Here is a 128,268-nt window from a genome sequence, read left to right as displayed (position 1 = left end):
GAGCCCGGGATCCGAACTCGACTTTCGGGCTAGCAGTCTAACGCTCTCCCACTCGACCACAGAGTATCTTGTAAGTTGGTACTTAACCAAAATTCTAGTTCGAGCCCCGGGCGCATGATGTTCGTTAGCTAGGGACAGTAACCCGTCTAGGAGAGAAAACTCAGAAATCAAACAGGAGTGGCGCCCCTTAGGCGACAGGATTGCCAACTCTGGTTTACTTTCGGAAGCTAATGTAACCGGCGCTGATACCAAACGAAATTCAGCATTCTTTTGGACTAGGACTATACCGGCAGAGGCCCAGTGCAATCTATATATATATATATATATATATATATATATATATATATATATATATATATATATATATATATATATATATATATATATATATATGTGTGTGTGTGTATGTATGTATGTATATATACATTAAGTGACACGTTGAAACTTAACGTGCGGCAATATTCGTTTCTGGGGAGAGTGAAGTAGAGTTCACCTGTTTCTGTGACCTCGATATATGAAGAGATAGTGTGGTCAGCACTATGCCCAGCCGCCTTTACTTTCCATAATGTGAGTTAGGTACCCATCAAAGTTGGGTGGGCTCAGTGACGTTCTACTGACTTGAACCCAGATTCGAACTCAAGACTTTCGAGTTAGCAGTCTAGCTCTACCTTTAGGCAAAGCCGTCCAACGACTAAATACAATGAAATTAAATTAGCGGTCTTGTGGCTTAACAACGACCCACAAAATGACCGCATCTGTGTGTTCGGCTACGTACAGTTTTGTCCCTAGCACCGCCCGAACACCGTCCCTAGTCCGTCCTGTTGATCCAGGTGCTCAACACGACCACGTGATGTGAGCCGACCGGGATCACGTGATGTCGAAAAAATGGCGGCCATCTTAAAACAACAGCCGATCGCGTCATGTGACGCGGACTGCAATTCGGTCAACGACCAGTGCGATCAAACAGTGAGGCGAACGGAGCAGACGACGATTCAATCCTGCAACATTTTAACGCGGATATTTATGACGGGGGGAAAACTGTGCTAGAATGCCAACAAAAGAGATTCGTATGAAATTATTTCTTAACATGTTGATGGCATCACAAACATGCTGTGTCAAAGCATGCTTTGTTGTGTTATTTATAACATGCAAGCATTCTCTCTACTGGAATGTTGGATTTCCTGTAAAACTAGATTCCCGGTTCTGTCTTGGCCTTCGATTGATGCTGTTTGTTTTAAGCTAAATTTTGACCACGCCTATTCTATATTTAAAATACAGCTCACTCATATCCGTTTGATGTCTCACCTAAAGGGAAAAAAACATTTTTGGTCCCATAATTAATATTTTAGACCTTTATGATATAATGCCATGAAAACAAAGATTAAATAACGCCATCTTAAATCATGTGGTTTAATGTGGTATAATGTCACAAAAACTTCAAGAAAAATAAATTATCATTGCAAAATTGAACTAATTAACTAGACCAACTTATTGGTTGAAAAGTGTGGTTGATGTTTGGGTATCCGTCTCCATTCTCTGGACACAAACGGATACCCAAACATCAACCACACTTTTCAGTAGAGGAATGCTTGCACGCTATTAATAACACTACAAAGCATGCTTTAACACAGCATGTTTTGGACGCCATTAACATGTTAAGAAATAATTAACGAAATATTTTTGCTGTGAACTGTGAGGTTAAAAAATAGAGTCAAACATACCGCTCATATTCATATGATCAGTAGATGCTTGTGATAGTGGATGTATGTTGTAGGATTGTATTGAAGGGTGTTAGATGTGGAGTGTGGTGGATGTGGAGTGTGGTGGGTGTGTAGGATGGAGGAGGGTGGTGGACGTGGAGGGTGGTGGATGTGTGGGATGGAGGAGGGTGGTGGACGTGGAGGGTGGTGGATGTGGAGGGTGGTGGATGTGGAGGGTGGTGGATGGAGGTGGAGGTGGGAAGTGGATGATAGTGGTGGAGGAGGGCAGTGAAGGTGGGTAAAGAGGGTAGTGATGGTAAAGGTAGAAGGGTGGTTGAGGAGGAAGGTAGTATGTTGGAGAGGGGGTGGAAGAGAGAGGTCGAGGAAGGTGGTGGAGTAGGGCAGGAGAGAACTGCGGCTGTATAATAGAGGTGGAAGGTGGGGGGAAGGAGGGTAGTAGAGAAGGGAGGTCGAATATTTAAGGACGTTGACTCACAAAGTTTTCTCAGCAGTAAAAAGAAGACAGCTCAGACTGAAAAAAATAAAAACAAACATGTGTTTTTAACTTGTTTACATACTTCAATCTTCATCTGCATTAACCAAGCACATCGACAAAAAAATATTTCACAACTAGGCCTACTGTTTTTCTCTTGTCAGCTTCAAAATCTTCCGGGTAGAAACATTTATTGTGAAATAACATTGTATTGCCAGGTAGTTTGGGCCTGTAAGCGCTGTCAAATGAGGAAATACCCCCGTCCACATATCTCCGTTAAAAAGCGAACTTCTAGACGACAATTTGCCAAGAGAAGAGTCAACAAAGTTTTGTAAGGCGAGATTTTAACAAGCGACCTGCAAAAGGCGCTCGTTGTTTGATGAAGGTTTCCGGCTTCAAAGGTAGATGGGTATTAGAACGGATTAGTCTTTTCGTACATTTAACTCAGGTTTGAGGTTCGGTGACTAGGAGGGGGTGGGGGGAGGCGTGTCTAGGTTTTTTGAGGTTTTATTTTAGTTGAATGACGCGGTGGATTGATTCATGCTTGCGTGTAAATTGGGAAGAATTTAGTTCTACCTCAACGTTTCTCAAAGTGGGGGGGGGGGGTAGTTGTGATGCGGTTCCGGGTTTAAACAGGACGTCACAGTTGGGGGTTATTTTTTTTTTTGCAAATACCCTAACATGAGGGGTGGGGGGGGGGGGGGGTAAAGACTTAACATCTAGGTTTTAACAAGATCTAACGTCTACTTCTGCAGTAATTTCACTGTGAAAGACTCACTTAAACGTGACACGACAGGTGCTGAAGTGGAACCCCCAGGAAAGAGAGGGCGTCCAAAACAAACCTGGAGGCGGGGTCTTCTTCTTGAAGAACTGAAGCCAACAGGGATGTCTTGAGAGGTTATAAAATCAACTGCCGGGGACGGGACAAAATGGAAGGTTATGTTTGAGGTCATGTGCTCTACAAGGAATAAAGAGAATTAAGTCGTATGATATTATAATCACCTATAATAATTAATCCCCCCTCCCACACACACACCCTCCATCATTCATGTTTTGAAGACCCCTTCGTCACAAGTCCACTCCGCCTATCTACCCCGCACAACACTCCCGGTCAGTGATTCAAAAACCCGCTGACCCTGCTGTCCATGCAGTCATTGTGTCACGTGGTGTAGTGTGCTAACTACCGCCACGATCTTCTCTAACAGAAGAAAACAAAACGAAAACCTTCACACAACACAATATAATACTCTACCTTTATTCTTTATTTTTTTTTTTGTTCTGATCTGTGAGTTCTGTCTTTTGGGACACAGTGGACGTAGTCACGCTGTGAAAAGTCACACTGTCAAGTCATTCTGTGCTCTGTCAAAACATACTGTCACGTTCTGTGTGAGTTTCTTGGTGAAAAATTGTGTATTGTCACGTGATCTTGCATGTGTATTGTTTCTCCAGTGTATGGATTGTCATGAGTTGTCACAACACGGCACCCCTCCTCCTATTTATTTATTCCAGAGGATCAGAATCTTAATTATTACTTTTGTGACGGTGTGTGTTAAAGGGGTTCAGATATTGTGCCCTCAAATTTGCATTTGAAAACATTAATGTTAGAAATTGAATTTTTACCGTAAATCGCTTTTTTTAAACTGTTTATTTTTCTAAACTGTAACAAATATAACAATATACTTTATGTTAATCGAGTTCAGTCAATATTTTATAAAGAACTTGGTGTTTTAAGCAAAAATTAAGCTACAGTTATTTTTGTTATTTTTTTTTTTGGGTGGGGGGTTGTAGGCTGAGGTGTAACGTCATTGTGGGTCTTCAAAAAAGCGTGACCTCATTTATTGATGACCCTTAAACCCTTTTTTTTTGTCATGATCGCTTTATGAGAATCCCCGGATATCGCCTTGAAACGTTTCCTATTTGACCACACCTTCTAACTTATGCAGGTATTTCACTATCAAAACACGCTGAGTACCATCAGAACCTCACCTTGACACGATTGCTACCTGGCCACACCCAATTCCTTATCCGGGTATTTTTATTTTATTTAAACAAAGCCGCATCACGTGATCCGGGTACATCTGCATATTAAACCACGTGACTAGTCATCAACCAACCCCGTATCGTGTAACGTGAGCAGAAATCTCGGGTTCTCTTCTGATAGGTTGCTTCCTTAATTAAGTTGTGTAGCTTTAATAATTAATTAATGTGAAGCTTCATGTATTCTCTGATAGACAATTTAATGAATGAATTGAATTTTGTGTCAACATTTCTATCACAGGTAGGGGTATGTCACAAGAAGTAAAGCTGAATGAACTTTAAGAACAGGGTTTCTTCCAGACATTTTTCTCCGGGAAGGAGGGAGGGCACTTGATATTTTCGGGGGGGGGGCTGTCTACATTTTTCGGGGAGGAGGGGAAGGCGGACACTAGTAAAAGTTTATATTTACTATATAAATTCCATCTCGTTCGGGGGGGGGGGGGGGGGGGGGGCTCTGCACTCCGAAGAGATGCCTGGAAGAAACTTTGTTTAAGAATCCCTATATAGGTAACAAGAACAGTAATTTAAGAATATGAGAAAAAGCAGTTGATTGTGTTTCTTGACGAGAAGAGAAGGTGTGGTCAGCATTAATTATACACAGCCGTCTTTACTTTCATTAACGTATTAGGTACCCATCAGAGCTAGGTGGATTACAGCCAGGTACCCATTAGAGCTGGGTGGACTCGGGGACGTTCTGCAGTCTCGGTTCCGGACCGAGATCCAAACTCGACACTTTCGGGTTAGCAGTCAACGCTCTTCTGCCCGACCAAGCCGTTCCCTAACAAGAGCAGTGCATTGATGTGATTTGTCAGACATGGCGATTGTGTGCTCATGCTCAAAATCATACATGGTGATCACGTGATCGATGTAGACTTATTATACATGACCCACCTCATACACACATACACACATAAACCTACTGTATGGTTGACGTTTTCCTTTTGATACACTAGGAACAGCAAACAACAGCAACATTGACATACACATACACACGTGTCCACAAAGACACGTACACCTCCCCATTCCCATACACACACACAGACACACACACACATCCACCAACACATTTATTCCCCCCCCCCAAGCATGTACACACAAATCCACCAAGCCACATACACCTCTTTATTGCAATACACACACGTCCACCAACACACGTATACCTCCCCATTCCTGTACACACACACACACAGACACACACGTCCACCAACACACGTACACCTCCCCATTCCTGTACACACACACACAGACACACACGTCCACCAACACACGTACAGCTCCTCATTCCTGTACACACACACAGACACACACGTCCACCAACACACGTACAGCTCCCCATTCCTGTACACACACACAGACACACACACAGACACACACGTCCACCAACACACGTACAGCTCCCCATTCCTGTACACACACACACACAGACACACACGTCCACCAACACACGTACAGCTCCCCATTCCTGTACACACACACAGACACACACGTCCACCAACACACGTACACCTCCCCATTCCTGTACACACACACACAGACACACACACATCCACCAAGACACGTACACAACACAACGAACCCACAAACACACACACACCCACATCCACACACCAAGATAGCATCTAACATCGGTCTAATGTTAGACGAACCTCTAGGCTATCAGACTTCTAATGTTACAGCCAAATCTCCCCACCATCACGTCCCCACTCCCTAACGCTGAGGTGTCTGGTTTTGTCAAGACTTTCAATACTCGATCACGCAAAGAATAATTTTATTATAATCAGCTTCTAAATTTAGCTTTTGTTCTATAAGAAATCCATTGTTCTTGCTTTCAACTATGTTAATCTGAACCATAAAATAATGGGGTAAAAAAATGGGGCTAGAAAAACTATAAGCAGTTGATTGTGTATTGTGACTTGCTTTAGAGTCGGGATTAAAGCGTGGCCAAGGTTTAAAACGTCATAAGCCAATCGGATTTAAACGGATACCAACTCAGCTTTGTGTATAAGTAAAACTGCGTCCTCTAGATGTCTTGGCTAGAGTCCAAATGTGTCAAATGTGTCTCTAAATGTCTTGTATATGACACAAATATGTGTCTTCTTATAGTGAATTTGCGTGTCTTCAAGTCGTCTTGTCTATGAGATAACTGTGTCTGTTTATAGACAACTTATGTGTCTTGTATATGTCTTGTCTATGAAACAAAACAGTCTGTTTATATGACAAGACAGGTGTTTTAAAGTATATGTAAAGTATATGTAAAGTTAAAGTATATGTAAAACAGGCGTTGAGTCTTTAAAACTTCTTTTCTGTAAATCAACCGTTGAGTCTGTAAGACAACCTTTAAGACTGTCTATAGTCAGTTAAGTTCTCTTTCAAACTTGACGGATTATGGGGCAAGTGAAGTAAAGTTCATCTGTTTCTGTGACCTCGGCATATAAACGGATAGTGTGAGTCTGTCTATAAGATAAACAAGCAATCTGAATCTTGAGTCGTGGGGTTTCTAGTTGACGAATCTCTTTACAAAACCTGATACACTTTAGAAGCGGAGAAGTCTGCTGGGGTGGTTCAAGAAGTTTCTAGAGAAAGTTAGGACCGCCCAAAGAGCATTTACGTCATGGTAATGCGTCATTTTGTTCAGCGGCGCGTAGCAAGTAACATTTTCAGAGTTTTGTTCTATTTAAGGGGGGGGGGGGTGATAAAAATAAACCACGGTGATAAGGTAGTGATGTATTTTGGAGTCGGGGAGTCTATGACTCGGGTATTGTGAAGTGGGGAGTCGATGGCTCGGGTATTTTGGAGTCAAAGAATCGAAGAGTTAAGGTTCTTGGATTCGAGAAGTCTATGAGTTTAGATGTTTTATAATAGGAGAGTTTGTAATATATTTTGAAGTTGGGGAGTCATTAAGTCGGGATGTTGAGAGTGCAATAAATACAGTCGGAGAATTATAATTTAACGCTTTATACTGAATCATATTTTAACGCTTATATTAAATCATAATTTAACGCGTTATACTGAATCATAATTAAATCCTTTACAACGAATCATAATTTAACGCTTTATACTGAAAGAGAATTATATATATATATAGATCATAATTTAACGCTTGATACTGAAGCATTTGTCGATTTATATTTAAACATAACCTAATTATCTATCTATATATATAATTCTCTTCTGTGAGACGTTAGAAAACAAGCTGCAAGCGCGCCTTGCTGTCCCCTCTCTTCCTCTCTATCACTACCACCCCCACCCACCACATGGTCTGGTGAGCTGTGGTCACGCTAAATGTTTACAAACATAGAGCCGGGTTTAGTGACGGTTATTAGGGGCAGATAATTTAGTTTGAAACGATTTTAAACTTAGAGGAGGTAACTAAGAGGAGGCTGCTTTCACGGGGGGGGGGGGGGTGTAGGGTAGGGGTTGGGGGAAAGGGGGGGGGGGTTAGTGTTATAAAGCAAATATTTTCAGTGGCAGCATTGGTACTGTCGAATTCACAAATTATGAATTACTGAAAAGTAGAAAATAAAACAACTAAGTAGCGGCGTATAATACGCCGCGGGTCGGCTCGTTCATAATAAAACACTAACTACCCTCGTCAACAAAATGTTATAAAAACACTAATTATCGTCTATCTTTGGTCTGGAAATTCGACCAATTATTTTTTCTACGTTGTGAGAAAAAAAAACATATTTTAAAACGTGAGAGATATGCTATTCGTGGCAGATTAAAGTAACGACATGTCGGCAACACCAACTCCAATTTGTTTTGTCTTCACAGAATTTAAAAGATGCGCCGACAACTCCAGTAGAACAACATCTCCCCACCGCTAACCAGATGTTCAAACAACACAGCTCAGTCGTCGTGTGCTAACCGGGGCTATAAATAGCACGTCTGTGTTGACACACCAAGTTCCTTCCGGTCAGGCTAAAATACCTTATAAATATGGACAGGCCGATTAAAAACACGTGTTTTTTCCCCTTCTTTTGTTTGTTTACCTGTTTGATTTAGAAAAAAAAACAAGCTCGAAAATACTTGTTACGTGAAGAGGGAGCAACAAAAATAGAAGGGGGTGACATGTTGGCTGGTTATTTTTGTAGATTTGCTCAGCGTCGAGTGAGTTGGGCTGGGATACAGAGTTGGATGAGAGCTGTGGTAGAGTCAGTCATTGAAACCATTCGGGCCGACAGCATTTCTAAAGCGTCCGTCTGTGGAGCCACATCATCTTTAGGTGGTACTAAAGTTGTTATCAGAACTACAATGTTTTTAACTCAGCATTTCTAAAGAAACAGCAGTAACTTCAGCAGAACTATTACCGTTATAACTAACAGCATTTCTAAAGTGTCTTTCTGAGGAACAGCAACAACTTCAGCAGAACTATAACCGTTATAACAGCATTTCTAAAGTGTCTTTCTGAGAACCGGAGTAATTGCATGTGTTTTTAAAAAGTTATAATTAGAACGTAAACTATTCTATTACAGAATTTCTGAAATTTCTTTCTGAGGAATATAAGCAACTTCAACCGCTACTTAAGTTATAATCAGACCTACCAACCATTCAAGCACCATTTCTGTAAAGTTTGTATTTGGAACAGCAACAACTCCTTGTGCTATAAAATTTATTATAAGAACCTCAACCCATTCTAATTTACATCATTTCTTACGTGTCTGTCTAAGGAACTTCAGCAAGTTCAGACGTCACAAAAGTTACTATCATCAAAACTACAACCATTCTAGCTATCAATAAGCCTTTGGAACCAAACAACAATCCGTCCGAACTACCAGTACCACGCGAGAGTGAAAGAAATTCAGCAGAGTCCGTCATAATTATCCTTCAAACAGTGAGCATATCTGAAGTGTAGGTGTGTTACAGCATCAGTAAACACGAATACTTGTGTTATTGAAATTTCTGGAGTGCCGGTCTAAGGCACCGGCTCAGTGTCAGCTATAACATTTGTTAGAACCAAGATTTTACTAAACTGCTAGTCGGAGAGACTGTTAAGCATTACCCGTTATTCTATTTGTATAATTAGAAATTTCTAAAGTGTCAATCCGAGGACGTGTTCCAGTATCCTTTAATCCTTCTGTTGTGAACGGTTCTCAAACTACAACTTCAAGAGTGGCTGAAGCACTGTACCACCGAATCTTCGCCATGCAGCTGGGTCTAACCGTAGGGGTTAAGGTTAGTACAGAATTCATATTTCTTTGAACCAGTGTCAGGTTTGTTAATGTTTATATAACTAGATTAGCCAAAAACGTATACAAGTTGAGGACAGTCCGTTCTTCTGTGTTGTCTAGTTGTGTAAGATTTTGGAGGCGTAGTGGTCGGATGGTATAAATAACGAATGCTAACCCGAAGGTCCCAGGCTAACGAGCATCGTTTGCCTGGGGTTCGAACACGGGAGTTTTGGTTTAGTAACAAATTACAAGGTACTGGGTGGTCGACTAATAGAGAGTTCAACTGCTAACCTGAAAGTCATGAGTTCGGATCCCGGACTCGTGTCTGTAGGGCGTCCCTGGGTCCACCCAGCTCTGATGGGTAGCCTGCTTGACTTAGTTAAGGAAACAAAGTCGGCTGGGCACACTCATGTAAGCCAAGGTACTTGATACTAAAACATCTGCCTCGTGTGTCTAAGTTACGAACGAGAAAAATGATGAAGTGCGACATGTAATTAATAAAACACTTGAAAGAAGTTCCATTCTGTATCTATATTTAAGTAAAAGATAAAGACCATCTATCAAATATATCTTCGGAAAACATCATGGTTTATGTGATAGCAGTCTGATACAATTTCTCCCGCGATACGTTTACAGCTTTAGGTGCCAGATGTTTGTTTATTCCCAGAATGTTCATGCCACCATCGAGATCTGTAAAGTACTATTCGATAGTTTTACAGCCTGAAAAACTCAAATGACACTAAGCTGACCCTAAAGTTTCGATAAAGCCAGAGGTCATAAATTCAATCGAACTGTTCACGTGACATCGCCGCATGCCACGGCATGACGTCATCGTTAAATTTATAACCACGTGGTGTTATAAATGTCACTTTAGTTTACAGTGTGTCACTGAGTGAGGGGTGGGGGGGGGTGACTTAAACAACGTTACAGTTTGTATCCTGGGGAAATGTTCTCTCACCCCCCGGGGATTTACTTGATAGTGGCTCTACATTTTTTTTATAATACCCCCTGCCCTTGTCTGTGCCATACCCACCCCAATATTCTTTATCACTGCTGTGTTTAAGTCAGGTATCCGGTCCTTAACTCGTATCGTGATGTGACACTGTCTACTGTAGACACTGTGCTACATGTTACTTTTGACACTGACTAGCACTATGCTACATGCTACTTTTGACACTGACTAGCACTGTGCTACATGCTACTGTTGACACTGTCTACTGTAGACACTGTGCTACCATCTATTATTTGAGACTGTCTACTTTAGCACTGTGCTAGATGCTACTGTTGACACTGTCTACTGTAACACTATGCTACATGTTACTTTTGACACTGTCTAGCATTGTGCTACATGCTACCCTGGACTTAGGGCCGATGTTACTGGCACGGTGTCTATCAGATTAAACTTAATTAATTAGCCGCAGCTTTCACTTTTATATTTCGATTTCAAATATTTTTATATCAAAGATTAGATACTAAAACCATGACAATTAAATATCTTTTTCGGAACGCGTATAGGCCTGGATTTAAATTAGAGGGGACAAAGGAACTATTTATTTTTAAAGACCCTTTTTTTAAAAGGACAGGTGGAAACTCACGGGTCTAGCAGCTAGCAAAAGTGGGTGTTGTAAACAGCAGACTGGATGAAGATTACTGTTGAAGTCTGCCCGACTTAGGAACACTGATGGAGAGGAACAATTGAACCTTTCTGCTAGAATTATTTGGTTTTTTTTTTTAAATCTCTGTAATAAAAACACCAAATTATCAAATGTATCATTAGGCTACATGGTGTGTTAAAAATAGCTACAACGGTATAGATATTAGAAGTGGCCGGCTTACATGTATAAGTGGTGGATTAAGATAGTAAGTGGGGTTCCATTAAAGCTGTAAGTATTAAGGGTGTAAGTAGTGTGCTTAAAGGTTTAATTGGGGGCAGGGGGGGGGGTTAAAGATGTAGGAAGTGGGATTAAAGGTGAAATGGTGCTTTTAAGGTGTAAGTGGTGAATTATTATTATTGAAAGGGGAAAAGATTTAGTTTTTTTTTAAAATATATTTGGGATTACTATGCGTGGGCTTAAGATAATCTGCGAGGTGAAACGTTGAGTTAATTCATGAGTTAATGTGCAGTCTAAGTCGTAGTCTTACAAAGAAAATACCTGCGTGGGTATTTTAGGTAATGTGTAGCAAACATGTATATTTCTTTTTTGACACGATCGATCAACGTTAAATTATTGAAGGACAGGCTATAGAAGCGATGGCCCCAGACATGGGGTAGATTCTTGACTCGTTTGAGATCCGCTGATGTGTTTTTTGAACCAACAGGTCATGGGATTCATGCGCTCTGGTTTAAGACCAAACTCCACATTGTCGTGTTTCACATCCGCTTTCATTGTCACGCGATCTGTACAAAATGGCGGTCCATCCATATGTTTATAGTTTTGCATTACAACCCGCGAATTTAAAAAAAAAAGGATAAACCATCCCTTTCTAACATGATGAATTAAGAAACTACCTAAAGAAATAATTAATCCGTAGACGAAAATATGTAAGTCTAGGGTGCAGGTGATGTATGTGTTTACATGTGGCGCCCCCTATTTAGATAAGACCATCCGCATTCCGACTTTTTAAAAAATCAAGCTGCCTGCGCATGCCCAGTGGGGAACTTATTGTACTTGTTGAATACCTTCATCATCTCTCAACATTCAACAGTTATTGTTGTATTGGGAAGTCTTAGCCACTCCAACGCTAGGTTTTTTTTTTTGTTACTTTCTTATGACTATTACGGAAATTTGATAAAAATAGATTTAGGATATTTAAAATAAAAAAAAAACACATTACGGAACTATGTCACACCCAAAAATGTATTACAGAAAATTTGATAAAAATAGATTTAAGATATTTAAAATTTAAAGAAACAAATTACGGAACTGACACACTAAAAAAAAAACACCTTAAAAATAGATTAAGGCTATTAAACATTAAATTTTTTTAAAAATACCGAACTGACACACGCACACACAAACATGTGTTGAAAAGAACACGATAGAATGTCCCCACAGTGTTTATATTCGCATTTTGTTCCACACGACTGAACACATTTTAAATGACAACCGATGTAAATATATAATAAGAGCTATCATAAAAAAATCAGAACTCCTTGGAAAGGAAATATCTATATCTATTTTATATTTACACCTAAATATAAACTTTTTTTTCTTTATACACACACACACACACACACACAAACATATATATATATATATATATATATATATATATATATATATATATATATATATATATATATATATGTTTGTGTGTGTGTGTGTGTGTGTTTGTATATATATATGCCTGAATATATATATATATATATATATATATATATATATATATATATATATATATATATATATATATATATATATATATATATATATATATCCACTTATGTATATATACGTGTAAATATACATATATACTTACACATAGTATATACAAATATATCATTTTTAAAAATTTAGACAGAGTGTGAAAAAAAAGACATAATATGCTTGGGTTGATATGTCATTCACGTAGAAAATATATTCGACAACTCCCTGTAACAAGACACTTTAAACATTGAAAACATTTTTTTATTAAGGAGAGCGCTGATCCGTGCCCCAACGGGCTTAACTTCTAGTAAACACCCGGATGTTTCGTCCGTTACGTCACGTCACCTCTCAAAGATGTCGGCCACACGAGGAAGTTTGTGATGTTGCGAGATCGTGTCCCACACCTCTACAGATGTTAGTCACGTGATAATCACCTAAAGACCAGTCGACCGTGAAACCCGCCCATCTACGCCCTTTTCAAAGTCTAGATTACGGAGATACCCACATTTTTTTTTCTAGGTGTTGATGTGTCTTTTTGTTTAACCGAATCAAATCTAGAATTTCTAGAATTTTTTTCTTCACACATAGCATTCACTTTACCCATGGAGGGAGTAACCATAACAACATACACACACACACACCTCAGCACGATGTAGTCTTCGAAATAGACAAACTCTACTTCATCTGGGGGCTTTATAAATACCTACGTGGACAATATAAGGTCGACTGGCTTTAAAGCTGATCACACAATCCCTTCATATACCGTCACAAGAACCAACGCCTCTTTGAAAGGGTAATCTCCATTCCTTCTATATGTGTATGCTGTTTCTCTTTCAATTGAAGTCTGATCGGTAAAAAGTCATACACTGAAGGAAAAAAAAACAACTTACGTTTACACTTGCGACATGTATACTATAGGCCTACATGTCTTAAAAAAACTTCGTAATAAGTTAATTTTTATCGGAACAAGTATCTTATACATATATTCTAGACATGTATAGTATACATGTCGCAAGTGTAAACGCGGTGTACGTCGGTCCTAAGACTATTGTCAACATCACCTGTACCATCTGAAATAGCCAAGTTTCCTCTATCGTGTTCCGAAATGATCAGCACAAGGCTCATTCCGTCTGCCCAGAGAAGTGGCAGCAAACGATAACATTCCTCAAGTGATTACAGATTTTTTTTTTTTTAAGAAATAAACATCGTTTACTGAAACAGGAATTAAAAGTTGTTTATTTTTTAAAAATATTTTATGCTTGAATTTTCGGTTTTTTTTTTTGTTTTTTTTGTTTTTTTGGAGTGAAGAGGTAGCTAAGGTACTACTGCAGGTAACTGAAGCGGGAAGATAGTACATAGATAAACTAAAATGATGAGACGCTGCAGAACCCATTTAAATGTGTTGTTCGAATATTTGTGTTGTTTGTAAGTCACGCTTTTACTGTGATCTTGTTGCTAGGCAACCAGGCGAAAACAAAAAACCAAACGACTAAATCTCGAAAACTCAAAATGCGGGCGGAAAATTTGAAAACAACGATTCAGTGTTGATCGAATTTTAGTTTGATTAAAACTGATTTATTAGATATTGCATTTATTGATTGGAATACAAGTAAAATTTGAAACCACCAGCTGACCAGCTATAACAATAGTGGAAATATTCCCCCACAAACAGAAGATTCTGATTGGCTATTCTGTAGTTTTGACAGCATGTTCTGATAGTTCTGTTCTTCTGACAGCATATTCTGATTGTCTGTTCTGTACTTTTGACAGCATATTCTGATTGTCTGTTCTGTACTTTTGACAGCATATTCTGATTGTCTGTTCTGTACTTTTGAAAGCATATTCTGATTGTCTGTTCTGTACTTTTGACAGCATATTCTGATTGTCTGTTCTGTACTTTTGACAGCATATTCTGATTGTCTGTTCTGTACTTTTGACAGCATATTCTGATTGTCTATTCTGTACTTTTGACAGCATATTCTGATTGTCTATTCTGTACTTTTGACAGCATATTCTGATTGTCTGTTCTGTACTTTTGACAGCATATTCTGATTGTCTATTCTGTACTTTTGACAGCATATTCTGATTGTCTATTCTGTACTTTTGACAGCATATTCTGATTGTCTATTCTGTACTTTTGACAGCATATTCTGATTGTCTGTTCTGTACTTTTAACCGCAGATTCTGATTGTCTGACGTTCTTTTGACAGCATATTTTGGCTGTTCTGTACTTTTGACAGCATATTCTGATTGTCTGTTCTGTACTTTTGACAGCATATTCTGATTGTCTGTTCTGTACTTTTAACCGCAGATTCTGATTGTCTGACGTTCTTTTGACAGCATATTTTGGCTGTTCTGTACTTTTGACAGCATATTCTGGCGGTTCTGTACTTTTGACAGCATATTCTGATTGTCTGTTCTGTACTTTTGACAGCATATTCTGATTGTCTATTCTGTACTTTTGACAGCATATTCTGATTGTCTATTCTGTACTTTTGACAGCATATTCTGATTGTCTATTCTGTACTTTTGACAGCATATTCTGATTGTCTGTTCTGTACTTTTAACCGCAGATTCTGATTCTGACGTTCTTTTGACAGCATATTTTGGCTGTTCTGTACTTTTGACAGCATATTCTGGCGGTTCTGTACTTTTGACAGCATATTCTGATTGTCTGTTCTGTACTTTTGACAGCATATTCTGATTGTCTGTTCTGTACTTTTAACCGCAGATTCTGATTGTCTGACGTTCTTTTGACAGCATATTTTGGCGGTTCTGTACTTTTGACAGCATATTCTGATTGTCTGTTCTGTACTTTTAACCGCAGATTCTGATTGTCTGACGTTCTTTTGACAGCATATTTTGGCGGTTCTGTACTTTTGACAGCATATTCTGGCGGTTCTGTACTTTTGACATCTTCACGAGATGGACGATCAGCTCCAAGGCGTTCCTGTTAGGTTCAGATTGCTATCAGCAGACGTCAACAATTTATTTTCAATCTCCTCCATATGTTGTCCAGGTCTGGTGTGTATGCTGAGAACTAACAGAGCGTAACCAGACTCAAAACACAGTTTAACTGTCGCGCAATTAGCAGATGTGTGATTTATTAACAGATACAATTAATCAGGACTTGATCCGCTCGTCATGTTGACGAATAAGATTTTTTTCTCCCCTCTAGCGAGGTGCTGTGTAAATACCGAAACGTTTTCAACTAGATTTTTAACACCTGAGAATTCCTTAACCAAGCACTTAGCTATTCGTTTTTAGTTGAATCCTGGGTGTCGTGTTACTTCACGTATGTTGAAGACGTCGTTCGCATAAATTCGAAAAAAATTTTTTTTTTTTTTTGTATAAAAAAAGAAAAATGCAACAGCTCAAGATATTCAATGAATTCTACTTGACTTTTAAAGTAGGTCACGTTGAGGTCGAAAGGTCACGCCACAGTTTATTAAACCGCAAAACCTGTGCGTCGAACCGTTAAAAAGTTTATAGATAGGATTCTTATCTAAAGGGGAATGGCTTTCTACTGATTTAAATTCTTGAAGACCCTACTTTGATAAAAGAAATGAACTGTGTTAGAATCAACTTGTGAGGTTTTCAAGCAGAAAAACAAAAAGTTTCTCAGTTGTTTCTGTCGTGTTGGGGTACAAGAAAGTCAAGTAATTTTTTTTCCTTTCACTGCTATATTGGTGGGATATGTCATAATTTATGGGATATGTCCTTATTGGTGGGATATGTCCTTATTGGTGGGATATGTCCTTATTGGTAGGATATGTCCTTATTGGTAGGATATGTCCTTATTGGTGGGACATGTCCTTATTGGTGGGATATGTCCTTATTGGTGGGATATGTCCTTATTGGTGGGATATGTCCTTATTGGTGGGATATGTCCTTATTGGTGGGATATGTCCATATTGGTGGGATATGTCCTTATTGGTGGGATATGTCCTTATTGGTAGGATATGTCCTTATTGGTAGGATATGTCCTTATTGGTAGGATATGTCCTTATTGGTAGGATATGTCCTTATTGGTAGAATATGTCCTTACTGGTGGGATATGTCCTTATTGGTGGGATATGACCTTATTGGTGAGATATGTCCTTATTGGTGGGATATGTCCTTATTGGTGGGATATGTCCTTATTGATAGGATATGTCCTAATTTGTGGAATATGTCCGCATTGGTGGGATATGTCTTTATTGGTGGGTTATATCCTGATTGGTGGTTTATATCCTAATTGGTGGGATATGTCTTTATTGGTGGGATTTATCCGAATTGGTGGGTTATGTCCAGACAGGTAGGATATGTCCGTATTGGTTGGATATTTCCAAATTGATGGGATATGTGCAATTTGGTGGGATATTTCCTTATTAGTGGGATATTTCCAGATTGGTGGGATATATCCTTATTGGTGGGATATTTTTAAAAAAATAATGAGATATTTTCAAATTTGTGGAATTAGGTCTAGACTGAATGGATACGTTTTCTCGCGTGTAGAAATGTCGGAGAATTTCAAAAATACCGTAAAGCATTAAGCCAACAATTAAAGCCCAAGGTGGGCGACTAGTAAGTCAATTTGTCCATTGTCAAGTTTGTAAATGTGTCAAGTCTGTAAATATGTCAAGTTAGCAGTCTCTTGGAGTTTGATTCATCATCCGTAGTTAAATTAAAATTCTTATTTACCTGTAATTAAAGTTTAATATGGAAGTTGTCAGACATTACAAATAGACATTTCGAAAGTAAAATGTTGGCTAATGTCTGTATGCAGGAAGCGAATGGGGGAGGGGAGGGTTTACTCGTTGTTTGTTGTTGTTTTTTTGGGGTAATTTCGGGATTGTTTCAGATGATGAAGATTAACAGGAAAACAAAATTTCGAGTCTAAACAGGATGCGGAACTGTTTGTTTTTATGGCGGCCTTGTGTGGATCGTGTCACGTGACATATATAATTACTAATTTGATATAGATAAGGACGAGACAGGATGCGTAGATTTAACGATGAGAGGCTGTTGTTGTGTGTTCTTTGTGTGAAAATCGGTGATTGTCGGTAACTGTCGGCAAATGACGGTGATTGTCGAAGAAAGGTTTATATTGTCGTCTCTATTGGGATAGCTGGTATTTTCAGACATTGTCTACGTTTATCCTGGTGGTTTGGGACTACCTGAGATTATTAGCAACTGTCGGGGATAGCCAGAGATTGTCTAGGTTTATCCGGGTTAAAAATTAAAGTTCCCTTTCAAACCTGACGGTCTATAGGGCAATTGAAGTAGAGTTCACTCGTTTCTGTTACCTCGGCATATGAAGAGGTAGTGTGGTCAGCACTATGCCCAGCCGCCTTTACTTTTCCTACCGTGAGTTAGGTACCCATCAGAGTTGGGTGGACTCAAGGACGGTTTACTGACTTGAACCCGGATTCGAACTCGAGACTTACGGGTTAGCAGTCCAGCTCTCTACCACTCCGTCTTATCCGGGTTTTTTGTATTTTCTGAGATTACTAGCAACTGTCGGGGATCGCCAGAGATCGTCACAGATAATCAGAGACTACTAGAGACCAACTTATCTGCCATACATTAGTCACATTCTAGAATCTTCCGCACCTTTTTTTTTTCCTTGGCGTCAAACTACAACAGCGGCTCCACCCCCCCCCCTCTCCAATTGTCATTGGCGTCACAATTCTTTTGGGCATTGCGAGCTCAGAGTCACACAGATTCTCTGACAGACTCGGTGACTCTGTGACCATCGCACTGACTCTTACCGCCGCACGTTAGATCTGCGTCACGCTGACTCTTTGCTTGACACACTGACTCTCTATGAGTCTCGCATTAAATCTGAGTCACACTGACTCTCTGGCGGTCACCCTGACTCTGACCGTCCCACCTTGGATTATACAATCCAGAACTTGGAGCGTTAAATGTGTCAGCTATTTATACACGATCACGCACACTTCCCCCCCCCCACACACACACACATTACAAGCACTTATAGATTTAACATCCCAACAAGAAGAACAAAGTGGGGGTTGGGGGGGGGGGGGGGGAGTCAGCCCCTTATCACCCGTTACAGCAAAAGTGATTGGTTGCCTATTGTATTGCGACGTCCAAACTCTATCCCACACAGATACTTAACCAAGTTAAAAAAAAAAATGTCCAAGTTTACAGATCTGCAAACTTTGATGGGGTGTTTAATGGCATTTTCTTTGATAGATGTTCGCCATGTTAGGGGCTTAGGGCGTAGATCAGATGGGATGGTTTATTGTTTTGTACATTTCCCCCGAGAGACTTCATATTTTTGGTTGACGTGGTTGTCACGTTATGAAATAAAACAAGGCACAAATCTGTAAGCTAATGTGGTAGGCGAGGTCATATCACAAACTTTCATCCACTTACATTACCATGATTACATCCGCTTACATCACTACGATTACATCCGCTTATATCACTACGATTGCATTCACTTACATAACTACGATTACGTCCCCCATACATAACTACCATTACATCCGCTTACATCACTACCATTACACCCGCTTACATCACTACCATTACATCAGCTTACATCACTACCATTACATCCGCTTACATCACTACCTAGCCTAGCTGAAACCAGGGACCTCAAGGTCACGTGACAAGTTAATGGCGGCTATCAATTTAAATGCCGAAAACGTTGTTTGAGATCGTAAAGCGTTTCCCCGTGTTGAACGTTGGCCTACATGGCATCCAAAAATAGATTCAATCCCCCCCCCCCCCCCCCAGGTGAGACATGGTTCAGTCAGCCGGAAAGCTGGGTGCTGACCTCATTCCAACCGTCCAATCTTACGGTGTTGATTTAAGCCCTAATGTATGCAGTGAAGCCCGTTTTCGTTTCAGCCATCCTATGAGCGCATCAGTCCAACCCGATTTAACGTATTCCAACCCTGTTTATTCCTACCAACCCTAATTCACTCTGTGAAATTCACATCACACATTTGTTCACGTAACTTTAAACTAATTCAACACTGGGTTTAGCCTCACTCAAAACTCAATTTAAGGTGGAACTCATTAAGACAGTTTTCAAACATATGATGTAATCAAGAAAATCTTCATATATAATGTAAGCGACCAAAGCGTCAGAATCCAATGTAATTTTTGCGTAAGTGACCAAAATATCATATATCATATATATATAGACATAGTGGAAACGGCCAAATCTTCAGATTTATAGTGTAAGTGAACAAATCCTCCTAATAGTAAGAGATATTACTGACAGATGCCAAATGTATTTCTTTTTCAAGTTTGCCCAGTATCAGTATACTCTACTTCAACTTTTATATTATCCTGGTTACCTAAGCAGTATTTCCAGAGTTTCTTCCAGGCATCTCTTCGGGGGGGACGAAGCCCCCCCGAAAATTTTTTACCCCCCCCCCCCCCGAACGAAATGAAATTTATAAATTTTATATAGAAAATATATACTTTTAACAGTGTCCGCCCCCCCCCCCCCCGAAGAAAGTTTACCGCCCCCCCGAAAATTTCAAGTGCCCCCCCGGAGAAAAAAGTCTAGAAGAAACACTGAGTATTTCTTCCAGGCATCTCTCCTGGGGCACACCCATTCCCCACCCCCTACTATAGGAAGTTTCAAGTGTCCCTCAGAGCCAAATGTCTTGTAGTCTTAATTTGTTAGCTAGTAACACCATCCGTTTGTTTATATAAAACTACTTACGCTTATGGTTATACATTATATTTTACTTCATACATATACCTCACTTAGACGTAAAAACTGTTCTACATAAGTTCCTACATGAAACAGTGTAAGAGGACGAAAACGATTCGTTAAATTTTTCCTTTTCTATATGGTTCGTTGGTTTCGTGTAGCCTTTTATTTTTCGGCGTTTTGTCGATTGAATTGCTGGGTTTATCAAGAGGTTTTTAATCTTCACTGTAATGATTCATGTATTAAAGGATTAAATTAATAAAAAATTGTTATTAACATTCTGGTTAATGTAACAATTCTCAGGTTAATTTGTTATCGTTAGGTTTAATGTAACGTGTTCGCGCTTGAAGGCGTTTGTTAATGTTATTTTATATGAAATGATTTTAACACTATCTATTTATATATAACGAGCCGGCCCGCGGCATAACATACGCCGCTATTTAGTTGTTGTTTTTTCTACTTTTCAGTAATGGACACCAGCGAGAAAAGTCTCAAAGGTATTTGAGAGGTGCATAAATTCATTTAAAAATCTTGCACGGCGTAGTTACAATTAATATGGTTATAAAATCCTGTCTGTCTGGTTTTTTTCGGACTTTACTAAAGATTTGATGTATTTGATGTTTTTAATATTTTCGGTAACTAAATAAAAATTAAAAAAAAAGCAAAAACAATTTGGTTTTCACGTGTAATGGCAACATAAACAATGGCCGCCATAAATTTTATTGTACACATTGTAAGCTAAAAATAGAAAAAATAGGTCATGGTGTTTAGATTTGCATAGTTATTTAAAAACTTGATCTGCAAAGTTTTGTAAACAAAATAACTATAAAGTGGGGCTGTCAGAAATCGATCACGGAGTTCCTTTACAGCCAATCAATGTTTGTCTTACGAAAGTGAAACATCGGGTTATAACTTAGGCTTGATGAAAATAAATAGAAATGTAGCCTTAAACTCAACAAATTATTTTCAAGTTCTCTGGATCTGCAACTTGTATAGCATTGATTCTAAAAATATTACATTTCTGAATTAATTTTAGGCTTAAGTTTTTAATAAAATGTTATCTTTTATTAGTTTTATGGTCCTAAATCTAAAAAAGCACATTTTTATTCCATGTCAACAACATTACGGAAGGAATCTCGTCAACTCGCTGGTGTCCATTCATAATTTGTGAATTCGACAGTACCAACGCTGACACTGAAAATATTTCTTTAAAACACTATAAGTAGCTCGTTAAGGACCATAACCCCCCCCCCCCCTTCCTCTCCCCCCCCCCATCCTCTCTTTCCCCCCCCCCCCCCAACGTTTAAAATCGTTTCAAACTAAATTATCTGCCCCTAATAGCCGTCACTAAACCCGACTCCACGAAGGTAAACATAGCGTGAACCACAGCTCACTAAGACACTGTAGGGGTGGAGATGGTAGGGAGCGCGTTTACAGCTTGTTTTCTAACGGCTCCCAGAAGAGAATTATATATATAGATGATTTTAACACTATCTATCTATCTATATATATAATTCTCTTCTGGGAGCCGCTAGAAAACAAGCTGCAAACGCGCCTAGAAAACAAGCTGTAAACGCGCTCCCTACCTCCCCACCCCTACATGGTTTTAGTGAGCTGTGTTCACTCTAAATGTTTACAAGCAGAGCCAACGATTTTAAACGTAGGGGGGGGGGGGGAAGGAAGGGGGGGGGGGGGTTACGGTCCTTAACGATTCGCAGAAAGGGGTATGACAAAATGTTAATAACAAACAAAAACTTTATGTTTAGCATAACTTAGCTACCATCAGACTAGTCAAAGGGTGCGTACGCATACTTTCTTAGAACCGCTGACGTCATCGTATTTTCTGTGACATGACGTCATGCGTGTATGAAATACGACGACGCCTGTATATCTATGGCACAATTCCACCACCCCAACCCTGCTCGTATACTTATGATATATTTTCAACCCTGCCCCTTTTACCTTATTTATAATTTTATCAGTCGGTTGAGTGTCTTGAAAGTAGATCAGAAAACTGTCGAAAATATACCTGACCCGGTGTGTCATTGGTGGGCCGCATTCCTACCAAGGATTCACCTTATTTGAATGTGCTAATGACTGTCATGTCGTGGTGTGCCAATGTCGTGACGTCACATCAGGCGCCAGCAAAAGGATGCCGGGAATGAATGTCAGAGCACCCCAGACTGGTTGATGTCAGGTTCTGACAGTCCTGGTTGGAGGTGTAAGGGGAGGGGGTGTCGGGGCTGGGCAACTTTAATTCAGAGGTCGCCTTCCTCAGCCCCCCCCCCCCCCCCCGTCTTTTACAACTACTTGCTTGATGTGACCTAATGTTTTAGGATTTAACTCAACGCAATGTGGCGGTTGTCTCAACAGGTTTGCGATATCTGTGCTGTCTGTGCTGTCTGTCCTCTCCGTTCTGTCTGTGCTGTCTGTCCTCTCCGTGCTGTCTGTGCTGTCTGTCTTCTCCGTGCTGTCTGTGCTGTCTGTCTTCTCCGTGCTGTCTGTGCTGTCTGTCTTCTCCGTGCTGTCTGTGCTGTCTGTCTTCTCCGTGCTGTCTGTGCTGTCTGTGCTGTCTGTCTTGTTGACTCTCTGCTGTCAATGTGTCAACTGAGTACAGTTTCTTTTTCTCGTTATCAGTCAGAACCGGGGGGGGGGGGGGAGAGGTCAGAGGTTAGACCTTTCATAAATACAAGCGAACTGTCGAGAAAATCTGTGGGATTATTTTTTTTTATATAAAGAGACTGGCTGGGGATTTAAACGACGTTGACCTTTATCAAGGTGTGTATGTCTAGAGATAGTGGTATTTAATTCGATATCTTCATATTTTCTTACATTGATCAATCTTTTTTTAAAGGAGCTTTCACTGATTGTTGTATTTGGTCGTCGCTAGACCAGGGATCTGTAGGTCTCAGTTGAATATACGCCATTGTCTATTTGAATATACGTCATTGTCTATTTGAATATACGTCATTGTCTGTTTGAATATACGTCATTGTCTATTTGAATATACGCTATTTTCTGTTTGAATATACGCCATTGTCTATTTGAATATACGCCATTGTCTATTTGAATATACGCCATTGTCTATTTGAAAATACGCCATTTTCTGTTTGAATATACGCCATTGTCTATTTGAAAATACGCCATTGCCTGTTTGAATATACAAAATCAGCTAATGAAATAAAAATCGCTGGATATGGATTACATTTCACGTAGTTCATATCACTTCTATTTAAAAACTGTGTTGTATTCCGTCACACATCACCTGACCGTCACCTCTCCTCTAAATAAAACTTACATCACTGAACGGATCTCCACCCCTTCCCACTACATCATGTTTGTATATCACAGATACATCCCCACTCCTCACCCAACACACAAACACACCCTCCCACAACATCCCCCATACTCTCGTGTCTAATGGATACTGAACACAATCAAGAAAAATAATCCCACGGACAAAATGAATAATTGATTCCGATGCCTCCACTCCTTATCTGTGACCGGCCTACACCCCCCCCCCCCCCCAATACTTGTGTTACCAAGACGCATGTCTAATTATAGCTCTTCCCCCATGCGACCGAAAAGTAGCATTCATTAAGAATAAATTACGACTAACACATTCCAACAATCAGTTTCTTTTTTTATTCCCCCCGCCCCTACCACAAGCAAGCCACCAAACTCCTTTCAGCGTCAAAACAGAGCGTTCTGAATGAAGACATTTAGACCGTGGTATTGAATGTGACTTCTATTTCGTTCGCCTTTGGGAAAGTTTACGTCGGCGCATGAACTGTGTGTGCAGTTCAAGTTTTGTCAAGAAAATGTCGATCTCGTATTCATCCAACTGAAGAGGCGTTCCTGGAGGGTGGGGTATTTATTTCCCATGCATGTGCCTTGAAGGGTTGATTTGTTGTGGTCGGTGTATTCTCGTGGTTGGACCAGCGCCTGTGTTATGAGTGGCTGGGATAACGGCTGTGTACAAGTGGTTGAACTAACGGCTGTGTACAATTAGCTGGGATAACGGCTGTATACAAGTAGCTGGGCTAAAGGTACTGTACAGGGATTAGTGCTATCTGTTGCGTACAAGAGATTGGTCTAACGGTTGTGTACAAGAGATTGGTCTAACGGTCTAACGGCTGTGTACAACAGATTGGTCTAAAGTCTGTGTACAAGATATTGGTCTAACGTCTGTGTACAAGATATTGGTCTAAAGTCTTTGTACAAGATATTGGTCTAAGGTCTGTGTACAAGATATTGGTCTAACGATTGTGTACAAGATATTGGTCTAAAGTCTGTGTACAAGAGATTGGTCTAACGTCTGTGTACAAGAGATTGGTCTAACGTCTGTGTACAAGAGATTGTTCTAACGATTGTGTACAAGCGATTGGTCAATGTGTAAAAGAGATTGGTCTAACGTCTGTGTACACGAGATTGGTCTAACGTTTGTGTACAAGAGATTGGTCTAACGATTGTGTACAAGAGATTGGTCTAACGTCTGTGTACAAGAGATTGGTCTAACGGCTGTGTACAAGAGATTGGTCTAACGTTTGTGTACAAGAGATTGGTCTAGCGATTGTGTACAAGAGATTGGTCTAACGTCTGTGTACAAGAGATTGGTCTAACGTCTGTGTACAAGAGATTGGTCTCTGTGTACAAGAGATTGGTCTAACGTCTGTGTACACGAGATTGGTCTAACGGTTGTGTACAAGAGATTGGTCTAACGTTTGTGTACAAGAGATTGGTCTAACGATTGTGTACAAGAGATTGGTCTAACGTTTGTGTACGAGAGATTGGTCTAACGTCTGTGTACAAGAGATTGGTCTAACGTCTGTGTACAAGAGATTGGTCTAACGTCTGTGTACACGAGATTGGTCTAACGATTGTGTACAAGAGATTGGTCTAACGATTGTGTACAAGAGATTGGTCTAACGTCTGTGTACAAGAGATTGGTCTAACGTCTGTGTACAAGAGATTGGTCTAACGTCTGTGTACAAGAGATTGGTCTAACGTCTGTGTGCAAGAGATTGGTCTCTGTGTACAAGAGATTGGTCTAACGACTGTGTATAAGAGATTGGTCTATGTGTACAAGAGATTGGTCTAACGACTGTGTATAAGAGTTTGGTCTATGTGTACAAGAGATTGGTCTAACGGATGTGTACAAGAGATTGGTCTAACGGTCTAACGACTGTGTATAAGAGATTGGTCTAACGTCTGTGTACAAGAGATTGGTCTCTGTGTACAAGAGATTGGTCTCTGTGTACAAGAGATTGGTCTAACAGATGTGTACAAGAGATTGGTCTAACGGATGTGTACAAGTGATTGGTCTAACGGTCTAACGTCTGTGTACAAGTGATTAGTCTAACGGCTGTGTACAAGATATTGGTCTAACGGTCTAACAGCTGTGTACAAGATATTGGTCTAACGTTTGTGTACAAGATATTGGTCTAACGGCTGTGTACAATATATTGGTATAACGGTCTAACAGCTGTGTACAAGATATTGGTCTAACGGTCTAACGTCTGTGTACAAGTGATTGGTCTAACGGCTGTGTACAAGAGATTGGTCTGTGTGTACAACAAATTGGTCTAACGGCTGTGTACGAGAAGTTCCGCTAACGATTGTGTTGAACTAACGTCTGTGTGTACTGAGTACATTACTCTCGAACATGTCCAGTCACATAAAGATCATTCAGATCACACAAAGATCATACAGAGATCTTTAGGAATTCGTATCGATTCGCCACTGTCGTGCCCGTATACTTGGTTACAAAAAACTTGTCTGGAGTTCACAAAAAATCCTCGCGATATTAAAAGGTACGGGGTAATTATTTTAATGTGAACGTAAACACGATCTTTTGAAAAAGTTCTGAGTAAAATTTTACCTTTGAAGGCCCTACTCCACGTTAGATGCACCTGTCAACTAGCTTTAGGAGAGATTTTGTTCTTTGTAACAGGGTCTTTTTTTTAATACACACGAAATTAAACTTTCAATTGGCTTATCGTGGTCTCCCCCCCCCCCTTCCTAATTAAACAGCTATATCTCATTTGTACGATCGATCCACGCTAATGTTGTTTAGATGTTGAAATCCATCAGTTTAACTAGCAACAACCACCCACCCCCAGCCCCCCCCCCCACCCCCCCGCCGTCCTGACCGATGCTTCGTTGGGTTTCATTCATCCCTGTGTGTACACTCTATACTTGTGTACAGGCCGTACTTGTGTACACACCAACATCACGTGACTGTTCAAACACATGTTACTTTTCCTATGTCTGTACAGTGGGTGAAGAAACAAGCTTTACTTGTCCCCCTTGCTGGGTAAGTAAAACCAGCAGACGCCCCATGTGCCGAGGTAAACAACCTGTTTCCGTGTTTCCCGCGGGTTTAGGGGAGAGTTAAAACGACCCCTGGAGCATGGGCATGAGATATTTGATCTATTGGTTTTCGGTTTTAGCGAGACCGTAATCGCGCGATCTAATCGCGCAGAATAATAACCTTTATGAGAAACACGGTGATTTACGGGCTCATGGTGTGCTAGGGGAGTTCGATTACTTTTTGTTTTAACATTTATTTTGGGATTTTTATGCAAAGCAGGGCTAGCTGTAAGAAGGAAAATTAACGAACATTTCGATTGCTCTTTAAAGAAACCAAGATTTGGATTTTAATTAAACGTATCACGTGAGTTATGTTTACACTACAACAACTTTACCCGTGAGTTGTATTTACACAAAATATTCGATGTGACAAGCCATTGTTTTGAGTTTGAAAATTTTGAGTGTTGACAATTTTAAGTCAAATATTAATCGTATCCTTCATGTATTTGGTTCTATTTTCTTGCTACCCTAGAAGGTTTTATGATACTATTGTATCTATGCAATAGCACTTTAGTAGCTCTGCTACTACTGCGGGTTAACAATATATCGCATCTGAAAGTATTTTAATCGATGTTCTATGGATCTTTGTATACGTTAAAAAATTGTTTATAATTACAATTATAATTGTTAATAAATATTAAAATGTAAAGGATCCCTCCGTGTTTGAAAGCTTGACGTTTAATCCACGTGTTAAGCCCAGGGTTTCTTCCAGGCATCTCTTCGGGGAGGCGAAGCACCACCCCCCCGAAATTTTTTTACCGAAATGAAATTTATATAATTTATATAGAAAATATATACTTTTAACAGTGTCCGCCCCCCCCCGCCCCCCCGAAGAAAGTCTACCGCCCCCCCCCCCCCGAAAATTTCAAGTGCCCCCCCCCCCCCCCCCCGGAGAAAAAAGTCTGGAAGAAACACTGGTTAAGCCTCTGGTTAAGCTAATGGGTAGGTTAGCTAGTTCCACTGTTTACTGTTACTACCACGCCTTCAAGATATGCTCCATGTCTTGTTGACAACCCAGATCTATAAATAGAACAGCTACCCCCCCCCCCCCACCCCCCTTCCTTCCCCACTACATCACAACATGCCAGTTAATTAAAAAAAATACATTTAAGTTCCCGTAAACCTTTCAGTCTACACGACCTTGAACTTGGGATTCTATTTTCTCCTCACCCCGTTAAGCGGGGGGGGGGGGGGGATTCCTATAAAGATAAAAATGTCCGCTTGTGAAAGAACATGTTCAGTCAACATACCATTCATGGATGTCTTTTCATTCACCAATAACTACTTCAAGTCGCTATAAAGGTAGTCAGCGTATGAATACACACTCGAGTATCACTCCGCTGTTGATATAGTCCCAAATCTCCTTTATCAAGTGCTCAAAAAAAATTGAACGTAGTCCATATGACACTGAATAGCATCGGTTTAAATTATCGTCAAAAGTTGATCTGACAGATTTTCAATAATAAAAATAATAATAGTAATAATCGTAATAATAATGTGTTAGTGTTTTTTGTTTTTTAACAGAAAAAAATGTACAAGAAATTTCTGGAATATTTATTCGTACTTAATTAATAGTACATATATAAATAAACCAATCACATTTTCCGTCTCCATTCTGATCATGTTGCCAAGGTTACGAAAAGTTCACCATGTAGGAATGTTAGACATACAAACCTTCGTTCATGACACGTCATGTGACGTAGTAACTAGATCGCTTGACTAGACATGCACTGAATGACTCGATGTGTTTTTACCAGTTTCTAGATAGAGTACATGTGAAATGAAGTGTTTAGCTGTGTGCACTTTAGCTCTGAAACCACGACTCAATAGTTCGGTTTTTGAAGCAGACAGAGAGCATGAAGATGTAGTTCGATATTCGAAGCAGGTCGACAGCCTTAAAAGAAATGTCAAATAAAAGCTTCAATAGGTTGGATATTGAAGCAAGCAGAGAGCATTACATTTAACAAACTAAAAATACTTTACGCCATGATTCCAGCCCCCAATATAACCTGAAAGTTTGAAGCCGAGATCCAGAGGCGTAGCGACCCTTCCCGGCGCCCGGGGACATACTTTCAATTTGGCGCCCCCCTCGGGAGCAAATTTTCGATTTGCACCCCCCTCGAACTTTTCATTTGCACCCCCCCTCAAACTTTCGATTTGCACCCCCCCCTCCTCGAACTTTTCATTTGCACCCCCCCTCAAACTTTCAATTTGGCGCCCCCCCCCCCTAAGGTCGGCGCCCGGGGACATATGTCCCCCCCCCCTCGATACGCCTCTGCCGAGATCTCCTGCTTCTGACCAGTGTACGAGAATCTAACACCGTTTCCTACCTACCTTCTCTTTTTGACGTATCTAGATATTGTCGAATACAAACATCTCACATTTGACTTCTAAGTTTGTGAGATAAATAGTTCGCATATTAATGTAATATCTGCCTGAAAGAAGTTAGTAGCTTTTATTTTATAATCAATTTTAGATAAAATAAGTTTACGATTTTAAATATAATCTTCTTGTGAAAGATCGTACTTTTCTGCATACGAATAAACTCAACGGATTGTCTGTCCATCGTTTGATTCTCTTGTATAATTATGTTTCTCCGGGGTAAACTATCATTAGCAGTTTAAAATTCTGCAACCATCCTTGTAATTTTACGACAACGGTCAGGATAATTGCTGTAGATTAAAGTCTTGTAATTAAGTGGATAACCGTGTCCTTAATTTAGTATAATCACGTGCCCCGTGACGTTATTGGAAAGGTAACTGAATCTATCATTAGCTACATTTAAGGCACACTTTTAGGGGCCTAGAAATGGGAGTTGTCATCAAAAACGTGCACGTGGACAAAGATCTTACATTATGATGGAACAATTGGAAGAGCGGCAAAATTTTTAATTATCCACCGTTTTTCTTGTTCAGTCTGTATCTTATCTACACGATTTATTTTCATTGTCATTTTTTTGTGTTCGTCGTTTGATGCCATTAAAACAGATCCTCTATACCTACTACCAGTTAAGGTGATGTTTTCATGATGTGTGTACTTAGCTCGACTCAGCTCAATTTTTTTTTCTCCCCAGGTGAGACACGAGAGGGCCGCGGACATGGGGAGTGAGGAGACAGGCGCCATCGTGGGAGGGTGTGTCATAGGAGGTCTCGTCCTCCTCATCCTCTTGAGCATCGCCGTGTACCTGCTGTGTGGGTGAGTAGTCTTAGAGTGTATAGATTAACGTGGTTATATACAGGGGAGTCATGGTGGTACAGGGGAGTCACTGTAGTAGAGTCACTGTGGTACAGTGGAGTCACGGTGGTACAGGGGAGTCACTGTGGTATAGGGGAGTCACTGGGGTACAGGGGAGTCACTGTGGTATAGGGGAGTCACTGGGGTACAGGGGAGTCACTGTGGTACAGGGGAGTCACTGGGGTACAGGGGAGTCACTTGGGTACAGGGGAGTCACTGGGGTACATGGGAGTCACTGGGGTACATGGGAGTCACTGTGGTACAGGGGAGTCACTGTGGTACAGGGGAGTCACTGGGGTACATGGGAGTCACTGTGGTACAGGGGAGTCACTGTGGTATAGGGGAGTCACTGGGGTACAAGGGAGTCACTGTGGTACAGGGGAGTCACTGGGGTACAGGGGAGTCAGTGGTATAGGGGAGTCACTGTGGTATAGGGGAGTCACTGGGGTACAAGGGAGTCACTGTGGTACAGGGGAGTCACTGGGGTACAAGGGAGTCACTGTACCTACTGTATGGGTAAGTAGTCTTGACTGTACAGGTTAACTTGGGCTCGAGTCTGTAGGACAGCTTTCAGTAAGTCCCCCAGCAGCATTGGGTACCCGGGCAGTATTGGGCACCCCAGCAGTTTTGGGTACCCCAGCAGTATTGGGTACCCGGGCAGTATTGGGTACCCGGGCAGTATTGGGTACCCCAGCAGTATTGGGCACCCCAGCAGTATTGGGCACCTGAGCATGAGGCAGTAAAGACGACTGGAAATAGCACTAACCACACAACCCCTTCATATCATCATACTGGAATAAGGCTATATCAGTCTATAAAATATGCATTACTTGGATGAGTGGTATGCCGGAGTAACAACTCAACTCTACTTCATTTGCTACATAGACCGTACAGTCTAGAGTGGTATCTTTTTATAAGCATTATCTGCACTCTTTTTAAAATCACGCTTGACTTCCTTTTTAAATCAGCTTTAATCTGTACCTAGCTGTAGTCGTGCCCGTTCAATTCCGGGCCGTTATACTAGTAACACCTCAAGACTTATGTACTGAATCATATGTATGTATTTCATATAAACGTCTCCGCTACTATCCTGTTGCATAACAATCTCACCTCTGGCTAATCTCGTGGCTTATAATCTTCCAGACACCGTGACCAAGCTATTGATTATATTTGTCTTGAAGCCGCAGAAAGTAAAGCGCCCGAGAAATCAATGACTAGTAAATTTCCCCTTATTTATCTACGGGTCGTAAAAAACCTGCAAGAAAAATTGTAAAGATCTGACAAGGTCTATAGAAACTCCTGACAAAGGCTGGGACACGCACGTAGATATTACACGCAGAAATGTTTTTTTCTATTCAAACTTTAGTTAGTGATCTATGTCTAGATGACGTCAGTGCTGGCCATGGGGGGTGGGGGTGGAGGCTACGTGGTTGTTGACCTTTACGTTGTGTTACAATAAATTTACTGCACAAAAAATTATGGTTTGGAGATCAAACTATAAGTTGCACAATATTTTTTAAAAACCATCTTTCTCGACTGAATATGAATAATTGGGAGGCTAATTATGTTTCTAATTACCATTTATCGATTAAGTGCAAACGTGTAGATATTATTAGAAAATATATTCAGAACACACACTAGTATTTTAGCTAATATGTTTCAGTGCATTGTGGGTGGACAGCGTGGGATTGATCCAACATTCCCTGTAGGAAGTAAAAGTTTATTTTGTGTGTGCGCTGCTCGGCAAAAAAAAAGGTTATTTATGTATAAAAGGACGAGCCGACCCGCAGCGTAACATACGCCGCTATTTAGTTGTTTTATTTTCTACTTTTCAGTAATTCATAATTTGTGAATTCGACAGTACCAATGCTGCCACTGAAAATATTTGCTTTAAAACACTAACCCCCCCCCCCCCCCCCTTTCCCCTAACCCCGACCCTAACCCCCCCCCCCCCCCCCCCCCGTGAAAGCAGCCTCCTCTTAGTTATTTCTTAGTTACCTCCTGTAAGTTTAAATTCGAACTAAATTATCTGCCCCTAATAGAAACCCGGCTCTACGGCTCTACGATTTGTAAACATTTAGCTTTGTAAACATTTAGTGTGACCACCGCTCACCAGATCATGTGGGGGTGGGGTGGGGTGGTAGTGATAGTGATAGAGAGAAAGAGAGGGGACTGCAAGGAGGCGCTTGCAGCTTGTTTTCTAACTGATCCCAGAAGAGAATTATATATATAGAAGATAGGCACGGCCCCACATATTAGTAGCAACCTATTACCTTCTTTTTCTTCGCTCTTAATATTGAACGGGATTTTCTCCGACACAATTACCTATCACGTGTCAACATGATATACACCATATGGTACGTTGACTCCGACTTCAGCCTGCTCATCTTTCTTGATGTGTTTCCATAGCCTTTGTTCACCCAATGCAGCAGTTGTTTAAAATTGGAGTTTTCTCTCCTAGATGGGTTGATGTCCCCAGCTAACGCGCTCTCATCTGCCCGGGGTCTGAACTTTGGACCTTCAGAGTTAACAACCATACGCTCTCCCGCCCTATCTCGCTGTCCCCTGATCCTCTCACCAAACGCAGCACTGATTTGCTTTGTCAATAACACTTCACGTAACATTCTTACCGCGTTTTGAAAGCACCTTAGATGATATATTATACAGCTCTATAGACACGGTAACATAGGCAAGTATCGCTCTGATGTTGTTTGTTTTAGGCATAGGATCAGGTTAGGAATGTGATACATTCTGTGTTAGGGCGACGGCTATGGTTCCACATTCACAAATGCAACAAGGTGTGCCCTATTGCGGTCGATGAAGTATCGATTTTCGTTTTCCTGAAGTTATCTCTTAACCACGAATCAACCACCATAGTAGATAATGAAGCCTCCTCCGTTTTTTTTTCTTATTGTATAGGCTATAGTCACTTGGTCCGTGTGGGCTGTGTGACGTAATAGGTATGCAAATTTCAGCAATATCCACACCACACCGCTCTTAGTTGTCACAGGCTTTCATGTATGAATATCTCTAAGTATGGCCTTATTGCACTGTGGAATAAACAATGGCCGGGAGGGAAAAAAATGGCCATAAACACGCGGCAACATTTGGCCATAAACGCGAGTCATTGAGCGTAACGAGATATGCGACAGCCCCGCGTTACTTCCCTCCCCTTGACACACTGGTTCTCTCCCCTGAACACGCAGTCGCCTCCCTTGCCGAGTGACTATCTCTTGTATGTAGACTTAGTCCCCCATTACGTGGGCCTCGCCAGTGCGGCGTGGTACTGAGACTATGTAGATTTTGATCTATATGCGGAAAAAAACATACCTGTTTTAGGTGCGGGATAGACTAGTTTGACTACCTGTTGTTGTTTTTTCAGGATTATATTCTTCTGTTTGGATAAAGTTTGTGAAATATTTTTATACCTAGGATAAAGTTTGTGAAGTATTATTTTTTGCGTGTTGTGATTGTTCAATCAAGATGGATGTTTGTTGACATAGTAAACATAAGAGAGACATGGCGTAGTTTTTTGTATATAGGTGTTTATATATTTAGAGAGTGGTGTTAATCTATATAGAGTGGTGGTAATATACATAAAGCGGTGTTAATATATTTAGATAGAGACTGGTGTTAAAATGTAGCATAAATATTTGAGCCCTCTGTATAGGAATTCTGTAATCTCTGTGTGCAGTAGTGTTTGTAATATACTTTTGTTGGCGATGTCGTATTGTTTCTTCTGTTAGTGGTAATAATTGTGCAACGTAAACTGATAGGATGGACAATGTCAATGATATTGATTAACGAGAATAGGGTCTGTAGTAATTAAATTCTAAACATAATTAGGTCAGATTCCATTTTTTTACTTAACTGTTTATTTTTCATATCAAGGATTTGTAAAACTTAAAAAAATTTCAAAGAAAACTATTCGCGGTTTTGTTCATTATTCAGTTGTCTTCTTTCTTCCAACACAATATCATTCCTGAGTCAACAATACAGTTAGTCTTTTCACCCCAATATCAGACCTTCCTTGTCGCTATTCACCCTTTGTCTACCCCTCGCTCCCCCACCCCACCCTCATCTGTATGAATCAGCGTCTTTTCTTTAGTTATGGTTCAGAAATCTGTCACATTCCACGTTTTGTTCCGTGGGTCGTGGAGGAGTTTTGAAACTTTTTAAAAAATCGATTTTTATTTGTTCCGTGTGTTTGTGGGCTTGTGTGCCGCCTTACTAGCGGAATTCCTGAAAATATTTTTTTGTCTTGGAGAAGTTGGTGATCAATTAATGGGTTTGTTGAACTAGGCTCGGGGTTTGGGTAGATCTTTGGTGCTGGTGTAATGTGGGGTGGGGGTGGATCGGGACAGCTAGGAACAGGACTAACTAAAACCACGGGCCAACTAAATTCAACTAAAATCACGGGCCAACTAAACCCACGGGCCAACTAAAATAACGGGCCAACTAAAACCACAGGCCAACTAAAATAACGGGCCAACTAACACATTGGGCCAACTAAAATAACGGGCCAACTAACACATTGGGCCAACTAAAACATTGGGCCAACTAAAACATTGGGCCAACTAAAACCACGGGCCAACTAAAACATTGGACCAACTAAAACATTGGGCCAACTAAAACATTGGGCCAACTAAACCCACTGGCCAAATAAAACCACGGGCCAACTAAAACATTGGGCCAACTAAAATAACGGGCCAACTAAAATAACGGGCCAACTAAAACATTGGGCCAACTAAAATAACGGGCCAACTAAAACCACGGGCCAACTAAAACATTGGGCCAACTAAAATAACGGGCCAACTAAAATAACGGGCCAACTAAAACATTGGGCCAACTAAAACCACGGGCCAACTAAAACATTGGGCCAACACAACTAAAAATCACAAGTTTCCATTAGTCATGGCTGCTCTTTAAAGTTTGACTTACAATGTTCACAGTTTTAATTAAATCAAACTAGTTTATTCTAGTTTAATTATAGTTTTGCAGTTAAAACTCTTTTGTAAGATTAGTCTTTAAGATGCTGATTAGGCAGTGCTACACTGCCAACTGCTCAACACATTGTTGCACTGTTTCACAATGCTGTATGTAATAGTCATTGATTCTAACACTACTATTATGGTATGTGTTAGTTCATTCAAACACTGCTCACTGTGGTATACGCTCAACATACAGCTGTGTATTCTTCCTAGTATAGCTCCACAATAATTATATAAAATAACCTCAAAACATATGTCGAACTTTTTACGTTCAAACGCTAGATCTAAGTTAACTATAAACTAGTATTAAATTCATATTCCTGGCACCATGTTGTTCTCGAGATGGCGGTGGACGTAAAGCGTAATTCAAATAAATAAGAGGGGGGTATTTCTAAAACTGATGAGAATAAATTAGATACATATATCAACGTTCGTATGCTAACATTTTGTGACAACGTGTGTGTTGTGGCTTATTTATGTTAATACCTACATCGAATGGTCGGTCTAGTGTACTCTACACACTTGGGCCTGGGGCGAACAATCGTCTTCTCTAGCTCTGGCTTTGTAAAAGATATGATCTTCACCCCCCCCCCCCTTTTCACCCCTTTGCTATTGTCCTATTCCTTCCTCTCCCCCCCCCCCCCCCCCTCCACCCAACTGTTAACTAAATAAACTCCCTACTAACATTTCTAAAAGGGAGCTGTCAAATTATGTCCTAGATTTCAACGTTCGCATCGGCCACGCCCTTATAAAATATTCATAAGTTGAGATAATATCTTCACATAGACCAACTGTACTAACACTAATCACCAAGTCGTATTGATGGCTTCTACTGAATATATCAGCCGCTCGCTCTTGTAAAAATATATTTATATTTCGCTGCTTTCTAAAATTGAAACGAAAATTTCTGAGAAACGGCTCACCCAGAAACTGGCCAGATGACCCAGCTGTTCGCCTGTTCTCTCAGCTGTTCACGACAGCTTTGCCCACACTTAGAGGCTAGATAAGCCCACGGTGAGGGGTATTTAACACAGCGAAATAAATGTTTTCAAAAAATCGATCGCAGTCAACTACTATTTGAATCGATTTTTTTTCTTTATTGTCCTTCCGATAAGATATAAATAGCAGATCGTTTTCTGTTGCTAACTGGGTCTAACTTAAATTGTATGCTAAATACAGTTTTCTTTCGAATGTAACGGCTTATGTCCCCATAGTGGCGGTGATATGACAGTATACCTTACTAAATTTTTAAAAACATACATTTGCTGAGGTTGGCGAAGAGTACAATAATTATTTTTGTTTAATTATAAGACGCATTTTTTTGACACTACAGTTTAGGAATCAATAGTTTGAAATTTACCGTTTCACCATTTCCTGCTTTCTATTTGTGGCTATTAAAACTTAATTTAGTTAAAATAAAATCAGTGTAGGGAGAGACCTGATTTTTTTTTAGTTTCCTGCTTGAGCTGATCATCGATTGGTTGTATCACGCCAGGGTGAGCTCAAGGTCAAGGTCTCTCGCTACCATCTCTGTCTAACTGGGAACGTGGCAAACGTTTCGTCTGCTGAATGGCCTGCCTCATCTTACCACACCCAACCACATCTTACCACATCTTACCACATCCTAGCCACATCTCGCCACTCACCACACCCAACCACATCTTACCACATCCCAGCGACATCTTACCACATCCCACCACACCCCAACCACATCTTACCACATCCTAGCCACATCTCGCCACTCACCACACCCAACCACATCTTACCACATCCCAGCGACATCTTACCACATCCCACCACACCCCAACCACATCTTACCACATCCTAGCCACATCTCGCCACTCACCACACCCAACCACATCCCAGCGACATCTTACCACATCCCACCACACCCCAACCACATCTTACCACATCCTAGCCACATCTCGCCACTCACCACACCCAACCACATCTTACCACATCCCAGCGACATCTTACCACATCCCACCACACCCCAACCACATCTTACCACATCCTAGCCACATCTCGCCACTCACCACACCCCAACCACATCTTACCACATCCTAGCCACATCTCGCCACTCACCACACCCAACCACATCTTACCACATCCCAGCGACATCTTACCACATCCCACCACACCCCAACCACATCTTACCACATCCTAGCCACATCTCGCCACTCACCACACCCAACCACATCTTACCACATCCCAGCGACATCTTACCACATCCCACCACACCCCAACCACATCTTACCAAACCCCAACCACATCTTACCAAACCCCAACCACATCTTACCACACCCCAACCACATCTTACCACACCCCAACCACATCTTACCACATCCCTACATAGTCCCACAACATATTACCACATCTGTGCATCAACCTTGAACATGCTTCGCTTGGTAAAATCATCATCATATTTTATCAGCATCTAGCTAAATGCAATTATACCAGTTTTCTTTTCTCTTGTTCTCATCTTAGTGTCTTTAATAGCCTTTCTCAGTCGTGCTGAATATTTTCAACCTTTAGTCGTGCTGAATATTTTCATCTTTTAGTAGTGCTGAATATTTTCATCTTTTAGTAGTGCTGAATATTTTCATCTTTTAGTCGTGCTGAATATTTTCATCTTCTAGTCGTGCTGAATATTTTCATCCTTTAGTCGTGCTGAATATTTTCAACCTTCAGTAGAGCTGCCCATTGTATTAATCACCCACAACATCGCTAAACCATCTATAAATTTTAGCCATCGAGTTGGCTATCGTGTGTAACTAGCTTCTCTCAATTCTCGACTTAATAAAGGCCTCACACCCAGAGGCGTAGCGACCCTTCCCGGCGCCCGGGGACAAACTTTTCGATTTGCACCACCCCCCCTCGAGATTACGATTTGCACCCCCCACCCTCAAACTTCCGATTTGCACCCCCCCCTCCCTCGAGATTTTGATTTGCACCCCCCCCCCTCAAGCTTTCGATTTGCACCCCCCCCCCCTCAAACTTTCAATTTGCGCCCCCCTCAACCTTTCAACTTATTTTTCCAACCCTATTTTGGCGCCCCCTAAGCTCGGCGCCCGGGGACATATGTCCCCCCCCCCCCCCGCCCCCCCCCCCCCCCCCCTCGCTACGCTACTGCTCACACCACCTTTTGTCTACACACAAGTTTAGATTGGCTTAAAGCAAGTAGATTTAGATCCCAGATAAGCTGATTTCTTTTTTCAATTGTTTATCGCCACTTTTCGTGACTTTTCACTTTAACCCATCACCCCATCCCCACCAAACACATACACTAAATTCTAGTCCAGTTTAATCAAGCTTAACAATGCACTAATCTCTGATTTTAAGCCTCCCCATCTAAATATAGACACCATACAACGTAAGGATGATAAACACGTCAGGTGTTGACCAGCATCAATCCTAACTCGGTGCAGATTTTTTTTTGTCCTACCTGGAAAACTGTCCCCCCTGTGTATTAATTTCAGCTTTTAATTGCTGATTTATAAGAATAGTTACGTTTAAAATAAACAGCTGTAGTTTGAGAACTATTTTTTTTTAATACAAGAGGACTCGAAATGTGCATTACATTTTATTTATACAACGAGTGGAAGTTAATTTTGTTAAAGTTTTAGAAACCCTACCGTCAAAAATGTGGGTCAGGATACGCAACAAGGGGGGAGGGGGGGGGTCGTCTCCGTTCTTTCTTTTTTTTTTTACTTACCAGAGGCCCCATGTCAACACTCCAACATTCCTGCCCTTGTCAAAAATAGTTAAACCTCCCATAGTCACTTTATGCCGCGACGCTCGTCTGCGCATGACAAACACTGATGCTTGTAATCCTCCACTTACCGAGATGAAGCGAAGTGCATTTAAAACAACAGGAACGCTCGAAGAATGAGGTTTTTTTTTTATTTTTTATTTTTTTCAAACATCTACGCTGTAGTTGATGTAAAGTAAAGATTAAAGTTTTATAGTTTATGTGACACGAAAAAAGTAAAGAAATAATTCAATTACTAGCGCGAACATTAAAGTTATGGCAGTTCTTTGTGAATTGATGGAATGTATGATAAAACCTACCAATGTGTTTGTTTAAAAAGGATCTCTATCGTTAAGGAAAAAAATATTTGTGGAATTCGAGGAATTTTAATTTTCTTTTCATCAATTAACCTCTTCTGTTGCTATGGTTACAAATTACCGTCGTGGTTAAGATGTGTTTTGGGTTATATTCTTGTAACTGGGATAATGTTTGTTGTTGTCCTTTTGACGGAGGGCATGTTTAGGTCCTTTTATGTAGCAGATGGTATGTTCGTGTCGCATGAGATGGGTGTATGATTCAGGCGGGCTGCGGCGTGAAGCGTGAAGCCATTTTGTTTGTGTGTTTTACGTCAGGTCTTTCAGCGTTGTTTGAGGTTGTCGGGGTTGATTTTTTTAATGCTTGTTTTAATGTTTTTAAAATTATGTTTGTGGTGATTTTATGTGTGGTGTCAGGTCTGGAGGTAGGTTTTTGTCAAGTTGCTCGAGTAGGTTTTGTCAAGTTGCTAGTGTAGATTTTTGTCAAGTTGCTCGAGTAGGTTTTTTTCAAGTTGCTCGAGTAGGTTTTTTGTCAAGTTGCTCGAGTAGGTTTTTGTCAATTTACTTTTGTATATTTTTTGTCAAGTTGCTGGTGTAGATTTTTGTCAAGTTTCTGGTGTAGATTTTTGTCAAGTTTCTGATGTAGGTTTTTGTCAAGTTTTTGGTGTAGATTTGTGTCAAGTTGTTGGTGTAGATTTGTGTCAAGTTGCTGGTGTAGACTTTTGTCCAGTTGATGGTATAGGTTTTTGTCAAGTTTCTGGTTTAGGTTTTTGTCAAGTTTCTGGTTTAGGTTTTTTCAAGTTGTTGTTGTAGATTTTTGTCAAGTTGTTGGAGAAGGTTTTTCTCAAATTGCTGATGAATGGTTCCATCAAGTTTTGATTTCCTGATTTATTTTTTTTAAATCATTTATCCTATTTTTATAAACATACGAAAGTATATACTACTGCTACTACTGTAATATGTATATGTTAGTGTACGTTTATGTGTGCGAGACTATGCATGTGTAAGTTTTAGTGTGTTTAAGTGTGAGTATGTGTCTACATTCATGTGTTAACGCTTTACTCACACCTGTCATGTCAGTAATCCTCACGTTTGTACATTAACAAAGCAGATTTTATTTGCTCGGCTGTGTCATTAGGCTCAATTTAAACGAACTTAATTAATTAACATTAACTACAACCAACCTGCCTGTTTGACTCAAATAAAGCTGCACGTGATCTCACGTGATTAAGTGGTCAGACAATCCTGACCACAATGTGACTGGTCAAGTCATTAATTTGACTTTTAAATAATAAGCCTAACTGGAAAAAAACATGATTTTATCAAGAAAGAAAAGTTGATATTGTGTTCATATTTATTGAGGATTTAAATCTGCCACTGATGGATTGTATTTGCCTGTAAGTATTTTCTATTTCCACATTGATGCTTTCACATGTTGTTTTTTATTTTGGGTGTATCGATACTGATACGTTTCATATCTATTTGTGCGTGTAACGATACTCTAGCGTGAAATATTTATTTTATATGTATCGATACAGCTACGATACAGCCAAACCTTCCTACATCATTTTTTTTTAAAGAATTAATTGCGAATCCCTCTTTAGATTGAATGAAAATAATGATCGAGGGCAGTGTAGACATTGTACTTATCCAACCCCTCAGAAATTTAAAAAAAAAAATACAATTAAAACACTCTCATATAACATTGCAATAGACACAATGAAAAAACACATAACGCAATCTAACGAATGGATCACTAGCTCCCTCTACCCTCTGTGTTTCTTTCGGGCATCTCTTTAGGGGGATGGGGGGGGGGGGCTAAACGAAATATAATTTATATCCACAATATAATATATTTTTAAATACAAATTTCAGTCCATTCCCCCCCCCCCCCGCAAAAAAATTATTAGTTTCAAGTGACCTTCCCCCCCCCCAGCTCCCGGCGAAAAACAAATGTCTGAAAGAAACACTCGTTATAAACTGCCTTGCGCATGTTCTACAACAACAAAAAATTATAACATAAACTCTACAAGAAACCCCGATCACCCTGGCTTCCTAGACATACTCTTGTCAAGCTAATTGACATAATTAGAGAATAATTAAATATATCATAATTCATTTCGTCTGTGACCATGTAATATATTTTTTTTATAATTACGATGTAGCATGTTATAAATGGCCTCCTAACGACAGCTGTCTAGAGTTAAGCTACAAATACTTTCGACGTGTGTTTTCATTTCGCTGCGTATACTTGTAGGTTCACAAGTGTAAATGTTATCAAATGTTATATAGTTACTTAGCTAAACTGTTTGTACTGTTAGTTATAAATAGACTCCCCAACCTTCCAAGTCAACCATCTCACCAACCACGACTAGACTTACAACCCAGTATACAGTATACCACTTCTTGAAATACCGTTCATCTTTTACTTCCAAAATTGAGCGAACTGGTAAATTTTTATGTCTTCATCTAGATATTGAACATTTATAGTTGCCCCTACCTACGTGTATGTTTATAAACACAACAATCATTTCTCCAAAAAATTACCCACACGTAAACATTTTTTTCTACTTAAACATTTTTATCAATGCACAACCATACACATTTCGTCAATATATAAACACATTTTTATCAATACACAGTCATACATATTTTGTCAAAATATAAACACACTTTTATCAATACACAATTATACACATTTCGTCTATATATTAACACATGTGTATGATTACACAACCATACACATTTCTTCAATATATAAACACACTTTTATTAATACACAACCATACACCTTTCTTTAAAACACTACCACACATATTTTAAAACACGCAACCACACACATACCCTCACCACACAATCCCAACCCACACATTTCCACAATAGATTTCCTTCACACATTGTTACACCCTCATTGTCCTAATCACACAACGTCCAATCATATTTAATTCTAAAGTTATTCTATTTCTACTGCTGATCTAAAATTTTAATTAGCAAGAAAACATATCAAATGTATTCCATTGGTTGTATCATATTACGTAGTCTACATATTATGTAGACATCTATAAATATGTATGTGCATATAGAATAATATAGATCGTGTAATTGAACAGATCGCGTGTTTGACAAATTAACTCCCCTGATCAAAAATTTTCTAAATCAGTTCGATATCAGTTCGATATCAGCAATAATTATGTTTCGATTTTATTAAATTCGAATGGCTTTTCATGCGTTATCAGGAAGTGATATTTAAAAAAACGAATAATCTTCAATAGTGAAAGGAGGATCAATAATAAAATGTATTAAATAAAATGTATTAATATAAAAAAGGATAATCACGCCGAAAAAAATCAATCGAGATTATCTAATCGAAACTTACGTGACACTAATATCGAAGAAATATTAGAGTTCATATGCCAAGCTAGCCAGTTCATGAACTAGACAATTACACCTTCTTTAACACAGACACACGCTCTAACACACACACACACACACACTCTAACACACACACACTCTAACACATACACACCCGCTCTAACACACACACACTTTAACACACACACACTCTAACACACACACACTCTAACACACACTCTAACACATACACACACTCTAACACACACACACTCTAACACACACACACACACACTCTAACACACACACACACACTCTAACATAAACACACATACACACACATGCACGGACACACGCGCAAATTGCTATCTAATAATTCTGCTATATGTTTACAATCTCAAAATTTTGAATGATGTAAAAACTAGGCCACTTTCTTACATCGTCGACATGTGTGTGTATATATAGTCAATGTTTTCATAGCCCGTGTCCCTGATACAATTGTTGCCTGTGCAGCTGGTCGCATTGTTGAGTATTTTAGTCCAATCCAGATTTTTCTCTCTCTTTTTTAAAAATAAATTCCATTTATTTTTAACTGCTAGTCTGCTAGTCTGTTAGCTGCCCCATTTCTATCACAATTTAGCGCTCTTGGTGTGGTTTACAGCAGGAGCTAGAAGCTTCTTGCAGTACCGGTTGTTTGGCCAAGTTGTTCTATTTTGTGGGGGGGGGGGGGGAGGGGGAGGTGGTCACTTATGTTTGTGTACAAAAAATCTAGAATTTTAAAATCTTCTGAAATGAATCTGCCCTATGTGTCAGTAATAAATCAACAAGAAATCCATCTCAAACATCAGTACGCATCAGTGGGTAACTTTACATTTCAAATGTATCCACACAAGTGGCATACAAATCTGCAACCGTTAACGGCCACATTTGTATACAATCCCGTGTTTGTGGGAATTGTGTTCGTTGATGTGTATGAGTATATGCACCGCCGCTGAGTTCAAGTGGCTCCGTGGGGTGGGGGAATGGGGCAGGCGACACCCCCAGGGGGGGGGGGGGGGGGGCTTTTAATTAATTTGATACAGATGTACCCAAGGATGGAGGCGGTTGTCCTTTATTTCGTATATATATATATATATATATATATATATATATATATATATATATATATATATATATATATATATATATATATATATATATATATATATATTTATATATATATATATATATATATATTTATATATATATATATATATATATATATATATATATATATATATATATATATCTGACGCTGAGACTTTCTGCACTGCTGTTTTATATTATGAGATAATTTGGTGCGCGGACCTTTGACCACAGGTGCTTTGACCATAGGGGGTTTGACCATAGGGGGTATGGTCAAAGCCCCTATGGTCAAAGCCCCGCTGTGGTCAAACACCCTATGGTCAAACCCCCTATGGTCAAAGATCCGCTGTGGTCAAACCCCCTATGGTCAAACCCCCTATGGTCAAACCCCCTATGGTCAAAGCACCTGTGGTCAAAGCACCTAGGACCGATAATTTGTATCCGTCAAATTAAAATATCTGCTTGAATGTGTACTCACTATGATGGGATGTTTTCAGCTGAATTTAGTACCCAGCTTGTAACCTTTGTCGACCCGCCTCACTTAGTTATTGCATGCTAATTTTTGTTTCGTTTTTTTAATTAATTTAATTATTATAATCTTTATTTACACTGCATAATATTTCGACTTCGATCTACATTTTAATTAGAAGTTTTTAAATAATGACAAAGGCGAGCTTGAAATGGATTTTGAGTTACCTCAATATGTTAAATTAATGCCATTTAAGAATCCATGCTGTCTGTGGTGTTTGTTAGTCTTTCCATTCAATAAATTCGTTACGGGGTAAAATATACGACAGGCACCAATGTTCATTCATTGGGTGACTTGTTAATGAAACAGCGCATGTGTCACAATGGAAATGTTGGCCAAAATTATTTGTAGAGTTATTCTCAAGAATTTGGCATGTACATTTTGTTTTTTAGAAATTCAATTTCGTGTAAAAGAAAATTAATAAAAAAAATTTCCTCATCAGGAAAGGTAAGCGGCGCAAGAGTAAGGAGGTGAGGAAGGTGCACCCCCCTACCCCAGGGGGCACGGCGTCACACAGCTCCATGCAGAATGGCGTACTGCCTAAGGTTGGTTGCTTCCTTTTTCATTCCAGTCTGGGATTGGGATTGGGCTAGAGTCAAGTTTCAGAGTCATGTAGGCCTATCTATGCTGCCTATCTTTGCTGGCTATATTTGCTGGCTATTTTTGCTGCCTATCTTTGCTGCCTATCTTTGCTGCCTATCTTTGCTGCCTATCTTTGCTGCCTATCTTTGCTGCCTATCTTTGCTGCCTATCTTTGCTGCCTATCTTTGCTGCCTATCTTTGCTGCCTATCTTTGCTGCCTATCTTTGCTGCCTATCTTTGCTGCCTATCTTTGCTGCCTATCTTTACTGGTTATCTTTGCTGCCTATCTTTACTGGTTATCTTTGCTGCCTATCTTTGCTGCCTATCTTTGCTGGCTATCTTTGCTGCCTATCTTTACTGGTTATCTTTGCTGCCTATCTTTGCTGGCTATCTGTGCTGCCTATCATTGCTGCCTATCTTTGCTGCCTATCTTTACTGGTTATCTTTACTGCCTATCTTTGCTGCCTATCTTTGCTGCCTATCTTTGCTGGCTATCTTTGCTGCCTATCTTTACTGGTTATCTTTGCTGCCTATCTTTGCTGCCTATCTTTGCTGCCTATCTTTGCTGGCTATCTGTGCTGCCTATCATTGCTGCCTATCTTTGCTGCCTATCTTTACTGGTTATCTTTACTGGCTATCTTTGCTGCCTATCTTTGCTGCCTATCTTTGCTGCCTATCTTTGCTGGCTATCTGTGCTGCCTATCTTTGCTGCCTATCTTTGCTGCCTATCTTTGCTACCTATCTTTGCTGCCTATCTTTGCTGCCTATCTTTGCTGCCTATCTTTGCTACCTATCTTTGCTGCCTATCTTTGCTGCCTATCTTTGCTGCCTATCTTTGCTGCCTATCTTTGCTGCCTATATTTGCTGGCTATATTTGTTGGCTATCTTTGTTAGCTATCTTTGCTGGCTATATTTGCTGGCTATCTTTGTTGGCTATCTTTACTGCCTATATTTGCTGGCTATATTTGTTGGCTATCTTTGTTGGCTATCTTTACTGCCTATATTTGTTGGCTATCTTTGTTGGCTATCTTTGCTGCCTATATTTGCTGGCTATCTTTGCTGGCTATATTTGCTGGCTATATTTGCTGCCTATCTTTGCTGCCTATCTTTGCTGGCTATATTTGCTGGCTATATTTGCTGGCTATCTTTGCCGGCTATATTTGCTGGCTATATTTGCTGGCTATCTTTGCTGCCTATCTTTGCTGCCTATCTTTGCTGGCTATCTTTGCTGGCTATCTTTGCTGGCTATATTTGCTGGCTATATTTGCTGGCTATCTTTGCCGGCTATATTTGCTGGCTATATTTGCTGGCTATATTTGCTGGCTATATTTGCTGGCTATATTTATTGCCTATCTTTGCCGGCTATCTTTGCTGCCTATCTTTGCTGCCTATCTTTGCTGGCTATCTTTGCTGGCTATCTTTGCTGGCTATATTTGCTGGCTATATTTGCTGGCTATCTTTGCCGGCTATATTTGCTGGCTATATTTGCTGGCTATATTTGCTGGCTATATTTGCTGGCTATATTTATTGCCTATCTTTGCCGGCTATCTTTGCTGCCTATCTTTGCTGCCTATCTTTGCTGCCTATCTTTGCTGCCTATCTTTGCTGCCTATCTTTGCTGCCTATCTTTGCATCCTATCTTTGCTGCCTATCTTTGCTACCTATCTTTGCTGCCTATCTTTGCTGCCTATCTTTGCTGGCTATATTAAAACGTGTACATGTGGGTATGCCAAATCGAAACGCACCAAAAATAGTTTTTATATAAATTTCTAATGTATATGGGAAGGCTTGGTCGGGTATTAGAGCGTACGAGTGTGTAACCGAAAGAATCGAATTAGAACCCTGGGCTTGAGACCGTGGTGCGTCTCTGAGTTCACCCAGCTATGATGGGTACCTGACTCACGTTAGAGAGTAGAGCTGACCACAATATCCTTTCAAAGGTTACAAAACCAGATGAACTCTACTTCATCTGCTGCATGGATCACCAGGTTTAGAAATGGTAACTTCAGAGTGTGGTTATGTATGTATGGTTATGTATTTAAGGCTATATATGTATGGTTATGTATGTGTGGTTATGTATGTAAGGTTATATATGTATATGTATGTTTATGTATGTAAGGTTATATATGTACGGTTATGTATGTATGGTTATGTATGTATGGTTATGTATGTATGGTTATGCATGTATGGTTATATATGTATGGTTATATATGTATGTTTATGTATGTATGGTTATGTATGTATGGTTATGTATGTATGGTTATGTGTGTATGGTTATGTATGTATGGTTATGTATGTATGGTTATGTATGTATGGTTATGTATGTATGATTATGTATGTATGGTTATATATGTATGGTTATATATGTATGGTTATGTATGTATGGTTATGTATGTATGATTATGTATGTATGGTTATGTGTGTATGGTTATGTATGTATGGTTATGTATGTAACCCATCTAACCCACCCCTTACTTCACTACACCCACCCCCAATCCCCCCCCCCCCCCCTCCATCTGCGTAACGCCCTATACCATCAAAACAATACCCTCGTCCCCAGGTCACCAGTTCGGGACTGTGGATGGACAAGCCTGGTATCTACACTACCTCCCCGTCCCCGGCCTACTATGTGGACCACAATAACAGGGACATGAACCACAAGAGAGACGCCCCGCTCCACCTTCAGAGGGCCACGTCGGAAATGAGAATACCCCATCCGAGTAAGTCACGTGTTGTATTGGAGGCTAAAATTAGGTGTTGTAAACATGGCGTTGGTTGTGTTAAAAATAGATTGGTAAAACGGGGGCACGTTTGATGTTAGTTGTTTATTGTGTAGATTTGGGTGTTGATCTATAAATAACTTTGTTTATAAACCTGAATCGGAAACTGTATTGTCTGTTTAAGCTTTGTGGATGAAAAATATTTTTAAAAAAAAACAAATAGAAATAACTACCACGAAACAAAATGAACAAGTGGCGTCTCGAACATAGGTCTTTGTCAGAAATAATTGTGGAATTTTCAAATCTATTTTGATATGTGATTAACATGTAAAAAAAATACATTTCTAAGATTGTTAACAATGTTTTCAATTATTCTTGCCAACGATGACCAAAGATCGAACGTTTTTAGTTGTGACAGTCTGCTTGTTGTGTGTTTTAACGTTAGGGTTTTCTAAAATGTTGATATCAACTTGAACTTGGGTTGCTGTGGAATGATGAAGTCTAGTTTCGCTGTTTAAGTAATTTTGCGAGATGTTTTCATTAAGGAAACACCTCGCATTTTAGCAACCATGAATGACTGACCAAACAATAGAAATGTGTAGTTACCTAAGATTATGATAGCTAATACGTTTTGATCAAATGGTAGCCACTGGGTTCTGATTAGCAGGTAGCCATTTATTAGCAGGTAGCCACAAAGATCTGATTAGTAGATAGATAGCCACTAAGGTCTGATTAGCAGATAGCCACTAAGGTCTGATTAGTAGATAGCCACTAAGATCTGATTAGCAGATAGCTACTAAGGTCTGATTAGCAGGAAGCCATTTATTAGCAGGTAGCCACAAAGATCTGAGTAGCAGGTGGCCATTTATTAGCAGGTAGCCACAAAGATCTGATTAGTAGATAGATAGCCACTAAGGTCTGATTAGCAGATAGCCACTAAGGTCTGATTAGTAGATAGCCACTAAGGTCTGATTAGTAGATAGCCACTAAGGTCTGATTAGTAGATAGCCACTAAGGTCTGATTAGTAGATAGCCACTAAGGTCTGATTAGTAGATAGCCACTAAGGTCTGATTAGTAGATAGCCACTAAGGTCTGATTAGCAGATAGCCACTAAGATCTGATTAGCAGATAGCTACTAAGGTCTGATTAGCAGGTAGCTTTTTATTAGCAGGTAGCCACAAAGATCTGAGTAGCAGGTAGCCACTAAGTTCTGATTAGTAGATAGATAGCCACTAAGGTCTGATTAGTAGATAGCCACTAAGGTCTGAGTAGCAGGTAGCCACTAAGGTCTGAGTAGATAAGATTAGCTGGCACCCACTACGGGTCACCTTGTCTGACCACCCCACCACTCACTATATTCATGAACGGAGTCGAACTGTGATCATTTGTGTGCATGTTTTCAGGTGTTACCTACTACCCTCCCCGACCAATGTACTTCAGTAAGAGAAGTGTTTCATTCTTCGTTTGGTTTCTTTTTATTTTATTGCATGTTTGGGTTACCTAACGTGGTGTTGAACTAACTAGTGGTTTGTCGTCATTTATCATCATATTTATGCATGCAACTGTTATAGATGTTTATCTTACCACTAAAAACTATTATCTCATCACGCAATATAAACTATGTGTGTTTATCACACACAATAACAATACCATTATTCTATTTATAATGTTTGTTTACAATCTGTAAAGGGGACGGGGGGGGGGGGGGGGGGGGGAGGGAGAGTTTAAACCAGTGATCTATAAATGTTTACAATATGTGAAGTGGAGGTAGGGGTAGGCATTTTAAACCAATGATAAGGAATAACATTTGGTTAAACATTAAATTTGATCCCCTCTCTGTGGAATAGAATGCATTTGCATTCAAAATGACAATGTATAGGTTTTTACTTGACCCTACCCACCCCCACACATTCTCACACCCGAACCTACCCCCACACATCTTCACACCCCACCCCCCTCCCCACACATCCTCACACCCCACCCCCCCTCCCCACACATCCTCACACCCCACCCCCCTCCCCACACATTCTCACACCCGAACCTACCCCCACACATCTTCACACCCCACCCACCCCCACACATCCTCACAACCCACCCACTCCCACACACACATCCTCACACCCCAACCACCTCCCACCACATCCACCCACCCCCACACATCCTCACACCCCACCCACCCCCACACATCCTCACACCCCACCCCCACACACACATGCTCACACCCCACCATACGGATCCCTGGGTTAGTTTAACCAGTTTCAAACAATAAACTTGTGCTGGGGTCCATTTTTTAAATTAACGTTTGTATTACAATTATTGATACACGTATAATAAACAACTCTCGAGTAAATTAATAAAACTTGTAATTATTCTTGTACTAATTACTTTTTTTTTTAAATAACACATTTAAAAATGCTTTGTTAAATACTTTTTTTATAATTTTGTCATAATGTTTGCTAAACTTTTATTCAATAATTTATTCCAATTTTTTAAATAAGTCGATCTAGCAGATTTAGTAGTGCTAAGTAGGCCTACACTACTCTTGTTTAAAATAACTTTTTAAGAATCAAGCAATAACGTTTTAATTTAACACGCTTACTAAAACCAACCCTTCCATGCATGATTTTGGCGTATTTTTCAATACTAGAACAGCAAACCTAGCTCATGATATTCTTTATACTAACAATTATAATAATAATTAATCTTCATGAACATATTACACCTGCTCACCCCTCAAGTTTTGGCGGGAAAGTTGCACACTTCCGGTCTGTCACGTGATATTCTGTAGCGCACCATGCACTTCTATAACATAATATACAATGTGTAGCACCAATCGCAATTAATCTACATAGGATCAGCATTTTGCATTATCGTGACAAATTCAATAACAATTTTTACTTATCATGCTTGATACTGCATCACTAGTCTATTTGATTAATTATGGTGATGAGATTTAAAGTGTGAGCTAATAAAAGCAAAAAAAAATTAATGATAATTTACATTATGAAATTGCTTTCAAAGTTTTTTTCTAACTTTAACTCATTTTTTTTAAATAATTTATTCGGAATTAACAAGAAAAACGATTATAATTCAACGTTTTAGTACACTTAGGTAAGAATCCATCAAACTCTAATAAACCATATTTTTCAGCCATCTTGTTTTTTTATCCTCTAGTGCCGGGACCTCAGCGTATCTACCACAGCCAACAACTGCAGCCAAATTACTACAACCTGCCCCCAATGGGGGTGGAGTCACTCGATGTCTACCATTCCAACTCTAAAAGTAAGTCTTGAACGCCATGGCTAACATTAACCTTATCTCCAGCCATCGATGTTAATGTTATTGAATTTACGAGTAATCAATACGCGAGAACGGCTAAAATAAATTTAAAAAAAACAAATATTCGTTTTAGTACATGGAATAAAAAAGTGATTAATCTGTTGTTTTTTTTTTTTTTTTGTAATTTATCAACCGACATCGGCCTAGGAAAATCGATTAAGTTGGGATTTTACGATGACAATAAATTATACAACGTGATATCTAAACATTCTCGTCCGTGCTTAAGACACATAGGGCGGGTAAAGTAGAGTTTATTTGTTTTTAAAACGTCGGGATGTATGGGGGCAGGGTGGTCAGCACTATGCCACCTTTGTTTCCCTAACGTCAGAGATGGACTGACTCAGGGACGTCTAGATCCGAACTCGAGACCTTCATGCTACCAGCCTCTCTACCATAGATCCGAACTCGAGACCTTCATGCTACCAGCCTAACTCTCTACCATAGATCCGAACTCGAGACCTTCATGCTACCAGCCTAACTCTCTACCAATCGACCAGGCCGTCCAATCAGTTAATTAATGCCGAGTAATTAACGCCAGTCAATATCTTTGTTTTAGGTAGCCTCAACGGCGGTCCCATGAGATCCAAGGTGTCCGAGAGCAAGCACTCGCCCTACTACTACAACGACAACGTCAAACTCACCAACCGCGTGGAGCGATCCCAGAGCGACGTCCACCGGTTCGTCCACAGCAGCAGCAGCAGCCGGCAGCCGGCTAAACACGACACCGGCTCCTCTCAGGGCAACCAGAGCCAGACCTCCTCCAAAGACAGGTCTAACTCCCAGAAGTCCCTCATCAGCAATGATAAACAGACCGGGGTTAAAGGTCGTCAGGTTGAAGAGGTCAATGGATCGTATATCAACAAAGGCTTCTCGCCTGAAGCCGGGATCTCCAGAAACTCCTCAACCAAAGACCACGCCCCGTCAAGCGTCATCGCCCTACCCAAGGGCCCGCTCGGGATGGTTTCGACCTACGTCTCAAAGAACGACATCAACGAAGGTTCGGCCACCGACAGCATCAAGCTGCTGGCTAAAAACAAAACCGACGACCAGAAGACATTCTCGCCCTTCTCGCTGAAAGACGCGCCGAAAGACGATTTCCCTGACCTGACCGAAGTTGAAAACGACCTCGACTTCCAACGCTACAATTACCAAGGCAGCGTCTACACCAAGCCCACCAAATCAGCGCTGATTATAGAAGACAACGAATCCTCGGGGAATCCCACGCTGAAACGCATGAACGATATGGTGCTGGAGAAACTCCGCCCCAACAACCCTCTGCCTCCCAACGCCACCACGCATGTCACTACGACAACGTCCTACGAAAACGGCATCTACCAAGAAATAAAAACGGTCACGAAAACGACAAAATCTGAGGTTATAGAAACAGTGGTCGAAGACGAAATCGATACGAAAGAAATCAACGTCTTCAAGGACATTGTCGATAACCTAGTCCTGCCTGATATTTCTGATGTGGTGGACAAAAACACAGGATCGAAACCATCCAAGCCGCCCGGTATCCCACACAGTGTTCACCACCACGCCTTGAGCAGCGTGAAGGAAGAGGTGGCGACGCCGTCTAGTCTCAGCATTACGAATGACTCTGATGTTGTCAATCATGTGGCGGAGGGCGTCGATCACGATGCTCTGGTGGACGATGTAACGACAGCAGGTAAGATATTCTTCGGCTAGTCCAAAGTTCATATTCAAGGTTAGGTGTTTCAGAAAGTAGATACAGTAGAGTCGATCTGTTTGAATGTTCAATTAATATTCAGGAATGGTAGGCCAATCAAAATTCTGAGCTCTAACCTTACCGCTTAGTGTTGAGTCTTCGTTCAGTAACCAGTTTTATGTTTCGTCAGCTTCCTCCCCCCTTTTTCCCATAACACACTAGCTTGAAAAAAAAATTAACATGGAAAGAAACGACATCGAAACAAAATTTACTTAAATTCGAACCCCCCAGATAGATTAGGCTCGTTAGCAACCTATCTAGGAAAGAAAACTCCAAAATAAACAACATCTGCTGTTTTGCATATTGTTCTTGGAAGGACAAAGATTAGGGAAACAAATACAGAAAGAAAAGCAGGCTGAAATCAAAGTTAATGGGCAATAGGACGTATAACAATTTATGTTTGACACGTAATACTTAATGGTGTTTTTTGGAGGATATCCTCTTCAGTGTTGCAATTTTTTTTTTAAATTGTGCACTTTATGTGACATAAGCCACATAGGTAGGCATTAGGGGCAAGACTCCAGTCCGGCTAGTTCCTCGGTCCCAATCATCAGACCGTCAAATCCTGTTAAGTACCAGAGTTAGTATTTTTTTTTCTATGACCGAGGCTAGACATGGTGCTGGCAACACCGTCGAGTCCATTTTTACAGTTACCATAGAAACGGACAGTTAATACTGCCTCTGTACTGTAACTTGTACAAAGCCTCAAATTCCTACATCGCCTTCTAAAAGATGGCTTTAATCAGGATCACACACACACACTACCCTTGCCCCTGGCCAGTTCAAATCTTATCAGTTGCAGCCTGTCTTGTCTGTTAGTTTGACAAATGTGTGAAAATATTTGACCCCACACGAGCGTTTATTTGAGGACAAATCTGGCTAACCACTAGACACACACATCTGAAAGTCTTGAGCAAAGAGCGCTTAGTCCACACACCTCTCCCAAAACGTTCGACGGCATCTTCAAAGGGAAAAGAAACTTTTTTTTTGTTAAGGGGAGGGGGGGGGGGTGAACTTTGAAGAGATATGTGCCGTTACATCAGGGTAATATGTCTGACACCTGTTTTACGTTCACATATAACGTGGGGTGGAGTGGGGCGTCACATAAAATTAATTAACATAATTCGTTTTAATATGTTTAAATACTTGTTTAGATTGATTATACTTGTACGTACTAGTAGATTGTGGACGTACGAAAAAGTCCGGTGATATTATATTATCCAGATTTTGCCGCTGTTTAAACTCTCTGGTCTATAGTACATTCCAATCAAACCCAGCTTGTTGGAATAATCTTAGGTTAATCTTACCGGATTAGGTATTATTTAATGCGTATATCAAGACACATAGTGTTTCATCTCTGTATTTGTATACACTCTGTATATTGTATGTACGCAATGAACGTGTTATGCGTACGAAGTGACAATACATTTGCACATCCGGTCAATCGTTAATTTAGTCTACTCTTGCGCTGTACGTGTACCAGATGACAACCCACCTGTACACATTAACACTACATGTGTACCGACTAGTCGTACACATTTATTCATACACTAACAACCTCCAATTATTCCACCCCCCTTCCCACCCTACTCACTATTCTTTAGTGGAGCCTACCTATGTTCCTGGCTATGCATACATTATCATAACTTATACAATGAATGAACTCTTGATGTCTTTTATTTTAGGTAAAATCACAGACACGGCTTTCGAGTTTTTAGACAACTACTTGAGTGAGGATGACGGAGGGGAGTCGGTGGTTGACCACGGGCCGTACTCGTCACATGTGTCACACGGTACGTCACGTGATTGTTAGAAAGATGTGCGGTCACTCAGTCAAACTTTTTCTCTAGGGTAGAATTGTATAGTTTACGTTATAAAAGTCATCCACAAAATGATATGTTTAATGTAACTTAATGTAATCAAGTCAACTTTAAATCTGCACACACTTGTGTGTATATGTGTGTATATATATATATATATATATATATATATATATATATATATATATATATATATATATATATATATATATATATATATATATATATATATATATATATATATATATATATATATATATATATATATATATATATATATATATATATATATATATATATATATATATATATATATATATATATATATATATATATATATATACACATGTGTGTGTGTGTACATATATATTTACTCAATTGTTTATTTTTAAATATATTATACGCGCATTGGCATAGATATACATGCCCATATATATATTTTTATATACACAAAATATATCAATTAAAAATATGACATATATTATAAACATCTATTATAATATGTATTTTTTCGAATTAGTTTACCGAATTAGTTTACCGATGAATTTTTGTTCCAGTTGAAGGTATGGTGAATTGAAAACAAGCCCCTTGTGGGAACTCATCATTGGAACCTCACTGTTTGATGCCAGTGTCAACTAGTGAAGGGAGATAATTTCGGCCCTGAGAGGGCAGCTGTTTATGCAAATTGACGTTGTGAGCCTGCGCACTGTGATAGCAAAATGTTGCCTACCGAAGGGAACAAACTCCTGCGACACTTTGTCTGATGATGCACCGTGAAAGTGATAAATATATAAAATAATCACTAGCCTTTATTAACCCAAGGGCCAAGCTAAAGGGCGATAACAACTTATTTGTTATGAACTATTTGATTCAGAACAAGTTGAGTGGACTCCCTTGTTGAAAGAAAAACTTATTTCCATACATTAAATGATATTTTTACCTTTTATCAAACATTTTATATAAATATTTAAACATCGACGTTCCTATACTCGACCATAGTTCAGATTTTAATATAGAATTAATTAAACCCAAAAGCATTATTAATTAAATTGTCTGTTGTTATAATACTATTTATTTTATGTTTTACTATTAGGTTATGTGTGTAAGGTTGATAATATTACACAAAGACTTCTTTTTATAGTCTCACATTGTGTACTTTGTTATAGTTACACATAATGTTAGCCTTTCTTGTGGTTTGTAAGAAAGTCTAATGCAAGAAATATAAACTCGTGCCTTCACACATTACTATTAATGAATCTATGAACTCATAAACATATTTTAATGAACCTATGAACTCATAAACATATTTTAATGAACCTATGAACTCATTAATATATTTCCTCATTAAAAGTCAACACTGATATTAATCTTCATTTTTCACATGTGTCAATGTTTATATTTAAATGATTACTTCACTGATGTATTAACATGTGTTTCGAATATTACTGAATTTATAAGCAAGTTTGACTTAATAGAATATTGTAAATATTGTTCATGCCATTTACTTTCAACATGTAAGCAATGTGTGTTATTTAAGTGTCTACTTATTCTATTGTCTTCCTAGATCAAGCATTTAGTGTTTGTACTGTGCACTTCATATATATATATAAGTATATATATATATATATGTATATATATATATATATATATATATATATATATATATATATATATATATATATGATGGTTGTTAGAACGTTAAGTTTTCGCTGTACAATAGCTGTACATATTGTAAGACAGCTGTTGTTTATGGGTTCTTAGAAGATAGGAAGGGTCCTAACCCCATCCCTTCCCCAACATTCCAACCTACGTGATATACATATATAATTTATATAATTATATATATACATTGTATATATATATATATGTAATATATATATATATATATATATATATATATATATATACAATGTATATATATATATATATATATATACAATGTATATATATAATTATATAAATTATATATATATATATATATATATATATATATATATATATATATATATATATATATATATATATATATATATATATATATATATATATATATATATATATATATATATATATATATATATATATATATAATTATCCCGAGAATCAGAGTGTTCTAATTCCATTTTATTTAGCCATTTTCAAGGTCATTTTGCTTCAAATCCAACAAAATAGCTTGCCCAAAAATATTGCGTGACCATTTCTCATACCATTATTACACAATTCCATTGCGCCAAGAAGGTCCTACCTAATAAAGAAATGCTAGAATTAGAGCAGTCTGGTTCTTGGGAAGCGATATAAAATATATACTTAAACATATACATATATATATAACCACCCATTCTGTTTGTATCAATGGACGTACTTTAATAATACCTCATCCATTTTAACGCACTGACTAGAATTACGTCTGCAATCAAGTTGTGTGTATTGGTTAAAAATGCTTCTGTTACTATTTAAAGAATTAAAAACATTGACGAATAAGACTTGTGTTTCCAGCAGTATGAAAAGGTTGACTGTGTTAAGCTAGTGGTGCAAGTTTTGTGTTTTCTTCAGAAAGAATGATTATCTCTTCAGTGTATTAGAATGACGATCTTGGACATCACATCTTCCCCCCGCCCCCCCCCCCCCCCCGGGTCAGAGATCCCTCGGTCATTTCCTCCACGTATTAATTACCTCTTATTAATTACATCTTACTATCCATCTCCATATCCCTACCTCTAAAGCTATCTCTATCCCTAACCCTGCTATTTCAATCTATATCTCTCTTTCTATCAACATCCTTAATTCTAGCACAATCTGTCTCTTTCCCCATCCCTAACGCTATTCCTTTTCCAAGCCCCATCTTTAATCCTAAACACACCAATCCCTAACGTATCCTTAACGTATCCGTATCCATATCTCTAAATGACCAGGGGGGAGGGATTAACAGGGGGAGTAATATCCTGCTCCAGTAATAATAGAGTCCATTTTGTTTAGTTGTAGCTTGAGTCTTGATAAGTTAACAAAAGACTTTTAGTCTCGTAAATTCTGGACCACAAAAAAATGTACCGTTTCAGTCTATTGAGACAGAGGAATGTGAGGTTTTGACATGCCTGTAACATTATGTCTTGTTAGCGATTGTTACGTCCCTTGTATTATGTATATCATGATTACGCCCTTTGAGTGTTCACTGTGTCATCAGCTATGTGTAGTTGATGTGTAGGCCCTACATGTTCGTCAGTTAACGAAAGGTAGAGTCAGAGACAGGACGTGTAGTCTCAGCTCGTGTATATAAGAATAAAGTTAACTCAAAGAGCTGTATCTGTTTAAGTAATGTAACAAGACCTACATGAATGGACTGTTCACTGTGTTACAGTTCCAACTTTACTTGCAGCGGGATGAGCCAACATCTGACGAGTCTGGAAACCAAGGAAAAATAAGAACGCTGGTTTAGGTACTCGTGATTCTAGTTGTTCCGTCCCTACCCACAGGAATATTAACCGCATACGGAGTTTTTTTTAGGTATCTCTCGAACCTATATAGCTTACTTTAACCAGTGCCCCCCCCCCCCCTACTTCGGAAACTTTTAAGTGCGCCCCGTTCCCCGGAGACAAATGTCTGAAAGAAGCTCTGATCATATACGCCAAATGCTATTTATAGCTAATTACCTAGTTTCCCTTGTTGCTGGTCTAAAAATGACACACCATTTTTTTAACGTTACATAATCCGATCAGTGTTTCTTTCAGACTTATGTCTCCCGGGGAGGGGGGGGGGCTTGATTTATATTTTGGGGGAGGGGGCGGACTAAATTCCATTTCTAAGCCCCCCCCCCCCCCCCCTCAAGAGATGCCTGGAAGAAAATCTGAATCAGATTGTTATGGTCGTGGGCATACCACCTACTTCTGTGGCATACAAAAAGAGGCGGCACATTAAAAGTCGTATGTTGTCCTGTATAAAGGAGGGGGACACACTCGAATTGTCGGCGTTATGGGCTTTGTAGCGTGGCGTCTGACACGATCGTATATTGCGTAACGCGATACCTGTTTACAACAAAATGTTTGACCTTGCAAAGAGTTGTCCGTCCTTGGCTTCGACACGTGGCGGGTGGCTGGGTTGTCATATCTTGACACCTTGTCAAATCTCATTGGCTATGACCTGTCAGCACTAAGGTAGGATGGAGGGGAGGGGTGTAAAAAGACTGTCCTTTTTAAAATGTTTTTTTCTCAGGTCTCTGCTTTCGTTCGATAATAGAAACAAGAAATGAACATATTTAAAAATTACTAGTATTCTTACCCATAATACTTCATTGTTAGTATAGGCATCGGTGGTCTAGTGGTAGAATACTCGCCTGCCACGCGGGTGACCCGGGTTCGATTCCCGGTCGATGCAAAGTTTTTTTTTTAAACCATAAATAAAGTTTTTATTTTAGTAGTTGGAGAGGTAGGATTGTAGGAAATGCCTAGCATGTTTCATAAGGTAAAGATTGCGACCTACGGTAAAACAGCTATTTTTATATTTAGTAGACCTACCTGAATCAAACTAGACTAGTAGTGTAGCAATGACTGTGCGGGATGCACCAGGCTTCACATTCATCATGTAGGCCTACTTTGGGATATGTATTCGTTTATTTCTCCTAGCTGCGACACTAATTATTGTTAAGACGAAGACAGATAAACTTAGGATTTTAAAAAAAAAAGAGTGGCTTCCTCTTGGTCAAGACACTACATGTTTATTATCTTGTAACTTAACTTGTAATCAACTGTTTATTAGGGTAGTGAGAACTCAGAGCTGAATTCAGTCACACATATTAGTGTCTGGTAAAAGTTTCTTACAGGTATATCCCCTCTTCAAACAGCCCACATTCAAGCATGTCCACCATTCCCCCCCCCCCCTCACCAGAGTTTCTTCCAGGCATCTCTTCGGCAAAGCCCCCCCCCCCCCCCGAACGAATTGAAATGTATATAATTTATATAGAAAATATATACTTTTAACAGTGTCCGTCCCCCCAAAGAAAGTCTACAGCCCCCCCCCCCCGAAAATTTCAAGTGCCCCCCCCCCCCCCCCCCGGAGACAAAAGTCTGGAAGAAACACTGCTCCTCACCACCACCACCCGCCTTTTCCATCCGAACGAAGGACGACGTAGAAAAATAGATAAATTATGTAGAAAATATAATATTTTAACCAGTGTCCGCCCCTCCTCCGAAATGTATGTCCCCATCTGTCCCCCACCCCAAAAATTTCAAGTGCCTCTTCCCCTACCCTCACCCCGGAGAAAATGTCTGAGGGGTCATCCAAAAATGACGTCACACTCGTAGGGGAGAGGGGGGGCGTAATTTTGTGACAATGTGTGATGGCGTGACGTCACACTATTGAATTATAAAAAAGCAATGTTGGAAAACTGATTTTAAATGTTATTTCGCGTTTTAGTAAACTGTTTTGATAAATTGTAATAGGAATTGATTAAAATACTCTATGTTGACAGAGTTCAGACAAGATTTTGGAAAAAATATCGTATTTTAAGAAAAATTCAACTGCGATTTTGAGGGGTTTGTAGGCTGAGGTGTGACGTCATATTCGGGGGGGGGGGTCTGATTTTGTGTGATGATGTGTGACGGAGGGGAGAGGTGAAAATCGTCCAAAAAAGCATGACGTCATTTATGGATGACACCTGAAAGAAAAATCTGGCAGGTAACAGGGGGGGGGGGGCGGCACGGGGGGGGGGACCAGTGTAGTATAGCCTAGAAAACACACTTTTAACTAGCCATCCATAATCTAAGAGAGATAATTTTAATTAAGTTCTAACCCTTCAACTTTTGCTATGTATTAAGTTGTGTTAATTAAGTCGCACCATTTTAGATGAATTGACTGCAACAGCCAATGGAAATTTATTGCAGTTAGTCGTGTCTTTGATAAAAAAAAAAATCACTGTAAATTGTCACCTAATTGGCCTACGTTGATTTATATTAACTTCTTTTGTGTGCGTGTGTGTGTCTGCGTGTGCGTGCGCGTGTGCGTGGCGTGTGGGTGTTTTTTATTCGCTGTAGTCGTATATCTTCACTCAACTTGAGTTAATTTTAGTTATTAATTAAGAATCTTCCATAAATTAACTCATGCAGTTTTTGTTTCCAATTTTACCACCGTCACACTTCGCACACATCCCTGCTTCAATACTTCAAACTCATAGATCTTGTCACATCAATACGTTTTTCATTATTTTAGTGTTACAAGTTAAAAATAAATGCACTTTTTAAATAAATCTTTCTCCCCAAGTAGCTGAACGACTTAACGTGCGACTATGACCCCCTCCTTCCCCCCCCCCCCCCCCCCCTTGACTCGATTTTGTTAAATTTTTGAAGATTTTGCCAGCCTCTGTGTAGAACACGTTTCTTCTGAATTTGTGCCAATAAAAAGCGCAGCTAAACAGATACTTAGTCTATCATATCATAATCATCGACAAACTAAAACAATTACACTGATTTTAAATTTTGTTAGTCATAAAAGTAGCGCAAGTATCTGGCCAACATGTTAACTAGAGTAGCTTCCCTTAGAGACACATTTGTTTTCAGTGAAGTTAAGAAGGACAAACAGCTGATGATAACCATCAAAATTGCTTGTTATGGTTCCATTAGGAAAAGTTAATATTAGAATAACGGTTAATATATTTTCATTTATATCTTATTTTGAAAATAATTTAAGATTGTTTTTTCTTCTCTATAACAATACAGAAGTTTTTACAATTTACTTAGAATATTTTTTAAGAGAATTAAGAATCAGGCAAGACACTGACTCAGACTGGAGAGAGTGCGTGCTGTAGACGGGTAGACTAATGAGTGTAGACTGTAGAGAGCCAGAGCAAACAAATTTTTAAATCATTGGGTGGGTAAGGTTTGGGCAGCCTTGAGTCTGACTTAGCTAGGTTGATGATTAAGCAGGTTAGCTGTTTGTCATGCTGATTCCAAGTAGGCATAAGTATTAAATTATAAATTTTAAAATTGAGCTTGCCTTTATTTTTTCTGTTTGGCAGTGGCGGATTAAGGCGGGTGCTGAAAGGGCTGCAGCTAGGGGCCCCCGATTTTTAGGGGCCCCCAAATTTACCACCTAATTGTAACTAGTACAGGCATAAAAAAAACAAAAAAAAAAACATCTACATTGGTCAGAATACAATAGGGTATCACTTTACATTACGTGTTTTTCCCATATTTACATACCAGGTACAAGTTGGTGGAGGCGGAGGGAGGGGGGGGCTCACTTAATCGACCCATCGCCATCCGCCTCAGGTAAAACAATCTCCAGGCGACCGTAGTTCTCTTCCCTGCACATAACAACTAGGTGTGACACTAATGTCTTCCTATAAAATACAGTATTGTTCAAGTTCAGATGGGGAGGGGGGGGGGTAACTCACTAGGCCTAACATCAACCGTGGCCTCAGTTGTAACAATAAACAATGGCGAACTTTGACCTTTAAGTTTTTTTCCAATTTAATTAAACTGAACTCTGCCCGACCCGTTAGGGTAATGGAAACTGGAACCTCTTTTGTTGGGCTTGGCATATAGCCCCCCCCCCCCCCCCCCCCCACTTCCGGCATGTACCCAAACTATATCTTCCTCCTCGAAATCCCATTCGGAATTACATTTGTTGAGTCAGTCATTCTTTTGGATTTATTCGCACGGAATCTACTCAAGAGTTCAAAATTTTTATTGATTTCCAACCCTCCACCATTATCCAGGCTTCAGACTTTTCAGATAGATAAAGTAATCCTAAAGGCTCGTTCATCGGGCCTATATGTCAAAAAATTGCTTGCTGGAGAAAAAAAGACAATTTGCCATTTCAGCAAAGAGCCGGACTTTTAATTAGATTCAGCCTTGTTTTTTTTTTAATTCTATTGAATATGTCTCGTAACTATCCTAGTGGAGCAAAAAAACGCGCATTATCGGTGAAAAAAAGAAAGATCAAAGCTGAGCTTGCTGAAAAAACTACAAAACAGCTCTCCTTTTTCAAACCAACTTCGAGTACCAAGGAAAATAGTCACGTAGAAAAGGGATCTGCAATTGAATCAGACACCGCCGGGGTAAAAGATGTAGAGCAGGCTCCTACATTAAAAAAATGTGATTTAAAAGATGATACAGCAAAACCCCTTGAAGATAGTCATGCTATATACGACCTTCATTTTTGGCCAGAGCGGGAAAAGATGTCAGAGGCATTTAGAAACTATTGGATTCAACCTGGTACCACACCATGTCAAAACAAAAACGGGGACTTTAAAGAATCGGTCATACTGTTAGAAAGAGAGTCCCAACGTCGGTTCTGCACCATTTCTTTATTCACACGTGTCCATGCACGAACAGGAGAAAAATTTGAAAGAAATTGGTTGTGTTATTCCAAAACAAACGGTTGTGTTTATTGTTTTGTATGTAAGCTGATGTCACCTATAACTAACAAAATGACATCAGGGTTCAAACAATGGAAAAGTGCCCATGAAGTGCTATCTAGGCATGAAAATTCAAAACAACACATTGATTCATTGGCAGCGCTGTGTTCACGAAAATCTACTGGTCAGATTGACATGAAACTTGTTACGCAATATGAAAGTGAAATTCAGTACTGGAGACAAGTACTTCACAGAATCGTGAGTGTGGTACAGTTTCTTTGTATTCGTGGTCTTCCGTTCCAGGGCAGAACTGAAGAAGTTGGTTCTCCAAACAATGGGAATTATCTCGGGTTGCTGGAGCTGTTAAGTCAGTACGATACCTTTCTCGCAGAACATATGCAGATACACGCCAACAAAGGACGTGGACATACATCCTACATATCTTCAACAATATGTGAGGAGATGATTGAACTTATGGGTCAAAAGGTTTTGTCTGTAATTGTAGATGAAATAAAGACAGCGAAATATTTTTTCTATATCTGTAGACTCGACTCCAGATGTTTCACATGTTGATCAACTCACAATCGTTATTCGCTATGTACAAGACACCGGACCTATTGAGCGCTTCTTAAAATTTGTGCCAATGTTTTCACACACTGGCTCGGAAATTGCTAATTTAATACTAACATTTTTGGAAGAAAATGGAATTGACATTAAAAATTGTCGCGGTCAATCCTATGACAACGCGTCCAACATGAGCGGCAAGTATAACGGCGTTCAGGCTAAAATCCGGGAGAAGTGTGACGTAGCATTGTATGTACCGTGCACAGCACATTCACTCAATTTAGTTGGGAGCTGCGCAGCTGAGTGCTGCCCCACGTCAGTTGGGATTTTTCATCTCATTCAGAGCCTTTACTCTTGGCTTTCTGCATCTACCCATCGTTGGCATATACACAACAAGCACATGAGTGGATTGCCTGTTGCTAAAGCTTTGTCGGAGACCAGATGGTCCGCTCGACATGATGCTGTTAAGGCTTTAAATAGAGGGTATAAGGAAAATATATTGGCTTTGGAGGAGTTAGCAGCCGATGAAAATCAACCTCTTAAATGTAGAGCTGAAGCTGAAGGATATCTTAAAAGTTTACAAAAACTAGAAACAGTAATATTATTGGAGGTATGGGATACAATTTTAGAGAGATTGCAAAAAACAAATTTATCTCTTCAAGAAAAAGCTTTATCTCTTAATACAGCAGTTAATTTGTTTAAATCTGTTCTCCTTTTTATTGAAAGTCAACGTAATGAATTCGCTAGCTTTGAATCAAAAGGAAAAATTAAATGTGAAGTCAAAGACTACACATATTCCAACAGACGACCACTAAAGAGGAAGCGACAATTTGACGAAAGCAAAGTTTCAGAAATGCAACTTTCTCCTAGAGAAAAATTTATGACTGAAGTATTGATCTGTGTGATCGACCACCTAACTACAGCTCTACAACATCGCTTAGATTCCTATAAAACTGTTCAAGAAATGTTCGATTTCTTCAGTGACCTGACCAACCTTAGCACTGGTGACATTACAGGAGCAGCTACAAAACTAATCAACAAATATCCCGATGATTTTGAAGAATGTTTTTCATCGGAGTTGATTAAATTCGCCGAGCTGTTTAAATCAATTCATGGGGGAAAAGAGCAAAACGTCTACAATGATAGTATTGAATTAGAAATGTTGATGTTTTTAAATAGATTCAAGTGCATTCAGAGCTTTCCAAATGTGCACATTGCACTTCGAATTTATCTGTGTATGATGACGTCTAACTGCAGCAGAGAGCGCTCATTTTCCAAAATGAAAAATATTAAAAGCGATCTTAGAAGCACTATGGGACAGCAGAGACTTAGTATGCTCTCACTTATGAGCATAGAAAATGACATTGTAAGCTCACTAAATTATACAGAACTGATAGAAGAGTTTGCTATCAGGAAAGCTCGAAAATGTTTCCTATAAAATATAAAAGTTACTTGGTCTTTAGTTCTAAATAAAAAGAACTGTAATAAATGTAAGTATTCATAATTTCTTTTGCATTAGTAAATAAATAATTGTCACTTTAAATACTCTTATGTCTCAATGTAATTTAACATTACATCCGGGGGGCCCCGAAAAAAGTTTCAGCCAGGGGCCCCGCAGAAGCTTAATCCACCCCTGCTGTTTGGTGTGATGCATTGCAGTGTTATCCTGACTATTATTAACATATGTGTAGTAGTAGTATTAATTACTAATGATTTGCTTGCCTATTGTAGTGAGAGTACTGTAGACAAGTTTATTTTGTACCAGTAGTTTTCCCTCCTAAAAAAAGTAGCAATAGTTTGTCTTGCCTTCATATTTGCATAATACTGTTTTTTGATAGATCTAGCTGTGGTTTGTGATGGGGGAGGGATCATAATGTTGATTGTTAGCTTAATTACTAGGACTGATTGATTGTTAATGATTTTTCATTGTGATTTTAGACACAAATAAGGAGGCAATGGCCTCACGGGGAGTATTTGAATTCCTCATTGGAGGTCTCGCTACATGTGGGGCTGGTTTCTTCACCAATCCTCTAGAAGTTGTAAAAACTCGCATGCAACTCCAAGGAGAACTCAGAGCTCATGGGCAATATGCAGTATGTTTTCATTTAGTTGTTTACCGTTTGTTATTGTTAAATTCATAATAGTGTTTGATACTCTGCTGTTTTTATGATGATCGCTCTTTTGAAATTTGCTTTTCATATTTTGCAGGTTCACTATAGAAATGCATTTCATGCACTGGTGACTATTGCAAAGAATGATGGGCTACTGGCTCTTCAAAGTGGCCTTGTACCTGCTCTATGGTATCAGTTCTTTATGAATGGAACTAGACTAGGGGCATATCAGGTAATTTTTTAAAGTTTTAATCACCTTTTCATATTTTTAGCATTATTTTTTTTTAATTGCTTACATATTGTAAAACTGTAACAATTATAATTATAATAATACATCTGAAATTATAATTCTGCATGTGATTTACATTTAAGAAAATAAAATTACAAACTAAAATAAACATTTAAAGATATTTGTAATATTGCTTAAATTATAGGTGCAGGTAAATATGGGACTTACAAAAAACAGTAACGGACAACACAGCTTTCTTCGTAGTGTAGCAGCAGGTGCTTTTGCTGGCTGTATAGGTGCTATAGTTGGTAGCCCTTTATATATGGTACATTTGAATAATTTTATTATCTGTTCTGTTTTATTGTTGTTGTTGGAAGACCCTTTTATAGTTAACTGATTTCACTGTATAAATGGCTGAAATATACAGATAAGTAGGTACTCTAGTAGATGAAATATTATCCATTACAGATTGTTGTTATTGGTAGTACTTCATTGTTTTGTTTGCTCAAATTATTAATGTTGCTAATCTTAGTTTAGAAAACTGATGTAAATAAAATATTTTTTTTTATACTTAAAACATTTTGTCTTCTTGAAAGGTGAAAACACATCTCCAATCTAAAGCTAATAAAGAGATAGCAGTGGGACATCAACATCCCCATGAGTCAATGTCTCATGCAATCAAAGTTAGTATCTGCTTGATTTCGGTTCATGGTTAGTTCAGTCTCATGCGGTCAAGGTTAGCATCTGTTAGATTTGGGCTAGTCCACGACTGACCTAACAAATTTTGTTAAGGCTCTTCTGTGTTAAGCCCAAATCAGATCTTTATCATTTATTGTAGAGTAGAATAAAGTAGTAAAGGTTAGGTATGTTTTTTTGTTTTTTTTGCTAACCAAAAAAGTACCATCATTAATTACAGTTTTAATGTAAACATATGGACATCTTATTTGTACATTTATTTTTCAGATGTTCTTTAATATTTGGATATTTAAAACCTGGTATGGATAAGATTTCTCGCTATTTTATTCTAAATAAAATTCTGCATTTAATTTGTCAGAGTATCTACAAAGACCATGGGACATTTGGCCTGTGGCGTGGCGTGAGTGGTGCCATGGTTAGAGTGACTGTTGGTTCAGCTTCACAGCTTTCAACATTTTCTTTCTCCAAAAACTTTATACAGGAAACAAAGGTTTGACCCTCTTGTTGTATTCCTAAGATATCAAATCATCATGTTGTAAGATTTCAGAAGTCATTGATTTTCTTTAAACAACTCAAGAAGCTGACAAGAATTGCAATTTGATGCTTCTTTTGACATTATTTTGTCTTGATAAAATAATGATTTGTAATGATAAAACTAGAAAAAATAATAAAATTGATTTGCACATCAGAAACCCAAAAATGATTTTCAAAATCCAGTTATCTCTATAAATTGATTGAATTATCTAAATTATATGGTTATATTATATAATTGAGAGTCATTTTGAATCAGTGAACATAAATTATAATAGTTTGCTTCCAATTTTTTTTTTTAATTTTCCATTTTAAGAAGTGTGAACTTCTTCTTTTTCGTTCTTAATTATTAGTGATGAAGGGGATTGAGATTTATCTGTGCCAGTGGGTTTGAACTCGAGACTTTGTTCGAATTTATCAACCATGAGCTTTTTTCCGACTCGACCATGCCTTCAACACAATTAAGCGTTACGTGTCAACTGGTTATGCCCCATTGAGGCCATTGACTCCGATTTCAGCCTGCTTTTCTTTTTGGATTTGCTTCTATAGCCTTTGTCCAACCAAGAACAAACTACAAGGCAGCAGTTGTTTAATTTTGGAGTTGTCTCTCCTAGAAGAGTGGCTGTCTCCAGCTAACGAGCCTCATCTGCCTGAGGGTTTGAACTCGAGACTTTTTGGTTTAGCAACCATGAGCTTTACTGACTCGACCACGCCGATTCCTAAATATAAACAAGATATGTTTATTTAAAAATTATAATTTTCAATATTTTTGTTTTTTAGATATTTACACCAAATAGTTTCCTGTCAACCTTGTCGGCCAGCATGGTCAGTGGCATATTTGTTACGTTGTTTATGACGCCATTTGATGTCGTCTCCACTAGACTCTACAACCAGCCTTTCACTCAAAGCGGACATGGCGCCATCTATTCTGGGGTAACAGACTGTTTTTTAAAGATATTTCGATCCGAAGGTCTTTGGGGCTTTTACAAAGGCTGGTTCCCTTCTTACTTAAGGATTGGTCCACACACAACTATTAGTCTAGTGTTATGGGATGAAATCAGGAAGTTGTACAATACCAGAACAGCTAAGTTAGTTTCAACAGAGACGTAGCAGTGTTAAGATAGTTTCACATGTTGGATTAGTCTTTCCCCGGACTTCACTTGTTTATTTCTGCTGTAGAACTAAGTTTCTCAACACTTGGCTTAAGATAAAGTTGCTAAAGGTAACTGTTCTCTTCAATGTAGCTAAGATTTTTTTTACATGTATTTAAATAACCAGCTTCTTTTTAAACCAAATTAAGGAAAAGGTTAGATAAGATAAGAATGGCTTTAACTGAAACTCAACAACCACAATAGTTCCTACTATTAAAATTTTTATTGTTAATCTGAAATTGAATTGATGTTAACTGTATATCAAACCTGTACATTATCTGCTATTTATATATTTTTCATTTATAAGGTTTTGGATGATAAAAATGTGGTCACAACTGAAACAAAACACAAAAAACTTTGCTGTTGTGTGTTCATGTGTTTGACCTTTTGGTTCCATGTTAATGTACCTGCATTATTAGTCATGGCTGTGTTTGTTAATTTTGCTACTACACTTATTGTTATCAAATGGAATAGCTTTTTCTTTTTTTGTGTGATAAAACTTATGAATTTTAAATCAAGTAATAAATACAGTGTGTAGCATAGATTTCCAACTTAAGGGTAGGAAAGTCAGAAAGTATCTCATAAAAACCAAAAGCTATGTTAACTTTTGATGGATACTTGACTGTAAATTATATTAGTGCATATGTTGTTAACAGTTGTTAACTTTGCATCTTCCTATGTTAGCTAAACCATTAAGGTATTTAGTATGAAGTGAACAAAAGATATATGTAGGCCTATATGCCATAAAATTATATTGTGACTATCAATATATTTTATATATTTGAGATTTTTAAAAATATTTAACTTAAGTTACATTTGCTGCATGTTCTAATAATAAGCTTGAGAAAAACAGATTTTATGTCAATTGTTTCTTTAGGTTATTACATCCTTCCCCCTTAATTTGGTGTTTGTGTTATTACTGTACACCCTGGAACTTAGACTTGGTACTTCTCTATTTATAAGCATTGGTTTAACCTTAAAAATGTTTTGGTGTTTTTGTTTATCTGTATTTTCTGTTGCAGCTCCCTTACATTTGTTATATAACCCTGTGAAAAAGTTTTTACAATCAGTTTTTTGAAAGAAGAAAATGCTGAAAAAAAATTATTTTTGTTTATCCAAACTTTTTACTGTATTTGTACTTTTATGGGTTTTTTTTTTTCGTTTTGACATAGAGGCTTTGACCATAGGTGCTTTGTCTAGTCTAGAGCTGGATTCATAATACAATTACTACAATTTTGAAATTCATATGTACTAAAAATGTCTAAAAAATTTGAAAAGCCTACCAGATTTATTAATTAACATTACATTATAAAAGTAAAGTAAGATTCCTCTTTAGACCTAATGATCCATTGGGCAGATGAAGTGGTATACATGTTTCTTGACCTCAGCATATAAAGGGATAATGTGGTCAGCACTATGCCCAGCCGCCTTTACTTTCCCTAACATGGGTTAGGTACCCATCAGAGCTGGGTGGACTCAGGGACGTTCCACTAACTTGAACCCAGATTCGAAATCAAAACTATCTGGTTAGCAGTCTACTGCTCCACCCCTAGGTCACGCCATCCCTCTTATTACATTATGCTGCACCTTAAAATATAATTACACAGTTGTAGCCTTGTTAAGTTAATCCTTACCATGTATGGACAAAGCATCTGAGATAAAACAACCACTGTGGACAAAACACCTATGGTCAAACATCTAAGCCCATATGGTCAATTTTTGCATGTCATGTTATGTTTGGGTATTATGGGGAGATGTGCACTTTTTCTTTATTTGTATTGATTATATAATGCTTATACAGAGATCTTCAACCATCATAATGCTGAACACACAAAAAAATAATTTGAAAAGGTTTATGGTTTTAGTTAGTAAATATCTTTAATATAGAAATGTTCATAAAATACCTTTAATAATAGTCAAGCATAAAGAATCTGTAGATCAATCAAAACAGTCCCCTATATTTTGAGCTGAACTTATTAAAAAGCAGATCTCTGATATAATTTCAAACAAGTTACTAATGTGCTTGGTGTTTTGCAATGTACAGATTCAAACAATTAATTAAACTAAGCTAGTAATGCTTATAGTGCATGAAAACTGCATTATTGTTAAACTGAAGAAAAAAAAATCCAGCTCTTGAATGTTTAGCTAGGCAATTTAGATACTATTTAATTTGAATACATACTAAGTGTATTGTGTTGTAACTGTTTATGATAGTCAACTAAGATGGAAAATACTTTTGCAAACTTTGTTTTAGAATAATATATATTTTCCTGTCCGGTTTTTTTTCCACTAAAAGGGATAGATTCACCAATAACATAAAAAAAAAGTAAAGTTTCCCTTTCAAACCTGACGGTCTATGGGGCAAGTGAAGTAGAGTTCACTTGTTTCTGTGACCTCGGCATATGAAGAGATAGTGTGGTCAGCACTATGCCCAGCCGCCTTTACTTTCCCTAACAGGAGTTAGGTACCCATCAGAGTTGGGTGGACTCAGGGAAGGTCTACTGACTTGAACCCGGATTCGAACTCGAGACTAACGGGTTAGCAGTCCAGCTCTCTACCGCTAGACCACTCCATCCCACCAATAACATAGTAATCCAATTAAGTTGAATATTCACAATTTTTTTTACATTGTTCTCCTGTTAACTTCCTTTTAATAAGAATATAAAGTATTTGGGCCAATGAACAATGTATTTCTGTTAAAAGAGTTCTATTTCCATGTATAATCAATCTGCCATATTTAAACTATTTGCAATAATTATAAATTGTAATCAAATTTTTTGAATGAAAATTAAACTATAACCAAATCTATACACAAACCATAGTAGTTTTATATGAAAATAACTTTATATTATTTTATTTATGTATACATTTAATGATTTTCTATTGTTAATTTGCCTTGATAAGTATTATTGTTTAATTTTAATTTTTTTCACAAATATTGTTTATTTGGTTGAGGTTGTTTTTTAACTTATGCACTGGGCTTTAATATTTCTTTGCATTTCACTTCTAACACACCAATTTTTTTGTTTACCAATATGTAATCAATGATTATCCAGTTTCTGCGGATTGTGTTATTTAAATTAGGTTCAAACCAGACTTTCTTGAGACAAGTTTAAAATTCGTCTAATGTCAAATAAGCTGTTGATTTAATTAGCACCCATAATAAATTATAAAAAATGTCATATTATGTCTGCATTGTATGACATTGAAATATTGTATGCAGAGTGCTGTCCTTGTTGATAACTAAGTAAACATTGTCTGTGTAAGTTGCGTAATTTGCCACATAAAGCTTCTGTAGCCAGTTGTGAATCTGGTTCACACTCAGGAATTGGAACCACACATACCGGTTACAAAATTTTTTTATTCTTGTTGTCAGATTCAAATTGCCAAAGAATAACTCAATAGCTCAGGATTTTTATTCTACTTATATATATAAACATGTCATTATATATTTTTTAAGTTCAAAATTGCTTCATTAAAAAAGCTTAATTTAAAAGAAAACAAACTCAGGAGGTGCCTCACATATTTTTAATGTTCCAGGCTTTTAAAACATCCATAGCAAAGTTGGCTCAATGTGTGAAAGCACGCCTGTCATGTCATCATGCTCATTTAATTGTGTATGTTCACTTAAAGACATGTTTATAAATTATCTTGATTTTGTTTATTACACACATGCTAGAACTTGTTTTGTTGATGTATCTTAGTCAACTTTATAGTTGACTAGGCCATATAAAATATACTTGATTAACAAAGTGCAAATCATTTTTCTGTGGTCTTATACTGGGATGTTTTATTTTTTTCATATTACAGTTTATGGCAGCTGTCAATGTAACATTTTTCTTGCAGTTTTGTTCCAACTAAAAATAGCGCTAAAATGGCCTCCATAGCAGCTACAAAATGTAAAGCACTGCTGTTTTTTTTTTTATGGCTTCTAACTTTGTTGACGATGTTTTATTTCAAGTTCATCATGTTTGCTCTTTATTTATTTTCTTAATGGCATTCATAATGTGTGGTTATACCACTCTTAGGATGTACCCTTATCCCACCCAAACATTAACAATGGGGACAAGTATTGTTCATAGTCAATAAATGGTTTGTTAAGTTTCAATTATTTTTTTTAAACTTTATGTTTTAAGTTCATAAATGAACTATAACCTTGGAAGATATGTCTATGAGAAGTCTTATAGAAAAATATTAATCTGAAATCACTTAATAGTATTATTATTCTTATAAAATAAGCAGATGATGTTTAACAAGAATCTGCAATTAAACAGACTATGCCATTGCTTTTGAATTTAAGCTTAAAAATATGTTTCTGACTAACATATTTAAAGGTGCTTTTTATTTATTATTTTGGGTAGTTAGAGCAATTCATTACCAGACATGCTGTTAAACTATAAGTTGGTTGCTCATCATAATTGTCAAAGAGAACTTAATAATTCCATAGTTTTTGACAATTACATGAAAATGAAACATGAAGTGCAATATCCACAACTGGTAAAACAGCACAAAACTTTTACATTTCAATAAAATAACAGATCAAATTCTCTCCATCAAGGTAGAAAACCAATTTTTCTCAGTACTTTTTTGTTAAAGTAGGTAAACTACATTTTATGTTTTAAACAAGAGCTAAATAACTTAAATCAGCTGTAATAATTTTTTGCTTTTGTGTACAATTAAACATAAATTAATCATTTTAATTTTTTTCCTATAAATATCCCCTTCTTACCTTTTTTTATGGCCCATACTTAAATATAAGAACAAATTGTTTATGATTTTAATCAGTAATAAAAAAAATATGTGGCAAAATAGCAGTGCATCAGTACTCAGGAATTTGAAAACGAGCCTTGCCATACGGAGTCACTGATCCAGAAGCTCTACATCATTTTAGATAGACATTTATTTTAAGGTTTTGATATAATCTTCTAAAAGTGTAACACTTATGTTCGTGCTGTGAATTTTTTAAATTTAAAACATAGGTAACAAATAGGTTTTGTCAACACCATAGTCTTACATTTAAACGCCAAGGAAAAATGTTTCCTTTTCACTGAATACAGTGAATCAGTTTTTTCTTGAAGTGAATTAATTTGTTTACCAGTGTCAATGAATTACACTCCCTAATTAATAATGAATGAAAAAGAATGTACTTCGCTACCAATCCTTTATTACAAATTTTATCCACTATATACAAAAATCAAATATTTCTTTTTCCTCTGGTTTTCTTGTTACCTCCCCCTTTCCTGACTTTCCCTCCCTTTTTGCCTAATCCAAGCATGGCTTTTCTCCCTCTGACTTTCTTGGGAGTTTTATTACTTTTCCTTTGGGATCTGAAATATAAAGCATGATGTGTATTAAGTTCAATTCCTTAATAATGTTGACTCGGTGACTTGATGTTATGATGTGGTACAAAAAATGTTGACAATTTATCATAAGGTAATGATTAGTGTACGTGGGATCAAGGAAGTTATTACCGAATACCAGCACCAACTTTTTTTTTAAAATTGTAAGTAAATATAGTAAGTAAATAAAATATATTGAGCACAATAAGGGAAACTTTAATGTTAACAGTTGTTCTCAGGTGCTGCTTTGTTGTGTTGTTTGAACTTTTTAATGAGAACTAAATAAAACAGATTTACTGCTTTGAAATGTCATCCTTGTTTCTTTTTATAATGAAGCGTTGAAAATAAAATATGTAAAAAAAAAATCTGTGACAACCCATGGTTAAAGTATGGAGTGCTAAATGAGATTTTAGGACCTGACATCTATTCTCAAAAGGAAAGTGTTTTAGTGACATCACAATGGTAGATTGTGACTACAAATACTACAATTCAGCTATGAATTCCCTAGGTGCACTTTTAATTCTTGAATGGGCAATCTTTTTTAGTATAAATGGGATACAATTTATTACCTTCATTTAATTTACTTTGATTTATTAAAGTAAACATCAAAGCTTATTTTTAAGTACATAATAATAGAATAGCAACCATAGAAACGACAGAATATGACAATCTAACGACTAAATTAATATTCTATGCAGTATTATGCTTTCCAAAGTAAATGCATCCTAAAAACTAAATTTTAAAAGATCAATCAATTTATATATATAGTTTTTTTTAAATATTCCATTAAGTTTCCATGAACTACTTTTACCTAAGGAATAAATGCTCAACAATAAGTTTAATATAGCTACATAGTTACCTTTGTTCATCCTCTTCTCTTAGAGCTCTGTTCGCTGCCTTTGTGACATCAATTTTAGGAATTTTCTTTGCATGAACATCTAGGATTTGCAGCTGTTTCTGTTTTTCTTGAGAAAGATTTCCTATAGTTGGCTCAAACTGAAAATAACAGCAAAATTATCAGAACAAAACAGTTTTAAAAACGTTAGTTTAAAAAAAAAACTGATTCAGTTTTTCTTTAATATTTACACACATGTAGTTTATACTATAAATAACTACCTTTCTTTTTTTCCCAGTATATTTGGAAGGTTTTTCTTTAGCTAGTTTTTCTGTAAATTTGCCTATAGATGCTGTTGATTTGTGTGCTATTGCAAGGGCTTTAGACAGGTAGTCTTTACTTGGCTGCTCTGTTGGTGTTAAACCCACACCGGGAACTATAAAATGATGACAGTAAATATGTACTCATCAAACTGCAAACACAGTGAACTATAAGATGGTATTGATAAACATTCAAATATTAATTTGTAGATGTACAATGGGAACTAAAAATAATAGAGATAAACATAATTAATTTATTGAGTGTAACAGATTTGTTATATGACAATAAATTAGCAATGATTCAAATAGTTCACCTTTCTTTTTCTGAGTTCTGGCTATGTTTCTTAACCTCTGTAACTCATTCTTGGCCACTCTTTCTTGTTTAGCTGTCTTTCTTTTAGCATACTGGTCCTCCATGGGATCTAAATATTGTACAACAAATCAATACCTTAATAATTCTATATGCAGAAAAACATTTCACTTTAATAATATGCAGTAATCATGGCAAAATTATTGCATGGGAACTAGTCTTAATTTAGTACTGAACATTTATGAGTCCAACTGTAGAAGGCGGATAAATGTTAAAAAAGTGAAATTAATAATTCTAAAAAATTACTGACCTGCATTGGCTGGAACTTCAATAAGCCAATCTTTAGTTGAATCATTAGCCCTATTGTAACCCCAGCGTGGCTTATAGTCCTAGAGCACAATGATGTTAATACATTTAGTTTATTTAATTAAGTTAATACGGTAAACAAAAATATTAATTTAAAAATTCAGAGGAAAAGAAAATCTCATGAAAAAAAAGCATTCAGGAAGTAAAGGAAGTGCAGAGAGAATAACACTCACTTGTGTAACTTCATCCCAGACTTTTCTTGACTTCTTTTTGTTTAATATACCTTTAGCCTTTGCATACTCTTGCCATTTTGTTAAAGGTTTTTTCTTTGGAACCTGCAAGAAACAATCAGCATTTCTTATTAAAGTAAACCCTGTTGTATTTTAAATATGAGTAATATAATTTTACTCTATCTAGTATGAAAACAGAAAACTGAGAGTGCAACCAACTTACTGGTTTTTCTCGAGGCAGCCATGTCTTGGGTTCAGGCAGCTGAAATAAAATGATAAAAAATAAATTGTAACAGTGAATTATGAAAACAATATTGTTAAATTAATTGTATCAAATGCATGAGTTTTTATAAAAGTGAAACAGCAACATACAGTTATTAGGTAGCTTCCTTCCACACGTTCAACGGGCAACTGGAATGACATTAATATTGAGAATATTTTAAAAACATACTAAACAATAATACAATATTATAAGTTAATAAATGAATTAAAAATAAACTGCTGCGTAATATGAAGGTATAAAGGCCTACAAGTAAAAATGCAATAGGTATGCATGACTACCTGCCAAAGTGAATTAAAAAGGACTTGTGTAGCATCTCTGGCACAAGACTTGAGAGTTTCTTCTTGATTTTTTCTGCAAAAAATAAAATACAAATAAATTAAAATTAAGATATAGGGTAATCATAAAAATCATTAATTTTTTTAAAACAATAATAAGGACATAAACATTGTGTAATTGTTGATTGGGTTAAACAACAGGTACCCAAACTGTAAGAGTAGCCATACCCATGCATTTTAATACAGATCCAAAAAAAACTATACTTAAACTGTCTTAAACACCCAACTTAACATCTTCTTGTGATTGAGAGTTACCAACAGTAAAGATATCTGTTTACCATAAATCTGTACAACACTCAATCACATAATTCTCCCAGATTTTTTAAACTAGTACTAGATCTAGTAATAATAAATAGTATTACTAATAATATTAGGCATTAGTTAGGGGCCTACTGTATTTACCCTTTTAAAATGATTTTAGATAGGCCTACTGATGTCCAATAATTAGAATCTTCCATAAATTAGGTTTGTTGGGTTGTTAGTAGTATTGTAATCTCGACTAATTTTATGGTTAATTACTAAAATTAGGGTTAGGCATATGGTAGGATTAGGGTTGGGGCTAGGAACAGGGTTAGCATTGAATTGACATTAGCAAGCAATATGACATGTGTATTTCATATTTAATTTATTAGTTAACTACCAGTTGAGTAACCTACACCCCCTATTTAAAGATTCTGTTATTGGACACTGGTATAAAAATCCCCCCCCCCCCCACACCAATTTTAATATTAGTCACTACTTACTAGATCTAGATCTTTCTAAATATATTCTAGACTTAGATTAGATCAGACTCTCGGACAGAGTAGATCTAGAAATCTAGATTAGATCATTTTATAGTCTAGGCCTACTAAAATTAGAAATAGAATAGCCATGCCATAGGCCATAGGCCTACTAACTACAGGTAGGGACTTTGAGAAAATTTTCAAAATGATTTACCTAGGTTAAAAAGCATATCATCTTAAAGAGCTACATCAGATTAAGACAAAAAAGTTTACTTTTTCAAAATTGGACATTCCGTTTTAAAGTTATGATTTTTTTACTGAATTAAAAGTTACTATAACTATAGGATTTGGTGGTAAATTTTGTGGGCAAATTTTGTGTGTTCTTCATATAAACCAATGCCAAATCTCTATTACATGGAAATTTGTATTCAAATGTTCAGAGTTTCAAGATTAATATGTTATGAGGCAATTAAACTTAACATGTTTGTAAAAATATGAAAGGGATGACAAAATGTGTGCCTTGAGGTGATGCAACCTGTAGTACAGGACTGGTGTGTTGTAGAGATAGTTGTAGTAACAATACAACTCAATATCCATGTAATAATTGGAGCGGAGGGTAGAATCTAAATCTAGATAAAGTAGAAGTCTAAGAAGTAGGTAGAGGGAGGACTGGTATCGTCATATTAGATAAAAATAAATTATTAATTAGGATCTAGAATCTATTAGTTCTATTAGAATTTCGCGGTGACCACACCTGGCTGTGGCTGGGGTGTGGGGAAATTGCGAGACGCGAAAAGCGAAATGGCGAGGCGGGAAAATGCGAGAAGGTAATGCGAGACATACCTGCGGAATTAAGGGCAAATAGCGAGACACTTTTTGCGAAAAAAAGTTTTTTTCTTTTTTTTCCATCTTAATTTATTTAAATTATTTTTTTTTGTTTTAAAATAAACAAGCATTTAGCCATACCCTTTAACATGAGTGTTGTATGTTGTTATTTTTTATCTAGATACTAAGAAGATAGATAGATCTATATCTAGATCTATCTATTTAAAAATCCTAACATCGTTGCTGTGCTACTGTCATCGCCCGCTCTTGTTAGCAAGAGGAAAATCCCGTCTCAGTCAGCATTAATTTAAAAATCTAGCCCGCTCATGTTTATACAAACGTGAGCTGTGTCATTGTGAATTGGTATAATCTTGTCAGCAGGAGAGATATTTTGCAACATCTATTTATGGATTTTTGTACTTGCAAAAAGTCATTTATGGAAGACCCCAAAATAACACCACCACCAAAACCAAAAAATTCAGATAAGTTCAACTTGGTTTTAAAAATATTTGAAGTAGGCCCATAGTTTACGATATAGCACGAGCAACTGATAATATCGGTGACGTCACTTTATTTTTTCCCCAAACAGTAAGTAAGAGAAAAAAAACTGGGGGCATTAAGAGTTCATAAAAGCTTAGGAATAAGCAACACATAAGGGAGGGTTAATCTAGTCCTCGCCTTCACATAGGGCAGTAACTGCATACTTAATTTGATGTTATTTTTTCTGACTTATTTATGGAAATAATAAATAATAAATTTTTATATATATTTACAATTAATTAATAAATAATAATATAACATTTATGGGAAAATTTGGAAAAGTCACAACCGTGATATAAAATCTAATATAAATTAGTGTATCCAAATGATGTAGGCATTTCCTTGTGCTTAGATTTATATGGTAAAAAAAAGCTAGAAAAAAATCGTAGGCGGCGGCTATAATACAAAATTTCTATGCAACAATAGAAAATATGTTTGCGGCGGCAGCGGATCCGGGCACGGCGATCTTCAAAGACGGTAAATCAGGCGGCCTCGGCGTTCCACACAAAAGACAGAAGTGGATCTATCGTCGGCGGTATTTCCGTCGGTTTCGAACAAGGTGGTATTCTAAGTCGACACAAAAGATGGGGGGAGTTGACAAATCATCAGTATGTCTAGCGACGGAAAAATCGGAAGTTTTAACAATGTAAACGAAACATCTTTGAAGTCTGGACCAAATACCACTGAATATCGGGTGCGGTAAATTTTTCGCAGAAATCTTCGCATTTCAACACTACCCAGCGTAAGTATCGGGTTGTGGTAAAATGCGAGACAAAAAAGTCACGTGACCGACCGTTTTCGCGCCCTTCTCGCATTTTCCCGCCTCGCCATTTCGCTTTTCGCGTCTCGCAATTTCCCCACACCCCTGTGGCTGGGCACACCACGACACGACTGAGACAAAAATATCTATTTACCTGAATTCTTTTAAATCAATTTTATTATCGTTTACTGCTAATAAAAGCCCTTCGTCCAAATCTATAATTTCACTGTTTTCAACGACAATAGATTTAAATTTATCTTCTTCATTTTTGGAAGAAAGAATATTGTCCACAACAGTTTGTTTATCAGCCATGCTGGAAAATAGAAGAAAACGAAAGCGGAAGTAGGATGTTTCTTTATTGAAAAATCAACACACACGAAAACAGAAGTAGATTCGTTTTTATAATCTTTTATGAATAGATATATTGTTATTATTTTGTTTAATATTTTAAACGGTTTTAGGTTTTGAAGCTCACCCGTTGATAGTAAAGCAAATCAACTTTTTATAGTGTTGATATCATAAATAGGTAATAGATCTAAGTAGCTAAAATCACCTTTTAGAGTAAGTTTATTCTAATTATAGACCTAGAGACGTTAAAAGTCGATGGGCGGCGCCCGGCTGGATGCGATTGGGCGCCGTGGACTCTCCGTTATCACTAAATTCGTATTAAAGATTGCGATACACTATGGATAATATGGGTTGCTGTTATCGTTCACAAGATTGATCAGCTCGTTCTCAGCCAGGTTGCGATTTGGCGTCCCGGGCTCTACCATGAGTACTATGAGTACAGTTTTTTTAAAGAGCACCCTATAAGAATGACACGGTGGCCCTAGATGAGTAAACCAAACCAGGGGGCGTACCCGCTGCCCTGAGGTAGTGTAGCCTGTTGCTTCCGAGAGCGTCCTGCGACGCCTCTGACACCTGAACAGTCATGATGTGTGTTAAAACTCAATATTACAGAGGGTGATTAACGTATAATCAAGGCTTTCATAAAGTACGTCTTGTGGCGTCTGGGCGGTAGTGTGCACAAACCCGCGCCCTAAAAACTATGATCCAATAAATAGCGCCTGTTTTGTTTGCATTATATGACTCAGTTTTATAAAACAAGATCACACGTTTAAAAATAAACTATTGGTAACGCATTGATGAAACCCTTTTTAAAAATATGGCGTCAGCTCAATTTCTTCTAGGGCCGCAGGAACGCGCGGGATGGGTAATTTAATGGTAATAAATATTTAAATATGCCAGAGTGGGGGAGGGGGGGGGAGGTCCGCATAGAACATCCAAATGATTGCAAATGTGCTTAGGATTTTGTTTTCGATAAATGGTTCACAACATATATATTTATGACAATTTAATAATATTATTAATCCAGTTATTAATCTAGGTGGTCGTCCATAAATGACGTAAAACTCATAGGGGGAGGGGGGTCCGTAATTTTGTGACGGTGTGTGATGAGCGGGAAGGGTCAGACGGTGACGTCACACTTTTGCATTATAAAAAGCAATGTTATAAAACGAATTTTAGCCGTTATTTCGCGTTTTAGAAAATTGTTTTAATAAATTGTAATAGAAATTGATCAAAATACTGTAGGTCGAGAGAGTTCAGACGAGATTTTGGAAAAATATCGATGTTTTAAGAATAATTCAGCTGCAAATTGGGGGGGGGGGGGTTGTAGGTTGAGGTGTGACCTCATTTTAGGGAAGGGGGTCTGGTTTTGTGACGATATGTGACGGAGGGGAGGGAGGTAAAAATCGTTTTAAAAAGCGTGACATCATTTATGGATGACCCCTAAGTGCCACTGCACCCCGCCCCTTACACATGTTTTTTTCCTTTCTCGAAAGCTGGAATATGTATCTATGATTAACTGTGTAATAGAGATGAATTTAGCTGAAAAGTGCATTAATTTTTTTTCTCAGTCACACTTTCACAGTGGTATAATTAAAAAAGATTAATTTCACTAGTTATTAAAACTATCCCACTGAACTTTTTTCCTGTAAATTTGAAATCTCTCTGTTTCAGCTGGTGTCACGTTCTTCTTCGAGAAGGCGTCAAAGGATCCACTGGTCCGCAACCATCAACAAAGCAAACCAATTGGAAAGAACAGGGCAATAAGGCCTATCTTTGGTTGCGGCCGTAGCCCAACAAATGTGATGGGCAGTAAAATTTCGATTGAAACTTCTTAACTTTTTGTTTATTGTACGTGTTCTTTTCTTTGCCCATATTAATTTGAACATACTTTTTATTTGGAATAAATAAATAAATAAATATGTGTGTGTGTTTAAACATTGTACATCTCTGTTAAACTTTTCACACCTCTAGTGGGACTAATTAGCACATTCCCAGTTTGGAGGCCGTTGATTTAGATCTAAAATATCAAGCTACTAGATCTATCATGTTTTTGAATATGTATGTTAATATGACGTCAGTTTATGAACTAAAGATAGTAAAAACGTAGTTACATGTTTCGATGGTTTCAATGAATGAATTGAAATATCCCCTTACTTAAACTAGTTATTTTCTTGACTTTCACTTCGTTCTTTGTAATAAGCACCTACTATAAAATTCTCTCATGTACAATCATTTAAAATTTACTTTATTCAGTTTAAGTTTCATATATGCTTTTAGAAAGATAGCGTCCATTGGTGACTGTTAGAGCAACCTTTATTTACTACCACTTCCTGGTATTGACTGTAAGGGAAAGTGTCGCGATGATTCACTTTCAGCTATGGAATAGTTTTGTTAGATCTATCATGGTTTTCCATTCGCAAGTGTGTTATCGTTAGTTAGAACAATGTTGCGATGAATTACGTGTAAACCTGATTGAAACATTCAAGATGTTTAAAAGAGAAAACCTACGCAAGAATTTTCTGCGCGTAAAGCAGAACATCGACCAAAATCTTGGAAGGTGGGGGTCATTTTTTTTTTATTTTGTTAAAATGAAATAGACCTAGAGTCTAGATCTAGGTCTAATATTGACATCTTCTAGAGTCTAGATAAAGATCTAGATCTAGCTCTCTGCTTTTTAAAATAGAGTACACATCTGTATCTAGCCATAACATAATAAACTTAGTTTAGTAGAGCCCAATATTGGGCCAATATAATATATTTTTAAAAGTGTGAATAGAGATGCAATTGCTTAGGTCTAGTTCTAAGATCTAGATTCTAGGTCTTACTCTTAGGCCTACTTTAGGAAATTAGAAGTAAAATGTGAATCATATCAGTCAGATGTGTTACTTCTGGTTTACTCAGCTGACTTGTAGAGTTAGATTCTAGACTACTTCAAAATCAAATCTTGGTGGTTGATAACGTAAAGTTTCCCTGTCAAACCTGACCAATAATAGGGCAAGTGAAGTAGAGTTCACTTGTTTCTGTGACCTCGGCATATGAAGAGATAGTGTAGTCAGCACTATGCCCAGCCGCCTTTACTTTCCCTAACGTGAGTTATGTACCCATCAGAGTTGGCGTTGGGTGGACTCAGGGACGGTCTATTAACTTGTACCCGGATTCGAACTCGAGACTTACGGGTTAGCAGTCCAGCTCTCTACCTCTAAATCACTCTGTCCCAGAGGTTGATAACGTTATTTGCCAATTATTTTAACTTTATTAACTTCAAATAACTTGCTATTTACCTTGTGCTTTTGATTTCCTAATGCCAGAAACAATAAAGGAAAGATGCATAAGTACTAAGTACTAACTCTACCTAAGCTAAAAAGTCTATAGATTGTGATTCTAGATAGGCTGATTGAATATTGATATATTAAAATTTTAAGTTCAGGCCTAAATAATGGCACTACTAGAGTCCAACTATTTGTTTATTATTAGTCCTAGCCCTAGCCAGGGCCTGTGCAGTAGAGCTCAAAATGAAAATATGCTTTTCACATTTAGATTGGGGACTGAGTTGAAAATTAGTCTAGACTATAGGCCTGTAAATAATAGCATGTTGAATTGAATAGTCTTAGTTAGAAGTGTATTATAGATTTAAAGGGACTGCACTCTTAAAATTTTGAGTCAAAAAACTTTTGCCTGCATTGTAGCTTGCAAGACAGAATGTTCTTGTCACATCACTTCCAGTTTTTTTTTTTTAAATCTTAGTATTGATGGACCTGCATGTTGGAAAATATTACAAGTAGGCCCCATATTACAAATGATTTCAAGCAAAACACCTTGCTCTAATCAGGCCCTATATGTTAGACTTTTCAACACTTATTTATTTACTGCGCAACTTATCTGTTGAAACATTTTCAAAATGACAAACCAACATCTATAGGCCTACCCTTCTGCCTACTTGATAAAATTAATCACCCCTTCAGTACTATCAACGAATATCTAGGTACCATGCACCTGGTGAGTTTCAGACAACAGTCTAGGGATAATCCAGATGCCTAATAAGTTGAGTTGACTGAATAGTAAAAGGCCAGATTCCATTTGTCGTCAATTTTTAGTGTTAATTAAATTGTTTAGTTTTATTATATTTACTTCCGATTGATTTATCTAGTACTTCCTCATAATTTTCACAACTGCTATTCTCTTCACTGGTCTTTGCCTTTTTTGCCATGCTTAAGATGCTTTACTCACTTTCATATTCAAGCCTTTGAAACGAAGTCTGTTAAGGAGGTTTTATTCTTCCTCCCTTTCAGAATGTTGTGGAAATGAGTTTGACAGCTATCTGTTAATAGTTAATAGCTGCGATGTATGATCAGTTTCAATTTTCTTCAGGGGTTTTCTTTTCCATGAACTGTAAAACCTGTGGATCTGGTTTCTCTATCTCTAATTTTGCTAGTAACTCAACAGCAAAAAATTGCTCACTCGACTGATGGTACCTCACAAATCTCAATTGTCTAGGTACCATTTTGGACTTATGATTTTTTCCCTGTTCATTCATTCTACATATTAGGAAATATTGTGTGCATGTAAAATCATAGCTGAATCTAACAGAGGCCCTATAGTCAATAACTAAGCATCACTTTAAGAAGCTTTATTACTTTGTATATTTTCACTTGTTCACTTCAAAGACCACTTCATCAAACAACAACAATAAGTAACCATCAGGATTTGTATTATTATATTTATTATAAACAAAGCAAAAGCCCAATGAAAGTAATTTATGTCATTGGCATTGAAAAGTCAAGTCCTTTGAATGATTACTACATTATTTCCTTAAGTGCTGACTTTAACTTTAAGTTAATGTTTACTATCTTTGTTATTGTTTTATGGAGAGAATTCTGGTGAATCTTGTGTTTAAAAAATGGGGGAAAATACTGACCATTACTTTTACAAATTCCCAACAGAGGACTCTTTAAAAATAAGTGCATTGTTTGTAGTACTGTAAAATCGGATTGATGTAGGAACTATGATAAGATACAGTTAGAATTAGCATTAGAAATGTAAACTAGTTTACAGTTTACTACCAGTAATATAGCACTTTTTAAAAAAAGAATATTAGTGTGGCATTATCACTATCAGATATTGATAAGAGAACATACACTGCATAAACCTCTTTAAAAACTCCATGTTACTGTTTGATGTCAAGGCTATGTTTAATAACTAGTCTGAAATATCAGGAAGTTAGTGGAAATCTTAGCAGATAAAAAAAAAAGCTGCAACTACATCATCATGCGGATATTTGCCATTGTAATGTTTCAACCTAAGGTCTTCTTCAGCAAAACACACTATCCTGTGTTTATCATAAGCACTAAACAAGAAATAAACTGCTTTTAAAGCTTCTTGTAATAAATCACATCTAAGTTCAAGTATGGTTTATTTAAGCTATGTATACACTATGTATACATTAAGTAACAGTTTGATAACTTTACTTGTGGGAGTGCTGAGGTCATGTGTGCAAAGGTGGGGTTTATTGGCTCTTGGTTGTTACTCCCCTTATGTTCCAAAGTCACAGATTTGTTATATAGTTTTTATAACATGAATGTTTTGTATTATTTAAATCATATCTGAAAACAAAAGTTGCCCATATCTACTTCATGTGTTATTTTTAAAAATTACGTTTAGTTGATTTATTATAATTTGTTATTTTTGTTGTAGTTAAACATTTATAAATAATAACAAAGGCACTCAGTTGAGGAAACATAAGGCTTGAAATGCTGTTGGTTCTAAATCTGAAGATTAAAGTAGGCCATTGTTTTCTTGAGTATTCCACTTTTCTTCTCTTAAATTTGTAGTGTAGTCAAAACTCCAAGCACTTTTCAACTGTTCATAGGTTACAGAATTTCTCTCACTTCAAATTTTCCGATTAAGTATTAATTACATTGTCAGCTGGTTTTGAGATTAACTGTGTACGTAGCCATAAAACATCAAAGAATAATGATTGTAGTTAGAATTGTTTGTTTCTTCAAAAATGACAAGATGTGCTATTTTTAATAACAACACAAAGGCTATGTTAATCAAAATTGAAGTTTTCTTATTACAAAGTATATTATGTGGCCCAACATGATATAATTATATAATATGAACTTGTTGTAATAAATTTTGATCTTTTTTCAAGCAACACTTCATATCTTAATTGCTGTGTACGTCCATTTTAAAAGTTGATTTGAACACCAAAAAAAATGTAACGTTCCCAGTGGAGCTCATTAGTTGTTGATGTCTAGTTATAACCATACCAGTGCCCCCTTCTTCTTGAAAATTTTAAGTGAAACCCCCCACCCTCAGGTTTCAAGGCCTCCTCCCCCCTCCACAAAACTGTCTGAATGAACCCCTGGTGCTTTATTAAAATTTATACGTGGAGTTAACGTGAGGCTGATATCCCAGGATTCTAGCACCAGCAGGACAACAGGGCATCACCCCCCCCCCCCCCCCCAACACTGGCTCTCTTGTTCTTGTGTCATTATCCTGCCCTGTCAACATATGACCTGTAGTCACGAGTGGGAGGTCAATATTGACTGTGTGCCCTGGCCAGCGCTAGCCACCAGCCACAGTCTGGAAATAATCATTCCATTCAGGCAAGGTCGGGCAAATCAAATTGCTGCTGTTGGTTTTTTCATTCAGGGAACAAGATAGTAGTAGCGTGTATTGTACTCTTACTACGATAGAACCTAGCAGTTTAAAAAATGAGGGAGGAATATAGTAGTTTAGTGTATTGTACCCTTACTACGATAGATCCTAGCAGTTAAAAAATGAGGGAGGAATATTGTAGTTTAGTGTATTGTACCCTTACTACGATACATCCTAGCAACTAAAAAATGAAGGATGAATATTGTAGTTTAGTGTATTGTACTCTTACTACGATAGAACCTAGCAGTTAAAAAATGAGGGAGGAATATAGTAGTTACGTGTATTGTACCCTTACTACGATAGATCCTAGCAGTTAAAAAATGAGGGAGGAATATAGTAGTTTAGTGTATTATACCCTTACTACGATACATCCTAGCAGTTAAAAAATGAGGGAGGAATATTGTAGTTTAGTGTATTGTTCCCTTACTACGATAGAACCTAGCAGTTAAAAAATGAGGGAGGAATATTGTAGTTTAGTGTATTATACCCTTACTACGATACATCCTAGCAGTTAAAAAATGAGGGAGGAATATTGTAGTTTAGTGTATTGTTCCCTTACTACGATAGAACCTAGCAGTTAAAAAATGAGGGAGGAATATTGTAGTTTAGTGTATTATACCCTTACTACGATACATCCTAGCAGTTAAAAAATGAGGGAGGAATATTGTAGTTTAGTGTATTGTGCCCTTACTACGATAGTAAACAATGGGGGTATAAAATGGAGTAGTAATATAACAGTATAGTGTATTGCACTCATACTACGATAGGTCCTAGCAGTTAAACAAAAATGAGGAAGTAATAGGCCTTTAGTAGTATCGTGTATTGTACTCTTATGATAGATCTTAGGTTGTTTTTTATTTAATAAATAATAAAGGTTTATCCTAGCAGTTGAAAATCCGGGAGTATGACATTACACCCCACCCCCCCTTCCGAAATAACACCCCCCTTCCCGACTACTTAGGGATAGGTTAGGGTTACATGTAGGTTTATAGTTAGGATTATGATTGAAGTTGGGTTAGGGTTAGCTAAAAAAAGTTTGGGATTATGGTCAGCGTCGTGGGGAGGGGGGGGGGGGGTGACCTGAAAATCCACAATATGGGCTCTCTAACGTAATGTTGTGGTCTATTGCTTCATTGTGCTGTGTCAAGTGCTTGTATTGGCTTATAACTTCCTGTAGTAAATAAAAACCATTGAGATACTTTTGTCTAATTTAGAAATGGGATGGTCCAAGTTTGACCTCACGCCAACACGAGAAGGCAGAACAGTACTGGTGTTGTTAGTGTAGTGGTCATTTCACATGAACTAAATTAGACTCGAATGCGTCCTGTCAACAATTTTATAAGTACTGCTTTTTTATCATTTTAAATTGGCATACGGCTAGCAATAAATATCTTTTTTGTATGGAGAAACTGAGACAAAATCGATCAGCTCTGTACTACGTAGGCCTAATGTAATGCAATGTCGTGGACTGCGCATTCTATTATAGCAAATTTTTAAGCAGATGAATAAATACAGCATGAACAGATTGTCTCTCATAGAAATATCTGACAGAGACAAGGGATATGTTTTGTTTATTCACATTTTGCTGTGTTCTTTTATGTCTGTTGGGTTGGATGGATCGAACATTGTATGTCTTGTATAGCTAGAGTCTGTATACAGACAAGTCTGTTTGCCCTATGCTGAGTGGAGAAGCAGTTGAAAGGAGTGTATCTTGCAGATTTTTCTTCGTGTTTTTTCTTCCTCCTTTCAACGTTACTTCACGACTGGTCAACAGTGTATACATTTTAGTCCGTAGTATGGACATATTTTCCCGTCACGAAAGTTGCTCGTTTGTGAATGTGGTGAATTTATGTGAATGTGGCGAATTTATGATGTGTTTGTTTTAGTTGGGAACTTTCAACAGTAACAAAGAGTAGACAACTCGTTATTTAAAAAAAAAATGACAAAATGCGTGTAGCTAAAAACGCTTAATAAATGATAATGATTGGGTTGTCTGCATCACGTCCAGTGGTGGACTTGCTGAGCCCCAGAGGTCAGGGAAATTTTAATTAAGCGGCCCCGACCCCAGATAAAAATTTTCATTGGGATTTTTCGCTCATCAAAGCTTGATGATAATCCTCAGTTTGATGGAAATTCGCACGACAATTAAAAAAAAAAAATTCAAACACTCATAGTAGTAGGCCTAGTAGAGAACCAGTCCTGGGCCCACCGGGATTTTTTTTTAACACGTTTTTCTTAACTCAGCTTCGCGTTTGTTTGTTTGTTGTTAAAATTGACATCGAAAATTAGCCCACTTCTGATTGCTATAGAGATCTGAAATTTGGCATGCAGGCTACTTTCGCCTAACAATTTCAGATGCAATCATAAAAACTAGCAATTAGAGACCGTAATTAGCTTAATTTAATTACGCCCCAAGGACCATAAAATTGAGGACATGATTTCTAAAGATACCGACAAGACTGGAGGCCTATTGACACAGTTACTTCGGCCCCAATCGATGTGAGCGCGCTGGCCGTGATCGTATAGTGGTTAGTACTTCGCGTTGTGGCCGCGACAACCCAGGTTCGAATCCTGGTCGCTCAAGATTTTTAGTCCGTGTATTTATAAACACTTAGTCAAGTCATACTTAATCAAGTCATTAGATAAAGTAGAAAATAAACTATATAAAAAACTTTTTTTAAAAACCACGTTTTTCATGTGTAGCAACGGACTAAAAATGAGAAAATAAAATACTTTAAAAAAACTTTTTAAAAAACCACGTTTTTCTTGTGGACTAAAAAGTAGAAAATAAATTTTTCTTTTGTGCTTCCTCGAGCTGTGCAGATTCTTGTGATGACTGACAAAAAACGTGGGTCGGGCAGATGGGTCGGGAAATTTGATGGTGAACGTACCCACGTTTTTTGTCAGTCATCACAAGAATCTGCACAGCTCGAGGAAGCACAAAAGAAAAATTTATTTTCTACTTTTTAGTCCACAAGAAAAACGTGTTTTTTTAAAAAGTTTTTTTAAAGTATTTTATTTACCTCTGGGTCCACCGGGATTTTTCTCGGTAGACTGGCGGGCCATTTCACCGACGATTACGTCACACCACGTGATGCCAAATGGTAATTGGTCTATTTAATGATAGTGTTCTTGTGGGCCTTCAGGGATGTCTACAACGTGCGCGCAGATTTTTTTTTTTTAATCAAAAGCCACAGCTTTTCTGTCGGGTGGGATGTTAGTAACACGACCCTTTTGTTTGTGTTTTGCCTTGTCGCACACCCTGTAATTTTGTACTAAACATATCATCCTTTATTTACCACATCCCTTGTCATTTTGTACTGAACGTATCCCCTGTCATTTTGTACTAAACATATCCCCCGTCATTTTGTACTAGACGTATCCTCTATTTACCACATTATGTACTAAACATGTCCTCTATTTGCCGCATCCCCTGTCATATTGTTCTGAACGTATCGTCTGTTTACCGTACCACTTAGATTTCGGGTCAACCTAACCGCACGGTCACTGCCCCTGACTGCCGCTAGTGGCGCTGATAACGACACCTCAGTCTCTCACTTATCCGCGTTTGAAAGTGTTAAGTATGGATTGATGATGGTCAATTAATTGCGGGGTCAGGCTATGGAAAGTACGAACATTATGATACATTCACCATACGAGGGTAATCGTTGATACACATTATGCAAATTGCTTCAGCAGACAGGTAGCCAGTGGTCCCAGTACATAGGTAGCCACTCAGTGGGCCCAGTACAAAAGGTAGTCAGATAGTGGGCCCAATACAAAGGTAGCCAGACAGTGGACCCAGTTCATAGGTAGCCATACAGTGGCCCCATTACATAGGTGGCCAGTGGCCCCAGTATATAGGTAGCCAGACAGTAGCCCCAGCACATAGGTAGCCAGTAGCCCCAGTACATAGGTAGCCATACAGTGGCCCTGTACATAGGTAGCCATACAGTGGACCCAGTACAAAAGGTGCCACAGTCTTTGTGTTCCCGTGAATACATTGGTCTTAGGGTATCAGGTTCACCCAGAACTATCGACACAGCTGGGTGTACAGATGGCTGTACTAGCCCGAAGAAGGAAATAATGAGTTTGTGCACAGCGATTGTTTTTAGAGTAATTGACGGAAATCACATGATACATTGAACTTTACCATTGACCTCTGACGTGACAACCCGGCCTTTGGTTCAGTGTGAAGTGCTTACAGTTATGTAATCCTCCTCTTCTGGTTACACCAGTCAAATGTGTAACACATCTGGTGTCAGTTTTTTGATGCATCATATACGTACAACATATAAGGCATGGGTGGAGACGTGCTGTCATGTCACACGATCATCTGACGCGGTCATCTCAACTAACAATAAAAACGTGGAGTTATGATCTTATGTTATCTCGTCTTGCAGGTTGGGCCTCACTGACACGATTTCAAATAAAATACGTAGATCTAAATAAAGAAATGGCGTATCATTGATTGGAGTGGCCCCCCCCCCCCCCCACTCCAATCAATGATACGCCATTTCTTTATTTAGATCTACGTATTTTATTTGAAATATGGCTACCTATATACTGGGGCCACTGGCCACCTATGTACTGATGCCACTGTCTAGCTACCTATATACTGGGGCCACTGGCCACCTATGTACTGAGGCCACTGTCTAGCTACCTATATACTGGGGCCACTTGCTTTGACAATTTTTTAAAATTTAAATATATTAGGAAATGTAATCAAGAAATATGAAACGTTAACCATTAAGAGGAAAGTATGATGATAACGATGCTTTGATGTTACATCTGACAGCTGAGGTACATCTATTTATAGTCCTGTACTAGTATAACGAGTATGTGGGGATGGTCGATGTGTAAGCAGCAACATTAGTTCCATCTCCGGCAGTGTCTAGCCTGAGCCGAGATGGTGGCACGCGCTGGTCATTAATGAAGACAAAATAATTTATCATTTGGCAGAGCTCAGCATTTCCCCGACATTTGAGATCGATAGTTGCGTCTAGCTCGTGTTTCTGTCTTCTCTTCTCACGTCTTTATAATTACTACATCGTAGATAAAGATGCGGTGTCCTGCCATTTGCGCTTCCATTACACAGCAAGGTTGTTTTTTTTTTTTTTTGTGAATTGTGAAACTCCTGACATTTGTAGGAGTGTGTGGGCAGATACGTTATTAGGTCAAAGGTCGCGGCACAGGAAATTGAAAAGACTTTAAAGTTGAGTACAAAGAGAGAGAGAGAGAGAGAAACAAAGCCGACCCTTGGAATACCCATCTACAGCTCACATGAGACTCGTCTTATACTTTAGCTTGTCAACGTCGTCGGTCTGAACCTGTCTTTGTTATTTTTCCAATAGCTGTACGTACTCCGTACTGCCAACATCAAAAATTGTATTGTCGCAAAAAATAAAAAAAATAAGACAAGCTAACTTGCGAAACAAATATGTGATTGGGCAACGGTCTCCGTTTTGTTTATTTAGTTGGTGACCTGTTATGAAAGTAAATATATCGATCGGGCAAGCGTGGCTGTTGTGCTTGTATGTAAACATAAACATGTAACTGTTGATTGGTGGACTTTCCCTTCCTGAATCAAGAGCCAACACGCCTGTTCATGACTAATTTATCATCATTGTTTTGTTCCTGATTATCAGGAAAATCCATTTAATTTACTAAGGCATACTTTTCTTTTTAAACAATTCCTATTTATTATAGATCTGTTTCTATTTATTTCTATTTTATTATACAAAATGCAACAATGTAGCAGTGGCGGAACTAGAAAAAAAGGGCCACCCCGCAAAAAAATATTCTGGGCCCCTATATATATATATATATATATATATATATATATATATATATATATATATATATATATATATATATATACACATAATGCAAACATTGGATACTCATTTCTAGCTTAACCGGGTTTTGGAAATTATTTTTTTCAATTTAAACAAATTAAAACATGTCATGTGTGTGAGTGCATTAGTCTGTATTGAGTTTTTTTTTTTTTTTTAGAATACGTCTATTCAAAATATGGACCCTAATACTGCCTCCCCGCTAGTTATAAAACGTGAAAGCTTTGTGTTTGTAATGGTTTCTGGTGTTATGTTTATTTTTATGTTTTTTTGTATTTATATTATTTGTTTCAAATATATTTCCTATTTTTGCTATGTCATTCTTTTGTATTCATTTCTTTAAAAAAAATTATTAAGAGAAGTTATTGCTTTTTAATTTGTTTAGTACAAATATAATAAAAGGAGCTTAGGAGCGCCCCTATTTAACTATTTGAAAAAGGGAAATAAGTCATGGACGTGTTTTGAAGGTTTGCCTATCTTTCACACTACAGCTCAGGCATAATTTTTTTTACACAACAGCATCTGTTAGCTACTGTATAACATCACTACTGTAGTAGATCTGTTTGTTATTTACAAAAGCTTTTACCGTCAAGTCAAAAATGCAAGAAAATTATTGTTTTAACTATAAAAAAATTATTATGGTCGGGTATGGGCCCCTAAATGGCGCGGGCCCCCCCGCATTGCGGGGTCTGGCGGCACTGTAGTTCCGCCCCTGCAATGTAGCCTACATTATTTTACTCAGCAGGTTAGATTTGGGCCTGCTGTTTTCACGTTCAATTTTGCTGTTAGCGTTTGGTGTCTGCTGTAGTGTAACGTTCTATGTTGCGGTTAGCGTTCAGTGTCTGCTCTTGTCACGTTCTATGTTGCTGTTAGCGTTTGCTGACCGCAAATGTTCTTGTTGTGTAGGGTTTAGCCATACCATGTCAGTATTGCAGGTCGGTTGACTTGAGTAGCTAGCTGGCAACAGTACATACCTACTGACCTCACTTAAGTCACACATTAGGGATTCAATAGGCGGATTTAAAATAAAAGTCATCATTTATGTAACATCTGCCAGTAGTTAGTGTGTGTGGTGGTGAGATTTTTTAGCGCGTTCATTACTGATATATATATATATATATAGGCCTATATATATATATATATATATATATATATATATATATATATATATATATATATATATATATATATATATATGCAGAGATGGGAATATATACATCGTCAGTGTTTGACTGTACACACCTACGTTCTGTATCCTACACTTTTATTACTTTCTCGTGACCACCAACACTTTCATGGCCAGATTTTTTTCGCGTGACAAGTGTGTACACAACATGTTTTACCACCGTGTGCTGGTTGGCCGATCTGGACCAAAACACAAGTGTCCATGAATGTATTTTAATAGAACCTTCATAACCATTGCACTGATGCGTATATAGATCTTAGATATTTTTTTCCTCTCCAGAACATCATATACTCTTTTCCTGATTTTTTAAAAAATTTCTGGTAAAATATTAAAAAAAAAAAAATTCATAGAAAAATATGAGCGGCCACCAGTGACTGTCCGGGCTTCACTGAAGACGAGAGAGAGAAGACATTTGACACTAAACATTGACGTGATATGCGTTTTTTTTTTAGAACCGACAACTTGACCCTGTTAATGTTAGACCTACACAGTTGGGGGGGGGGGGGGGTAGACGCACTGTTTACACATCTATCTGTGCGGGCTTGCCGTTGTACGGCGAGGTGGGAGGGGGGGGGGTCGTATTTATATACATATAGGTACTATTTTCCTCCGCCCTAGCTTGTTCAGTATTCAGCTAATTGGGTACTGTTCCGTTCTTGTGTTGTATACATGGTGGTTATTGCTAGACAGATCTTTTTTTAGCGCTATTGATTTATGTTATATGTATTGTTATAGCTTGGCGATAGTTAGGATCTATTTGATGGATGAGAGGCAGTCGCGTTTGTTATTCGTGCGTTTGATTACGGCCGTCATAAACGTATTGACGCGATAGCCATCCGCCTACCCGAGACTCACACCCCCCCCCCCCCCCCCACCTCGCATATACTAAATGGATTAGCCCGTACTGGCGAAACGGCAGTACAGAACTTATACTTGAATTTTACTACTGTCATTACTGGCGAAATTCTTTTTTCTTGACTTTGACTAGCGGTAGAGTAGGGTTAGAGATCAGATTAGTGTTTGGTTCAAAATCAATATTTGATTTTTTAAAACACAGAAAAAAAAAGGATTTTGACAATACGGACAGTTTCCCAAATACTTCCGTTTCGCCAGTACGGGCTAGACCCAAACTAAAAAAAGTTTCCCTGTTAGTGTTAGCTTTAAACTCTACAAATAAAATGTCTGTTTTATACGTCTAAAAACGCCGGCAGTGCGCATAAAAGCTAGTTTGTTTACTAAGATCGCTACTGTAATCCTAACCAGCACCCTGACCATTTAGAAAGAAGTCTCGACAAGACACTGTTTGAGTATCGCCCTGTTCGTGTTCTAGAACTCAGTCCGTTCGTAAGTGGGTTTGTGGTAAAACTGTACTCAAAATCGCCTCGTAACTTTCCAGATTAGTGCGTCTTCGGTAACAATGCAAGAATTTCTAATTTTCAATTGTATTAGATATTAAATTAGTCATTAAAATACATTTAAAGATGAAAGTATTCACGAACAAATATGAGACACAGTAGTTACTGGATCAGGCAGGTGAAATGGTGTTCACGGATGTTCTTATCAGAGACGCTTGTAAGGGGCAGATAATTGACGTTTAGCGTCAATTATATCAAATACTGCTCGCTAAAATGTGTTCTAGAGACGTTTTTCTTTCTTATTGCTGCGCATTTAAAAGCTTGTTGCCATAATTTTATTTTTAAATAAGTTCAATGGAATTGCTTTCCTTGGTTTTGTTTACAAAATTCTTTCAAACGCTGATACTTTTGGTTAGCTCTTGCTGGACAATACTTTTTAAAAAAAAATTATACTAACATCTTTTTAAAGTGCCTTATTATTTGTCGTAAAGAGGTCAGCACTGCCAGCACTGCTACACCCGGGTGGGTGGGGGGGGGGGTCTATACTGCTGTGAGGTAACAACTTAGTAAGGCTATTGTTGGTAGTGTCTTAGTGTATAGGTTCACGGCTAGTGGTCACGTAACTAGTACAAGACCCACGACCCATACTGTTGTTTTGATAGGTTGGGGTAACTTAATATAGTAACGTTGATGTTGTTGAAATTGTCTATAACATAACATCGTCCATGGACGTTACCTAAGCTTGTATTTTATTGTCTTAATAAAAAATGGCCATAGAGGCCCAAATAGTGATCTTAAGAGACCCAATAATAATTGTATTCGGAGCGTCTTTATCACGTGTCTTAGGGTCCCCAATAATAGTTTTATGAGTCCCAATACCATGTCTTACGGTCCCTATAGTTGTTGTCTTAGAGACTCCGTGTTTTGCCTAAGTGGCCATTATACACTGCCTTTCCCACACTGCTTTAAAGAGGTTTCTGAGCTAACCTCGTACAATCTGTAACATTGTGTCCGTGTTTAGTACCAGACGAGTCAGACTGGTATCATTAGAAGTGATAACGGTTCAAACAACGCAATACAACAATCTTTGTTTTGTGTTGTGTGAGCATCAAGCGGTGCCAGCAGACGACCCCGTCTGGTCACCTCCCCCCCCCCCCCCCGCTCACTCGATGCGTCACATCGGCGCGTGACTTCATGACCATTGCTGAAATACAGGCCGTTGTTTGTCCCCTCCCCCCTTCCCATTTGCTCGTCGTGATTGACAGGAAGTAATAGCTGTACGTTGGGTTAACGAGGCTACGATTGCGGCCCTTTGATGGTGACGTCATTCTTGTTTGGAACTCGCTTCCTAGTTGTAGGAATGTTTTTAACGTTATACATGGGCGCATAACGTATCAAAAACAATTTATCTATAACTAGTACTAGTAGTAATATTCATACACACTCTCTCACACTGACTCCAGTTTGACATTTAGAGCACTACTGAGTACTATAAGTACTTTAATTACAGCTGGAATAGAATAGTTAATGTAGTCCACACACGCTAGATCAGAGAGTACAGTAGGCCTAGTTGTTTATTTATTTTTTACTGCTAGCGACTGGATGTTTAGTCTATGACTGTAGCAGGAGCCAACAGCTGACAAAGGGACGTGGGAGGGTTCATTATATTTGTTGACCGTAGACAAACAAAATCAAATACCTGTCTCTGACAGGTTGTCTATAATCAACCAGCAGTTCCCACATTTTTAGCTCGTATGTTTAGAAGTGGTTCCTTTTTAGAAAGTCAGCAAAACAGTGGTTCCCACATTTTGTTTTCAAAACAATGGTCCTCACATGGGTAAATTGAGGTTGTCTGTGTCAGTGGTTCCCAAAACTTGAGGTTGTCAGTGGTTCCCAAAACTTGAGGTTGTCTGTGTCAGTGGTTCCCAAAACTTGAGGTTGTCTGTGTCAGTGGTTCCCAAAACTTGAGGTTGTCTGTGTCAGTGGTTCCCAAAACTTGATGTTGTCTGTGTCAGTGGTTCTCAAAACTTGAGGTTGTCTGTGTCAGTGGTTCCCAAAACTTGAGGTTGTCTGTGTCAGTGGTTCCCAAAACTTGAGGTTGTCTGTGTCAGTGGTTCCCAAAACTTGAGGTTGTCTGTGTGTCAGTGGTTCCCAAAACTTGAGGTTGTCTGTGTGTCAGTGGTTCCCAAACCTTGAGGTTGTCAGTGGTTCCCAAAACTTGAGGTTGTCTGTGTCAGTGGTTTCCAAAACTTGAGGTTGTGTGTGTCAGTGGTTCCCAAAACTTGAGGTTGTCAGTGGTTCCCAAAACTTGAGGTTGTCTGTGTCAGTGGTTCCCGAAACTTGAGGTTGTCAGTGTGTCAGTGGTTCCCAAAACTTGAGGTTGTCTGTGTGTCAGTGGTTCCCAAACCTTGAGGTTGTCAGTGGTTCCCAAAACTTGAGGTTGTCTGTGTCAGTGGTTTCCAAAACTTGAGGTTGTGTGTGTCAGTGGTTCCCAAAACTTGAGGTTGTCAGTGGTTCCCAAAACTTGAGGTTGTCTGTGTCAGTGGTTCCCAAAACTTGAGTTTGTCTGTGTGTCAGTGGTCCCCAAAACTTGAGGTTGTCTGTGTGTCAGTGGTTCCCAAACCTTGAGGTTGTCAGTGGTTCCCAAAACTTGAGGTTGTCTGTGTCAGTGGTTCCCAAAACTTGAGGTTGTCTGTGTGTCAGTGGTTCCCAAAACTTGAGGTTGTCTGTGTGTCAGTGGTTCCCAAAACTTGAGGTTGTCTGTCAGTGGTTCCCAAAACTTGAGGTTGTGTGTGTCAGTGGTTCCCAAAACTTAAGGTTGTATGTGTCAGTGGTTCCCAAAACTTAAGGTTGTGTGTGTCAATGATTCCTCTTTTCCTTTTTTGTCTCTAGCACCATTCTGTTCTACAGTTTTGTATTTATTTATATATTTTAATGTAAATTATTTTGCACTTCCTCAGTGATACATTGTTAAAATGTTCTCAGCAGACGCAATCTTTGCAACCTTTCTCATTGCCATAAATAATAAAATTACTTATTTAACAAAAATAGATTCTAGTTTCTTATTAAAATATTTTGTTTTACAAAACTGCAATCTTATTTTAATTATATGATCAGCAAAAATTGTTCTTAATAATATCAACCTGTAGTGATTGATGCTTACAGTGTAATTATGGTGGATGTTTGTTAGCCAAAACCTCATTCATAAAACTTGTGTCCTTATTCCAGGGAGGCAAAGCATGAAGTGCTAACTGAGGGGTCTGAGACCTCTGATGTTTAAATTTTTTTGTCTGTTTTCATGGGTGAAGAAGTCTGACATTAAGATGTGTCTATATTCTAGAGTAGAGAAGTCTGATATTAAAAATTTGTCTGTATTCCAGGAAGGCGAAGTCTGATATTAAAATTTGTCTGTATTCCAGGGCGGAGAAGTCTGAAGTGCTGTCTGAGGACCAGCAGGAAAATGAGAAGAGGGTGGAGGTGGTGAAACATGTCTTTCAGAACATCTCAAAGAAAGCAGCGGCAGTGCTGCAGGCTCAAGGGACAGACAACGACAAGCGCCTGGTCAGTTGGATGGTGTGGTCACTGTTTAGGTTAATCTCATTGTGGCTAATCTGAAAAGTCTTGAGTTCGAACCCCCTGGCAGATGAGGCTCTATAGCTGAGGTCAGCAACTCTTCTAGGAGAGACAACTGCTGCCTTGTAGGTTTATTCTTGGTTGGACAAACGTTATGGAAGCAAATCCAAAAAGAAAAGCAGGCTGAAATCAGAGTCGGCAATCTATATTGTGCATAACCAGTTGACAAAAAAATACTTAACTGTGTTGGAGGGAATCTCTTCCAACACTAAAAAATTAAGAACAAAGGAGAAGAAAGTTTAGGATTCTCTCCACAACTTGTAGTCTAGTGTTAGTCTTTTGTATCTGATATGTTGGAATTTCTAAGCTTATTTAAATTTCTAAAGTTATTTTTTAAATAGTCAACAAAAAATAATAAATATCCAGTAAAGTAACCCTTTTGTTTATTATTGTACTTTGATCTACAATGTGGATTAAGGAAGTAGAGTAAAATAGAACCAAGCCAAAACAATTAAAATGTTTCTGTTGTGTCTTGTACTAAATCAGCTGTTTTGTCCCTACAGAAAAAATTACCAGAATATGGTCTAGGTGCAGCTTTAATAGAATCAGCTCAAGCTTTAGGTGGCGACACATTGCTGGGGTACATATACTTTTTTTTTTCTTCTGTATGTTCTTTAACCTGAACTTAATATGTTTTTACCCATATGTGGGAAGGCGAGGCCTGCCGGTAGAGCACTAGACTGCTAACCCAAAAATCTCAAGTTCTAATCTGGGTTCACGCCAGAACAGTCCATCCAACTCTGATGGATACCTAACTCACATTAGGGAAAGTAAAGGCATAGTGCTTACAAAACTATCCTTTCATATATTGAGAGGCCACAGAAACAGGTGAACTCTTACTTCACTTGCCATATGGACCATGAAGGGAGCTTTACTTTACCCATCTCAGTAATTTGTTATGATACAGCACCATATCACCTTATTGTTGGTCAGCATTTGTTGTGTTTAATGTTAGCTAATATTTAACTTAAATTAGCTAAAATTTAACTATAAACAATGGACATTTATGAAATAAAATATTTTTACTGTTGTTTGGTATTGAATATTGTGTTTTAAAATTAATTTTTCCAAACCTCCAACTGTAGGTCTGTATGCCAACTGTGTGGGGACTGTCAGCAAAGTTTAGCTAAGGAACAACTTGAATATGAGACCAATATTGAGGCTGAGTTTATTGCCCCATTACAGAATATTTATGATGTACGTATTAGATAACATTTTATTTTAAATATTTTAGATTGGTAATAAGCTTATTTATTCAGATCATTTATTTTTCCTTCAAAATTTGAATCATTCTTTACATAGTTTGGTAATGTTCCTTTCTTAAACACAAGTATATCTATTCAATGCATTACTTGGAAAATTCACCTAGGTTTTCAATCGATTATATATTGAAGTTCTTTTATAAAAATATATTTTAGTATTGCTTATCATTTCTAAATTTTATTAGCCTTTAGAATCTTGTTGATTTATATCTGTGGTTCTAATGTAAAATTTGAAAATCTGACAAGACTAGAACCTAGATATTTTTTTGTTTTGTAAAGCTTACAAACCATAAATATTATTGGACTTCTAGCAATTTGTAAAATATGAGTATAGTACTTGCATATTATAGTAGTTAAAAGGTAAGTAGCGTGACCTAATGAAGTGCAAATAGTGTACTGTAGTCTTTAGTTGTTAGAGAATGGACATGTAAAAGCTAGATAGTGTACCTGTTAGATGGAGACTTATGGGCTGCTGTGCTGCCTTGTGACGTGTACAGCATGTGTATTTCACTCATTCATCCTTACCATTTTCTTATCACACATGTGAACTCATTAAGTCCCCAAGCCGTGGTTTAGTGAGTACTCTCTGTTTAGCTGTGTTAAAAACTTTCATCCACACTTCACATCATGGCTTACATTTTGTTCATTTCTGTATGGTTTTTAAAGCAATTTGTTTTGGTTTTGCTTGTTTGTTTATTGTTGTTACACCCAAAAGAAAAAGTAGTCAAAAGTGAAATATTGCGAGAATATTTTTGATGCCATAAACATAACATGCGTCTCCATAATAAGAATATTACTGCATTTATCATCACTTAATCCAATTCTATCAGGAACTCAGAACTGAAGTAAAACAAATATACTGCTTTACTCATCTAGCTTTTAAATGCCAGGATAATGAGCTAATTTTAATTTGAGTTAACAAAGCTATTTCAACTTTTCTAAAGTAGTCGCAACCTATTAGATCTACTTGAATATTTTGTGCAGTGCATGTTTCTCATGTTTTTTTTTTCCTTTGCATTTTCTGTCAAATATTATGCATTGTTGAAATCATATAAAATATAAGGGAAATTTAAAAGTTGACTTTTGTAATAATTTCCAAAAATGCTTTCAAATACATTGTGTTAGTTGATAAACCTATGATAATTTAAGTACAAGACAAAATATTTTTATCATCTCAATTTTTTCTTCTGATTTTTTTTTGTAATTTATTTGTTTTCATTTCTGAAAAGTTATGTAGCACTATTTTTCCTTCAAATACAAACAATTCAGTAAGTTCTGTGCATTTTTTCATGGGACATAAGCCTGACAAACTAATGTAATTTTATTTAGTTACCTTTTTTGTTAAAAATATTTTTTAGCTAGTTTAGGCCCCCAAATAATAAATAGAAGCATGCTCTGTTGATGTTGTTGTGGTAAGCTTAAAAATCTATGACTGAATCTGAATTTCAGCTTTAAAATGTTAGTTATTATTTAATAAACGAAGTTAAAAAAATATATTTTTTTTTATCCAGTATTACATTGTTTATATAAGAAAATGTTTAGAAAAAAATTAAATTGTCATTGTACAATCATTTTTATTAGACTTATCTGTATACAATATAAAGCAGCTTAAATCTTTGTTGTCCAGTTTTCACCATATCTAACTTTGCATGAGTATCATAACAGTTGTCTCTCTTTGTTTCTCTAACTTTTATCTTGAACACTAGTTTTGATGCCATTTTATTTGTTGTCATTATCAGGTGGAGATCCCAAGCATAATGAAGTTCAGAAAAGCCTTGAACAAATCTACCCTAGACATGGACTCTGCCAAAACCAGGTACTGTGTGGTCAATTTAATCACCAAACAAGACTTTTTTAATGCTGGCAAAATTTTCACAACATATCTGTAGATTTGCGTTTAGCACATTTTTTTAAACATCAGAGTTAAAAAAAAAAATTATTTTTATAACTTGATAATTGCTTAAACTTAAACCTGACAAATTTTTCATAACTTCGGTGTTTCCCAAGCCTAGCAAATTGTACCTACCCATGCTAAACATATCAAATCTCATACCTTGACTGTTGGCTAAATGTATCAAATCTCATACCTTGACTGTTGGCTAAACGTATCAAATCTCATACCTTGACTGTAGGCTAAACATAGCAAATCTCATTCCTTGACTGTAGGCTAAACGTATCAAATCTCATACCTTGACTGTTGGCTAAATGTATCAAATCTCATACCTTATCTGTTGGCTAAATGTATCAAATCTCATACCTTGACTTACGGCTAAACATATCAAATCTCATACCTTAACTGCAGAGGCGTAGTGACCCTTCCCGGCGCCCGTGGACAAACTTTTCGATTTGCACCTCCCCTCGAGATTTCCATTTGCACCCCCCCCCCCCTCAACCTTTCAATTTATTTTTCCAACCCATTTTGGCGCCCTCTAAGGTCGGTGCCCGGGGAAATATGTCCCGTCCCCCCCCCCCACCCCCTCTCGCTACACTACTGCTTGACTGTTGGCTAAACATATCAAATCTCATACCTTGACTGTTGCCTAACTGTATCAAATTAAAATCTCCAGATTAAACCAAGCGATGCGACAGTCCCAAGTCCCTGGTGCTAACATGGCCAGTGCTGGTGCTAAAGTTGACGTCATCAGGGAGGAATACGAGGAGGCGTCTGTCAAAGTAGAAACCATTAAAGTTGGTGCCAGATTTTTTTTACATATTTTTAAATGTCTTGCTACTCACAATGTTAAAAGCTATTGAGGGAATTTTCAACAAGTATAATAGCATTGTAAAAAGATTTTTAAGAATTTTTCTCTTTAAAGCTTGTATACACAGAAACTGCTCTTTGTAAACTATGCTTGTTAGAACTCCTAATCTCTTGTTAGCTTATTTTAAACCCCAGAACTCATGTCAGCTTTGTTTCTCCAGGATAATTTGTCCATAGAGTTGTGTAACTTTGCTGCTAAAGAAAGTGACCAAAGCTACAGGATGTTGCTAGTGAGTGTTGTTTTCATAAAGCTAATTTAACTTTTTTTAAAATTAAGGGATTGTGACAAAAGTATTTCTGCTGAAATAGTGTTATAAACATTTGTTTTGCCACCATACAACTTAAGCCATGTCACCCAGTATCCCCAACAGTATGATATCTCTTAGCTGCCATGCTATATCCAGTCTAGACAGTTATTGTACATTTTGTAAATAAATTTCCTGATGTTTTAAATGTTTACAAAAATGTGTTTATACTTCAATCACAGCTACTTCAAGCTCAAGCTAATTTTCACAGAAAAGCATTGGAGGCCATTGAAGCTTGTATACCTCAGATTAAACAAGAAATACGTAAGAAAATCCTTTTCCGTGTCTTATAGTTATTCTGACAAAAACAGTTTTTTTTTTTTTTTTTTTCAAATATTTTTTAGATTAGAAAATCTTTGAATTTTAAAAATTTCCTCCTATTATATAATTTACCATTATGCTTAAAATGTACCAAATTTTTTTTAAAGATTAGAACTAGTTGTTAGATTTTAAAAATTGTCCTCCTATTAAGACGATTTACAACTATGCTGAAAATGCAATGATTTTCTAAATTTGAATTTTTAGACAGCACTAGTCATTGAAAATTTTTAAATTAAAAAATCTCCTCCAATTAGATAATTCACCAGCCAAGCCTTGCTACGGAATGCCTTTAGAGGAACATCTTCGCCTGATGTGTCGAGACATCGCCTTAGTTCTAGAAGCTTGTATATTAACATTATTAGAGACTGGCATGGAGGAAGAGGTACAACCTGGCTTTATTTGTTCATTTAATAAATTTTGTAGAAAGTGATGACAGATTTTAGCAGAGCTATAATAAGACATTTAAATATAACTTTTTAGCTGTTTCTGTTGAATATTTAGCAATCACTAAATTCTTGACCTTTATAAAAAAAATTTCAGGGATTGTTCAGAATAGCAGGTGCAGCAATCAAGCTTAAAAAATTAAAAGTAAGTGCCTAATTAACGTCAGTAAAATTAAAATGCTCTGTAATAAGAATTATTTGCTTCTGCAACTTTGTTTGGCTCCAGGATATTTTTATGTTCTGTTAATATTTTTAAGTTGATAGCACCCTCTTTCATGAAATATTAGTTTTGGTAGCTCAGGTGTCATATAATTTATGACAGGCTAAATCTTTAATTAAAGTTTTTTTCCTTCTTGTAAAATAAAGTTCATATCATATTTTCAACAGATATTTTGAAATTTAAAAATAAATTTATTTGCAGGCATGTTTTGATGCTAACACAGTCGATATGGAGGAGTTTAGTACAGACCCCCATACAATAGCAGGTAATTTATCTCTCCTGTTCAACTGAAACAATCAATTAGCCATGAAACAATTAATTAGCCATTTATATCTCCTGTTTAACTGAAACAATCAATTAGCCATGAAACAATTAATTAGCCATTTATATCTCCTGTTCAACTGAAACAATCAATTAGCCATGAAACAATTAATTAGCCATTTATCTCTCCTGTTCAACTGAAACAATTAATTAGCCATGAAGCAATTAATTTTCCATTTATCTCTCCTGTTCAACTGAAACAATCAATTAGCCATGAAACAATTAATTAGCCATTTATCTCTCCTGTTCAACTGAAACAATTAATTAGCCATGAAGCAATTAATTTTCCATTTATCTCTCCTGTTCAACTGAAACAATTAATTAGCCATGAAGCAATTAATTTTCCATTTATCTCTCCTGTCCACCAGGTGCACTGAAACAATACCTGCGAGAACTGCCAGAACCTTTACTTACTTTTGCTTTACATGACGATTTTTTAAAGGCAGCATCACTGTAAGTATTTTCTGTTATTTTATGGGTTTTTATACATGTAGCGCTCTCTTTTTAAAGGCAGCATCGCTGTAAGTATTTTCTGTTATTTAATGGGTTTTTATACATGTAGCGCTCCCATTTTGAAGGCATCATCACTGTAAGTATTTGATCAAAGAAGTATCTCACATAATTAGATAGAATTTTTAAAAATATTTTACTTATGTGTTTTTTATTTTCAAATCACTCACTTCGAAAAAAAAAATGCTTTAAAAAATGTATTTCTGCGATTTTTTTTTCAAGGCCACAAGACCAAAGATTACAAACCCTGTGGACTTTAATAAATAAACTACCCAAAGCAAACTATAATAATTTTAGGTAAGATGTTTTTTCATTACGTTTTGTTGATTATTAATCAGTTCTACAAATATTGTTTTAATTGAAATCTCCCCTCCCCACAATTAATGAATGAAAATTTTATTTAAAAAAAAATTAAAATATGTTAACTAATGTCAAATGTCATTTGTTCTAGGTATCTTATAAAATTCTTGTCAAAGCTAGCTGAGAAAAGTGATATCAACAAAATGAAGCCTAGTAACATTGCAATAGTCATAGGACCCAATCTATTGTGGTCTGAGAAAAACAATGCGTAAGTAACAAGATCAGCCATTTACTTTTTCATTTAGTTAACGAACAATAGCGAATGTAAAGATTCTGAATGCCTTTAAATCAGAAAAGTGTTAAGATGAAATAGTTTTTTACTGTTTTCTTTAAACAGTTTTCAGTTTTAAATATTTTTTTTTACTTCTCATATATTTTATGTTTTTCATACTCTGGAATGCATTGTTGCTAAGAACAAAAGATTAGTATTCAGACTCTATGTTATAATTATAGTTATTATATCTAGCAACTATCAACATCCAACATTAACACGCTTGTTTTGGTGCCTGTTCACAGTCCGAACATGTTGACAACAGGCACAGTCAGTGCAATCATTGAGGCCATAGTAACCCATGCTGATTGGTTCTTTGCTGGAGGTCAGAAATCACTGTTATCATTGATTGTACATTCTATAGCTGAAGTACTTTTTTTTCATTCAACTTCTATATTCATTCCAAAAATTTGATTCTTAAAAGCCAAGCTTTACTGCAGTTACAAGTAGATAATTTTTTTTCCCCCCACTTTGGAATTTTTGTGAGTTAAAAGAAAAAAAAGCACTCAGCTAATAGCTCAGACATTTACCTGTATGTATCAGTAATGTTGTACGTGTCAGTAATGTTGTACGTGTATATGTAATGTTTGTATACATTTTGTCAAACACATTCATCAGTGTAGTGACTTTGTGCCATCTTGCTCCTGTTGTTATGTACAATTGTCATCTTTGATATGTTTTACAACTTTGTTACAAGATCAGCATTGTAACAAGTTATCTCAACTTAAAAAAAAACCACATTTTTCTCCAAGTTTCCTCCAAATATTATCCTCCAAAACATTCCCTATGTTTTTGCTTCCAACCTACCTTTTTTAAATCCCAAACTTCTCTTACTCCCAAAATTATTTTTTCTCTTCACATTTTTTTATGGGAAACACCACCTAGAATCTGATGAGGGCAAAGTTTTTTGTTAATTAATTGTGTAAGCTCCAAGTATAATTAGGACAAAAGAACCATCTGTCCTGTCCAACGTCATAAAATTTCAGCTCTTCTAAAATTGGTCACAAAATTTCAACTCTGTCTGTGCCATCTCCGATCTGTTCCACATATCCACGGAATCAGCAGAGATAAATTTGATATGGCTTAAAATTCACATCCACAATAATCAAAGCTAGACCTCAGGGTTAAAGAGTTGCTAGTGCGCCCATCACAGCTCCTGACTGTACGCTCAAAGTTTTGGCTGCCTTTGGCTGTCTGGTCCTACACTGCTTTTACACTTGCGACATGTATACTATAGGTGTCTAGAAAAAAAAACTTTAATAAATGAATAGAGCCCCCCTATAAAATTTATACTATGAAGTTTTTTCTCTAGACGTTGTATGCACATCGCAAGTGTAAACATAGTGTTATGCAGCTGCTTCTCTTGCTAGTTTTCTTTACTGCATGAACTGATTATAAATGTTATCATTCATTTACAAAATAGACAATCTCTCAATACTGTATTCATTTACACCATACACTATTTGTTTCTACATACCATAATTGTTTACATCTAAATGCAACATTAGATTATAAAATTATGCATACATCATTTCATGACCATTTCTGTTACATTTTTAATATACTGATAGCTTTTTAGTAGAAAATGCTAATTTATAGTAGTCACATTTTTTATTTTACAAACCAACATATTTTTATATAGTTAGAAAAAAATAGCATAATTTCTTCTCTTATCTATCTAATGCTATAACATTTTATATTAATGCTGTCAATAACTTCCTAGGTTTATACAGTTAACTTGCTCTCTAGGCCACTACTAAACAACCAATGCTTAATTTACCTCGTTACACTTTACAAAGCTTCTCACAGTATTTAACTTACACCTTTTCTGTTTTAATGCTACCTATCTAAGCAAGCCATATTATTTTTTTTCTCTCCTTTTATCCCATTTTGTACGCAGCTTTTGACTTTCACACCACTGGTCACGGGAGCTCCCCCAAACCGTGTAGGGAGCCGGGCTTTGCACATAACATCAAAACACATAATGTAAATAGTAAAGTTGTTAAAGAAAAAGGGGACGCTGGTGAGGATTCTCCGAAGAAGATTGAACCAGACAAGGGAGGTAACAAGGAAGAGAGTACAACTCAGGCAAAAATAGTTACAGTACAGCAGAGTGAGTTCCCCTTGCAGAAGTCTAAAGCAGGGGAGGTGAAGATGAGTGGTGAAGAAGAAGAGAGCAGTTCGGATGAGACGAATCCTTTCTCGGAGAAGTACGAGTCAAAGTCATCTCTGGACCTGGAATGTAGAGTGGAGAAGGAGAAAGGTGACCCCGGTGAAAGCTTGATGTCCGGTGGTAGACGTAATGGTCACTGTGTAGAGAGTAGTAGTACTAACACTGGGGACTATGACAACATCATGTACACTGTCAACCCCTTGAACCCCATGTACAGGAGTAGCACCTTGAGTAGAACCCACCCCGTGGCGGGCAGCGACACCAGGAGGGGCAGTGCCGATAATATTCTAAACCTAGGTAAACGAACCTCCCCTCCCCTGCCCCCCTCCAGGCCGTCCCGGCTGTCCAAAAAAATGTCCCCGGTCCAGTCTGACCACTTGCCTGGTTACTCTTGCTTGTCTAGATCAGAATCTCAGTCCTCCTGCTCTGATACTAACCAGTCTGTCTGTAGCTTAAATCCTACAATGCACACACCCCACCAGTCCAAATCCCGGTTTGTGGTGGGCTCAACTCCCAATATAACTAGTCTGCCTGGTAGTAGAATGGATGAAGAGACTTACTCTGGGTTTCAGGGTCCTCTATGGAACAGACCGTCCCAGAAAGTTAATTTTAACACGTTAAAAAGGGGGTCTGATCCTTGTATAACCAGCCCTCCTCCCCAGTTTGTAGTTAGTAGCAGTCAGAGACCCTTGAAGATATCAAGGTCCCAGTTAGGTACGCCACCCAAGCCAGGCGAGGCGCCGCGCTGTAACTTGCACTCACAAGAGGAGGTTTCTCGATCGCACCAGGCCGGTGGGTCCCATGCGGGTCAAGGTCACAGCCACGTGGATAAGAGCTTTCACCAGGACACATACAGCACTGCGTTTGCGCTCACCTCGCTGGGGGCGGGGACCAAGTCGACAGATTACCTGACCAGGGTCAGGGCCATGTGGGACGATCGCCACCAGCAACAGACCCCCAAAGCCGACTCTCCTCCTCCCCCAAAAACAACCTGTGCAATAGCCAGCAGTGATAAACTTGGCAAGCCTGACAAGGTTTTTGGATGTTTACCCAACACCTGCCTGCTCACCACATCAGCTGAGTCGGCACCTCCCAGCTGTGAGGCCTCTAAAGTTCAAATACAGCCTTACGCCTGCGCCGACCAATCAGGTTAGGTCTCATGACTTTTGGATGTGGATGCCTGTCTTGGTTCTCTGCTCGGAATGCTGGCTCCAACGGCTCGCTTGTTTCCATCACCTTAACATTTTAACCAAATTTATTTTTATTCAAACCATAGATAGACAAAAGTCTCATAATAATTTATTCCAACCTTACAATATTTAGTTTGATAATCATGGTATGGTTTTATTTAATGTATAAAGAGTTAAGGATTACAGTCTTGTAAAGAAAAAACTAGACTGTAAATTTGTTTAAACTAACATTTTAATGTTTCTAGTAGGTCTATATGTTGTTTAGAATTGTTTAACATATTAATGGGGAGTTTAACCACTGTTAACCTTTAGTCATTGTGGAGTAATTTGATGTTAAATAGATTAACTAGTTGTTTTTTTTTTCTCTTCTGTGTTAAATGTTAAATTGATGGGCATTAATTAGCTTTGATAAAGCTATTGCAATGGCGCTCTTGGAATGTCTTGTTGTTATAAATTCTGTGTGTCGTAGCAGCATGATTTAGAGTGGAGAATGCTAAACCTATTTTGAATGCTTTAGTTAGATTGCCTCAATAGAAAAAAATAATGCTAGATGGCTAATAAAGCTATTTTTTTATTTGCAAGATTTCTATAATTCTATACCTAAATGCTCTTTTCTCCAAGCTTTATATTTTCTATAGGGGATACAGTCAGCACTTTATTTCATGTCAATTGGTACTTGTTTAAAAATTCAAGTCAGAAATAAATTTATTTTTTTAATGCACCTTTGAAAAACCATCTTTTCTCTAAACCAAATAAGGGATACAACCCAGCCTTTTGCTCACTAACCATCATAGCTTTCCTTTCTCTATTCTGCTTTTGTAGTTGGCTTTTAGAACCTGCCATGCTGCAAATGTTTAAGCATGCTTAGGCCTGCCGTTTGTTAGTGGATGAACCAGCTTATGTAGGTACAGTCACACAAAGATCTTTTGTCTTGCTGATTCCTAGACAAATATTTTTTTAGCAGTTTTATTAGAAAGCACTTTTAAACAGTTGTAAATAAAACCAATGTCAAAATAAATTTTTAGTGTTGTTTCTCATAATTTTTATTTATTTTTAAAACATTAAATTTTGAGAAAATTTTAGTTTGAAATTGTGATATCTCTATCACATTTGTGTTAATGTTTTTTATTCATTATTTGAAAGTTCAAGTAACCACTTTCTCCGCCTCTTATTACTTTTAGGTAACAATTTCTTTTGGTTTGAATTTTACAAATTTTCATTCAGCTTTTACATTTGTTGAATTTTAAGTGTATTTTGAGCACTTTTGTAAATGTTATTTTTACCAATAGTCGTCTAATTCAACATATGTCTGAAAAAAAAACCCTAATTTAAATACGTATATTAAAGCTAGTTAACTACTATATTATTTTTAATTATTTTCTTCTCCTAAATAAAAGAAATAATTGGGATAATGTTTAATGTTACGCTATAATTCACAGAGTTGAACTTCATATACTAAATAAAAATTCATCTATTAGATAACATGAATATAAAAAAACAATATTTTTAATTTCACCCAGATTTCGACTTCAACATTATCGACTATCGTGAAGAAGGTCAGGAAGTTCAGACAGAGAAACAGAACAACAATATGGAGGCGCTAAAGATTCAGGTGGTTATTTTTAGACTTGTTGGTACCAGTTCCAGAGAAAAATTTGCTAGAGAAAATTTTTCTAAAGAACGATTTCTTCGATAAATTTTTTAATTGTTGGTTAAGATTTCCAGCTTACTTTACATAAATTTTGAATTTTTTTTTTTTTTTTTTTTTTTTGTTAAATTGATTATTCTTTCAAGCTTAAAACACAGTAAGCTTTGTTTTTAGCATTTGCTGTTGCCACACTATTTGTGGGTCAAGAATGTTTACAAACTGGTTTTGCTTGAATTAGGTCTCCTGTACACCTGTTGTTAACCAGCCACCTAGTCCTGGTTTATCTACAGCCACTTCAAACACCTCGTCTACAGGTAGTTTACCTGTGCCTCACGACAGGTGAGTCACTGCTGGAGTTGTAAACTTTTTGAACATTTTTGTCTAATAAGCTAAAAGGAATGGTGTGGTTGAATGGTAGAGCCTTCGACTGCTAACCCGAGAGTTTGGATCTCAAACTCTAATCCATATGACATCCCTGAGTCCACCCAGCTCTAATGTGTACCTGACTTGGATTAGGGAAAGTAAAGGAGGCAGGGTATATTGCTGACCACACTATCCTTAAATAATCTGTTTTACTATTCTACACCTGCCTTGTAAGTTTTGAACTGTACTTTGTTGTGTAACATCATATCTTTCAAAGAAACGCAAAAGTAAAAAAAGAGAGTATAAACATTATGGTCCTTAAGGATAGAGGTAGCAGCATAGTTCTCTTCCTGTTGCTACAGTATACAATGGGACTGTGTAGCCAATTAAACTCCACATTTACTTCACACTTCCCCCACCCTATGTGCCCATCAGGACTGGTCATGTAGACCGGTGACCTCGAGTAAACTTAAGACACTTATTCACACATATTTTAAAGATTTAAGATAATTTAAATTGCTTTATATGTTTGATCTTAAATAGAGAGAAAAAAATTATTTTTTTTACACTATTTCAGCCCAGAACCCCTGAGCCCTGTACAGCGCCGCGGGACCCGCAAACCTGCCCCACCCCCTCCCCCAGAGAGACCATTCACTGTCATGGTGACGGCCACAACAGCCCTGGGAACCAACCGGCCAGAGGCCACCCACCCAGCGGAGAGTGACGGCTCAGTTAACAATGGTCAGTTTCAAACTTGGCCTCGCTCAGCCCCTCTTGCCTCTCCAGATTCGCCCTCCGAGCAGCAGCAGGAGAAATCTAAACTCCCCAGCGGTCATTTAGACCGGCCGTCTATGCCGCCTCCCGATCGGCCACAGCGGCCACGAATGCCCCCGACGCTAAATACGTCTGTGGGCCGGGGCCACCAGAGGTCTGCATCCACAGGGACAATGATAAACCAGACAACAGTGACCTATGACCCACATGCGGGCGTGCCCAACGCAGGTAGTTTGTCTTCTTACAGCATTATTGAGGGTGACCAGGATAACGCTACAGTAAACCAAGGTGTTGGGTCTGATACTGTTAACTCCACCGCACACTCTCAAGGCTCAGTTGCCGCAGGCCTCTCGCACACGCTGGGCAGGCACTCCAGCGTGCGGCCCAGGCTGACGCCCCCTCCACCCCCGCCGCCAGTAGCCAGAGAGTCAGAAGATACTAAATTATGATAATATCCACCCCCCTTCACCCCCCTTCCTTCTGCCAGCTGTGTTGTCACTCTATATTTAACTTTTATCCTACACTACAGAAAGTTTTCTTCACTGTGGAGTTGTGAATCAGAGCATCTTTATCTGACTCAGATTTTTATACAATGTCTTGGAGGGTTATTTTTGGTCCAAAATTTTTCCTTGTTAAAAAAAATGTTCAATAATTTCTTCTATGCTTTTTATTTTTCTGTTCTCCAAAAGACTTTATTTCTCCAGTGCTCCTCTTAGGGTTTTAGTACTTGACACTTTTTGTAATTGCTATGTACACAATGCACCATGTTGGTGTGAAGTTAAAAACTCGGATTATTTATTAGATAACAAAACAAAACTCCTGTGGCAACTGCTTGAGTGTTGCGTTGAGGACACATAACTTACTCACTGCATGCATGTACGACTCCTCATTCATCTTATTAGCTATTACAACTGTAAACATTATATACGTAGACAAACATCGCTTCTTTTAATTCTGTCTATCTAGAGCCATTTAACAAAGCATGATTTTTTCGCCCTCACTAAAAAGGTCTTCATTATTTATATTTGAAAAATTTGAAGTTGTTTCTTTTATTTTTCTTTGCTAGATTTATTAACCTTTATATAAAAATTTCTAACTTGCCTTCTTTGTGAACAATTTGTGATAAAATGTAAAAAATATTATTTGACTATTTTTTTTTCTCTGAATAACTATCCTGCCAATTTTACGAAGATTTTTCTCTAGTTTTTGTTTGTATTGATATATATATAACTTTGTATTTCTGTCTGTAGATAAAAAGTTTTAGTAAGTACTCTTTGTTTACATCAACAACCAATTTGCTTCATTGATTTCAGATAGCGCTGAAGTTTTTTTTCTTTATAAAACAACCTAGTTGCTTGAGACGTATAAAACATTAGCTCTCTGTTTCAGGATGTATCATTCTGCTTTTTGTCTTTCAATTTTTTTTTTTGTGTGTGTGTTACAAAAGTTGGAAAAATAGATAAACTTCTAGGTGTGACTTAGCCTTTTTTTAAACAAGTTAACATTTTTTTTAAACCTGTAAATACTAACTTGCTTATAGGAAAATAATAAATTGTTTAATAAAAAACACTCTTAAAATCTATGAAGTGCTAATTGAACATCAGCATTATTAAGTACATTTTTTGTGAGTGGTGATTTTAATTTTTTTTTAATGTATAAATCTGCAAATGAAACAAAAATTTGTGAACATAAAAAAAATGGGTTGGTTTTCTAACTATTTGAATAACAAATTTCATATTCATAAAGGACAAACTAAATTTTAAGTGCACCTCATAGTAGAGAAAGATTTAAAAAAATTTTAATTGGAATTTAAACTGTATATTTATCTTGATTAGCACCCATGGACCGTGTCTTTGAAAATAACAATTTTTAACTTTTTGCACTTTTCACACAATTTTTTATTCAATATAACAACACATGGTGATGAAACCATTCCAATTAATTCTGATCTTTTTTTTTGTTCCAACACTGTTTTTTTCCCCTAATATTCAGTATCTGCTTTTTTATAAGACAGCATTACTTTAAGTTATAAAATTATTATAATTTATTAACTGCTGTACTGTTTTTCAAATTTGTATGCACACTTAAAACACAAGTTATGAATAATTTCAACAAATAAAAAATTGAGTGGCTTGCAGAACTGTTTAGAAAAGTTCAGTTGAACATTTTTTTTAAAACTACAGTAAAATGAAAGTCAACTATAATTAAAATAGAAATTTAATAGAATCCAGTTTTGAATTGTATCAATTGGTAACAAAAAGTGCATGAGAATAAGAAATGTAAACAAGGATAAAGTAAGTGCATGGGTATGTAGAACTGGACAAAAGGATTAAGAAAAAAAAGTGCATGGGAATATAAAAACAAACAACACTGGACATAGAGATTAAGAAACTGCATGGGTATAGGAAATTAGACATCAGAATTACAATTTTAAAATGCATGGGTATAGAGAACTTGACATTAGGAAGTACAAATTATTAAAGAATTGGACATGAATCTGATGATTGTTCTACATCAAAATAAAAGAGACTGGGTGATTTTTTGAGACGTTAAGTATCTAAAAGATGAATGTGTTAAGTCTTTTAAATTTTGATCTAAATTAGTTTGCAGTTTTTAAAATTCATGAAAACAGAAGGAAACATGTATAAATGTCAGATAAAACTTAGATTTATCACTTAACATTCTAATACCACATAATGCTGTGTTTATTTTTTCTTTACTAACATCTGATAGAGCTGTGTTGTACTCCATACTGACAGTCTCAAACATGGCTATACATTACTACTTGTGGGGCAGATTTCACCCTATAATTTGGTTTATACTGTTTTGTCCCTTTATAAAAAGGTGATGCATTTTTTTTAAAGTTAACACTGTATTTTTTTTTACACTAGTCTAAAGCAAAGTGTTAAATGGAAAGATCAGTTAATTTTTATTGTTGCCCCAAAATAATATTTGGGATTTTGCTTACATTTTTTTGGTTTGTTTAAAGAGTAGTCTGTTGCCAATGAAGATAATTTTAATTACAACAATGGAGAAAAAATTTAGATAATTTTGTTCATAACACTTTGTAATCAAGGTATATGCTTTAACGATATTTATTTTGTTCAGATATGCAACAATACGGCATACTCATTTTCTTTTTTTTTTATCAATTAATGGATGTCTTGATAATATCTCTCTTATGTACAGCTATTATTTTCTGTCAACTAATATCTGAACAAAAGCTTTCAGTTTTGTCAAGTAAACAGAATTGTTCAAACCTGTTCACAAACTGCATTTAGCCATGTCTTTGTTTACAGTTAAAGATGATGTGATACCTATGTTAACTGATGGAATATAAGAGATGAGATATCAAGCCTTGAGTGATTCACCCACTGCCCCATTCCATTATCTAGCTGAAGGCTGTGTTTTTGCATGTTTGTGTTTTATCTGTATTTTGATATTGTTGGCATGTATATGCTTGTTTGTCAGCTTGAATATTTTGTAGTAACATTCATGCTTTTTTCCCCAGCAACATTTTGACTTACTGAAATCTTTTGTGTCGTTAGATGCTTAAACCACATTAGCAGCATGGGGTTTTGTGTGAAATAAAATGTAAATTTTACACCTTACTTGGTTATGATAATAATGTTCAACCCGATAAACTAAGAATAGAGTAAGTTATAAAATTGAAGAAACAAACTAACTTGACTTGTCTTCCAAAATCACATTATTGTGTATAGTTTTTATTTATTTTTAGAGTAGTTAAATTTACATTTTTTTTAACCCAATCAGTCAATTAAACCAATTCAGCACCAAAAATATACATATTTATTATTCATTGTTCTAGTCGTTTAATGTATCATGAATTATTATATCACAACACACATAGTTAATCAATTAACCAATTTTGTTTACTGATCTATTTTTCTTATTACTTAATCAGCATGTTTTGTTAGCATAATTAAAAGTGCTTATGGTATTCATGCCTAAGCTTTTCTTGTGATATTTTTTTTAAAACTTTTCTTTGTTTACTTCGAATGAGTATAATTCTACCTAACATTATCTGCTCCTCTTTTTTATTTCTTAGAAATAGATTTGGACAGTCTCCAGGCCACAGCGTTGTGACCTACCATTGGGTCACGGGGAATAACTGTTGCTGTCTGTGGCGGAGAACTGATGCCTTACTGGCTCAGAATGAAATTTCTGTAGCTAGTGAGATAGCAACTGCTAGTACCAAGCCTTTTCATGCAACCATCTGTGTTAAATCTGTTGTAAATAATATGCATGCTTTACTTTGTTTACAAATAATTCTTATTTGCTAATCCTTTTGAAGTATTGAGTTGTAATAATAGAGCTCTTTTTGTGAAATTTTATTTTCTGGTTTACCGTTTTAATTAAAAGTGATGCATTATAAATGGAGGCCTACTGCAGCATTTTTCTTCAAACTTCAGAGTGCACAAACCCTTAATATGAAGCCACTAGCCATTTCACCTGTACTATTGTATTTTCTTATTTTCCTGCTGCTGCTTGTATAAAAGTGAAGGCTAGTAGGGCTAATGAACACACACTGACCAGAGATTACTGATCATGTTTGTTTTTCTAGTCAGGTCTGGTTATACATGGTGGTGCCTATGAGCCAACTGCTATCTGAAATTTCTCCTGAAAAGTTGTGATTGATTATTTCCCCACACATTTTAATGCATTTAATTTTTTTTAACAAGTTAGAAAAGTAGTAAAACCGTATAGGAATGTGTGGTTTTGTATGGATATATAATTACAACTTGTGTCAATATGAAACGCTGTGCACATTTAAATAGAATTTATTTATACTTCTTATATTTTTAGCAATTTGTCATTTTCTTTAAACAAATGTAAAAAATGACTGCATGCTAAGATTCTTATAAATACATGTACAAGTATTTACAGATTCTTTTGTCATGATGTTCAAGTGGTCACTTAAGATTTATCTGAAATTGTTCACTTCACACTTGTGTAATATAATACTAAAAAACTATTTTATGTTTTAAGTAGAATAAAAAGCAATAAAATTATATTTGACTGGTAAAGATTTGCCGTTTGGTTTTTTATTCATTGGTAAAAAAGCAACAAACAAAAAAATTAGAATTCAAGTTTATTGATGTTTACAATTCTATCGTTAATATCATGTACACATCAGCTTCAAATCCGTGAACCCAATAGAAACCTTCCACACTTTGTAACAGTCACACAATGTTTTTAACTACTCAAAACAAAACCTGAATGAATTGCTAACCAAAAAAAGTTCTTCCAACTACAATAGCAGTCTGAGGAGAAGTATATACACTGGCAGTCTCAAACTACAGGTCACATAATGTTAACTGCGCTAGGTTCCCGTAGAGTTTACTGTAAGCCTCAATACCTTATTGTCCAGAAATTTTGCAAGACATCAATTTGGCCTAGAATAATTCTGAAAAAGAAATTGTACAACATAGAATGTGATAATTAAATGTAAATATGACTTAACAACATTCAACAGCTATTAAAGTTTTCAATTTAAATAAAAGCTCTTACCAAAAAATTCAAACTGCAATTCATTCTTTAATGAAAAATGTCCTCCTTATCTGCAATATATTGAACTATATCTCGGGGCCTCATCAATCTTTCAGAGTCTGCATCTGGAATCTCAAAACCTGAACAACAAAAATACAATCAACATTTATTTCAGCTCACACTGGTCACTGTTGTTAATTAACCTAACTAAAAAAAAACTCATTCTAGTTAACAGATAAACTAACTGCACTACTAGGAGACAGGCAGGAGAGGCTCAGCTGGGGACATTAACCCATCCAGGAGATTGTTTTTTGGTTGAAGTACAGTTTACTAAAGCTATGGAAGCACATGCAAAAAGAAAAGCAGGCTGAAAATAATCTAAAGCGAATGGGACATAAGTGCTAACACATAATCATGTTAGATGAAATCACCTCCAATGATACAATTAAGAATGAAGATGCCAACACCAATTAAAATCCTATAGTAACCTTGAGTATGTGTTATCAATTTAATAAAAATTAAATGTATGAGATTTTAAAAAATGTAATTACCAAACTCATCTTCAATGGCCATAATAATTTCTACTTGGTCAAGACTGTCCAAACCAAGGTCATTCATAAAGTGGGAGTCCAGGGTCAACTGAAACAATATTGTAGTGGTCAGTCACAAGAAATCAAATATTTTTACATGTTCAACTGAAACAATATTGTAGTGGTCAGTCACAAGAAATCAAATATTTTTACATGTTCAACTGAAACAATATTGTAGTGGTCAGTCACAAGAAATCAAATATCTTTACATAGTCAACTGAAACAATATTGTAGTGATCCATCACAAGAAATCAAATATCTTTACATGGTCAACTGAAGCAATATTGTAGTGGTCAGTCACAAGAAATAAAAAATCTTTACATGGTCAACTGAAACAATATTGTAGTGGTCAGTCACAAGAAATCAAATATCTTTACAACATTAAACACAATGATGCAAAATGTTGGAAAATAATGATACACCTTGTAAACCACAACAATCAGATGCTGTCCAACAAGTTGTGTGCCCTTTTTTCTACCATACATCATCTGTGTGTTTATTTTCTTTACACAAGTCTATCTTTTATAAAGTGCTAAACATCTTAATTAAACTAAAATACATTTTTTTTTGGGGGGATAAAGTCAAATGTTTAGTGGAAAAAGCAATTTTTACAATGAATAACAAAATTAGCATTGTAGCATTTCCACTTCAAACAAACCAAAAATAAAATGAACTGATTTAACATTTGTAATTCTGAAGTTTGCTGGCTAGTACCTTTTCAGGATTAATTTTGTCATACAATTTCAAACACAGATCAACACGCTTCTGTATTGTCTCTAGAGTGAGTGGTGCTTTACCTGCATACCCTCTTCTAGGCTGACTCAACTGCTGCAAAGAAACAGTACGTTAAGGATAAGAAGAAAGAAAAAAAAACAAGCAAGGGCATTTCTGACAACCGTAATATGCCACAAATATGGGGGGATAATCAGTATCATATTTGATAGTTCATACGATGGTTGTTAATGCCCTTTCTTGTTTGTTGTAATCAACAAACAAGTACCTTTTCAGCATTGATTTTATCATAAGCTTTGCAAATATTCAAAACTCTGCCTTCAATAGCAGCAACTGTTAAAGTAGTAGCACTACTAAATGGCTGCACTTTTTCAGTTAGATTAGGCTGTTGATTGGTAGAGAAAAAAGACATTGGTTTATCCTCTAATTGCAATGGATAATGTTAATTTACAAAATGTTAACCCCTGTATGAACAAAACACGTGCATTTTCAAATTGTACAAGACTTCTTTAAACCCCTTACAGTCCTATGTGCCAGCTGTCCCCAGATAATTTCCTTTTGTGGTACAGTTTGATGCATCAATATTTGCCCCCAAACTATGTCTAATAAACTTATTTAAGCATAGTAACTGAAGTCTTGCTGGTGGTGAGAATTTGAAGATACTGGGCGGAAAAGGAAAATAATTTGTTTTAGTTTTGTTGTTTTCATGTTGTTCAATTACTAGCAATTAAGACACGAGACATAAAATGTTAATCAACTTAGATCATTTACCAGTAAATAATAAAGCAAGAGGGAAACAAAACGAAAAATTTATAATATATATTAGCAAAAGTTTTTTTTAAATTCTAATGCTAAATTATGAAACAGGGGTGGTTCTTTTACTAAGTGACTATGCTGATCACAGAGAGTTCCGAGTATTTTTTGAATTCCGTAGGATGCATTCTAAAATTTTGGGATTTGCCATCTTTTGATTAAAAAAGCTTAATATTTAGTTTGCTAGCATATCTGATGTGGTAGAGTCAACAGTATGGTAGTTAAGTTCATAGCCCAGCACCTCCAAGTTTGAACCACAGGGTTAACGCGACCAGTATAGAGTGCCTTTTGACAATTTTTCATATTGAAAATGTCGAATGACAGTTTTTTTTTAATTTGATAAAATTTCCAAACTTTGTCACTCGCTTGATTGCTTGCTTGTTTTCCAGCTGGTGAAAAATCCAACCATGTATAGTCATATGTCATAGAATGAATTCCAATTCTGGGAGAATATTTATACCAGTGTCCGATAATGGAATCTTCTTCAAAAAAAGGGTGTTAGGTTACAGGTAGTTAACTAAATACAACCGTCGCTGGCTATAATGTCAATGCTAACCCTGTCCCTAACCCTGGTCATACCATATGCCTACCCCTAATTTCTAACCATAAAATTAGTCGAGATTACAATACTACTAACAAACCAACACCCCTTTTTTTAAGAAGATTCCATTGTTGAACACCAGTATCTTAATCATCCCAAATTCTATTTGAGATCGTCTGTGTCTTCACTTCTCCCCCCCCCCTCCCCCACCCACCCCTTTCAAGCAAATTGAAAACAGACATACTCATAGTCATTTTTTCTAAGTTCACATAGGCTTATAGACTTAGATCTAGTTCTACTACCCAGCATGCTAGATAGCAGTAAAAACAATTTACCAATATAATACTTATTGCTCCCTCTGACTCACTCATATGATCTTTAAATAAAATACTCAAAAAATCCATTTTTAGGCTACTAGATTTCACATCACGTTCACCTCCGGTTGAGCGTATTTTATTATAAACACAACCGAAACACGCAAAAACGTTAGGAAAACACTAGGATTAGAGCTAGATGTCTAGATCTATTAGGGGCCTACTATTTATTTTTTATATGAATGTGAATTTTAATTAGAAAAGGTAAAAAAAAAAACATAAAAAACCATTAGGACAGTTCCAATTAAATAGCGTGTGATCGTCAGCGGGAGACAAATCCCTATAATACGGTCGAGGGTTCACCGTAGGTTCACATTGACTTTCATTACCAGCATACGTCATAGCTTGGATAATAGCTATTTGAAATGGTGTTGGCCTCAGTTTTGGGGTCATCGTGAGTTCATAAAAGTTTATTTATAGGCCTAGTAAAATTTTTTACAGCATTCAATATTCTAAATTTGGATTTTTCTCAAGTTTTGACTAAAGTAAATTATCAAAACTAAATCAAAACTTCATAAAGAAATAAGCCCAATGCTTTCCTAATGTTTTTGTGTGTTTCGGTTGTGTTTATAATAAAATACGCTCACCTGGAGGTGAACGTGAAGCGGGGAATAAAATACGCTAAAATGGAGTTATAGAGTCTACCAGACACCAGTGACAAGACTCTAGCTAGGCCAATGCCGCTGCCGAGAAAATCGGACAAATCGGCTTTTCCCTACCCCCTGCATGTTTAACTCTGTTTTTTGCATGCTTTTATTGTGTTTATTTTAACATGTTATGCATCATTCTGTTCGTAATTGAATAACCTTTTTAACTGTATTAGTTTGATTTCTGTATTATTTCAGACGTTGAAGAAATCGCCGATGAAATCGCATTTTTTACCCTCCGCGGCGACGTGCCGATAAGGAGGGAGGCTTTTTCACCTTTTTAAAAGGGGGGTGTTACTTGGAGTCTATAGACTCTGTGAGTTTTCGTACTACAACTGTAAAAATTGGTAGAAGAATAGATTAAATGTACACGTATAACGCTCAGGGTTCTTGGTTAAAATATGTTAAATACTTTCGGAGGTATCGGACCGCAAAGTTAAACTAAGTTATTTGAGCTATTTATGGACCGATTTTTTATTTGAACCCTGAGCTGTATTCCTGAAATCTCGACGTTTATTAATATGTATCATATGTCCTATAAGGCCCTATAATAAGGACGTCTATAGACTTTGAAATGGACCGAAAATATAAACACGACGCGCCGACCGCTGTTCGACTGAACCGCCCTGCTGTGCTTCGAATCGCCGTCTTTAACCTGATGACGCGTTACAAAATTTGTATACACGTATCGAGTTTACGTACTACAACAGTTAAATTTGGCAGACGAATACATTAAATGTAGACGTATAACGCTCAGGGTTCGTGGTCAAAATAAGTTAAATACTTTTGGAGATATCGGACCGCAAAGTTGAACCAAGTTTCCCGGTCTATTATTGGACATATTTTACATTTGAACCCTGAGCTGTATTCCCGAAATCTCGACGTTTATTTAAATGTATAACTTGTATTATAGCGCCTCGTAATAAAGCCGTCCATACATTTTAAAACCGAACGAAAATAAAAATTAACGCGTCGGCCGCCGTCCGACTGAATCGCTCTGCTGTGGTGATCTACACATCGTGTGGCACAGTCGAGTGTGTGGTCACGTGACGCTAGGCGCTTGATCCGATTGGATGATGCTATAAACAATGTCTAAAGATAGATACATGTGTTCCCGTGTTTGACTCGACGGCTATTGCTACTTTATATTTATAAGCACACAGACATGTTGCATAACTTTGTCTTAACCCATTGAAACGTCAAACAAAGTTTTGTTAGTATTTACGGCTGAGGACTAATCGTCAAAATTAATCTTCTTTAGAAATTAATCCGAATAGCTTCGGCCCGATCAAACAATGCTGTGATGTGATTCGTGTAACGTTTCATAATTGTGTACATTACATTTTCGTAAAATTGGCTTTAAAAAATAAATTAAATTATATCCGTGGCTCTTTTCTACAAATTTTAATACCACTAACAACATGGGGGTTTCTAGCTTGCCAAATCGACCAAAATGGGGTGGGGTGGATGGGGGTAGCCACTGACCATCCCACACCGTATGTAACACCCATAGCCTCACCCCGCCCCCACTAGTCCGTGACTCGACAAGCCGACGAGCATCGCTTTTGATGTTGTATAACATCCGTACGGTACACGGTGGTTTCATACCCCACCACCCTCCCCCTTCACTTTGTGGAGTTGATGTTACTAACCCTCGGGCATAGATCAGGAAATCTTGCCAGACTTTTGTCTCTGAAATTACATAATATTCGTCTGACACGTTCATCGGGTTGGCCGACTAGCCTATCCAGCGGTCGTGTTTACGTAATAGGGCAATAAAATTCGTTGGTCAGAAGACCTGGTTACCCACATGTCTGATTGAACTAAATCTAGGCAATAGCTGGTGGTGGTACATGTGTCTGTGTATAGCCAAACAGGGTAATCTTACACAATTTCTAGAATCTACTAGATCTACACAGTCAAGCACTCACTCAAACACGTGCTTTTTTCTTAAGAAAGTTGTTAATTGTAAAAGGCCTACTGGTAGGCTTACAAAATACATAAAACTACTTACTACTAGCCTAATCATTGAGCATAAATATAAATTTATGTTATATATCTATAACTTACACTATAGCTTTAATATGGGTAATAATATTACGTAATTACCATAAAGCACACTCTGATTCTGATCAGACACATTTGTAACTAGGCTAATTCTTTAGCAAAAAGGATTAAGATATTTAAAATAACAAGAAATATAAAATTATAATGAGATAGGCCTATATTTTTGGAATAGAGTAGGCCTATGGTATTGCACATAGATTACATAACATCTTTTAAGAAGTTACATAATCACAAATTTACTATAGCATTCTTCTCTTTGTATTGAAAAACTTGATTAGTTATATTTTCTTCTAGTAGGCTATTAACTTGAAGTTAACTGACAATGAGCAAAAGTGATTTTAAAACAAATTCATGGTATATTTTGAGCAAAGGGTGGGATTACATAACCTTAACATTTGATAGTTATGTAACAATGTTGGACCATTTTAAATCTACCATTATCTTGAGCTTATACAAATGTCATATTTTAGATTAAAACAGCGTTACATTTAAAAGAATGACTTCTTATCACATTGATTATTAGATGTTTAAAAAAAAATTGACAGGGGGATATTACATAATAGTATTTCTCGCTAACCCGGAGGCGTGGCCGGTTGCTAACAACAATATGGCGCCCGGACCGGACGCTTGACTTCCGACGATTTTTCGGCCAAATTCCAGAGACCTTCTACTAATTAGTTTTTAAAATGTTTACCACGCGCAAAATGGCGGGACTTTCACGTTATAACAACAAGCTATAGGTGGCAGGGCTATATATGCCAGAAAAGCATTTTAAAATTTGCGTTGGAGAATGAAGGCTAAATTTAAAAGTTGGTTTCATCAAAAATACTAGAACTTTTTAAATATAGATTTCCCTATTACAAAATTGATTTCCCTTCTAAAGCATTATTAGTTTTATCAGTCTATGAAAAAATAAATCAAATATAGTCAACCCTTTTTTTTATAAGAGTGGCCAAAAAATGACAACCAAATTTTTTTTATTTTTTTGACCACGTGACCGCTATTTGATGATCACTAGTGGGGAACTCTGGGTACATGGCCACTTAAAAAGTCTAACCGCATTTGTGGTTCTCTTTAGCTTCAAGTGCCTTCAGGGGTAAGAAGAGTTGTCATGGAGAGATGTGTTGTCCATGGCAGTGAGTGTCAATAAATATTAAATTAAGTAATTTAGTTTAAAACGAACTAAAACTTCAAAATTAGTCCCTAATGGATTAAATATGGATGTCTATCATTCAGTAGTCATGTTTAATTTGAAATTTGGGTAAATTCTAGATTTAGTAAGAAAAGCTATTACATAATCTATGAGATTAGTAGGTTGAGTAATCGAATGACACTTTTTAAAATAGCATCATTGGATTCAGCATACAAAAATCTATAAAATGTCTTAAAATTACATCAATTGATAAAGTATTCTGGCTTTTATACCACTTTTAGTGAAAAACGCTTAAAAATTTGGTCCATACCCTCCCAGTATTTTTCCTCTTTCAGGGTCTACCCCGGTTGTCTGAAAAAACTGCTGTTTTTTAATGACTAAAAAATTCATAACTTTTTTGTTTATGGTCATATTTTGAAAATTCAAACTGATCTGTAATCAGATTGACAGCCCCTATCCAAATATGTAACTATTATATTGTTTTACTGAAATTAAATTTTTGCATTGGCCTAGCTAAAGACTCCGACTCAGAGACTGCTTATAAAAATTAATAACAGTTTTAGTTACCAATTTAGAGACCAATAAAGATGATCCATTTGTTAAAAGAGATTTTCGATCATTTATCTGTCGGACTATAACAATTGAACTTAATCTGGGTACTACGGAGCGGGTACAAACACCGATAATGGATGGAAGCAACTTCACGTTCTTCACCAACGCAGCCATTTTGTAATAAACTAAATGAAAGTGCACATGAAGGTCGTTTGTTGATTTTACGACATAGGCCAAGGCCTAACAACAAAAGGAATAACACCGTAATTTAAATTGTATATTTTAAATATTTGTTCACGTTGTAATACTTTAAATTTACTATTTTTTTGTATTTACAAAATTAATTAAACAATACTAATACACTGTATAAAATACAGTATTACTACCCTTAAGTTTGTACATAGACCAAATTATTATCATCCAATAATCAATGAACGCATAATTTATTTTCTTACTTGTTATTTATGAAACTCGTTTCATTGATATTAAAAGAAAATTTTATAATCAACGTATAGCTTGCATTAAATCAGCAAATGTGTTGCGTTCTATTTAAATCAACTTATACATAACCTATCGATTGTATATTTATTAGCCAAAAGGCTTTCGTACTTTTACTTTCTCGTATACGAGAAAGTCTTGTAATCGTGTAAAAAAAAATCGCTTTTACACCTCCCTGAGTGGGAAAAACATAGTTTTGCAATCTTGTCCGTATGTCTGTGTGTGTATGTGTGTCTGTCTGTCTGTTTAAGTGGTAACACGATAACTTGAGTACCGTTACAGCTAGGTTGATGAAATTTCATATATAAGTATTATATCAAAATCGTATATCCGTATAAACTTTTGAGCGATTTCCGATAACCGGAAGTGGTACTTTTTCTACTTTGAATTTTTCAAAAGCCTATAACTTGAGTACTATTTCATATAGAAAAATGAAATTTCACAAGTAAGTAAAAGATTTAATTTTCTGCCCTCTGTCAAATTTTGAGTTATTTCCGTTGACCGGAAGTAGTAAATTATGCTATTTCCGATTTCTCAAAAAACGCATGTAAATTTATAAAGTACTAATAATATTTCGCACTATTATACACAATTTGTTTGGAGTTTACTTGGTGCGCAATTCTTTTTTTCTACGATATTCCATTCTATTTTAAAAAGTTTAAGTAATTAAAAATGGATTAAAAATCATGTCTATATCCCTAGTTGCCACCCCCGTGGCGTTATATAAGAATATTCGAAAAAGTTTAGGGGAGATCACTCCCAGTTTATTTATTTTATTTCCGATATCTTGCTCCAGTCCAGTGGGATTTTAAAGCAGCTTCTTTCTGGTATCCCTTTGAGGGGGGGGGGGGGGGGGGGAGCGCATGGCCTCGCTGAAGCAAAATATACACTTTGACCATTGTCGGGAGCCAATACGTCGGGGCCTTTTTTGACGGGGCTATTTTGACTGTGTCGTTTTGTCGGAAGCCGAGCTGTCGGGTTCGTTTTGTCACGGGCCAATTTGACGGTGCACCGTTTCCGTGTCTCGCGCTTCATTTTCCAGTTTTGTTGTTTATAACCAGGGTATGCAAGAATAAAGAAAAACGACTATGACGTAGGTGCGCATTAGCCTGATTTTTAATCAAATAAATATTACTAGTGCAGCACACAAAAACTAATGGTTTCACATCAGTGTTCCTCGTCAGACAAGTGTATAGGGCCTATATATAACTTAGGGTTACCCTGACTTACCAATAAACTTTTCCGTAGGCTAGACCTGGGGGGAAACAGGGCTCGTTGTTTCCCGGTCCCATGAGAACGAGATAGCTGTCTCGCGATGCCGTGACGTACATGTCTAGACAGCTGCTATCAGGTTCTTCTAAAAACTTTCGTAAACAAAATATTGCGTGGATCTCTGCTTCATCCAGCGTTCTATAATTAGACTCTCGGTGCTATCTGCTACACTAAACGTTCTTTGGGCAAGATTCGGTGTAGTCTTTAGGTCTATATTAAGGGCGCCTCTTGTTTATAAGGTCTATTTGGTAAGAGCCTTAGCACTATTTAACGAACGCATTTTTTAGTCATAAAATTATAATCCAATTTGTAAGCCTTGACAGGGGGGGATCTGAAACCCTAATTCTATAGTAACTCCCTCCCCCCTCCAGGCTAAATCTACTATCGTGCGTCAGTGCAACCGTGGCTAAACCCACGGAAGTTAAAACCATAACCTTAATCTAGATAAAGAAACAAAAAATAAATCAGCGGAACAAACTTAATTTACATTTTTTTAAAATGAAACCTTCAATATTAAAAAGAAATATTGAATACGCTTCATTCTAACTCTCGTCAAAAGAACCTCTAAACAAACAACAAACAAACAACATAGGAACAGAAACATTTCGCACAGGCCTCGACATTCCCTTTAATGTTACATGGTACTACGTTCACGAACTAATTAACCAACAAAGCAAACAAACACATCCAATCAAACTAACATTTAACAAACAACCAACCAAAATAACCAAATAAATATACAAATCAAATAAAAACCAAACTAAGTTGCAAATGCAACCTGAAAGGAAAAAAGAAAAAGAAACTTGAATTAAATTGCATGGAAAATATATACATATATGTATCCCCCCCCCCCCCCCCCCCGCACGCCACTGACGGACAGAATAGCAAAACCCAGTTTCTCCGACTCGATTACGAATAAAGCGCTAAAGTTTTGATAAACCTGGATTTATAACTTTTCCCGATTAAAATAAGTCCCTTTGTGATGAAGTACTGAGGCGTAAAGCGGTGAAAACTTTCAAAATGTCATGTGATTTTTGTGCACGAATACAATACTTCCTCTATACTCTGTATACGATAAAGTAATAGCGTATTGTAAAATTATTTTGATACACTACATTTAATTTATACCAAATTTTGTGTAGCACGCAAATTGTAAAATTACTTTGATAGACTGTACCAAAATGTTTATAGCTCATATTGTAAAATTATTTTGATATACTGTACCAAAACGTGTATAGCGCATATTGTAAAATTACTATGATAGACTGTACCAAAATGTGTATAGCGCATACTGTAAAATTACTTTGATAGACTGTACAAAAACGTGTACAGCGCATATTGTAAAATTACTATGATAGACTATACCAAAATGTGTATAGCGCATGTTGTAAAATTCCTTTGATAGACTGTACCAAAATGTATATAGCTCATATTGTAAAATTACTTTGTTATACTGTACCAAACTGTATATAGCGCATATTGTAAAATTCCATTGATGGACTACAAAAATGTAGATAGCGCATATTGTAAAATTACTTTGATAGATTGTACCAAAATGTGTCTAGCGCATATTGTAAAATTACTCTGACAGACTGTACCAAAATGTAAAATTACTCTGATAGACTGTACCAAAATGTAAAATTACTCTGACAGACTGTACCAAAATGTAAAATTACTCTGACAGACAACATGTGTAAGAAAGCGCGGGGCACTCGCGAGACGAGCGTAACCTTGATAACTTGTGCATGTATCTGCAGGTTTTCCATGTTTACTCAACATGCATACATGTTGCTAAAGAAGGAGTTTTTTTCTCTTCGATATGTTAATTGCATTGTGATTAAATTTAGTTTCATTATCAATTGCGATAGTCAGCTGCAGTTTGGAATTAGCTAAGTGCTCACGGATTTTTAAAGGTGTTACTTTATTTTTAAAAACGCGGATACTAAATCAGGATATATTATTTGTTTTAAAAGACCGTGATTGTTTGTTTGTTGTTTTTTTTTTAAAGAAAATATTGAAGAAGAAAAATAATTACTAGGGTATCTTGAGAACAATAGAGCTACGGAAAAAAAACAATTATGAGAAGTGTCGGCGCTACTTGTGTGCTTTTATGTTCTGTGATCACTTCAGCTGTCGCAAACACGAACACGACTTCTCTGGACCAACTGAGAGAAGCCACACAGCAGGTAAACTACACCTTTGTCCTTTTTGAACTCAGCTGTTGTTAATGAAAGCTTTTACTGTAAAGTTCTCTTTTCGAACCTGACAGTCCATTGTAGAGTTTACCTGTTTCTTTGACCTCTGTATATGATGGTATATTGTGGTCAGCAATGTGCCCAGCCGCTTTTACTTTCCCTAACATGAGTTAGGTGCCCATCATTAAACGTTGTGTTGAGGGGGACAGAGACGTAATTAACGTTGGGTTAGAGCAGAAACGTAACTCAATTAGTAAATAATGGTAAACCACTAGACCCAAACCTCCATATAAATTCTCCACAGGTTATTTCAAATTGTGTCTGTGTTTGTTTTATGTGTTCTCCTTAGATTCATGTATCTGTGTTCTTTGCCATTGATTATATATATATATATATATATATATATATATATATATATATATATATATATATATATATATATATATATATATATATATATATATATATACATATATATATATATATATATATATATATATATATATACATATATATATATATATATATATATATATATATATATATACATATATATATATATATATATATATATATATATATATATATATATATATATATACATATATATATATAT

General features: G+C 37.1%; 6 protein-coding genes, 1 long non-coding RNA gene and 1 other non-coding gene across 16 annotated transcripts in view; 5 read left to right on the top strand and 3 right to left on the bottom strand.

Moving 5' to 3' along the window:
• Positions 1-15,217: 15,217 nt before the first annotated feature.
• On the bottom strand, positions 15,218-23,578 carry LOC131937755 (uncharacterized protein DDB_G0284459-like). The gene is made up of 4 exons (XM_059295381.1): positions 23,552-23,578; positions 22,764-23,045; positions 15,551-15,719; positions 15,218-15,453 (listed from the first exon to the last, which is right to left on the bottom strand). Exons 1-4 carry the CDS (start codon positions 23,576-23,578, stop codon positions 15,218-15,220), a joined length of 714 nt encoding a protein of 237 aa, XP_059151364.1.
• A 6,327-nt stretch (positions 23,579-29,905) lies between these two features.
• On the top strand, positions 29,906-56,155 carry LOC131937761 (uncharacterized). Of its 3 annotated transcripts, none has more exons than XM_059295396.1 (8): positions 29,906-30,020; positions 44,563-44,665; positions 47,263-47,422; positions 48,827-48,862; positions 50,598-50,705; positions 51,319-52,431; positions 54,177-54,284; positions 54,869-56,155. In XM_059295396.1, the coding sequence occupies exons 1-8, from the start codon at positions 29,923-29,925 to the stop codon at positions 54,886-54,888; spliced, it is 1,746 nt and encodes a 581-aa protein (XP_059151379.1). In that variant the 5' UTR covers positions 29,906-29,922; the 3' UTR covers positions 54,889-56,155. The 3 variants fall into 3 exon arrangements, with proteins under 3 accessions (XP_059151379.1, XP_059151381.1, XP_059151382.1); XM_059295399.1 differs by lacking the exon at positions 29,906-30,020 and adding an exon at positions 40,233-40,512; XM_059295398.1 differs by lacking the exon at positions 48,827-48,862.
• Positions 56,156-58,608: 2,453 nt separating this feature from the next.
• On the top strand, positions 58,609-58,679 carry Trnag-gcc (transfer RNA glycine (anticodon GCC)). The gene has a single exon. It is a non-coding gene; the product is annotated as a tRNA-Gly (tRNA).
• Positions 58,680-60,845: 2,166 nt separating this feature from the next.
• On the top strand, positions 60,846-68,695 carry LOC131937760 (solute carrier family 25 member 35). Of its 2 annotated transcripts, none has more exons than XM_059295395.1 (7): positions 60,846-60,942; positions 65,161-65,315; positions 65,431-65,565; positions 65,768-65,887; positions 66,159-66,245; positions 66,617-66,748; positions 67,570-68,695. In XM_059295395.1, exons 2-7 carry the CDS (start codon positions 65,178-65,180, stop codon positions 67,897-67,899), a joined length of 942 nt encoding a protein of 313 aa, XP_059151378.1. In that variant the 5' UTR covers positions 60,846-60,942; positions 65,161-65,177; the 3' UTR covers positions 67,900-68,695. The 2 variants fall into 2 exon arrangements, with proteins under 2 accessions (XP_059151378.1, XP_059151377.1); XM_059295394.1 differs by lacking the exon at positions 60,846-60,942 and adding an exon at positions 61,137-61,249.
• Positions 68,696-73,087: 4,392 nt separating this feature from the next.
• On the bottom strand, positions 73,088-79,086 carry LOC131937762 (ribosome biogenesis regulatory protein homolog). The gene is made up of 10 exons (XM_059295400.1): positions 78,900-79,086; positions 75,842-75,914; positions 75,653-75,691; positions 75,504-75,542; positions 75,284-75,385; positions 75,055-75,133; positions 74,749-74,856; positions 74,396-74,550; positions 74,139-74,275; positions 73,088-73,267 (listed from the first exon to the last, which is right to left on the bottom strand). The coding sequence occupies exons 1-10, from the start codon at positions 79,055-79,057 to the stop codon at positions 73,135-73,137; spliced, it is 1,023 nt and encodes a 340-aa protein (XP_059151383.1). The 5' UTR covers positions 79,058-79,086; the 3' UTR covers positions 73,088-73,134.
• A 2,342-nt stretch (positions 79,087-81,428) lies between these two features.
• Positions 81,429-115,755, top strand: LOC131937757 (rho GTPase-activating protein 44). Of its 4 annotated transcripts, none has more exons than XM_059295387.1 (19): positions 81,429-81,653; positions 97,572-97,713; positions 98,289-98,365; positions 98,871-98,982; positions 100,787-100,863; positions 101,615-101,735; positions 101,970-102,038; positions 102,296-102,377; positions 102,689-102,816; positions 102,975-103,022; positions 103,299-103,362; positions 103,787-103,871; positions 104,151-104,225; positions 104,380-104,496; positions 104,805-104,884; positions 109,443-109,534; positions 109,809-109,909; positions 110,511-110,935; positions 114,777-115,755. In XM_059295387.1, exons 1-19 carry the CDS (start codon positions 81,583-81,585, stop codon positions 114,812-114,814), a joined length of 2,004 nt encoding a protein of 667 aa, XP_059151370.1. In that variant the 5' UTR covers positions 81,429-81,582; the 3' UTR covers positions 114,815-115,755. The 4 variants fall into 4 exon arrangements, with proteins under 4 accessions (XP_059151370.1, XP_059151371.1, XP_059151369.1 ...); XM_059295388.1 differs by lacking the exon at positions 114,777-115,755 and adding an exon at positions 111,958-113,664; XM_059295386.1 differs by lacking the exon at positions 114,777-115,755 and having other exon boundaries at positions 110,511-113,664.
• A 48-nt stretch (positions 115,756-115,803) lies between these two features.
• Positions 115,804-123,896, bottom strand: LOC131937756 (acyl carrier protein, mitochondrial). Of its 2 annotated transcripts, XM_059295382.1 has the most exons (6): positions 123,703-123,896; positions 117,809-117,925; positions 117,523-117,636; positions 116,770-116,857; positions 116,240-116,358; positions 115,804-116,135 (listed from the first exon to the last, which is right to left on the bottom strand). In XM_059295382.1, the coding sequence occupies exons 1-5, from the start codon at positions 123,859-123,861 to the stop codon at positions 116,267-116,269; spliced, it is 570 nt and encodes a 189-aa protein (XP_059151365.1). In that variant the 5' UTR covers positions 123,862-123,896; the 3' UTR covers positions 115,804-116,135; positions 116,240-116,266. The 2 variants fall into 2 exon arrangements, with proteins under 2 accessions (XP_059151365.1, XP_059151367.1); XM_059295384.1 differs by lacking the exon at positions 117,809-117,925 and having other exon boundaries at positions 123,703-123,892.
• A 3,277-nt stretch (positions 123,897-127,173) lies between these two features.
• LOC131937763 (uncharacterized) overlaps positions 127,174-128,268 on the top strand; it is a 3,267-nt gene continuing 2,172 nt past the window's right edge. Inside the window, exons 1-2 of one of the 2 annotated variants that reach the window (XR_009386251.1) lie at positions 127,174-127,370; positions 127,496-127,643. This is a non-coding gene — a long non-coding RNA (uncharacterized LOC131937763). Of the gene's footprint in view, positions 127,371-127,465; positions 127,644-128,268 lie in introns of both variants that reach the window. The other variant, XR_009386250.1, reaches the window with a different exon arrangement.

Source organism: Physella acuta, unplaced genomic scaffold (genome assembly GCF_028476545.2).
Source record: "Physella acuta isolate Inbredline_101_S28 unplaced genomic scaffold, ASM2847654v3 ptg000221l, whole genome shotgun sequence".
Taxonomy (NCBI): Eukaryota; Metazoa; Mollusca; class Gastropoda; family Physidae; genus Physella; species Physella acuta.
The sequence above is the reverse complement of the archived record's forward strand: the minus strand, read 5'-3'. Positions and strand labels throughout refer to the sequence as shown.

What these genes read in the sequence shown, in the direction of transcription:
- LOC131937760 (XM_059295394.1), top strand. An exon ending in CAATGTCTCATGCAATCAAA is followed by an intron (nt 66,246 to 66,616) that starts GTTAGTATCTGC and finishes TTAATTTGTCAG; the next exon opens with AGTATCTACAAAGACCATGG. An exon ending in ACTTTATACAGGAAACAAAG is followed by an intron (nt 66,749 to 67,569) that starts GTTTGACCCTCT and finishes TTTGTTTTTTAG; the next exon opens with ATATTTACACCAAATAGTTT.
- LOC131937757 (XM_059295385.1), top strand. Translation starts at nt 81,583, where the DNA reads ATGTTTAAAAGAGAAAACCTACGCAAGAATTTTCTGCGCGTAAAGCAG. An exon ending in GGTGGCGACACATTGCTGGG is followed by an intron (nt 98,366 to 98,870) that starts GTACATATACTT and finishes CTCCAACTGTAG; the next exon opens with GTCTGTATGCCAACTGTGTG. An exon ending in GCAAACTATAATAATTTTAG is followed by an intron (nt 104,226 to 104,379) that starts GTAAGATGTTTT and finishes CATTTGTTCTAG; the next exon opens with GTATCTTATAAAATTCTTGT.
- LOC131937755 (XM_059295381.1), bottom strand. Translation starts at nt 23,578, where the DNA reads ATGGCGTATATTCAAACAGAAAATGGC. An exon ending in CATTAGGTCACATCAAGCAA is followed by an intron (nt 15,720 to 22,763) that starts GTAGTTGTAAAA and finishes TGAACCTAACAG; the next exon opens with GAACGCCTTGGAGCTGATCG. An exon ending in ATCAGAATATGCTGTCAAAA is followed by an intron (nt 15,454 to 15,550) that starts GTACAGAACCGC and finishes TGCTGTCAAAAG; the next exon opens with TACAGAACAGACAATCAGAA.
- LOC131937756 (XM_059295382.1), bottom strand. Translation starts at nt 123,861, where the DNA reads ATGGCTGCGTTGGTGAAGAACGTGAAGTTGCTTCCATCCATTATCGGT. An exon ending in CTTTATTGGTCTCTAAATTG is followed by an intron (nt 117,926 to 123,702) that starts GTAACTAAAACT and finishes ACCAATCAACAG; the next exon opens with CCTAATCTAACTGAAAAAGT. An exon ending in ATAAAATCAATGCTGAAAAG is followed by an intron (nt 117,637 to 117,808) that starts GTACTTGTTTGT and finishes GTTTCTTTGCAG; the next exon opens with CAGTTGAGTCAGCCTAGAAG.
- LOC131937762 (XM_059295400.1), bottom strand. Translation starts at nt 79,057, where the DNA reads ATGGCTGATAAACAAACTGTTGTGGACAATATTCTTTCTTCCAAAAAT. An exon ending in ATTGATTTAAAAGAATTCAG is followed by an intron (nt 75,915 to 78,899) that starts GTAAATAGATAT and finishes TATTTTTTGCAG; the next exon opens with AAAAAATCAAGAAGAAACTC. An exon ending in TCTGGGATGAAGTTACACAA is followed by an intron (nt 75,134 to 75,283) that starts GTGAGTGTTATT and finishes ATTGTGCTCTAG; the next exon opens with GACTATAAGCCACGCTGGGG.
- LOC131937761 (XM_059295396.1), top strand. Translation starts at nt 29,923, where the DNA reads ATGGGGAGTGAGGAGACAGGCGCCATCGTGGGAGGGTGTGTCATAGGA. An exon ending in GCCGTGTACCTGCTGTGTGG is followed by an intron (nt 30,021 to 44,562) that starts GTGAGTAGTCTT and finishes TTTCCTCATCAG; the next exon opens with GAAAGGTAAGCGGCGCAAGA. An exon ending in AGAATGGCGTACTGCCTAAG is followed by an intron (nt 44,666 to 47,262) that starts GTTGGTTGCTTC and finishes CCTCGTCCCCAG; the next exon opens with GTCACCAGTTCGGGACTGTG.